The sequence below is a fragment of the Malus domestica genome, chromosome 08, assembly GCF_042453785.1.
Source record: "Malus domestica chromosome 08, GDT2T_hap1".
In the NCBI taxonomy this organism is placed as follows: Eukaryota; Viridiplantae; Streptophyta; class Magnoliopsida; order Rosales; family Rosaceae; genus Malus; species Malus domestica.
Genome location: NC_091668.1, coordinates 27944869 through 28083945, shown reverse-complemented (window position 1 = coordinate 28083945; position 139077 = coordinate 27944869). Strand labels below are relative to the sequence as shown.

Below are 139077 nucleotides of genomic sequence, written 5' to 3'. Positions count from 1 at the left end.
ATAATGCTTATTTTGTTAAGGTCATGACTTAAGTTTTGCTTTCTGCAGGATGATAAATCTGCTACATGCTTTCTGCTCCACTGTCAAAAGTTTATTGAATTGGTTCGGGTATGTTTCCCCTATTTGCATGAGATTAGCTTTAGTATCACATCAGATAAATTAAAACATGAATATTACGGATAAAGTCATGACAATACTTGTGGGTTATTTTTTTAAATGAATTGGAAGGATACAAGAAAGTCTTGCATACTTGTTACATTCAGTGTTTAAGCGTTGAAGGAAACCATTAAATCACGATTAGAAACATGGATTGAACTGTGTAACTTCATTTCAGATGGCTAGATATTATACTACTTTCAAGTGTTAACAAATGGCGCATTAGATTTAGTGTTCACAAATAACAGGTGCAGCCTGCATTATTTGCTTGGCATCTTTTAGGTCCGGCTTATATGAGGTTTTTGTTTATTTTATAGAGCATCTGATTGCCATTTGGTGATCTTACACGAATATGACAAAGTTCTTTGGCCTGCCTTGAGATACTTAAAATTGTCATGTAGGTCGGAGCACTGGAGGAGGCTGTCAAATATGGGAGGATGGAATTGGCAAGGTTCTTCGACTTGCCGCTGTTTGAGGACCTAGTTCAGGTAATAAAAGAAATATTTTTATTTTTTTAATTTCATGTATTTCTAGAAAATATGGAAGACCAGTGAGGTACAAAAACACAGTACCTACTGGCAAACTCATATTAATGGTGTTCGTTAATCTGCATGTTGTATTGCGTTTCAGTCGCTACATGTTCCTCTGGTGCTTCTTTTGGAAGCACCACATTAGAACTAGACCCTTTTATTTTTATCATTGAAATTTAATGTTTATCATCGTTACAACACCTCTATCTGTAGGACTGTGTAACACTGCTGGCGTACGAAAGGCCACGGGAATCATCGGTTGGATATCTGCTTGAAGAGTCTCAGCGTGAAGTTGTAGCAGACACAGTTAATGCAATGATCTTGTCAACAAATCCCAACCTGAAAGATTCTTCGCACGGTTGCTTGCATTCATATCTGGAGAGGTTACTCAGGCAGCTTACTGCTTGCTGTTTGGAGAGAAGGTTTTTGAGCGGGGATCAAGGCGAAGCCTTCCATCTGCAGAGAGTACTTAACAGTAGTAAGAAAGCTAGGTGCTAGCTGATTATTCTCTACTTCTCGTCTCCGTGTTCATATGCACATAAGCCATTTTCTGAACCACATCTCCAACTGAACAGACTGGCTTATCATCCGGCAGAGCATACTGTATAGAGGCGCCCAATAATGTTTACGTGAGCCGCAATGATACTAAATTTCTTGTATAGAATGGGTATGTTCTCTTTCTGTAAGTTTGTAACCCACCGCGTTTACCGGCGAATTAGAAATTCAGTTGAACCGCCTTCTGGGAACGTTTACGTATTAGATTTCAATAGATTCAATTTACGTTGTGAACTTACCTTGTTGCTCCATTGGACTTTTAGGAAAATACTCGGGAAACGAAACCGAGGATGGTGAATTACTTGTTGAGGAAAATTGTAGTGGTTATGGTTGATATTCCATTTTTTTTGGTTTTGTTTTTAAGACTCAAGAACATGACCAAAGAATTGGAGGGCTCTTCCCTGAGGGAAAATGATGTATTTTGTAGGGGTGGTAAGCAATCATTTGGTCATTTTTCCTTTGTGATAATTTGGAGCCACCCTTGCAGCACATGGCTTCTTTCCCTAGGGGAATAAACTATTTTCAACAAGAGTCCTGTTCTCTTAGACGCAAATCGTGGTCAATCGCAGTTTGATCTTAATTCAACGGTGGAGAAGAAAGTAAAACAAAAATGTTAAATAATCACCTATTGTTGGATTAACTATTTGCGACTACAACTCATGTTCCTTGTAAGTAAAACATCCGTGAAGAGGTCACCTTTTGTTTTTTTTTGTTTTTTGTTTTTATAGAAAACCTCAAAGTACAAGGGGAAATTTATTGATATCGAAAAAAAAAGTACAGCTAATCAGGGAGAGGAAGTTAACCGTCTCAATTTCAATGGTGAAACCATTTTCTTTCATCAATATGCTCCAACGCCCATCTTCTCTGTTTTCGTCTTTTATTTTTAGAAACGTTTCGTCTTTTAGAACTCAGTTGGGCATTCTATAGTTTCAAATTGGGATGACGGTCATTAAAAAAATGCAACAATTTTATGGTTGTCTAGAGATGTAATTTCTGGGTGTAAATAGTATTTTTGTACCACAATTGTTTACCACCTTAGGTGGCATCTGATGTGGACAGCCACATCATCTAAATTAATTAGCATTCAATTTCAAAATGTTAATCAATAATTAATAAAAAGATTGTTAATTAAATGATGATTGTAGTATACGAGGAGTTTGCTTCTTCCACCTAAGATTATTTAAGTGTTTTAATTAATAAAAAGATTGAAATTAAATGATGTAGCTTGTGCAACTCATCTGCCACTTAAGATAATAAAAAAATGTGGTATAAAATTTTGGTAAGAATAGTATTGCTCTTTTAAATCTCACAGTCTTAGCATGTATAACTTTTAGTCACCAACCTCCTAGAAATAATCCATCTAAATCCTCTAACTTATGAGGACAGTTTCCATATTCTTCTCTGGGTTGCATGTAAAATCTTACTAGTCTTGCTAGTCCAGCATATCAAGGGGGCGGTATTCCTTGGACTATTTTATTAATAGACCTAGGCTGTGTTTAGAAAAGTTGTCTAGAGTAGTATGCTCCTCTCTCTTTTTCTAAATTCGAATCTCCGTCCTTATAGTTTAAATTAAAGTTATTAGATTATCACTCGAATAAAAAACATAAAAATATAATAATTTTCTCTTGACGTTCTCTCGAAGTCTTCCACAACTGCTGCAAGCTAAGACATGCTTCAGAAACATGTACCAAGACTGTTTATGTAATATTAGCCGGACTGCTAGTTATGCACTTTATTCCGGGTTCTCTCGCTTTGCTGTCCACACATATTGTGACTGGATAGGAAGACAACCCAAAAACACAAATTAATGGAAGAACTCTTTACCAAAAAAAAAATAAAATAAAAAAAATTAATGGAAGAACCGAGAAGTTGTCAACTAAATACAAAAGATAGTGAGTTATCATATACAAACCTGCAGACGGTTCAAATTTTAACAGTTGTGACATACTTAATAAGCATGCCAACGATATCCGATTGGACCTTTGAGGCTGACTCCTTCAAGTTCTTAATTTTCGTATCAGTTTCCTCTTCGAGCCTTTTCACATTGGATCCTGAACTCCCACTTGTCTGCAGAAATTTTAAAGCTAATCAGAGAAACTTATCAAATCATTAGGATCTCAAATTAATTCAAAAACCCTTATGCGTGTGTTATGTTGGTATGAATCATAATGCTGCTAATTATTTCATCACAAAAAGGATCTTTTTTTTTTTGGGGAATAATGGAGTGACCCTGATACATTTGGGTAGTTGATGAAAAACTAGTTAGTACATCTGCAATTTTCTTTTGGTGCTCAGCCTCCATATTCATGCGATAGAGTTGCACTTCCCTATCAGCTTCTTCTTTAGCTTGTCTCAAGCGTGCCATCTTCGCTGAAGAACGTAAAATTATTTTGGAGGATCCATATCAAGAGTTAAAAGGAAAAAATAACAAACCGATAAATCTCTGGCACATAGAGAACGTTAATTGCGGAAATTAGCATAAGAATGCATTTACAGTTTCTAGCATTGTTCACAATTTGTTGAGCATCCTGTTCTGCTGTTAGCAACATCTGGATGCCTCCTTGTCCTCTAACCGAATCCATGGCGGGCAACTATATATATCTTACCTGAAGAAGGAAAAGATTCCATAGGGATTTAGTGAATTAGTTGGTAGGCTTGTAGCTTCTCACTAACACGTAAACAAACAGATCCCGATCATAAACAATACACCAGCATTCAAATACACCAGTCATACGTACATGGCAGAAATGTTAATATTTGAAGAGCATTATTAAGGAATAAGATACAGTGACTCTCTTAAAATTGAAACTCACCATTAACTCTCTACTACCTCACAGTTTAACATCAATTCTCATGTCAACATATAAAATTTTAGACCTTCCAAAGGTCCCTGTTTAAGTCTCTCACAAGGCCCCAAAACCTCAGTGTCGCCTTACCTATCAGCTAGGTAAGATGATAACTACAACCAATACTTACAACAACCATGATTGAAGGCAACTAAGAAAGGTGGTAACTACAAACCATAGTGTAACCATCCAATAATGAACAAAAACTACGAGTGTGCAAATACATATTGATTCATCTTCAATAAACTAGCTATTGGCCGGTCTAGTGTTACTTCCTTTAAATAATCAAGAAGACATCTCAAGTTTGAATTTTTCCTCCGTCAATGAATGAAAATAAAATAAAATAAAACAATCAAAATCTACACATCTTGTTCATGTGCAACAAAGGCAGATTCATATAATTAAAAGATTATCTCTAATTCATGAACAGATACATGCAATGGATCATATTATCCTAAAGTAGTAGCTAATCTTCAGAATAATTTGATTAACTATTCTATAATTGTATGTATATATGGTACAGATGATTCAAATTATACGACAATAATATTGGGAAATGATTTTCATTACACCAAAGGATAAGTTACAAGAGTATTTATATGGAAGCTAAATACAACAGACTAACAGAGTAAAGGAAAGTTACAAGTGTGGTAATTTTCCTAACTAACTTTTAACTGTTTGTTATTACTATTATGTTGAGTTACTTGAGTAACTTTCTCTTCACACCCCCTCAAGCTAAACGGAGAAGGTTGAAGTGATAGCTTGGACCGGAGAAAAAGAAAGCGTTGCCTGGGAAGGGATTTGGTATGAATGTCAGCAAGTTGATCCTGACTGCATACAAATTGGACAGTCGGCAACTTGGCAAGAACAAGTTCCCTTATGTAACGGTAATCTATTTCCACATGCTTGGTACAAGCATGGAAAACAGGGTTGGAAGCAAGGGCAATCGCAGAAACATTATCACACCAAATTTGAGGAAGAGAAGGCAGCTTGAAACCGATATCAGTGAACAATTTGCAGATCCATGTTAATTCAGCAGCAGTGTGTGCCAAGGACCTATATTCAGCTTCGGTGGATGAACGAGCAACGGTGTGTTGCTTCTTGGCACTCCAACTGATGATAGAAGATCCAAGAAAGATGCAAAAACCCCCAGTAGAACGTCTATCCTAGGAACAGCCTGCCCAATCAGCATCAGAATATGCTTTGAGAGTAAGAGGAGTCGAGTTTTTAGGAAACCAGAGACCATATCCAAGTGTTCCCTTAAGATAACGGAGTATGCGCTTCACTGCTTGAAAATGGGGTTCCCGAGGAGAATGCATAAACTGGCAGACCAAGTTTACTGAAAAGGAGAGATCCGGACGAGTCCATGTAAGATACTGAAGAGCACCAACAATAGAGCGATATTCCTCTGGATTATCCAATAGAGAACCAGTGAGATCAAGCTTAGTAGAACCAAGAGGAGTGGTGCAGGGCTTTGCTCCATCCATTTTAGTGCGTCGGAGAAGATCTAAGATGTACTTAGATTGATGAATAAAGATCCCTGTAGAAGCTCAGGTAACCTCCAAACCAAGGAAAAAATGCAAATCGCCTAAATCCTTAATGGGAAACTGATCACTAAGTTGAGAGATAACATTAGTGCAGGCTGTGGAAGAAGGTCCGGTGACAAGAATGTCGTCAACATAAACCAAAACAACCACCAAGACAGGTTGTTGCAACACAAACAAGCTGTGATCAGATTGTGAGGCCTTAAATCCCATAGAGAATAGAGCAGATTGCAGTTTTTCAAACCAAGCCCGATGAGTTTGTTTCAAGCCATAGAGGGATTTTTGCAAGTGACAAACATAAGAAGATTTGTCCTGATCAATGAAGCCTGGAGGCTAAGACATATACACAGCTTCCTTGAGAGAGCCGTGCAAGAACGCATTACTTACATCCAATTGATGCAGAAACCAATTAGACTGAACTGCAAGAGTGAGAAGAAGTCGAATTGTAACTGGTTTAGCCACTGGGCTAAACGTATCACTGTAATCAATACCCTCATGCTGATTGTAGCCCTTAGCTACTAACCGGGCTTTATAACGGTCCATAGAACCATCAGGGTTCCTTTTAATCCGGAAGACCCATTTGCACCCAACGAGATTGTAAGAAGGATCAGAGGGAACCAATGTCCAAGTTCTTGTATTTTGCAGAGCATTAAACTCATCCTGCATTGCAGTTCTCCAATGGGGATATTTGGATGCCTGAATGTATGTAGTTGGAACAAATTCAGTGTTTAAGTTGGAAGGAAGAGGATGTTTGGTAGCAGTAAAGGCCTTGGGCTTAAAAATTCCAGATTTTGACCTGGTTTGCATATGATGAGTAGAGACAGGAAGGGTTGGAGGTGGGACAAGGACAATATCAGAAACTGGGACAATATTAGGAACTGAGACAAGTGCAGGTACAGAAACTGATTTAGATGCAAATTCAGTAGGACTTACAGATAGTGGAGGTTGAAAGACAGGGGGAGAGGTAAGGGATTGTGAACGTGTAATAGAAGGAGTAAGAGGGGATGAAGAATAAAGGTTGGGAAAGGTAAGGGAAAATGAGGAAGGATTGACTGAGGAGGAAGCACAAGAGGGTAGCTGTGAAACAAGAGAGGGATTATGAAATGGGAATGTGGTTTCATCAAAGTAGACATGCCGGGAGACATACACTCTATTGGTGAAGGGGTCTAAGCATCTGTAACCTTTGTGAACCAAACTGTAGCCAATAAAAACACATGACTTGCTCTTGGGGTCGAGTTTGGACTGTGTATATGGCTTGAGCCAAAGATAGCAGCTGCAACCAAAGATTTTCAGCTGAGTATAATCTGGTTTCTTCTTGAAAAATTGCTCCCAGGGTGAAGATTTAGCAGTTGGAGGAAGCCGATTAATGAGATAAACTACAGTGAGAAATGCCTGTACCCAAAATTGATGAGGAACCTGAGATGCAATAAGTAGTGTCCTGGCTGTTTCCACAATGTGTCGGTGTTTCCGTTCTGCACACCCGTTCTGCTGAGGAGTGTATGGACAGCTAAAATGTTGATGGATGCCATGATTGGACAAATGCTGTTTGAACTGAGTACTAATAAACTCACCCCCTGAGTCACATCTCAAAGTTCCAATTTTGTGACCAGACAAATTTTCAACAAGAGCTTGAAAGTGAACAAAAACTTGAAATACTTCTGATTTATGTTTGAGAGGATACAACCAAGTGTACTTAGTAAAGTCATCAACAAATATGACATAGAATTGATATCCACTGATAGAAGACAGTGGAGTGGGACCCCAAACATCCGCATGAACCAACTCTAAAGATCTAGAAGAATGACAAATAGAATTCTGAAAAGGTAACTTGGCACATTTGCCTAAAACACAATTCGAACAGAAAGATTGTTTGACAATAGTAGATAAAGGCAAAGAAGACTTTGAGATCACAAATTGCAAAGTCTTGAACGTTGGATGCCCCAAACGTTGATGCCAAGTGTGTTGTGATGCCTTGAGTGCAGTAAGACCATGATGCTTCGATGAAGACTGAGAAGATGCAGAAAAGGGATAGAGACCACAGCGAACAGGAGCTCTAAAAAGCATCATCCCCGTAGTAAGATCCTTGACATGAAAGTCAAAAGGATTTAGAGTTAAGGAACACCAATTGTCTCTAAGAAACATATTTGCAGAAACAAGATCATGCTTCAAGTGTGGAACATGCAACACATTTTGTAATTTAAAAGTAGCAGAAGGAGTATGAAGTAACGAGGAACCAGAGTGGAAAATCGGCAAACCTTGGCCGTCTCCAATGTAGACTTTATCGGGGCCACTGTAAGCTTGTGGATTCTGAAGATTTTGGAGGTTGTTGGTCATATGAGAGCTTGCTCCAGAGTCAAGTAGCCACGGAGGAGAAGAAGATGCATTTGAGCGAGCATACATAGCAAGCTTAGCTGGTGGAATACGGCCTTGAAAATTGGGATTCATACGATTGGAGCAGTCAATCGCTTGATGACTAGTGTCTTCATAGATTTGACAAGGAACATTCCTGGAATTATTGTTAAAGAACCGAGCACCATTACGAAATCCTTCACCACTACGATTTCCTTCACGATTAGAAGCATTCTTGTTGATGTGGTTACGAGTGTATTGATTGCGATTATTATAATTCTTTTGAGAATTATTGCGCTGAAAATTGCCTCTGTTGAAATTAGAGGAAGGAGGAGGCTGAGCAATATACGCCTGAGGTGTAGGAAGGAATGGAGGTGAAGACGCTGGAACAGACTGAAAAGCTTGATAGGGTGCAGAATTTGTTCCTTGAGTGGAATGCTTGCGAGCAAGAGCCATTTCTTTACTTAACAAAAATCCGTGAAGATCATCAACAGTGGTATCAGCAAGTCGAAACTGAACAGAATCCACAAAAGAATCATACTCATCAGGTAAGCCATTTAGAATGATGAGGAGTAGATCATGATCATCCACAGGAGCACCAGCGGCGGCAAGAGCATCAGTAGCCTCTTTGATGCGTTAGAGATACTTCGAAATAGAAGATGAACCTTTCTTGGCAGATTGCAAGGTTGAATGGAGTTGATGAATGTGAGAACGAGATACACCGCCAAACCGCCGTTCAAGATTTTGCCAGAGTTCTCGCGCAGATTGAACGCCAACAGTGAAAGGAATCAGATCTTCCGAAAGTGTGGAATTGATCCAGATAATGATGTTCTGATCCTTCTCATACCACAATTCATAGTCTGGATTGGGAACAGAGGTGAATCGACCAAAATCATCAGCAAGAAACTGAGGCGGTGGAGGTTCAGATCCGTCAACAATACTGGTAAGTTTGTAGCGACGAAAGATCGGCTCGAAGAGAAATCGCCACACAAGATAGTTATGGCGCTTGAGCTTAGTCTGAATCATGCTACCGATATTGTGTATCGTAATCGAGTTGATCGAGGCCTGAATTGAAGAATTAGGGTTTGTGTGCAGCGGAACTGAAGGATGAGGATTTGGAGAAGAAGAATGAGGATCAGCAAGCACAGGAGGAGAAGGATGGTGCGCGATCACTGGGGAAGAAGAAGTCGAAGAATTGGCCGCCATAGATTGTGGATTGCAGAGAGAAAATGACAGGAATGAGACCTGTTTGGTGACTAAGAAAATGAGAGGAAGCGTACGAAGGATCTTAGTCGGTAGACTTTAGGCAAGTGATACCATATTGGGAAATGATTTTCATTACACCAAAGGATAAGTTACAAGAGTATTTATATGGAAGCTAAATACAACAGACTAACAGAGTAAAGGAAAGTTACAAGTGTGGTAATTTTCCTAACTAACTTTTAACTGTTTGTTATTACTATTATGTTGAGTTACTTGAGTAACTTTCTCTTCAAATAAGACTACCTGAATTTCTGCCTTACTGAAGAGCAACGAAATGTTCAAAACCTGAACGAAAAGATATATTGCCGAAGTGTGTTATCCTTAGAAATTAACGCTTTCAGAAGGAGGAATTCCAACCTCTTTAAGATTTATTCAAGTTGGGGAGGAGATAGACTCCATCAATAACGGGCTTAGGTTTCAGTTTTTGAGTTCAGGTCAAAGCCGTTTATATGCATACGTGTAAGTAGCATATTGAGTTAAAAACTATACCAGCTGAGAGGAACTAATTCTGTTGAGAAATTACTGGGTCCTCATACTGTCATAACCATAGAGGGAAGAGGATTCACTCCTCTCCCCTCCCTCCCTTCCTCTCACAGTTCTTTTCTTTTTCTTTTCCTCTCTACTTTTTTCTTCTTTCTCTCTTTACAAAGATAAAATCTTGAGCATTCACACCTATGTCAGATAACATTTCAAATTCATATTAGCACAATTTTTTGTAATTGTGCCCTATTAGTTAATTTTTTTTTTAAAAAAAAATAACAAAATGGAAATACCCTACAACCTGAATCAAACATTTGAAAACATCAGATGGGAATAGGAAAATATTGCACATAGTTTCTCTTCTTGACATATCAGTCACATGCTGATGAAACTCAACAAAAAAATCAACATTATAAATTAAAGAAAAAAACAAGGCAATGATTTCAAACGTATATTAATCATTTCCTTCGATGGAGGTGCTTGTGCTCCATGCGCCATCCACAACACTACCACGTGCAGAGAGAGTATGACCTGCATGTTGGTATTCAAAAGTTTACTAACTCAATACCAAAATATGTGGGTGATAAGTTTACAAACTCTATCACACCTCTCACTTTGCACTCTCAATAAAATTGGACAAAGAAATAGAGAAATGAGGGAAGCTACAAGCTTTGGCAAACAATGCACTTTGATATATTTAAAACAGTTTGCAAACACACTTCTGAAATGGAATGACAAATCAGAGACTTACCACTAAAGCCTTACGTGAGGCTTATTTATACAAGCAGAAAAGAAAGATCACTCAAGTGCTTTTAAAAAAATAAACACAACATCACACACAAACAGATCATATGAACTTTGGACAGCTTAGCACACATATGCAGCTATCTTTCCAGCTTGCAATCAACATAGTTTCGGCTAGCACATCACATGGCAGCACACATCTGTTGTCTTTCAACACACTTTCAGCTGGCACATGAAGGAAACTTTAGTCTTTGTAGTTGCAGCAAGTGTGAATACAACCTGTAAAGAAACTAACAGCTAGCAGCTGCCATTTACAACCTGTTTTGATTTGAATTTCCAACACACCTCCTCAAATCAAAACGCCTTCATTCCTAGCATTTCACGTAGCAGCCGGAATGATTCAACTGGTAGTGGCTTAGTGAAGATGTCTGCCACTTGTTCCTTCGTGTGACAATAGACAAGTTCGATTGTCTTTTGCTTTACATGGTCCCTTAGAAAATGGAACCTGGTATCAATGTGCTTGCTCCTTCCATGTTGAACATGATTCTTTGCAAGCTTGATTGCAGACATGTTATCCACATGAATCACAATCGATTCCACTTGTGGATGACACACTGACTTCAATAGATTTCTTAACCAAATTGCCTCACACACTGTTGAGGCTACAACAACATACTCGGCTTCACATGATGACAAAGCAACAATTGATTGCTTCTTTGAAGTCCATGAGAAAGCTGTTGATCCTAGAAAAAACACATAGCCAGTTGTGCTTTTCCTTTCATCTTGGTCACCTCCCCAATCACTATCTGAATAACCAAATAATTTTGCATCTTCACCAAAATTATAAAACAGACCATAGTTTAGAGTACCTCTTATGTACCTCAAGATTCTCTTGGCAGCCAGCCAATGAGACTCCCTTGGTGTTTCCATGTACCGACTCATGAGTCCAACTCCATAAACTATATCAGGTCTTGTGATTGTAAGGTACCTTAGGCTTCCAACCAAGCTTTTGTACACGGTTGAGTTTACAAACTCACCTTCTCCTTCCTTAGACAGCTTCAATCCAGTTGCAACTAGAGTGTTGACAATATTGCACTTATCCATATTGAATTTCTCCAATATATCTCTCATGTACTTTTGTTGAGAGATGTAGATACCGTCACTTTCTTGCTTCACCTCTACGCCAAGAAAGTATGACATTAATCCATTGTCAGTCATCTCGAATTCACTGAACATGGATTGCTTGAACTCACAGAACATTGCTTCGTTGTTTCCTGTAAACAACAAGTCATCTACATAGAGACAAATAATTAAGAACTCCCCTTTTGCACCATTCTTCATGTAAACTGAATGCTCGTATGGACATTTCTGAAATCCATTTTGGTGAAGGTAGTTGTCAATCCTTGAGTTCCAAGCTCGTGGTGCTTGCTTGAGGCCATACAAAGCCTTCTTCAAACGATACACCTTATCTTCTTCTCCTTGTACTTGGAAGCCTTCTGGTTGTTCCACGTATACTTCTTCCTCAAGTACTCAATTAAGGAAGGTTGACTTGACATCTAGTTGATAAATTTTCCATTTATGATGAGCGGCAAGAGAGATTAGCAATCTTACCGTGTCAAGTCTTGCAACTGGAGCATAGACTTCATCATAGTCCACTCCATACTTCTGTTTGTAGCCCTTTGCTACAAGCCTTGATTTGTATCGATCCACACTCCCATCTGCAGTGCGTTTGATCTTGTACACCCACTTGACACCAATAGCCTTCTGATTTGGTGGGAGCTTTGTCAACTCCCAAGTGTCATTCTTCTCGATGGCATGGATTTCTTCCTCCATGGCTATTCTCCAACGATCTTCTTCCACAGCTTCATTGAATGAGAGAGGCTCGTGGTCTGCATACAAGCAGAAAAGGTTGGTTTCTTCTTCTTCTTCTTGTCCATATATTTCGGTGAGACTTCTTAGCCTCACTGGAGTTGAGGAGCTGCTTTCTTCACTAGATGTAGGACCACTCCTTGCAGTCCTGTGCAATGGAGTTGTTGTGGTTGTTTGAGCAGTTTGTTGCTCAACAAGTGGTACAACTTCTGGTTCTTCAAAATAAGTGGAGACGATCTTTTCTTTACTGACTTCTTTGTTGTTCCACTTCCATGCCTCTTCCTCATTGAAGATGACATCTCTACTAACCACTAGTTTGCCAGTTAGTAGGTTGTAAAGCTTGTATGCCTTGGACTCTTCACTATAGCCCACAAACACACACTTTTCACCTCAATCATCAAGCTTCCTTCTCTTGGCTTCTGGAACTTGAGCATATGCAACACACCCAAAAACTCTTAGGTGTGCAACACTCGGCTTGTATCCACTCCAAGCCTCTTGTGGTGTCATCCTCTTGACACTCTTTGTTGGACATCGATTCAACAAATAAATCGAACAAGCTACAGCTTCTGCCCACAATTCTTTTGGTAAATTCTTTTCCTTAAGCATGGACCTTGTCATGTCAAGGATGGTTCGATTCTTTCTTTCGGCTATCCCATTTTGCTGTGGGGTATAGGCAGCAGTCAGTTGATGCCTAATTCCTTGCTCCTTGCAGTATGCTTGGAAAGCATTGGAGGTGTACTCTCCACCTCTATCTGATCTCACAGCCACAAGCTTATGGTTGCTTTCAGCCTCTGTGAGTGCCTTGAACTCCTTGAAGATTTTTAGGGCAGCCGACTTCTCCTTGAGAAAATAAACCCAAGTCTTCCTACTAAAATCATCAATGAAAGTAATAAAATACCTATTACCTCCATAAGACATAGGATCTAATGGACCACATATATCCGTGTGTACCATCTGCAGTGGTGCCTTTGCTCTCCATGTATCACCAACAGGGAATGATAGTCGTGCTTGCTGGCCAAGCACACAACCTTCACATACTTAGTGTGTGACTTCAATCTGGGGTAGACCACGAACCATTCCTCCACTTGACAGCAACTTTAGGCCATTGAAATGAAGATGGCCAAATCGAAGATGCTATTTCCACGACTCATCTTCCATTACACCGATGTTGCAACTCCCAATCTTTGTGTTCAACTTCAACGGGAGCATTCGGTTCTTTGACATTTGAACACGTGCAATAAGTTTTCTCCTTGCATTCCTGAGAGTGAGAAACATATCCTCCATATGTATAATATACCCTTTTTAGAGCAGTTGACCAATGCTCAGAATGTTGCTCTTCATACCTGGTATGTAGTAAGTATCGGAAATGTATTCTTCTCTACCATCCTTCTGGATGATCTTGATCTTCCCTTTGCCTTCAACTGGCAGCTTTGAGGAGTCACCAAGACTCACAGATCCATAAGGCCCATCTTTGAGTTCGGCAAAAAACTCTTTCTTTCCACACATGTGGTTGCTTGCACCAGAGTCTAAATACCAAACATCTTGTTGGCTACTAATATCATGGTGTGCTAGTAAGACTGTAAATTCCTCACCAGCATTTCCATTTGATTCTGCCATGTTGACATGCTCACCATTTTTATATGAACATTCATTTGCATAATGTTCATATTGCTTGCAAGTGTGACATTGGATATGCGCCTTTCCTTGGGTAGATCTCCACTCTTGAGATTGACCTCGATTTTGTTCATAGCCTCGACCTCTTCCTCGGGCGTCCTCGGCTACGGTTGGATGAACTCCCACGACGTGAGTTCCACTGCCCACGACCTTCATTTGGTTTGTCAATTTTCAATTTTAACTCCAAAGCTTGCTCTAGTGTTGTGGGGCTTGCATTCTTTTGAATGCGTTGCTCGTGAACTAGGAGGGATCCTAGTAGCTCATCTGCGCTCATCGCCTCCAAATCCTTGGATTCCTCAATGGCAGTCACCACATGCTCAAACTTAGATGTGAGTGACCGAAGTATCTTCTCCACAACTCATACTTCATCGAGTCTCTCGCCATTTCTCCTCATCTGATTTACTATCACAATGAGCCTTGAGTGATAGTCGGAGATGCTCTCCCCTTCATTCATGTGAGCAGTTTCAAAATCTGCTCGAAGTGACTGTAACCTCACTTTCTTGACTCGATTTACTCCTTTGTAGATTATACTGAGTGTGTCCCATACTCGCTTGCTCGTTGTTGCTTCTGCAACCTTCTCGAACGTTGAATCTTCTAATCCTTGATAGAGAAGATACAACGCCTTCTGGTCATTCTTTCGTAAATCCTTGAGAGTGTTCCTTTGATCTGCAGTATATGTGGCTTCTTGCTCGGTAGTGGGTACAACATACCCACTACTGACAACTTCACATAGCTCTTGTGTTCCAAACAATGCTTTGAATTGGATGCACCATCTTTCATAATTTTCTTTCTTCAATATGGGAACTTGGAGCTGCACTAAGTTGGATGCCATAACTGCTGCACCTGCCAGAATGGTATTCTGGCTCTGATACCAATTGTTAGTATTGAAAACTTTACTAACTCAATACCAAAATATGTGGGTGATAAGTTTACAAACTCTATCACACCTCTCACTTTGCACTCTCAATAAAATTGGACAAAGAAATAGAGAAATGAGGGAAGCTACAAGCTTTGGAAAACAATGCACTTTGATATATTTAAAACAGTTTGCAAACACACTTCTGAAATGGAATGACAAATCAGAGACTTACCACTAAAGCCTTACATGAGGCTTATTTATACAAGCAGAAAAGAAAGATCACTCAAGTGCTTTTAATAAAATAAACACAACAGCACACACAAACAGATCATATGAACTTTGGACAGCTTAGCACACATATGCAGCTATCTTTCCAGCTTGCAATCAACATAGTTTCGGCTAGCACATCACATGGCAGCACACAACTGCTGTCTTTCAACACACTTTCAACTGGCACATGAAGGAAACTTTAGTCTTTGTAGTTGCAGCAAGTGTGAATACAACCTGTAAAGAAACTAACAGCTAGCAGCTGCCATTTACAACCTGTTTTGATTTGAATTTCCAACACTGCAGTCATGCCGGGGGTTTTAGAGTCTGTTTTAGTCCAAAACACAACCATTTTCAAAAATTCAAAAGCCAAAACAAAGCTATGAAGGTAAGGATTCGAAGTGTACCTTCCTCAGGGCCATTGGGTGACCGGTGATAGCCTAAAATCAGCCTGAAACTTACAGCCCTCGCAGGGAATCTAGGGAATTTGTCCCCTGAGTTGAAACTGTATCCAACCTTACCAAATTAGGCATGCAGTGCACGAAAACGTCTCTAAATAACTTAAAAACCCCAACTAAGGTGTTTTCGAGACTCACCCATACTGGATTCGACAGAAAATCTTACCGGAAAGTCAATCGGCGACAGAGCTTGTCAATTCGTCGCGTCGGCTTTTGTTTCCAGAAAGCAAAAGGTAATGGGGAGTCTGCAGTGAGGAGAGGAAGGTGAGGTTAGTGGTTACCTTGTCGCAGATCGGTAGCTCTACCGCCGTTATTGCTTTTGTGCTTCTCTATGTTAAGGAAGAAGTCGAGAGGGAGAGAGAGACTGTGAAAGAGCGAGGGTGGCAGTGTGGTGTTTGGCTGGTGGCAAGGTTCGCCGGAGTGGAGAGTGAGGTGGAGATGGATGCTGCGGTTTTCTGTGCAGTGAGCACAAAAATGGTGAGGGAGATGACAGAGAAATGAGTGAAGAAGTGGAGAGAGTTAGTGAGAGAGAGGGTTACGTGAAAGAGAGAGACAGAAGAGTGATGGAGTGAAGAAAGGAGTAAATCCACAGGACACAAAAACTCATTAGAAAATTAGTAAAATAATAGATTAATTAGATTCCCTCACTAATAATTCAAGTTGGTTGCAACTAGATATTTTCACAAATTGTGAATAGGAAAAAAGTAAATGTAAAAGACACTATTGTGTGTTTGTAAACTAATTAAAAATTTTCCATCTCTTACATGCAAGCTGGACACAAAGTTTTGTGTTCAAAATTTAGTAGGCACAAATACCCAACACAAACTAATGTGTTTTTTAGGCAGAGGGCACATTTGAGAAATTTTGGTGTCCAATGGAATTTAAAACGCACAAATATGTATTTGTGCTCAATGAAAATGAGAAGGGCACAAATCAATTGTGTTCTTAGCCCATTTTTCTTGTAGTGCGACTTGTGATGCGAGTTCAATACAAGTGCGAGTGTGCGTCATGTTGTCCGTTCTTATGATCGCAAGGGTAAATATTAAGCCTTATGTTCCTGATATCTATAAATATTTCTCCATCTAACAACATGCATATCGTCCGTTGAAAACAAGTGTAATAGTACACAACATGACTTGTGTTCCTGATATCTAAAAAAATTCTCCTAGTAACACCATGTCGTCCATTCAAACGGGTTCATTTATAGACTATACATGTCCTGCAAATGTACTTCACCATCTAATCACTAACACTACAATTTAGAGGTATTTTTATCAACTTCTAAGTGAAAGATCTTGTGAAAGCAAGGACGATTTAATATTTTTGTTGAGTCCGATACCTATTTATGATTCTGTTTGGACCCGATTTTACACTATCGGCCCGAGCAATCGAGGCCATAGAATGAGTAAAATTCTGAGCCGTTGGATTGAAAGAAGATTGAGATAATTTGATTAATAATTTGTCTAGATATTATTATGATTTTAATAATCATGATGTTATCTGAGGAATTATTGAATATTATTTCTAAAGTACAAAGATAATTAAGGAGTCCAAAAGATTGAAATGCTATCGGATCAGAAGATCGAAGATAAGGCTTGACTGGTTGTGGGGATTTATTTTCGAAGTTTGATATCAAATTGAATGCACCTGGTCTAGATAGCTTTTGAAGTTTTTAATCGCAAGGGGATAATTCCAAACGTACCATCTACAAGAGAATTGTACAATATGGAGATTATATCCTAATGCATGTTTTTTGGGTTGGCTCTGTGCACGTGGCTTAAGTGCCGTGCGATAATAAAGTTTCAGAGGAGGTGTTTTGCTTTGCATGGATTGCGTGTAGTTGGAAGAAAGCATGTGGTAATGCCAAGTAGGATAAAATTACATTTGATGAATAATTAGCGTGGTATGCATGGCTGCACGTGGACAAATAAGTGGTCAATTGGAAGGAGATAATGATGGAGATTTTAAATTGGATGGATAATTGCATGATAACTTCATGCATTGAGTTGGTTCTGATCCACGCCCAACCGAGCACTGGAGCTGTAAGACATCTTCAATTTGGATAAGCAGCACTAAAGCTGTAAAATCAGCTGACCGAGGAGCACCTTCAGTTTGGATAAATAAAATTGCTTCGAGACCGACTGGTTATTTATCCAAGTCTCGGTCGACAAGGATTTTCGAGTCCTTGTTGGTAGAGGTCATCTCATCAGCCTTCTCGATGAAGTGAGGTATTACAGGTTACTACGTTTGGCACATTGAAAGCTGAATTTGATATTGAACTTCGCAGAACTAGTAGCCTTGTCTTCAAGCTCTAAAACCCAAAGGCCGAGACGTGCTCCTTCCTCGGCCGCAATCGCAAGATCAAGAAGTTAGCAGCGCACCCAATGCGACATCAACACATTCTACTCCCCGACCGAGCTCGGCCGACGAGTTTGAAATCCCCACACACAACCAAATGACGTAGTTAGCTTATTAATTACTCGACATGCGTGCCACGTAGACTCGGTAGTTTTTAGGATCAATAGACTCGTTAGCCCAAATCCCGCTGTGTTATATATATAAGTGAATATTGTACTTCTCCTAAACAAGCTATCCAATATTGGGAATAGAACTTATTATCAAAAATCCAACCAACGTTGGTCCTGCCTCATGTGCTCTCTATATGACTCTCTTCTATGCTACCTCATAGCCTATAATTGCTTTCGTTATAAGCTTACATGACACTAACTATTAAGGGACGAATAGGAGCCGAATCTGGGTGTGCAAAGTAAGTGTTGGTGTCTTGAGGGTTATTGGGATCACTCTCATTCCCAAAGGAAACAAATGATGACGATTCTACCAAGTCCACCATCGCACCTTCACTTTTGAAATGCTTGGATAGATTTTGATGCCTCTTACAACTGCTTGTCATCCCCAAACGAGGCTGAGGCACCGAATTATATGTCACCAAAGCCATTGCCTTCTCCACATTGTTGACAGATTCAGCATCATCCTTATCGTCATCTTCCTCATCCTCATCATCATCCAATCGCTCTGTCTTAATTTCACCGGCGTCAACTTCTTTGCTGAATTGGAGGTCTTCTTCCATTTCGAGCTCTTCTTCATTTTCCTCGCTCTTCACGTCGTCTAGATGTACAAGGTTTATGACAAGCCGACCATTCTCACGGAGGGCTTCGAAGTATTCTTGATGCTTCACTTTCTCTCCTTTGAGGACCAGCCTTCCATTGTAGCAATGTCTGGTTAAACTCCAGGGCATACGACATGTCAAATTCCCTGTCTGTGCTAGCAACGGTATTGGCGGTGGGTATTCCTTTTTCCTCCTATCATATATTTGACCAGTATCAGTCCGACTCCGCTTGATATGAGTGGTAAACGTCGACGATCCTGCCGCATTCTCCACCCACAATTTATTTTGTTCTGGGCTTCCCATGACTGGGACACCGCTATCCGTCCCAATCAGGTCGTCCATTGCAGAGGACGACCATGATGTTGTGCTATCCAAGAACATAGAAGAAGGCTGCCACCGTGACGGCAACGACAGTGGTGATGAAACCATGAAGCTGTGAACAATGTGGGGGTGATGATGATCTAGATTTCGAGGGGGGTTTTGACTAGCCGCTTCTGGGAAAATTAGGGTTTTGAGGCCCAGTTCCAGTTGGAGATATTGGTTGGTTGAAAATCCTTTTGGGCTATGCATGGGAAATAATGGTAACTTAGATGATGCCCACAGCACAAAACCAAAGAGAGAGGACATGCTGGATTTAGCAGTGGAAAAATAGCTTTCACTCGACGAATACATGGGTAATTCCACTCCACAGACAAGAAACCAGAGTAGGGCTAAGCTTGGGACTGTAGAACTTGTAGCTTTCTAGAAATCACTCGCGAAACCAGTAATTAATCTGCAAATAATCAAATAATTGGATGGAGATATATCAGATTAATTTTGTGATTAATGGCTATGGTAACAATCTGATACTCTTATCTTTTTGTTGGATATATTTTTGTGATTAATTTGGTGATTAATTGTTATTATATGGAGGGGTTTATCCAATTGGAAAAGGGCAATAGCTTTATCGTCTATAGTAGTTGTATTTTCAGTGTGCCAAGAATACGACGGTATGCCAAGTATCATAATATAATTGGTTGAAAACTTGAAATATTTTTTTAACCAATTGTATTATGACACTTGGTAGACAATGATGTGTTTCCGACACACTAAAAAATTTCTCATGTTGGGGAATAATGGAATTAGATTCCTTATTCTTTGGGCCTTATACAGGTAAACATCGTCGATCTAGTTTCTCAGCACAATAGACGGAAGAACAAAATCATATCTTCAAGTAATTGTGAAGATTTACTTGCCAGAAAAATAAATAAAAACCTTTTAATTCATATGCAATTTTAGACCATAAATGAAATTGTAATTATTTCTAAACACTGAACTTTAGTAATTAATCCAACAATATCGACAGTTCAGGGAAAAATATTTTCTAAAAGTCCAAAAATATGGCTCCAAGAGGATTAGATCAAGAACAACTATTTTTCATGAAATTCATCAAGTTTTATTGAATGTTTTAAAACTTGAACAAATGGAATGAAATCAGCCAGATGGGTTATCTAAATTACAATCTTATTAGTAGTATATATAAACAAATTATGTGATTTGATATATATACATACACACACACACACACACACACATATATATATATATATATATATATATATATATTACACATATGTACACAAAAACATTTTTCTTTGTGTGACACATAAATGCAATGCTTTATATGGTTGACAGAGAATCACCAACTAAGCATCATTGTGGAGAAAATATATATGCAACAAGAGACGAGAAATAATGAAGATTAGGGCATATATTAATCTTACTCTGTCACCGGTCGCACGTTCAATCACTCCATTTCCTCTTCTATACAAAGTGAAGAGCATCCAAGTTGCAGTGCCGTCTCCAATGTTGGTAACCCTTTAAAGGAGAAGGCTCAGCAATTAACCAAGTTAGGTTACCTCAACTGCCCCGTGGCTTTACGATAGTCCCCGCTTTGGCACGACACGTTCTCCATGGGCGCAAAGGTCATTTCCAATCTAGCAAAATTGCAAAGAAACGGCTGTTTTTCTGGGCTCGGCGGAGGGCTGGGTTCACCTGCAATGGCATGGTGTCTGGTGCTTTGTAACCGGCACAGAAAATAGCACATCAGAGTCTGACCCCACTGCCGTTTATAACGTGATTGGTGGGCCTTTTGTGACAGCAGGGAAGAGATGCACAGGAGATCAAGAAGTGAGAAATCCACGAACTGAATTTGTCTGGTTTTGTATTCTCTGGCTTCCATGTTTGATGCCAAGTCTGTTCTTTGCCTTGTTCACCAACCAGCTTATGAGACACGTATATTTTATCTCTTTCCCTTCAATCAATGTTGTATTGAACCTGTGGTTTACTTGCACATGACTCTTGCAGTACATACAAGAGCCATGCATGTAATGTTCAAGTAAACCGTGTTATTTTCTACGGTATCCTGGAGTATAGAATACTTCTTTACAAAAACCAATATCATACATGCAAAGAATTGGTGCACAGTACAGCTGCTGGGATTAATCAATTTCAATCCCACTTTGCTTTTCCTAATCCGGTTTGACATATGTTAATCCAAATCAAAAGAAATTAATCCTCAGCTGATATGAACATCAGAAAGAATCCTAAAATAGAAGATGAGGAAGTGGATTAGGATTAATAAGTACATAATTCGATTCTCTCCGATGTAATCAACAAAAAAATTTATCTTTCTCAACTTGCGCTTCCATTTGACCAAGAAGAAAAAACAGATCTCTTTTTTCCGCACCCATTTTGCAACGTTCCTGAACGAAGAAAATGAATTCTCAAAGATTAAATATTGCTTTCGGTTTGCAATGAAAGGAAAAAAAAAACAATTGAAATTATATAGGAATGGTTTTCTTGAACAGGAATCACTGCAAAAATAAAATATACTAAGTTGTAGAGATAATACCTGAGTAATAGAAACACAAGAGAGGGAGGATTAAGTTGTGTTTTTGGTACGCTCTTTATGGAATTGAACCTTCTCAAACTGTTGTTTACAAGAACCAAAAAGATTTGTGCCAAAATAACAGATGCCAAGGAGAGCAAAAGACCTTGGCCGGTGATTTACTTCACGGTGAGGTCTTTTGTTCAAGTCCAGGATGACTTAGCTTGAAAGAGAAAATTAGGGTTACTTTGTATCAATGGCAACAAGATTGCTTGCTTCTATGAGTATTTATGTTTCTCTCTCATCTCCACTTGAAATTTGTCCTTAAGTGAGAACATATATAGAATGAAATTAAATCTCAGTTGGTGCGTCCACTGAATGCCTCTTGTGATAAAGTAATGCACACGAGAGGCACGTGCATAAGTGACATTGTTTCTTGTGGTAAATGATAGAGATGGATGTCTTAGAAAGCATCTACATGTATATATGTTGTAAAACCCCTCCCCAATTATTTGTAATTTTATACCAAATATTGATGAAAAGACAATTTTACCCCCGGAATCCTGCCCTATCCCGATCTCTTTTTAGATTTTTCTCAGACTTCTCCTCCTCTCTTTGCTTGCCACGTGGCACGCACTCACCCCATCTCCTTCTTTCCCCTTCCCCGAGTCTCTCTCAGCTTACTCTTCTCTCTCTCACAAATCTTTCTCTCTCGCACTCTCCCTTCCGGATCTACCTACACATGCACACCGAGGCACCACCACCCCAACGACCTCACCACCACCACCATCACCCTCGCAAGAACATTCTCCCTCTTTCTTTTCGTCGCTATGAAGCTTCAGGGCACCCAGAGGACACCCAAGAACCCGTGGTGTTCAAGCCCAGATTCCGGCCACCCCACGACGAATCAAAGGTACCTAATCACTCCCACTCGTCTCTAGCTTCATTTTGGTACCTAGTTTATAGCCTAGGGGTGAGTGTTGATGGCGACCTTCCCCGGTAAGGAAAGGGCCTTCAAGCCCAAACCCAAAGAGACAGGCCCTTGGGGCCATGCCAACTCGGGCTATTGGCCCGCTAAACCCTTGGCCCAAAACATAAGGGCTTTGGCCCGTTGAACTTTAAACCCTATAACCCTTAGGCTGGGCTTTCAAGCCCAAGCCCTTTGACCCAAAGCCCATTAGACCCAGGCCTTTGGGCCTTAGAACCCAGCCAGTGGCGAAGCCCAGGCCATCGAATCCAAGCCCAAACCTATTGGACCCAAGCCCAAGAACCCAGGTCCAAACCCGGTCCAACCTAGCAGCCCAGCCGCGCATGGGTGCCTGCCGGAGTCGCCACCTTGCGGCGGCGCATGAGGGCGCATAGGGGTACCCGAGGTCCCCCTTTATGTTTTTCGACATCCTAAATCCGTTTATGGCATCCGTTTTTCGAAATTCAATTGTTTGATTATAGTTTTGATAATTGGACCCTTTATGTGCTTAGGTACAATTATTAACGGTGATTCCGTCATTCCTATTTCGTACGGCTCTTCAACGACGGAGTATCTATGAGTGGACCCCTTCTAAAATGCATCTTTTAATAGTAGAAATACATACATGAAAAGCATGATTTAATGGTTACGTTTTATGAGTAAATTAGATTTACACTTTATGATTATCATGCTTTACTGAGAATATTTTGGAATACCATACTTTATCAAATTTATGTTCTTTATATTATATATGATGGATGACTATATACTATTTATGATCATGTTTTTACACTTCTTTATAGTATATATGATGGATGACTATATACTATGAAGATGCTTTTGAGATATATGTATTTATGTTGGAAAGATTATATTCAACGTTTTGTGTGTATCTAGTGGTCATTGTTCTGGCTTCGGGCAAAAGGAGATATATGTAGATGACTTCGGGCCGAGAGACATATGCATTGGATTCGGGACAAGAAATATAGTACCTACGGGCGATTTGATACCACTAGTTAGCACATTATATACGAGATATGTTTTATGAAGGTTTTATGGCATGCTAGGGTTTTCGGAAAACCTACTACATATTATGCTATTGAGTTTTCATAAAACTTTGGGGGTTAGTATGTTGATAACTGTTTTAGTATTATATATATCAACTTGGTCCACTCATGTTTGTTTTGCGTCCCCTCAGGACATAGGAACGAGGCTTACAAACCAAGCTACAAGGCATTCCCCTACCAGTGATATCATGCATTCATCTCTGCTTTGACATCATTGTAATAGCACATTTCGTTGTATTTTAAATTAGAGGTATGCTCGGAACATGTCATGCACTATCACTATCTTTATCATTGTTGGCAGTTGAATATTAGTATATTATTTTATGTGGTTCAAATGAAATTTATATGCATGATTCACATGTTCTCAGCATATGCATTCATTAAATGGCTTGCGTCACCCTCGGATGATGGCCAGCACGTGGCCATCCCGATGTCCCTCGGACATCGGGATCGGGGCATGTCATATGTACTTTTATATAGGGAACTGTTATTAGCACTCAAAAAATCTCATTATACACTCCTCACAAGTGTATTTTTCTTTCTAATTATAGAAAGTTTGGAGTGCCAAATGAGATTTTTGAATTGCTAATAACAATTCCCTTTATAGATGTACTTTTCTAATTAATTAGGTAGTGGTACATCAAAATCAAACTTTTCTCTTACAAGGAATTATTCTAGACTCTACATATATGAGTATATGAGGAATATCTTCGTTACTTATAAGCAAAAGCAAGGTCTCTCTTTTCTTAGAATGATGCTCTCAACAACATCTTCTTTGGCAAACTATTCAAACCTGTTTGATATATAGAAGTCCACAGCCCGTACATATGGAATTTGGTACAAAATAGAATTAATCAAGATCATGCATCATCTCCAAGGTGGGCATGTACATATAAGGCACATCACCCCCTCTCTGTTGGTCGATGTGGGATGTTACAATCCACCCCCCTTAGGGGCCCGACGTCCTCGTCAGCACACTCGCACAGTAGAGTGGCTCTGATACCAAACTGTCACATCTCAGTCTCGGCTCCGCCGTAGCACGATATTGTCCGCTTTGAGCCCCAGTCACACCCTCATGGTTTTGTTTCTGGGAACTCAGACGAGAACTTCCCAGTGGGTCACCCATCCTAGGAATGCTATCGCCTGAACTCGCTTAACTTCAAAGTTTCGATGGAATCCGAAGACAATGAGTTCCCAAAAGGCCTCATGCTATATGGAGGTGGGCATGTACATATAAGGTATATCACCCCCTCTCCGTTGGTTGATGCGGGATGTTACATGAAGTACTTCCCAGTCACAAGTATTAGAACACGAGTTACCAATCCAAAACCATTAGCTCTGCGTGGAATTGGAAAGGCCCAAAACCACTTACTCTACAAGGCAAGATTTAAATTTTTTTTTTCTTTTTCAGTGGGAGAACACTCAAAACATGACCCTTCACATGTGACACCACTTTTAGCATAACAGGTAGACGACATATATTGTGTTGCATGAGAGATCTAAGACCAATTGACAATGGGTGAAAAGGGCCAATATCATTTAACTGAGGTCCTTGTAATCCAAAATCACTAAAAAGTTACCATGAAGAGGAGGATAGAAGCTATGACGATGATTAGTGTGTTACAAAAATTTGAGGCGTAAAGTGAAGCATTGAATAAGATTCCATCACTGAACTAAAACCAAAAGGCAAAATCTTGTAAAATAACTATAAATTAATCACAGCAAAAATCCAATTGAAAAAATAAACAAGACTAAAATGGGCTGAGCTGCCTCATGGCGAGAAACTCCATCTTTACCATCATCACACTAGTCTTTTAGAGTTTCACTTCTTTAATTTTTCTGAACTAATAAAACCGAAACATATAAAATAAAAATTTTATGGGGACCCTCTCAATATGGGGCTCATGCCCTTGCAATCGGTGCCCTGCCCCTAGGGCTGACCTTGGGGAGACTACAAGCCCTTCTTTTTTTCTCTAAATATATACCTATATGATTCAGGAATTCTTTGAGTACAGCTAAAGGCAACGAAAAGAACCATATACAATGAGCAATTCCAATCCCTGGCTATTAAGTCAGGAGTTAAAAAACCAGTATTATCCCCCCAAGACATGGTTTGGCAAGATTATCAGTCACCGCATGTATCGCCATTTTTTCCTAAATGAGAAACTCTGAAGCTCGATCGTGCAGGCTTATTAGATAACATCAATGTCCCCACTTAGGACACAAAGACCAAAGAACAGAAAGGGGTTTAGAGAAAAGAGATAGGACCAACTGAGAATCTGTATCCAACCATAATGTAACCAACCCTTCTCCCAAGCTATAATCATAGCAAAGATGAAGGCTGCAAGTTTAGCCCTATGAGTAAAGGAGATTCCATATTGTCACAAAAAGCGCTGATCATAACTTGACCAGCATGGTCACGAAATAGACCGCCAAATCCAGCTTGCCCCAGAAAGCCTTTCCTTGATCCATTTGTATTGCCCTTCACACATCTGCAAATTCAGAAACTTCTTAAAATCCATTCAATTTCAAGGATGAAAATTTAAGACTTTCAATTTACTTTGATATGCATTATATTTTATGTACAGCAGAATGTGCATGTATAAAATGCTCTTGAAACAAGAATTTTGGCTTTGATGGTTAGTCCCAAAACCTAAGAAAAGGTTATTTGATTCATAGTGCATCATCCACAGTAAAGAAACGTGCAAGAAATGCAATTAGGATCATATAATCCCTGGCAGCAAAAGATGCTTAAGCCTAAACCACAAATTTATGCAAGAATTAATAAATTTAATCAATAGTTTAGATTTAATAGAGTTTTTCACATATACGCCGCAGAATATCCAACAGTTATCAAACATACAGTTGCAAAGTAACCTAGGTAGCTTTAATTTTCTAGCATGGCATGACAACCCATGGAATTTCATGGAAGACACTAAATGAAGCGATTGTAACTGGCACTCTAAAATAGTCAAGAGGCACTAATCTCCTCCCTCTCTTGTTTCTTCCATGAGCGTGAGTGCAAAATGACTATTTTTTCAAGTGTCCATAAGAGCATATAATGAAGAAAAAAATGAGCAGCAAACACACCATAATTTCATATATGTAACTGATGGTGTGCTTGCTTTTCAATATTTTTAAAAATATCATTAGATTTTGGGAGCTCATGAGTTACATAAATGAAAGTGAGTATTTAAATTGCATGCCTTAACTGTGAACATACCTGATCGCTGGCGCTAGCACTCCCACGATGCACGATGACTTTGTTCTCACAGTAGTGTTAATATTGCGACACTTCCCAGCTGACGCAGTTGATGAATTGACAACCTTAATTGTTTGTTCAACACCACCATGACGACAAAAACCATCGCAGTCATTGTCATAATCATAATCATAATCACAATGACAATCGTAATCGTAATCATAAGCATCATCGTCACCATCATAAGCATCGAGATTGTCATCGTAGAGCACATCATGATTGTCACAATAGTACCCATCATAATCATCCACCTCCTCCTCATCATGATCATCATCATCACAACAAACGACTGGCGGAACCAAAACCTGGCCGTCAAGAGGGACAAGCTGTAGTCTAAGGCGCCCATTGGATCTATGGGCCCTGAAGTACTCATGGTGCCGAACCTTCTCCTCCGTCAAAATCAACCGTCCATCGGTGGTGTAATGCCTCTTCAAAACCCAAGGCATGTGAGAAGGCAGATTCTCCGTACGCGCCAGCAACGAAAGTGGAGGTGGAAGTTCTTCATAAGTTCTCTTCTTCTCCTTCTCCGGCGCCCAACATAACCTTTCTTTTCTCTGACTATAACAATCATGATGAAAGCTACTATAACTCAAATCATCGTCACTTAGAACGTCGACACAGGACTCCATGCCAATGTCGTCCCCAGACATTAATAGTGAGTCGAAGGAGGCGGAGGACGAGGAGGTCGAGGAAAACAAGTCGGAGATCATCGTATCAATGGAGGCGGAAGAGCAGCTTCTACTAAGAGAAGGGTTTTCATGGGGTTCAAAAGTAGTTGTGAGGGGCTTGATGCTAAATTCTAGAGGATAGGAAGAATATTGGATTTGGGATTGGGATTGGCATGAACTAGAATCTATGGGACTGTTAGTGATCCGCCTTGGATTGGGGATCTGCATACTGTAATATTGGGAAAAAACATGCAAGACTGACAAGTGTGTTATCAAGATAGGTATATGGACTGTTTAGAAATTACAAGGGCCAGCTAGGTAAAATATGTGTCGTCAAGGGTAAGTGGGTCTATTCAAGAATCAGCTGAATCACCTGGAATTTAAAAAATATATATATTAAAACAAAATTAATATAATATATATGTATATTTATAACATAAAACGAGCTGTTATTTGCACTCTATTTACGCTAAAAAGAAAAACATCCCAATACTTCGGCCTAGTTATTAAAGTTAAAAGGCAATTAGAGTATGCGAGATGACTATTTTAAAGTACTGGGCAACAATCTCTACAAAAGAGCACTTGATATGGTGATACTTTATATAAACATCTCAAGTTTATTTAATGGAAAAACTATCATGCAGCCCTTGAAACAATGTAAATTGTCCCTTGTGTTCTATTTAATGGAAAAACTATCATGCAGTCCTTGAAACAATGTAAATTGTCCCTTGTGTCCTTATAAATAAGCATAGGCGTAGGAAACTGTAAACTTAAAACAGGAATTCAAATTGAAAATCATGTAAGTACTATCTATATGGGACCAGAATAATTATATAACACATCAGATTGTTGTGTGGAGTACGTAGACGCGTCCTACAGCGTGGTTATGCTAGACTGCACCACGCGTTTTCATGTCTTGCATGCATGCATGCAATGGCTGTTGTTGTCTCAATCACTGTCAATCCCGCAAATGGGATTCTTGTGCATTATTGATTTGATTCAATCACATCATGGTCATCCCTTGGGAGCAGCCTCTCCATAAATGGGGGTAAGGCTAGCCGACATTCACCTCTCCCAGACCCTGCGTAAAGCGGGAGCCTTGTGCACTGGGTACGACCTTTTTACATCATGGTCATCCCGATCAACGGTCTAAAGTGTATGACTTGTGTGTTTCTATTTTTGGTCAAAGTATACTAAATTAGTGATTTTGCCAGAAACAAAAGCAATAACCAGATGGGAAAAGTACAACAAAAGCAAACGAATACGCGTCCGAAAAGCTCGAGAGTTGAATGTGACAAAGTAAACAGATCTGCATGCAAACTTGAAACGTAGAAGCTCAAACCCCGACAATCCGATGGTTAGGCCTGTTTTCAGATTTGTGTGCTTCAGTTAATTTTATGTACAATTAATTAATAACTTATTAACGCGAAACCTTGATTTCATGAGGCATTGAGGCATTCCGGAGATTGTTGGGAGTTGATGGTTGTGGAAAATATATTTTTATTGCTGCTGAAGCATGACTGGAAGAGGTGGTAGTATTAAGCAAAAAGCAAGAAATTCAATGAGAATTAAGAAGATGATGGTATTTCCTCGACTGGCCGAATCGAAGACTAACAAAAAAGGAATTAACGAATATATGAAATGTTTTTATCAATTTTATCATTAATAAAACTGCTATCGTTTTGCTTCAAAATGAAGCCAAATATTGTAAACATGAAAGATGAAATCTCTAGACAACCCATATGCCGAACAGAAAGAAATGGTTACAGAATTAGGATAGGTAATGAGTTCGATATCATTTGATCTTTCATAAGTATATGAACTAATATGGACAACCATATATAATTGAGATATAGAAATTAAATAAATGGACTTACAGGAGGAGAAGAGGGGATGATTAAGGTGTAGGGCATGCTTGTTGTGGAGTCACAGACACAGAAGGAGCAGGTGGTGGAGGAGAAGACGACGACCGTAGGAACAACACAACTCATGACCATTATTCCAAAGAGACGCAACGTCACCAATCGAGAGAGATAGAGATTGTAATATTGTGTGTTTGTCTAATAGTTGAATGTGGAAGTTAACATATCTGCTGCCTTTTATTTCACGTAGCAGATGTTTTTTTGTTTTTGTATCTTAGCAGATCGAACGTACGTGTATGATGATTGTCTGTATTAATTGGTACATGCTAATTTTAGAGGCGGGGTCGTAGGAATTAGTGTGAAAACCGAGTAAGACTCGGTGCATTACTGGAGATATCCGGACAATTTTGGAAGTCAATTGATCAAAGGAATTAAGGTTTATGTATTTTATCTGTCACATGCCAAATTTGGCCAGCCGTAAAGATAAATATAGCCACAATAGTATAGTAATTAAATATAGATCTCAATGTATAAATTACGACTCATTACTTGTAGACATTTATAGGATATTCAGGATTATAATGACATACTTTTTAGTAAATATATTATTTTAGGACAAACTTAAAAAAACAGATATAAAGGATCAAATTACACGGTGAAAGGAACAATATTAGTATAGTAAGTACATAGTAAAAAAAAAGATCATGGATTATCCAATTTCTCTTTGAAAATTTTGCAATCGTCGGAGGAAGAAAAAAAAAAAAAAAAAAAACTCTGCTACAAGTCACTAGCCGAGCTTCAACTTCAAATTTCCTTGCCAAGAGCACAAACCATACTTCAATTTTGGACAAGTGTGGCTATTAGACTTTACAAGTGGGACAACATGCTCTAATACCATGAAGAAAGTTGAGGTACAATGATAAAACCAATTAGCAATACGAGGAGTAGCCCAACCTCTTATAAGCACAAGGTCTTTCCTCCCATCAATGTGGGATTCATTCTCAACCGTCATAACCACAAAGGCTCTCCCCAACGGATTTGGATCCTCTCCTGAGCTTAGGAGGCTAAGCCTCTTGAGCAAATCACGTGGGCCGTTGAATTTTGATTCAATGGCTACAATTATTATAACTTTTAAAGAGGTCTTCTGTTTGTAGTTGTTGGATCATGATTTGCTCAGAAGGCGCAGCCTCCTAAGCTCAGGAGAGGATCCAAATCCATCGTCGACATATTAAGGGGGGACCACTATCAGAGACAGAAAAGGTGAGGGATTGGACATTCAAGTTCAACATCAAAGTCCTTGCCCCTTCTCTTATGGTCTCGGGGAGTGCGATGGAAAATGTTCAGCTCAACGAACCGATTGCCTCCATTTGAAGGCTTAATCTCTTTAAGGGAACTTGATCTTGGAGGCTATGAAAATTTCCTAACCTCACTTCCCTGTCCAAGCTTTATATGCTATTTCTCTCTCTACGGAATTGCTTATACATATTGCTCCTCATTGTGTATATACCACTAGTGAAGGTGGCATTTTTCTCTCTGGAAATGAAATTCCTGAGTAGAGATAATAAAAAAAAATTGAAATTACAATTGAAATTATGCTTATTTACCCAGATTAATTACCCAGATTAAACTACTCCATTATCAAAATTTCTTCTGCCATAGTTACTTTCTCTTATTATCCTTATTATAACCATTTCAATATATTCTTAGCACCCCACTTACAACAGAGGTTTCCGTAAGAACAACAATGTATAAGCCATCTACAAAGAGATGAACAACACCTTCATGTTTCTGAAGATATTTAAGCTAATGAACCAGACAAATGGGAGGTTCTCCTCCTATGCCAACGTAAAGGCATTTCCATAAAGCATACCTCTGGAAGGTATCCTCCTCCTCATCATTCGCTTCAGAAGAAAGCCAATTTAAGTCACAAAATCCATCAACCCCCGTCTTGTTATGGTATCCTCCAGTACTAATTTAATGTGAAGTAACTTTTGGTGCTGAGGCTGCAGATCCACTTTCTTCATATTTTCTCTGGCCACAAAATAAGGTAGAGGGAGAAAGGAAGGGAGAGATGAGACAAGACAAAGATGGGAGGAGGGGCTATGAGAAGAGACATGACAAAATAAGGTAAAGGGAGAAAGGGAAGAATAGGAGAGAAAGAAAAATGAGAGGATATCCAAGAGGTAAATTCTGTACAGATCTTTTCATTTGGTATGTTTTCTATACATAACTTATCTCTGGTAATAGTGAATTGTTTGTTGTTGCTTCTTTCACAGTAATACTACAAGTTTTGTGTTCTAGTTTACAGGCTCACCTTCAGTCTTTGTCTATTTTAGATTGTCACAGTAGGCCCCTGCCTGAGTAGATACTTTAATTAGCAGTAGGTTGTGTTTTTAGTTGAGTGGAGTTTATAGAAACTCCATATTAACTGTTTATCTTTGATTGCTCCAATTTATGGAGACATGATAGAAAGAGTGGTGAGAGGGAAAGACCCGAGGAAGACAGAGAAGGAAGGCATCATAAGGGGTAATTTCTATGCAACTTGGTATTTCATTTGGTAGGCACTTATGGACACACTTTGTTTTTCATGTTATAACATTCCATGTTCCTATGATACCAGTTAGCCTATTAAGATCGAGAATCTCCTAGGGATGCTTTATTAAATTGAGTGACATTAACTGCATCAAATGGTCAATCCAATTTAAGTCTTTGTTGAATTTCAATTACAAGTTTGTTTTGAGTTTTATTTTATTGTAGCCTGAATCATCCTAGCTCACATTCGGTCTCTGTCGGTTTCAGATTGTCATATTAGGCATGTATCATTGTGTTCGTATCTTTGTTTCCTGTTGCTTCTTCCACAGGAGGAAATAATGATATGAACACAATGGTACAAGCCTATTGTGACAATTTGAAACCAACAGAGATTGAAGGTGAGCCTGGATGATTCAAGCCACAATAAAATAAAACTTAAAACACGAACTTGTAATTGAAATTCAACAAAGACTTAAATTGGATTGACCATTTGATGCAATTAATGACACTGAATTTAATAAAGCATCTCTAGGAGATTCTCCATCTTAATAGACTAACAGGTATCATAGGAACATGGAAATGTTGTAACATTCCATGTTACAACATAAAACAAAGTGTGTCCATAAGCGCCTACCAAATGACATACAAAGTTGCATAGAAATTACCCCTTATGATGCCTTCCTTCTCTGTCTTCCTCGGATCTTTCCCTCTCGTCACTATTTCTGTCCTGTTTTCATAAACTGCAGCAATTAAAGATAAATAGTAAATATGGGATTTCCATAAACTCCACTCAACTAAAAACACAACCTACTGCTAATTAAAGTATCTACTTAGGCAGAGACCAACTGTGACAATCTGAAACAAACAGAGACTAAAGGTGAGCTTGATGATTCATATCATAATAAACTAAAACTCAAACCACAAAAATGTAGCTTACTGTGAAAGAAGCAACATGAAACAATTCACTATTACCAGAGATAAGTTATGTATAGAAAACCTACCAAATGAAAAGATCTGTATAGAATTTACCTCTTGGATATCCTCTCATTTTTCTGTCTTCTCTCCTATCCTTCTCTTTCTCCCTCTTCCTTATTTTGTCATGTCTCCTCATAGCCCCTCCTCCAATCTTTGTCTTGTCTCCTCTCATAGCCCCTCATCCTCTCTGATTCTTCTCTCTCTATCGAAGAGTCTTTCATGTCTTTGCTCTTCCTCTCGTATTCTTTCACTTGTGCAGCTACTTCCTCTCTCTTCATATCGGAACCATTCTAGCAAATATGTTGAAAGCACTGTATCTCGGCGGATGGTTCAGTCATGGAAAAGCAATCTGTTTTGAGGCTCAATTGCATCTCCACACTGTTAGGACTTTGAGCGAAGTTCCATTTTTTGAGAGTGCTAAGGGATACACTCTCTGCGGGATACCAATGGCGCGAGTTCTACTAGAGTTAGAAAGAGTGGCAATGGTAGTCCATCCTCATGGATTACCATCATCATCTCCTTCTAATCGCCAGATTTTAACAAATTGAGTTATTCATCATATTGACAAGTAAAAAGTGACTCCCCACATCGCCCACCATCAAGCTATCAATACCGCCACTGCCAGCCGACAAATTGAGCATTGAAATGGTGCCCTTCTCGACACTAAAAGCCACAAAACCTTTGAGCGTCAAAGATTTACCCCTCCAAAAGACAGTGTTTCCCATAACCGTTCCGAACGGATGGAGTACCATGAACTTAAAACCAGATATAATGCTCCAAGAACCCACACCTGAAAAGTTAGGATCTTTGAAATCGGAGGTATCAGTTTCAGAAGGAAGAAATCGTTAAATGAAAAACGAAGCCGTAAGCTATTGTGTTGTCCATTCCTTCGATCTCCATGAAATTGTTATTGAGTGGATTCCAAAGGAGTAAATTTTTCTCCTTCTCCAAGTAGGGTAAGCTTTTCAAGAACCGACAACAAGGGGGCCTTCAACTTCAGTAGCGTCTGGCAGCATTGAAAAGGGTTATGAATTACTACGCCATTATCTCCATCATATTCTTGGAGGTCTTGAAAAAGAACAAGTTAAATCAACTTCAATTCTGTGTGACAATACTTCTATCATTGCAACGAATTTGTCACGCCCCGATCCCGACATACGTTCAAGATCGACACATTACGTCACCACATTCTTGTTTATCTATCATGTCCCATCTTCGAGACAAGACCAAACTACAATCAATGATTTAACCACGCATTCATTTTCTTTTATTAAATAAAATAAGCAACAGTGCATCCACAACCCAATTAAAAACAATTAAATAAAGGAAACCACTTACATAGAAAGGAAGGCCATAAGAAGAGAATTAAACTTCTCCCTTGGCTTAAAGTCAGATTCCGATGAATTGGCCGAAATTTGTTGTTTCTTCGGCGGGATTTGCTTCCTTTCTTGCCTTCGTTCTGTCTTGCGTGGTCATTTTGAGGGAAAATCGAGGGGCTAATGTGTTGGTGTTAATGAGGCTTAAATGTTGATATAAGATTTGTCGAAACGATAACCGAATTAAAAAAATGTGAATATTTAAAGTTAGGGGAGCCAAATTGAGAAGAGATAAAAAAAATCAAGAACAGCAACAGAGCTGCTGGTTTTACACGCAGAGAAGAAGAAAAAGGAAGCCATTGGGTTCCAGAAAGTTCCATTCGAATTTACCAAAATACCCTTTTATTTAGAAACTTCGTAACTTTCTCAATGGAATTTCAAACTCAAATCTGTTTGCACTTACGCATTCATAGTAACACGTACTATCTAAATATGCCAAGAACAGTAGAAAAATATGAAAGGATTAAATATGTCCATGTAAAATCCTGTTTAGCATAGGAGAGGCATTTTCGTCTTATATCCATTTCAGGAAAAAATTAAATGCCGCAAATATAAATGTGTCGAAACTAAGAATATAAAATACCTAATTTTAAACAGTGAAATTTGGGGACGGAGTTTCACATAATTCGTAAGTTATGTACTACATTACGATGTTTAAGAGATGAGTTATGAATTTGTTATTATGACCCAAAACTAAAGTTATAAAATATGATTTACTTATATATTTAATACAAACTTCTCCTAAAATAGTTTTATAAGAGTTAATTTGCCCAAAAAAATTATTTAAGATTACAAAACTAATATTTTAATGTTTTGTAATGAGGCGGGGCGGGAAAGCCGTTCTCCATTGGGATTGGGCATGGAGAATTCTCCAATGGGAGTCCCTATTTAGGGACTTTCATCACTACTTTGAGTACTCATTTAGAAAAGGGTTCCAAACCTCGATTCCTTTATGTATGTAGGGGCGAAGGTGCTGTAACGAACGTAGGTGGTTGGTTCAATAGTATAGTAGAACGCACCTCTTTTAAGGACTTAAAGAGAATTTTTGTGTCTTTAAAGGAATATTGCCTCTAATGAGAAAGTCCTTATAGTAGAATTCCTAAATTTGATGTTTTTATGATTTTATGTGATCATTTAATTAGCTGCACAATTTTGTTTATATTATTATTTTTTAATTAATTTAACATTATGTCGTCATAAAATATTTTTGTAAACATTTTATTAAAAAAAAATTCAAATTCTGACTTCATTTTGTTTTTCTTCACAAAAACGTCTCTAAAATTGTATCATTATTAGGTTGTCTTTACAAATTGATTAGGTACGTATGGGCACATAATGGAATAAAAAAACATTAAAACCAATTAAGGTGAGATTGATTAAGCAGTAATGGTGCAGCTGTCATAACATTAAAAACTAATAAAAATCGTTGATTTCCCAATGGTAACAAACTTTAAATAGGGACCTTTGATTCAGAATCCATGCAAAGAAAGATAAAACGCACTGATGCGCTGGGACCCGCGCCTGCAGTGAGTCTAGCTGTCTGCAGCAATTAAGGTTGTGGGTCCCTTTTTTATTTATCGGTTGGATCCGGCTTCTCTGCCCTTCCACTTCTCATACACTCTCATCTCCTCCTATTTTGTGCGGTTACGATTAAGTTACGTTAATATTTTATATTAATTTTTTTATAGAGATAATAAGATAAAAAACAATATTAATATAAAATGTTGACATAGCTTAACCGTGACCGCACAAATAGGAAGGGATAAAAGTGTATGGGAAGTGGGAGGGCAAAGAAACTAGGTCCTTATGGTTTTGTCTTTATAGTGTGTGGATTTGGATCCTCGCCGAATCTCCTTTCTGGAGATCCTAGGGATCAACGCACGTGGATTGTTGATAAAAAAGCGTGCGGTCCTAATTTAATGCTTTTTATATTTTTAAAAGTAAAGCAGTCTCGTTTTGTGTGAAAAATATTAAAAAAAAAAGGAAAAAAATTATGTCCTCATGATTTTTGATCAACGATCTACATGCACTGATCCCTTGGATCTCAGGAAGGGGATCCGGCGAGGATCGAATTCCATAATGTCTCTATATATAAGTACATATATAACCAAGTATATGGTGAGTCATAAGGACTCACTTTCCGATCAATTGGAGACTCATGTTGTTTTTATATTTATTTTATATTCATTTTATATGATGGTTGTCTTTATTTTTTATCCATGCCTATCACTGCTTTGACACATTGCTATTCTTGGCAATGGAATCTTATTAAAACATTTAAGGAGATTCTTTGCGCTTATGATCAAAATCGTTCATATTATAAATCACACTGTAAAGATAATTTTTGTAAAAAATGAATCAAAACTAAGGTCATTTAGTTCATCTATTATAACAAATACATAGACGGTTCGTAATACTTTTACCAATTATGTGCATTTTTTTTATACACTTCAATGACTAAACGACTTTAGTTTTAATTCATTTTTTTACAAAAGGGATCTTTATAGAGTGATTTATACTATAAACGATTCTGATTATAAAAATGAAGTTTTATAAATCGACAATGAATAAATTTGAGTAGGAACTCCTACTACTTCTTTGAGTAGGCAAATATTGTTCATTCGCACGGAAATTGTGACAAAACTGAAGGAAAAAAAAAGCTGCAGAGAGTCTATGGAAAGTCCTACTTTCGAGAGATTCTTATCGTTTATCAACATTTATTTTGGGTTCTACAATTTATGTAGAGATCATGGTCTCAAATGCCGATATTATCGGCGATATTTTGCCGATAATATCGGTTTTTCAAGTTAACAATATTTTAATGCTTATCCAATGAGATTTCGTCAAAATATCGCGATATTATCGATAATATCGCAATATTTCCGAAATTATCGCGATATCTTGGATCTGTGCCAATCAGAGAAGAACGCCGGAGATGGATCTGTGTGAACCCGAGCTGATTTCGTCCTAAAAACCTTGCAAAAACACGATTTTGAACTTAATTTCACATAGAAGCTTTAATGTGGAACAGAAAGAGGTAAACCGAAGCTTACCTAACCGGATAAATTCAAGAAACTCGCCGAAGTTCCTGCGTTCGCCGAGTTGCAGAGACGAGAAGGAGAGGGAGAAAGACGAGGTTGCTGATGACGATGGGTGTCTTCCTGAAGCAGGTGCGATGGTGTGCGTGTGTGTATGTGGGTCTCGGACTCGGTGCAAAGAGAAAGGAGAGTTTCGAGAGACGACGCCGACAAGGCTAAAGGAGAAAAGAGATCAACAGATCTCTGTGCGTGTGTGTGGGAGAAGGGACAAGAGAGATCGACAGATCTCTATGCGTGTGTGTGGGAGAGAAGGGAGAAAAGAGAGAAGAAGGATCGAGAGAGAGAGACTGAAGAGTCTCTGTCTGCGTGCGTGTGTTGTGTGCGTGTGTAATCTAGGGAGAAGGGAGAGAAGAGAGAAGAAGGATCGAGAGAGAGAGAGACTGAGGAGTCTTTGTCTGCGTGCGTGTGTTGTGTGCGTGTGTGGTGGCGTGTCTGTGTGTGTGTGGTTGGGTCACCTCAAATCAGTTAAATAAACATCCTTTAAATCCATCATGTTTGCCAACTCGTTATATAATCAACTTAAATCAGTTAAATCCATCATGCAAAGCATTTCCTTCCAATTTTTTGTGATAAATTAATAAATAATTGACTAAATAAACATCCTGCAAAGTTTCAATAAAAATTTCCAAGTTTTTCTTACAATTTCCATGGTTTCCATATTATTTTTATCGATATCGATAATATCCCGATATTTCCATCGATATTTCCGTGTTTTTGAACTACCGATATTTCCGATATCATCGATATTTAATACTTGGTAGAGATTGACTATTGTTTCTTTCAAGAGAGAGAGAGAGAGAGAGAGAGAGGGGGATTTTCCTATATTTTAGGGAATGCTTCATTAAAAATGTAGCAAACCCCTCGCATCCCATAACCCTCCAAGTTCCAACCGAGAGATGAAAACATTGGAGTATTGTCGTGTATAAAACTGCCGCTGGCAGGCCTTCAACCAGCTCAAATAATCCCTCCCAGGTTTGCATATGCCATGAAGTCCGATAACTCCTCTATATCAGATTCTCGGGTACCAACCACCCTAAACATGGACCCCTAACATGGAATATGAGGAGTTATCGGACTTCATGAAATTGGAAACTTGGAACTGATTTTGAACAAATTGTATTTACATATATTCACATGTTCGATGCTACAGCCATGTACATCGCACGATTTACTCAAAATATTTGCCTCTTACACTTCATTTATCTCTACGATTGCATTCATAGTTAAGAAACAATGGAAGAAACAAAAATCAAAAGTATACGCAATACCAAATATCTCTCTTCAAATCCTCTCAACTTTCTCTTCACCAATGATCCACCTCGTCAACCAGCTCGGATCTTCTGCTAACGATTTACACGATGCAGGGATGCTCCCGAGATCACTACTAATTTGGTCGTATTCCTTGAGGGCGGCTTCCATCTCTACCTCAACAGCTGCATCATCTACAATGTTAATTGTTCCCATATGAAGAGCATCAGCATAGTGCTTCTCCATTTCACCATCATTTTTGAAAGGCTCAATGCCAGTGCCCTGCACGTTGCAGCATTTCACAATATTAAGGAAATCAAATGTACCACATATGTGAGAAGTAGGAGAAAAAGAACATGTCCTCCAGGCCTAACTGGAACAAAAAGTATATTCTAAGCTCAATATACAAGAGTGTCAAACTTCGATGAAATATCGGAAAACCATGCAAGATGTAAAACTTCTATCGTGCATTTGAAAGAGATTCAGGTGTCTATTGGTGTTGAACAATGCCATTTTGTTTGGAAACCTGACATGATAATTGTGCTTCTATAGATGGATTTTAGAGTCAAAATCCCATTTCGGGATGCAGGGATTTCAATGTAGTAGGTGTTGTTTGAACCCTGAACTACAGACCGCAGACCAAAGCTTCAAGCCAGGGATCCGGACATCAAACCCAACCACCCTAACATGGACCCCAGAATCCAAAAACAGATCACAGACGCAAATCCTAGGTCCCTGGCATGGGCCCCAAATCAAACCTCAAAATTAGGCCCCAATCCTTGATCCCTAAACTCTAAACCTCGTAACCAAACAACAATAGAGAAATCAGGGAGTTAATGGTTAACTGTTTATACAAATGTTAGCATTTTTTCTTTGTTTACTTTCAAGAAGTAAACTTCATTGAACTATGCCCAAACGGTACACTTCGATGTGCAGCATACAGACCTATCCGTTAACTAAAGTGTTAACCTACAGGGTTCAACTACAGAAAGAAATTTATAATTATGTTTCTTCAATTTTCTGGTCAGAGAATGAAGTTAATGAACACAAAGACCAGAAAAAAGCACATTCATTATTTTGCACAAACTTATGTCAGACTTTAAAGTTTAAAGGATATACCACACCTGTCCATGTTTGGAAAATTAGAAGTGCTATACCTGACATAACTCAGCATAGTGCTTATATATCTCACTGTTTTCATCTTGATCACCTAGCAGTGTCCCACCGTACCACCCATTGGTTTCATCTACTGATGTCATTGAAAGGTACCTTGGAATTGCAGCAGAGAAATACATGATCAACAAATACACTCCATAGGATACCGCAGAGGCCTTTTATACGAAACTAAATATATGCATACAGATTGCTGGAAATCATGGAATAAAGAAATGAAACATTTATGATTCAACAGATTTTATCTGTGTATATGTAAATCTTTTTGTCTATGTAGTTGATGATGCCAACAAATAGTAACATAGAGTTCCCAAACATCTTAATTACCCAGATCAAACTACTCCATTATCAAAATTTCTTCTGCTATAGTTACTTTCTTTTATTTTCCTTAACTTGGTTAGCACCCCACTTATATTAGACGTTACGGTAATAACAACACTGTATAAGCCATCTACATAGAGATACAGAACACCTTCATGTTTCTGGAGATATTTAAGCAAAAGAAACAGACAAATGGGAGGTTCTCCTCCGGTGCCAATGTAAAAGCATTTCCATATAGCATACCTCTGGAAGATATCCTCCTCAGTATCATTGGCTTCAGATGCAAGCCAATTCAAGTCACAAAATCCATCAACCCCTGTCTCGTTATGGGATCCTCCATTACCGATTTCATGTGAAGTAACTTTTGGTGCAGAGCCACTTTCTTCGTATTTTCTCTGGCCAAAAAGCCAATTTGGGCTTTTCAACTGTATTTCACTGAAAAAGAAAAAAGAAAAGAATTCCAATGTTCAGTAACTACTACAAGAATTTGCCTTGGTTCCCAAGTGTACAGGATAACCTAAGACAGATGAATAATCAAATCACAATAGGATGATAAACATAGGGGTAAAAACTGCTTAGGTTGAATATAATTACGCTGCATCAGGCGCCACACTTGAATTTGCAGTACTACCGCCTGGTCTTTGATCTGGTTCACTACAAAGTCTAACATCCTTTATTGAACTACATGTCCTTTCAATCAATTTATCAAAGGATGTCAACTTCATCCTCAAAAAATCTTCTCTGCAAGCAGGAATAGGGGCAAGAGTGTCTCCCATTCCTCCTAAGCGTGTATCATTTCCTTGTGAACTGAAAAGTTGAAAATCAAGAATCTTATTGTAAAAAATGGGAGATTAAAATGAAACATTAACTTCACAGAAGACTTGGAAAAACCGATTGGGACAGGTAATTGTAGATGTACAAGGTGCATAGACATGTACAAAGGTCACCAATTCTAGATACATAGAGATTTACCTCACATCAAAGAGAGGGTCATCAATTCCAGATACATGAAGATAGTAATCAGAATCCAGCTCCCAGAGAGCAGGTTTCCCTTCCTGTGGTTTGAAGTAACCCAAAAATCTGGTAAAACCCACAAAAAGATCAAGGTATTAGAACCTTTTTTTTAAGGCAAAAGACGGTATAACAATGTGCAATATAGCATTGTATAGTAAATTACAACACAGAGAGATATAATACAGTACAACATAATATGACATACTATAATACAACATCATTTCAATGTGAAATAATACAACATAAAGTTACACTTCCTCGAGACATTCAAAACACAATATACAACTACTGCAGCAACACAACGAGTTCACATATGCAGAGATGCATCTATTTCTTAATGCAGAATGGAGAAGCTAATGATCAAGATCAATCAGTATATTTTATTTTATCTGAATTGGTGGAGATCGTAGTAGGTAATAAGCCTCATCTGTTGCTACAGGAAAGAGCAGGTAATACTTAAAAATAGAAAAATAAATTTCATTAGAAACTATAAGAGAGATGAACAAATACAAATTTATGGCGTCTTGCTTTTCACCATCAGTGTAAGCATTGCTGTAGTATCGCTTAATAGAGTTCAGGAACTCTCTTGATTGGGTTGTAGCTTTCCACTTTCCCTGCCTCTCAGGAAATACCTAGCATTCGTTATAAGGAAAAGGTTTCAGGAAGAAAAAATAAAGATAAATATGAATTTGAAATCTATCTATACGCATGTGCGCACATACTTCTTACACAAGCACATACAAACAGAGAAACATAAATATATTAAATATTTGTTGTAGATTGCATCAAAAGGTGGACTCCTTGTCCACTACATGAATTATACTATTATTGTTTATATGTCTTTATAAACTTCTCAAGAAAAACCTAAGTTGAGAGGACCACATTGTTAACACCCACCCTACAATGTGGTGAAATGATCCAAACCGTCTTTCAGGTTCCCCAATCAAGGATGATCCTCACCCAATGTCCGTCTATCGGAAGCATTATATTCATCTTTTTATTTCACCACAATGTGATTTTTTTTCCTTTTCAGTGGACATCTTATTAGAGTTATAGAGGTTTCTTTTGTTTTTAACTTCGCGTTAGAAATATAGGGGTTGATCTATCACATCAAGTAACTGATAATATGCATACTCTAACCCAAGAAGAAAATAAGAACATACGGTGTTGTGAGCTGCAGAGCCACCATACTGCTGTGCAAGAGCATCTCCCATGCTCTGGTACATATCCATGAGAGCTGCAGCAATAGTGCTATCAGGATCCACTTTGGGCAGATTTGTCAAACCCATTGCATGAAGTTGGCGGCCTAGAGCTGCAAGGCCATAAGCATACTGGGCAACATTTGTACGATCCAAACAATCAATACAATTCGTGCGCAGAACACCGCTTTGAAAATGTGGTGGTTCACCACTAAAATTATCATTTTTCTTCTGTTGCATAATATCAGATTCCCTGTCCCGATTAACAGAAGAATTTAGAGTTTCATTACTGCTTTCAAACCTTGGAACGTCCCCAGCGTTTGGAATTCTGATTTAAAAGAAATACTAGTTCAGTCTTATACGGTTATACCAGAGTTAATTAGTACGTAAAACAATTGACTCAACAACAACAACAACAACAAAGCCTTTTCCCACTAAGTGGGGTCGGCTATATGAATCTTAGAACGCCATTGCGCTCGGTTTTGTGTCATGTCCTCCGTTAGATCCAAGTACTCTAAGTCTTTTCTTAGAGTCTCTTCCAAAGTTTTCCTAGGTCTTCCTCTACCCCTTCGGCCCTGAACCTCTGTCCCTTAGTCACATCTTCGAACCGGAGCGTCAGTCGGCCTTCTTTGCACATGTCCAAATCACCGGAGCCGATTTTCTCTCATCTTTCCTACAATTTCGGCTACTCCTACTTTACCTCGGATATCCTCATTCCCAATCTTATCCTTTCTCGTGTGCCCACACATCCCACGAAGCATCCTCATCTCCGCTACACCCATTTTGTGTACGTGTTGATGCTTCACCGCCCAACATTCTGTGCCATACAACATCGCTGGCCTTATTGCCGTCCTATAAAATTTTCCCTTGAGCTTCAGTGGCCTACGACGGTCACACAACACGCCAGATGCATTCTTACACTTCATCCATCCAGCTCGTATTCTATGGTTGAGATCTCCATCTAATTCTCCGTTCTCTTGCAAGATAGATCCTAGGTAGCGAAAACAGTCGCTTTTTGTGATCTTCGCTAGATTGCTCCGGTCATTAGTGTGGATAAGTATATAAATGGATAGAGATAGGAAAGCAAACACAAGATGTACGTGGTTCACCCAGATTGGCTACGTCCACGGAATAGAAGAGTTCTCATTAATTGTGAAGGGTTTACACAAGTACATAGGTTCAAGCTCTCCTTTAGTGAGTACAAGTGAATGATTTAGTACAAATGACATTAGGAAATATTGTGGGAGAATGATCTCGTAATCACGAAACTTCTAAGTATCGGAGTGTGGTGTCGTCTTGACTTGCCTTATCTGTCTCATAGGTAGATGTGGCATCTTCTCTGGAAGTACTCTTCCTCCATCCAGGGGTGGTATCTTTAACTGGTGGAGATGCACAAGGTAATGTATCAATTTCACTTGAAGCTTACTTGTAGTTTCAGGCTTGGTCAAGCGCGATACAAACCATGTAGTAGGAGTCCCCCAAGTCGCCGAGCTAGGGGGTCTGCTGAAAGAGGTGACAGACAAGGTAAGCAATCAGAGCTCCGACTGATTGTTCACCTTCTCCCCATCTTGCAGCAGCATGAAGGATAAAGAGAAGAAAAATGAGAAGAGATGATATGAGATACTTTTGCTTTTGAAGAAGTAACTTTCCACAGGCTTATTCTTGAACTGAGCTGGAGGGTTTTCTGGTTTCCTCCAGAGTATAAGGCCGACTGAAGAATTTGAGGGTCAAAACAAGTCCATCAAATCTAGAGTACGTTCCGCCCTGCTGATATGGGATACTTTTGCTTTTGACAGAGTAATGGATGTATCGGCACGTGTGCTGTTACGCTTGTCTCCACATGCTTCCTTGTATCCTTCGCACTTGCCCTATCTGTTCCTCAAGCAGATGCGGAATCTTCCCTGGAAACATAAGATGTTGAACATGAGTACTCGAGAGCAATGCCAGGTAAGTAATCAGGTAAGGGGTTCCAGGCAGTCAGTTCTTGGCTGGAAGCTTGATTCCAAGTGCTGACTGATTGCTCTCTTTCTCCTTGTCTTGCAGGTAAAAACAAGGCCAAAGGAAAAGACAGGGAAAAAGCATGATATGGGATACTCTTGCTTTTAACCCTGATGATATGAGATATTCTTGCTCTAGTATAGCTTGTTTGCAGAGGTATTATCGGGGGGAAAGAAAGCTGAATATTTCGAAAGGCTTCGTTGGGAGTGCCCTCTCAGATATGATGAAGGGTTGAGCATTTTTGCAGGTCTGCCTGTCCGTTGGGGATGGAGGTCGACATATATAGGAGTCTCCCTAACAACAAGTAGTAATGCTATTCCTTTACCCTGTTTGGTCATAGCACGGTAGTGGGAGCTGCCAGTTTCACATGTTTTAACTCTGTCAGAGCACTTTGAAAAAGTGGTCTGTGGTATCTGGCTCTCGAGATTCGGAGAACGATGCCTCATCGATTTTTGAGAAAGCAATCATGTTGGGGGTCTGACTCTCGAGATTCGGAGAGCAGTGTCTCTTCGATTTTGAGGAAGTAATCATGTTGGGAGTCTGGCTCTCGAGATTCGAAGGGCGGTGCCTCTTCGATTTTGGAGCAAGCAATCTTGTTGGGAGTGTTGTCTCGAATGTGAGTAAAGGTTGGGCATGTTTGCTAGTCTACCTTGCCACGAAGCACAAAGGTTGACACACAGGGACTTTCCAATTATCCAGCAATGGTACTGTTCCTTTACCCTCTCTTCGATTTTGAGAAAGTAGTCATGTTGGGAGTCTGGCTCTCGAGATTCGGAGGACGGTGCCTCTTCGATTTTGGAGCAAGCAATCTTGTTGGGAGTGTTTTCTCGAATGTGAGTAAAGGTTGGGCATGTTTGCTAGTCTACCTTGCCACGAAGCACAGAGGTTGACACACAGGGACTTTCCAATTATCCAGCAGTGGTACTGTTCCTTTACCCTTGTGGGTAATAATATGGTAGCTAGACCTTCAAAATTTATGTGTCTAAACTTTGTTAGTGCTGTTTCTTTGCTATTCTTTTACCTTTCTTGGTCAGAGCGATGTAGTGGGAGCTGCAAGCTTCACGTGCTCAACTTTGGCAGAGAACTTTGGCAAAGTTATATGTGGTACCCATGAGCTATTGTTGCGTGTGGGAAGTGGGTGATTGAACAGTAAGATTCATGTGCTTTCTACTTCACCAGAAGTCTTCGACAGAATGCCCATAATTTCTGCAAAGCTGAGTGTGCGTGTGACAGGTGCTGACAAGGCTAGAAAAGTAGGTGCCTCTTCGATTTCTGAGATTGGCCCTCGTGGTCTCTGAGCAGCCCAGCTTTTGAGAAAGCGAGCGCCTCTTCGATTGATTCGGAGAACGATGCGTCATCGATTTTTGAGAAAGCAATCATGCTGGGGGTCTGGCTCTCGAAGATTCGGGGAGCAGTGTCTCTTCGATTTTTGAGAAAGTAATCATGTTGGGAGTCTGGCTCTCGAGATTCGGAGGGCGGTGCCTCTTCGATTTTGGAGCAAGCAATCTTGTTGCGAGTGTTTTCTCGAATGTGAGTAAAGGTTGGGCATGTTTGCTAGTCTACCTTGCCACGAAGCTTCTCTTCGATTTTTAAGAAAGTAGTCATGTTGGGAGTCTGGCTCTCGAGATTCGGAGGACGGTGCCTCTTCGATTTTGGAGCAAGCAATCTTATTGGGAGTGTTTTCTCGAATGTGAGTAAAGGTTGGGCATGTTTGCTAGTCTACCTTGCCACGAAGCACAGAGGTTGACACACAGGGACTTTCCAATTATCCAGCAGTGGTACTGTTCCTTTACCCTTGTGGGTAATAATATGGTAGCTAGACCTTCAAAATTTATGGGTTTAAACTTTGTTAGTGCTGTTTATTTGCTATTCTTTTACCCTTCTTGGTCAGAGCGATGTAGTGGGAGCTGCAAGCTTCACGTGCTCAACTTTGGCAGAGAACTTTGGCAAAGTTTTCTGTGGTACCCATGAGCTATTGTTGCGTGTGGCAAGTGGGTGATTGAACAGTAAGATTCATGTGTTTTCTACTTCCCCAGAAGTCTTCGATAGAATGCCCATAATTTCCGCAAAGCTGAGTGTGCGTGTGACAGGTGCTGACAAGGCTGGAAAAGTAGGTGCCTCTTCGATTTCTGAGATCGGCCCTCGTGGTCTCTGGGGAGCCCAGCTTTTGAGAAAGCGAGCGCCTCTTCGATTTCTAAGATCGGCCTTTGTGGTCTTTGAGCAGCCCAACTTTTGAGAAAGCAAACGCCTCTTCGATTTCTGAGATCAACCCTCGTGATCTCTAAGCAGCCCAGCTTTTGAGAAAGCAAACGCCTCTTCGATTTCTGAGCAGGCGCTTCTTCGATTTCTGAAGCTCCGTCGAGTGCAGATTTTTATAGGGGCTGGCATTAAGTTCCAAAGCACACTTGAATCTCCACCAGTAGAAGCTTCATTCTTGCACTTCTAAGATCTTGATTTGTCCGACCTCTTCTCTCTTCAACACCTTTGAAAATGTCTGGCCCCTCCGACCGTCGTTTTGACTTGAACCTTGTTGAAGAGGCAGCCCCGCCTTCTCCAGACAACATATGGCGCCCATCCTTCGTCTCCCCTACTGGTCCTCTTACCGTTGGGGATTCCGTGATGAAGAATGATATGACCGCTGCGGTGGTGGCCAGGAACCTTCTCACTCCCAAAGATAACAGACTACTTTCCAAACGGTCTGATGAGTTAGCTGTTAAGGATTCGCTGGCTCTCAGTGTTCAGTGTGCAGGTTCTGTGTCTAATATGGCCCAACGCCTATTTGCTCGAACCCGCCAAGTTGAATCATTGGCGGCTGAAGTGATGAGTCTCAAACAGGAGATTAGAGGGCTCAAGCATGAGAATAAACAGTTGCACCGGCTCGCACATGACTATGCTACAAACATGAAGAGGAAGCTTGACCAGATGAAGGAAACTGATGGTCAGGTTTTACTTGATCATCAGAGATTTGTGGGTTTGTTCCAAAGGCATTTATTGCCTTCGTCTTCTGGGGCTGTACCGCGTAATGAAGCTCCAAATGATCAACCTCTGATGCCTCCTCCTTCTAGGGTTCTGTCCAGTACTGAGGCTCCAAATGATCCCCCTCCGGTGCCTTCTCTTTCTGGGGCTCTACCGACTGCTGAGACTTCTCCTAAGCAACCTTTGTGAAGGCTCCCTCTTGTGTGTTTATTTTAACTCATGTATATGTACATATTTGTAGCTTATCGGGGATATCAATAAATAAGCTTTCCTTCATTTCAACGTATTGTGTTAAATACACCAAAGCCTTATTCGCTAAGTTCTTTGAATTTTCTTTTGTTGAAGCTTGTATGTTGAAGCTTTCTGAGTGGAGCATGTAGGTTGGGGTAGTGTTCCCTTAATTTTCCGAGTGAGGAAAACTTCTCGGTTGGAGACTTGGAAAATCCAAGTCACTGGGTGGGATCGGCTATATGAATCTTAGAACGCCATTGTGCTCGATCCTGTGTCATGTCCTTCGTTAGATCCAAGTACTCTAAGTCTTTTCTTAGAGTCTCTTCCAAAGTTTTCCTAGGTCTTCCTCTACCCCTTCGGCCCTGAACCTCTGTCCCATAGTCGCATCTTCTAATCGGAGCGTCAGTAGGCCTTCTTTGTACATGTCCAAACCACCGTAACCGATTTTCTCTCATCTTTCCTTCAATTTCGGCTACTCCTACTTTACCCCGGATATCCTCATTCCTAATCTTATCCTTTCTCGTGTGCCCACACATCCAACGAAGCATCCTCATCTCCGCTACACCCATTTTGTGTACGTGCTGATGTTTCACCGCCCAACATTCTGTGCCATACAGCATCGCCGGCCTTATTGCCGTCCTATAAAATTTTCCCTTGAGCTTCAGTGGCATACGACGGTCACATAACACGCCGGATGCACTCTTCCACTTCATCCATCCAGCTTGTATTCTATGGTTGAGATCTCCATCTAATTCTCCGTTCTTTTGCAAGATAGATCCTAGGTAACGAAAACGGTCGCTCTTTGGTATTTCTTGATCTCCGATCCTCACCCCTAACTCGTTTTGGCCTCCATTTGCACTGAACTTGCACTCCATATATTCTGTCTTTGATCGGCTTAGGCGAAGACCTTTAGATTCCAACACTTCTCTCCAAAGGTTAAGCTTTGCATTTACCCCTTCCTGAGTTTCATCTATCAACACTATATCGTCTGCGAAAAGCATACACCAAGGAATATCATCTTGAATATGTCCTGTTAACTCATCCATTACCAACGCAAAAAGGTAAGGACTTAAGGATGAGCCTTGATGTAATCCTACAGTTATGGGAAAGCTTTCGGTTTGTCCTTCATGAGTTCTTACGGCAGTCTTTGCTCCTTCATACATATCCTTTATAGCTTGGATATATGCTACTCGTACTCCTTTCTTCTCTAAAATCCTCCAAAGAATGTCTCTTGGGACCCTATCATACGCTTTTTCCAAATCTATAAAGACCATGTGTAAATCCTTCTTCCCATCTCTATATCTTTCCATCAATCTTCGTAAGAGATAGATTGCCTCCATGGTTGAGCGCCCTGGCATGAACCCGAATTGGTTGTCCGAAACCCGTGTCTCTTGCCTCAATCTATGCTCAATGACTCTCTCCCAGAGCTTCATTGTATGACTCATTAGCTTAATACCCCTATAGTTCATGCAATTTTGTACGTCGCCCTTATTCTTGTAGATAGGCACCAAAGTGCTCGTTCGCCACTCATTTGGCATCTTCTTCGTTTTCAAAATCCTATTGAAAAGGTCAGTGAGCCATGTTATACCTGTCTCTCCCAAAAGTTTCCACACTTCGATTGGTATATCGTCTGGGCCTATTGCTTTTTTATGCTTCATCTTCTTCAACGCTACAACCACTTCTTCCTTCCGGATTCGACGATAAAAAGAGTAGTTTCTACACTCTTCTGAGTTACTCAACTCCCCTAAAGAAGCACTCATTTCATGTCCTTCATTGAAAAGATTATGAAAATAACCTCTCCATCTGTCTTTAACCGCGTTCTCTGTAGCAAGAACCTTTCCATCCTCATCCTTGATGCACCTCACTTGGTTTAGGTCCCTTGTCTTCTTTTCCCTTGCTCTAGATAGTTTATAGATATCCAACTCTCCTTCTTTGGTATCTAGTCGTTTATACATATCGTCGTAAGCCGCTAACTTAGCTTCTCTGACAGCTTTCTTCGCCTCTTGCTTCGCTTTTCTATACCTTTCACCATTTTCATCGGTCCTCTCCTTGTATAAGGCTTTACAACATTCCTTCTTAGCCTTCACCTTTGTTTGTACCTCCTCATTCCACCACCAAGATTCCTTTTGGTGTGGGGCAAAGCCCTTGGACTCTCCTAATACCTCTTTTGCTACTTTTCGGATACAACTAGCCATGGAATCCCACATTTGGCTAGCTTCCCCCTCTCTATCCCACACACATTGGGTGATTACCTTCTCTTTGAAAATGGCTTGTTTTTCTTCTTTTAGATTCCACCATCTAGTCCTTGGGCACTTCCAAGTCTTGTTCTTTTGTCTTACTCTTTTGATATGTACATCCATCACCAACAAGCGATGTTGATTAGCCACGCTCTCTCCTGGTATAACTTTGCAATCCTTACAAGTTATACGATCCCCTTTCCTCATTAGAAGAAAATCTATTTGTGTTTTTGACGACCCACTCTTGTAGGTGATCACATGTTCTTCTCTCTTCTTAAAGAAGGTGTTGGCTAAGAAGAGATCATATGCCATTGCAAAATCCAAGATAGCTTCCCCATCCTCGTTTCTCTCCCCAAAACCATGGCCACCATGAAAACCTCCATAGTTGCCTGTCTCCCTGCCCACGTGTCCATTTAAATCTCCTCCTATAAATAACTTCTCCGTCTGAGCAATTCCTTGCACCAAGTCTCCAAGATCTTCCCAAAATTTCTCCTTCGAACTCGTATCCAACCCTACTTGAGGTGCGTACGCACTAATCACATTGATAAGTTCTTGTCCTATTACAATCTTGATTGCCATGATTCTATCTCCTACCCTCTTGACATCTACAACATCTTGTACCAAGGTCTTGTCCACGATGATGCCAACACCGTTTCTCGTTCTATTTGTGCCCGAATACCAAAGTTTAAACCCTGAGTTTTCTAGATCCTTTGCCTTACTACCAACCCACTTAGTTTCTTGTAGGCACATAATATTTATCCTTCTCCTCACCATAACTTCCACTACTTCCATAGATTTTCCCGTTAAGGTTCCTATATTCCACGTTCCTAAACGCATTTTGCTCTCTTGAACTCTACCCTTCTGTCCTAGCTTCTTCACCCTCCCCCGTCTAATAGGATCAAAGTACTTCTTTTGTGTGTCCCAGGTAAAGTTGATAGGAGCATATGCTCCCAAACAACTTTGAGTGGAGTCGTTCGAAAAGAAGTTTCTATGGCCCCCTTGCTCATTTAACACTGCATCCGGGTGCCGATGGAGATACAGCGACCCTTGCTCACTTATCACTGTGCTCGGGCCACACAGCGCGCCACTTACGGGTGACGCCCTAGCTTTAGCGCGATTTTGTTCTGGATTCATTTTCATAAGGATTCGACGTGATCATGGAGTGCCGGCTGTCGACTACCTGACGCCCTCCCCCTCCTCCTTTATCCGGGCTTGGGACCGGCCATGTAAGACATAGGCGGAGTTACGTAAAACAATTGACTCATTTTGAAATAATTCTTCCATGTACTGGAGTGTTCTAAAATCACTGTTAAGGTGCTCTGTACCAGGCCACAGGTTTAATATGATAGAAATACATCATCATCAAGAACCATGACGTTTCTCCACATAAATATCTACATAAACAGTCCACAACTAATTGATGGCCGTCATACGTCTCAGTCCTAATAGAAGTAGTTAGGCTTATTTTTCTTATTATCAGCAATTCAGATTGCAATTATTATATGACTTCTTTATCATTATCTTAGCATAACAATATACGGAAATGTTAAAATTTTAGATAATGCAAAAACTATCACCTTTAATCATATTTATCCGTGGAAAAAATTTGAGAACATGTAACATAGAGAAATTTTACAATATAAAAAGGATTTTTACTTACCAATCATTCACACTTCAGATGTCATGAGGATATTTTATATGCTTCTAAGTTCTAACAAAAGCAGTACACAATTCTTATTATAACAAAAGCAGTTTTACAAACACCCAAACAGGGCCTACAAGCAAGAAGCTTGTATCACAAAGAAAACTAATTCTCCCTGGAACAAAAATTTGGCGCTCACTTGCACCATAGCACCTAACTTCTGCATTAGATGAATGACCAACTGAGCTGTTGAACTGAACCAGCACCAATTGGGTTATATCAGGATCCATGTTGGTTATGGAGGACTAGATGTGTTCGGGTGTGCTTTGAACAGTGCCAAAGTGCTTCTAAAGTGTATGATTTAAATATAAACAGGTACAATTTTGAGTTTAGAGAAGCATTTTACTGCTTCTTTAAGAAGAACTTTATAAATTTTCTGTGGAAGTGCCTCCAACAAAATATGCATGAAGCACTTGAGTTTTTTAAATGCTTCTAAATTTCTAATAAAAGCAGTACAAACAAAACTACATTACTCCGTATAGAAGTACTCCCAACCAAACCCTATAAGTAAGAAGTTCACAGTAAAGCAAGATTGTGTTTCCTCAATAGGATGTCTGGCACCTGTCTGCCTACTAAAACTTATCTGATACAAATTGATTCAAGGATAACAATCTAAGTGCAATGGAGATCTGGAACCAATCTTGAGAATACAGTTAGCAAATCACTGAACCAGCAAATATTGGGGTAGATCAATGATTCAATATTTATAATTGTGCATTGTTTACTGGAGAACCAGCATGAAAGAATTGGAAAAAAAGGGTGTAACTTCAAAATATAGCATGCATGAACTGTAACTCTTATTAATAGACATGTCACCAGAAATATGCATGGAAATCAGAAATTAGGCTAAACCGTACAACTAGTGTTACAACTTCATTTTATTTTCCCAATACAAAAAGGACTGTGATTCATATCTATGATATGATTCCATCATTCCAATAACAATTGCAAAAACTAAGAAACCAACATAAAAATTGCATACCTTCCCGTGCTTGTCCGACTTAATTGATTGAGCCTCCGTTTAACAACGCTAGGTTTGCCACTGTAGTAAAAACCAGTCAAATCAAGCGCCTCACTTGCCACAGCACCCAAAACTGCTAAAACATTGGCAGACTTGCTTTGGAAGCAGAAAAGATAGAGAACAGTTAGACCGAAGAAAACAAATATAAACACAAACAGTTAGAGATGGTTGAATTGAAAGCATTGCAGAGATATCTATTGCTAAATAAGTCTACTTCTTAGCAAGGTAAAAATGTGGGAGCAAAATGATGTATACCTATGTAAATGATATATACATGGACATAATAAATACATATACAAATCTGCAAGCCTATGAAACAGAATTAGTCATTCTTTATATGGAGAATTGGATACCAATATGGCCCGATACGTATCAAATACTCCAAATGGATCAATACAATTCCGTAAAGACTTTCTAGGTCTTGAAGAAGAATCCACTCCCCCACAATACTATGCGTATGTCTTATTTCAGTTGTGTGGGGCTCCTATAATGGTTCATCTAAAGGAAAAAGAATTTTGGTTCAATTGTGCTTACTGGTTTTTGACAAAACAAAAAAGGGGAATATGCTTTTCATACTTTTTTATGATTGCAACCAACCATAAAAGACAAAAAAAACATAGAACTAGCCTGCACCACACCAGATAGGGATGCAGTTTACCCTATTCTCATAAATATATATATACACACACACATATACATATGATACAGCATTTTTTTTATTCCCCTATCCTTATTCTAGTTTTAGGAGACTTTTTGTATGGTATTTAATCATGTATCCTATATCTATCTGTGCATCATAGGTGTGTGTGTCTGTGTCCACTTTGCCAAAAAAAGCAAAAAAAGAAAAAAACACAAAAGGAAAATGAAAATTCAACTGGCTACCTTTTTGCAAACTTGTGAAAGTCCCAGTGAATAAATTTAAGATGGTTTTCTTCCGAAAATATTTGATTCAAGTACCCAACTGCACTTGCAAACTCACGCCTCAGCATCATTTCTCGAGGCCTTTTTTCGACAGTCTACAATAAAATTGCATGACACGTGAAACGAAAAATAAGAAGAAAAAAATTGCATGATGGGCAACTGATAAATATAGCTTAACTTGTAATGCCAGCAAAATATTTATCTCTATGTATGCATGTATGTATGCATGTATCCAGAGTAGGCTACAAGTCAAATAGTGCTTATAAAAGAATTCGGCACCAAAAATATTTTTACCAATTAACATCCTCGTAACCGCAACCTCCCTATGACACAGACACAGACACAGACACGCACACGAGTAGAAAACTCAATCACTGTAGATCAGAAGCACAGAAAAAATCATCAACTTATACTGAACATCAGAGAGATGTGAGAAACAAGAGATGCATTCTATTTTCAATATTGCCCCACAATATTACACCATACTTACACAATCCTCAAATAGCTACAACTCATTCTATAAATAACCAAATTTATTAAATAAAGGATCTACTATGTGGCGACAGCTATCACATAAATATTAGCCCCTGCAGAATAGATGCACAGTAAACTAATGTTTCTCTCGTACAACAGGAAGACTTATAAAACCTCACTTTTAACTATTAACCAGAAACTTCGGCATCATTGTCAGAATTTTCTAGTTTTGTATTCTTTCTCTTCCTACTAGTTTATTAGAGTTTACATAGGTTGGCTGAAAAAATTGCATAGGTTGTTTATGATAAATATCCAATAACCAACTAGCTCTCGGTCTAGTGGTATATCCCTTCCCAATGTTGGAAAAGGTACAACATAATGAAACAAGGGGGTGTTTCATAATGATCTGAATTGCACATTTATTGAATCCCCCACCCCCATTTAATTAAAACGAAAACAAGAAGAATAAAATAGTAATTGGTCATCCAACACATAAAAATGTTGTCCCATCGCATGCAGTAATAGTAAAGAGTAACGACTAACAATAAACGTTGTCCCAGCATCTGTTCAGAAGCCATTTAGAAATAAACAAACCTTGATCAAATTAAGCACAATAACTGGGTTGCCATATCTCATTGCCAGGTCTTCAAAATGTAGTTTGGTAGCTTGATATGTGGGGTCATATCTCTGTACTAAAGTCAGAATAAAAACATGCAAAAAATGATTAATTCCAATGACCCTTGTAACAATGTATGTGACATGTAGCATATGATTCAGAACGAATGAAATTAATATGCATCTGTTCTTACATATAATATCAGGCTTAGGACTAAGTCTTGAAGCTTCTTGTGACCAGAAAAGGGGAATCGAGCCACGCATCTGGACAACAGAACTCATTTTTCCTTTGCATGAGCCAGCTTCTTCATCGAGGATTATCTGCTCTGTCTCAACATCATTTGCAACCCTTCCCCTATCATTCACTCCCCTTTTCAAGTAACTGCAACACAATCGAAAACATGATTAATACAAGAAATTTCTGTATCTCAAAACATTACCAAAGCTAATACCAGTGAAATTTCACCCTCAAAACAAAAAACTTGAACCTTTTCTTAAATTAAAGAAAAATGTATAGCTGAAAATTTTTGACTTTTGTTTTTATATGCCATGTGGACAGCTATGTGAATAATTAGAAAAAATGAAGATGGTGTGGTGTGATATTCAAACTACCACATACCGTGTTCCTGCGAAATGCCGAGAGCGTCTAGAGACCAGAGAAACACTGAAGTCCCTACCAAAGATTGATAGCCTAATCTGCCATAACGAAGTAAAATAAACTTAATCGAGATATTTAACATCTTCAGTTAAGAAGTTTTTCTTTTCAAAGAAGACACAAGTTTTATCTAGAAAAAACATAAAGAAATACAAGAAACATGGGCGACCAGTCCATCAGACACCTAAAGCATCAGTCAAAAAGCCTAAACTCATAAATCCCTCGGCAAAAGGTAAATACATATGTAGCATGGGAAGTAAATACACAAGATATAAGTTCACTAAAAAAGAATAGATATGGTATAACCAAATTGTTTTGGTTAAAATGTAGAGTAAATCGAAAACAATGTCCTTTTCGGCCGGCTAAAACTGTCTATGGGTTCCGCTAACCAAAACAATCTCCTTACCACGCACATACAGTGAGAGAGAGAGAGAGATTGCGTGTGTGTGTTTCATACCTGCTTAAAATGGCCATGCACCAATGCTATTGTCCAGATTGTGTTATTGCACCTTGATCGAATAGCTTGTGTTAGATAGGCATTCCATACAAATATATTATCATACGGCATCCCTTCTTCGCCCATTGCTAACACATTCTTTTGCAATCTCTGCATTATAGGATACGTGTAACTATAGAAAAAATCTTTGGTCAAATCAACACTGGATAGAAGTTTCTTGTACCTACAATTAAGAATGAAAAATATAAGTAAATTCTATAGAAGTTGAATTAGGAAGTATATTAGTTGGTGACCATGAAGTTGAGTAAAATTAAGCATTCAGAGTCCCGTTACAATATATTTTTCCGTTTTAGATATGAAACAATTAAATAATGGAGGGAACACTCCTTAGCCCATCCACAAGTGGGATATTAAGTAAAACAGAAGTCTATGCATTTTCCAATGATCACAGATTAACTGCATAGTTCTCACATTAAAGGTCTCCACAGCTTATGGCATTTGCTTCGCCAGTAACTTTCTAACATCAAATTCACACCCTTCTCCATTTACTATCCTAAGTTACTGGAGGTCACCTAACCCCTTCCCAATCCAACTTCCACGTAGTCACTACGAGAAATCATTAGCAGTGTCATTCGTGAACAGTGTATTTGTACAACCATGACTTTGTCCATCTAAGCAAATAAAGGTAAACCCCCAAAGCAAACTCTCTCACTCCTCTAACAGGACACTAATAAATATAAGTCAGGGTTTCTTTCTTCCATGTGTTAAGGAACACTGGTGTAATAATGACTCAAGGAGCCCCATAAAACTTTGAAGAAAAATTTCACACCGTCGGGACCCTTGTTGGGTAACCTCACCCTTCCTATCTTATTCTTTCAGGTACTCTTTGTGGCCTCTTGGTAGTATGCAAGCCCGATGTATGAAACCCTGGTGAGAGGCCATGCTGATTATACGATTAAAATAACCCAGTGACCGTATATCTCTAATCAAATCAAATATATCTCTGCCACATTTATGCTATCATTTAACAATCCAGACAACAGAGAAACATGAAAACAAGGGAGAAAATTACCGCAACTCGGTCTTAGAATGAGCAACATCAGTTTGAATCGTGACGTGCGGAATAGTAACCAACTGGCTCTCATCTATGCTATAAATCGCATGACCACATATGCTTCCTATTTGGCGACGCTTGGTGACCAAAATCAAGTAATACGATTCCAGAAACTTAATGCAACCTACCAAAAACACCAAAACCCCATACACAGAGTAAATACAAACACACAAGCAGGTAGTTCATAAATCTCTAGTAAAATTGAGGTCTAAGACACTGACCGGCGATCCCGAAAACCTTGGCGACAAAAGTAAGGCCGCCGGTGGCGCGATTTCCCTCGGCGATTCGCTGCAGCAGGCTCTTGATCTCCTGCGGCGAGTACACAACCGGGTCTTCGCTGATATTCAAATCGTCGGGCTCCGAGCGGTCGATTTTCAAGACCCGGAAGAAGCGCTTGTTCCGATCGCTTCCGATCAAGTAAAATCGCTGGAACTGAGAGCGTCAATTGGAGAGGAATGAAGAATTCGAGCGAGAGAGAGTGTGAAGAATCGGTTACCTGTCTGGTCTCGTAGAGCTTGAATTTTTCGAGGGAGTAGGAGTTGGGGTCGGCATCGAAGTCGGGGTGGACTTTGGCGGAGGAACGGACGTATTGGGGAATACTGGGCTTCGACTTGTCAGGTTTCGCCATTTCTGCACTGCGTATGGAGGAAATGGAAATTGCCGGTTTCGGTTGAATATATGTATAGTGTTCGATTTGGAAGCTGGAAAAGTGTGCTCTGCTTATTTGTCAGACAATTCGCTTCGGTGCGAATCTGTTGAAATTTATTATTAAAATTATACGATTCAGTTTATATCGGTTTTATTCAGTTTACGGTTCAAAATAAATAAATATATATATATATATATCTACTAATTAATAAAACGCTCATTATCAACCAAAATCTTATGAAATTATCAGTTTAATCCTCTAATTAAAACAGAACATAAATAAGAAATATGAAGCAGAAATGTAATTTCATACAACCAAATTTTGCTGTTTTTTTTTTCAAAGCCTCACTTACATGTAATACTAACATATTTCTAATAAAAAATTAAAAAATTAAAAAAAAAAAAAAAACTTCTCACTCCCACATTCTCTATCACTCTCTTCCTCTCTACTATTTCAAAAACAAAAATAAAAAATTTTCTCACACACTTTGTGTGCGCCCATATGCGTATGTGTGTGTGTGTGTATATATATATATTCATTCGTATCTTCTATCTTCAATTTCTCACACACTTTGTGTGTGCCCATATGCTAGTATGTATGTATGTGTGTGTGTGTGTATTCATTCATTCGTATCTTCTATCTTCAATACCAAACACATTTTAATCACAAATTTAAGTTGTTTGTACCATACTTAGAGCCTCCGTATTTAGACCTCGTATAAATACTCGGAAGACTTAAATGTAATTATGTAATAAATGAAGAGGCAAATATGTAATAAGTGATGAGTCATTGTTCTATAAAATGACTCCTCACTCTCTTCATTGGGGAGAGGCCAAGATTGAGGCCAAGTTTAGGCCATGGGAAGAGAGCACACATAAAGTAGGCTAGAGAGCACACTGCATATAGCTTCCTTGTATATGCATCATACAGAGAAATACATTTAACATCAGTGTGCACGTAGCCCAAACATTGGAATGAACCACGATACACCTTGTGTTCTTTACTTTCTTGCAGATTCACAGTCGGATTTACGTTGTTCCAAGACCTCTGGTTTTGTGCATCAACATTTGGCGCCGTATGTGGGAAATGACACGAAAATCTATGTCGATTCTCTTTCATTTTTTTCATCTCACCACCGTAAAACCTTTACAACCTCACCACTGTCCACCGTGGATCTGCAAAACCAAGAGACACTCTCCCTATCTCTCCATTTTCTCTTGCACCGAGAGACACCACCATCACTTTCACCACTCTCCGTCACCACATCGTGCTTCAAACCTTCATAACCTACATCTGTGCATTTTTTACAGATTTTGGTGTTCTTTTCCATGTAAACTCGGACGGGTTTGTGGGTTCTAGAGCTCGGGCTCAGTTCCAATCCATTCCAACAGAGAGAAAGAGGGAGAAAGAGAGAATCCCACCTACAATTCCAAAGACGAACGCCATGATTCTCTGTGTTCAATGGCTTGATTGAGTTCAGAACTTCAGAGGATCACTATTCTGCTATCTTATCCGCACTCAAATCTCTCTTTCCACTGCTATTAAACAAGCCGAGCCTGGTCTAACTCCGACCCACACACAAACGGAGCCCAAGATTTTGCATGGATGTTGAGATACTGAAAAGTGATCGAATTTGAAAGGTGGGTTTATCGAGGATCGAGGTTCTACAAAATGGGTATGTCGCAAACCGATCAAAGAATGAAGGGATGGCTTTATCTCATTTGTTCGAATCGGATTGGGCTACAGTACTCCTGCAAACACAGCTGAAGTCTTGTCTTCGTCAGGTCGACCGGAAACGTTGTAATCTCCGTCACCATCTCCAAGAAGTTGGCTGGGATTCTGTAGGTGGCCACCGAGACCACTATGGATTGGGTCAACCTCTTGGGTCGACAGTTACAATTCTTGCCCGAGGCCTTCGGCTCCATTCACGGTTTACTCCTGCTGGATCTTTCCATAAATGAACTCAAAGTTCTTCCTGAGTCAATAATTAGATTAGAGAAACTGGAAGAGCTAAATGTGTCTTCAAATTTCTTGGAGTCATTGCCGAAATCAATTGGGAGGTTGCAAAATTTGAAGGTTTTGAATGCTACTGGGAACAAGCTAAGTGCCCTTCCCGACTCTATCTGTCAATGCAGGTCATTGTCAAAAGCTGCACAAAAACCTGTATGTCAAGCACCACCCCACGCGATGCCAAAGCAAGTAGTGAATATACTCATCACCACTGATATGAAGGTCTTCATGGTCAAGACAGTCGTCGACCCAAATCCTATCTCCTGCGAATACCATGGGAAAAGCAAAAGCGAAGATAAGATTCTTTTCTTATTATTAATTCTATTATCATTCATTGTCTGTCATATGCAAAAGGGAAAAGAAAAAGAAGAAACATAAAGAAAAGCAAAAAGTAAAAGCATAAAGCAAAAGAAGATAAAAAGAAGCAGACATAATTGCGGTGGTGATGGCAGGCAAAAAGGAAATTATGGGCTTGACCCATTTAGCAGAGGGTCGGATTTATTTTTGAATGATGTGATTTATTTTTCTTATCTTTCGGATACATCTGTATAACCTCATCAGATGGTAATAATAAAAAAAATTAAAAAAAAAAAGAAAAGGGCAAGCCCAAAATAATGGGCTGTAATGTTATGTGAAGGACGAAGGCCCATGTGCCCAAAAAAGCCAGGCCCTCTATTATCACCAACCAGGTGATCAAAAGTACGTCCAGTACTATAAAAAATTATTCAGCAACCTGCCGCTATTATCACCAACCATGTGATCAAAAGTACGTCCAGTACTACAAAAATTATTCGGCAGCCTGCCACTATTATCACACAATCAGGTGATCAAAAGTACGTCCAGTACTACAAAAATTATTCGGCAGTCTGCCGCTATTATCACCAACCAGGTGATCAAAAGTATGTCTAGTACTCCAAAATTATTCGACAGTCTACCGCTATTATCACTAATTCGATGATCAAAAGTACGTCCAGTACTCCAAAATTATACATGAGCATCACTCATGTCAATCATACATAAACATTCATGACCATCATTCATGTCAACATTCATGAGCATCACTCATGTCAACATCCATAAGCATCACTCATGTCAATTAACATAAACATTCATGAGCATCACTCATGTCAATCAACTTCGAAAGCTTCATTTATAGAGCTCCAGCTTCAAAAGCTTCATTTACAAAAGCTCCAGCTTCAAAGCTTCACTTTCAAAGCTTCACCTACGAAGCTTTAGTGCAGGATATACAAATACCGCCTCCGAACAACCGCCACTTCAGCCCATACATAGATTCAATTTGAAGTCTTCAGCCAACATACTCTATTGACTAAAGACTTAGGGGACTACACTATGTACCATATATTAGGCTTCTGCAACTGGGTCTCATGAAAAATACTTGAGGGACTTAGCCCATTATTTATGTACTGATGAGCGAACCCTTATTCTATAAAAGGAACTCCCTCACTTTCATTAGAGAGCACCTATTATTCATGTATTGAGAAGTGAACCCTTATTTTATAAAAGCGACTCCCTCACATTCATTAAAGAGAGACTCTTAGCCCATTACTTATGTATTGTGGAACGAGCCCTTATTCTATAAAAATGACTCCCTTACCATCATTAGAAAGCATCGCCGCCTGCTAAGCAACCACCTCGCCGCGAGCATCACTCATAACCCATCACTTATGTATTAAGGAGCGATCCCTTATTCTATAAAAGGGACTCTCTCACCATCATTAGAGAGCATCGCTGCCTGCTAAGTAACCGACTCGCCGCGAGCACCAACTCTAGCCCATCATTTTTTGTATTGAGGAGCGAACCCTTATTCTATAAAAGGGACTCCTTCACCTTCAACGCCACAAGCCGAGCCAACCAAGGCAACATAAGCCACAAGCAGAGTAGCCTCGCAACATGTGCCACTTCTAGTTGAGCATCATTTCAGATTGGGCACCGCCTCATATCGAGTATCAGTTCTAGACAACATCTAGTTACTTCGGTCCACACATGGACTGAATTTCAAGTCTCCAGCCAAAAGACTCTCTTGACTGAAGACTTGGGGAACTACTGTTTGTACCATACTTAGGGCTTCCGTATTTAGACCTCGTATAAATACTCGGGGGACTTAAATGTAATTATGTAATAAATGAATGGGCAAATATGTAATAAGTGAAGAGTCCTTATTCTATAAAAGGACTTACCACTCTCTTCATTGGGGGGGAGGCCAAGATTGAGGCCAAGTTTAGGCTATGGGAAGAGAGCACACAGAAAATAGGCTAGAGAACACACTACCTCTAGCCTCCTTGTATATTCATCATATAGAGAAATACAATCAACATCAGTTTGCACGTAGCCCAAACATTGGGATGAACCACGATACATCTTGTGTTCTTTACTTTCTTGCAGATTCACGGTCGGATTTACGTTGTTCTAAGACATCCGATTTTGTGCATCAACATAAACAAATTATCTAATTAAGCGTAATTAAGTATTAAATTAATGTTTTTGTTTTAATATGGTAGCACAACTTGATCAAATCCCAATTAATTACAACCTACAACACAACAGCCAAACAAAGGTCTCTCTAAATGTGATATATTATCTCTTATTTGACCACCCACTACATACTTAAAAATTAACATTAAGCCCTAATCAATCAATTAATTATATAAAATTATAATAAAAAATTATTTAAATTAAAAACAGTTTGGTCCGGTTATTTCATTTCTCAGTATTCCCAAACCAGAACCATTTGAGGTCCAATTTGATTTTGTGTCCCGATTTTGACTTTTTTTAGTCAACGTGATTTTTTACGATTTTTTTTTAATCACGATTTTATGGTTTTTATACCAACCCCTATTGGTAGGAGATCTTTCATAGTAATGAAAAAATACAACTTGGTACATCAAGTCTAATTATACAATTAGACATAATTTCAAAAAAAAAAAAAATCTAAACAAATGTATTATGATACTTCTTAATACCAGACTGTCCACACGCTACAAAATTTCTACAATCATTGGTGCCAGGAGATTTTGTACGATTGTCAAAATCCAAAGTCATTTTTCAATTTTGTGTGTTTAAATATCATTTATTCATGACAATCATGTACGATTCATAACATGAGTTGCATTTTCGTCTTTGAATTCCAAAATATTGTTGTATATAAAAACAAAATAATACTAATAACGTTAGCAACATTTAAGACAAATAATAATCAGCTGCAAAATGCGTGGTTGCACTAATTTTTTATTTTTTTTATTTTTTTATTTTTAGTACATCGATATTTTTATAATAGGAGATGGAGAATTCGACTAAACCATACAATGGGTAGCCTAATTTGGTATCAAATTCATCATCCACGAGATTCGAACCTAGAACCACTCACTTTTAAGCAAAGAGGAATACCACCAGACCGTAGTACTAAGTGACACTTGTTGAAAGAAGGACATGGTAATACCAAAATGTTACTTGTTGTACACACAACCCTTTCAGATGCTCACCTATGCTCATTTCAGTACTCGGATCGGACCTCGCGGGCGATCCTCGTTAGACTGAGCCCGTCGCTCGGTCCTGCCTCGCCATTATCGCCACGCTCTCTCTTCGACTTGATTCGTGCCCGATCATTGGAAGACAATTGTTTTCCCCACACTGAACTAGGGTCTGAAATCTACGATAAACTCACGTTCATCACAGCTGACGCAGTACGAATCAATGAAAGGGTTACCAATGTAATCCCTTGTAGAACAAAGTTTACTGGAGTCCACCAGTTGATAGAAATCCCAAAGGATAATTTGATTAATTGATAAAAAGATGTCCAAATGATTACAAAGCCATGGCTTAAATAAGCCTTTTACAACCTCTTGGAAAACTCAAAAGACTTAGGAAATTAAAATGAAAATAACTGACATATAATAAAGCCCTTGAAACCCCAAAAGACTCCATTTATTAGTAGACTGCTGTCTTGATGACTTTCTGCAAAAGATGGCTCAAGCCACTTTTGTGGGAGAATTATTTTAACACGTTTCTGCGAAAAGTGGCTCAAGCCACTTTTATGGGAAATTAATACCCCTTTTATGATTGCACCCTTTTGTCTTCCGACGTTCCATCTCCTCCTCGATCCATTCCACCATTTGTTCTACATCAGTCCCCTCCACTTCAGAAGAACTCGACCCCGAGTTATGATCAGGATAAAGAACTTCATCATCATTGAAGGTATACAAATCAGCAACGTTGAAAGTATTGGAAATTCCCATAGACTCCGGCAAATCAATAACATAGGCATTGTCATTAATTCGCTTGATAACTTTGAATGGACCATACTTTCGTGGCTTTAACTTGCTATAAGTTCCAACAGGGAATCGTTCTCTTCTCAAGAACACCATGACAGAATCTCCTTCCTTAAACACTTTCACCCGCCGATGTTTGTCCACTACTTCCTTATACTTAACATTGGTTTGTTCAAGCCGTTGCTTGACCTCATCACGAATTTCCACCACATCTTCAGCCATATTTTCTGCAGCAATGCTAAGTCCATGTCCCCTAGGTAGCTTCACCAAATCCACCACATGATGAGGAGTGGCAGTGTAAACAATGGAAAATGGTGACTTACCAGTAGCACGATGCACAGCACTATTATAAGAAAACTCCATCTGAGGTAGGCATAGTCCCATTGTTTTGTTTTTTCTCCGCAAATGCTTCGAACCATGTTACCAAGAGTCCTATTTGTGACCTCTGTTTGTCCATCAGTTTGGGGATGTGCAGTAGTACTTCGATTCAAAGTAGTCCCAAACATTCTCCATAATGTAATCCAGAAATGACTCAAGAACTTGGTGTCTCGATCAGAAGTGATGGACTTAGGTACCCCATGCAATCAAACAACCTCCCTAAAAAACAGTTTGGCTATGTTTGATGCATCAGCGGTTTTTCTGCAAGCAATGAAATGAGCCATCTTGGAGAACCTGTCAACCACCACAAAAACTGAATCCATTCCCCTTGGTGTTCGGGGTAGTCCAAGCACAAAATCCATAGCAATGTCCTCCCAAATATCGTTAGGAACAGGTAAAGGCATGTAAAGACCCGTATTTTGGACTTGCCCCTTTGAAACCTGACAAGTGTAACACTTCCTCACAATGGCTCCAACATCCCGTTTCAATTGTGGCCAAAAGTACCTTTCTTCCAAACTTGCTATCGTCTTGTCACGACCAAGATGATCGCTTAATCCTCCTCCATGCAAATCTCGAATAAGCTTTTCCCGCAAGGAAGAGATAAGAACACATAATTGGTTACCTTTGAACAGAAAACCTTTGTTGATAGAGTAATCTGCCATAGGTTCATGATTGATGCATTTCCTCCATATTTCCTGAAAATCATCATCAGTTGTATACAACTCCTTTAAGCACTCGAAACCCACAACTTCTTGGGAAATAGTGATTAGCAATGATGCTCGTCTACTCAAGGCATCGGCAACACGGTTTTGAGCTCCAGATTTGTGCTTGATAACAAATGGAAATTTTTGCAAGAACGTTACCCATCTGATATGCATTTTATTAACATGCTTCTGATTGTTAATAAACTTCAAGGCTTGATGATCCGTGAATAACACAAATTCTTTCTGAATGAGATAGTGTTCCCATTGTTTTAAAGCTCGAATCACCGCATAAAACTCCTGATCATAAGTGCTCCATTTTTTACGGGCTTCACTTAGCTTTTCAGAGAAAAAAGCTATAAGTCTCTTCTCTTGGGAAAGGACAACACCCACTTCCACTCCACTTGCATCACATTCGACTTCGAATACTTTCTCAAAATTTGGAAGAGCCAACACCGGAGCAGTACAAAGCTTCTCTTTGATCAAAACAAAGCTTTGTTCTTGTTCATCTCCCCAACAGAACTTGCCTTTCTTCAAACATTCTGTAATGGGTGCGGTGATGGTGCTGAAATGCCGCACAAATCTTCGATAAAAAGTAGCCAAGCCATGGAAACTCCTCATGTCGGAGACGGACTTCGGAGTTGGCCATTCTCGGATGGCCTTGGTCTTCTCATCATCCACTTGAATACCATTTTCACCAACCACAAATCCTAGAAATAGCAATTTACTTGTACAAAATATGCATTTCTTGAGATTCATATACAATTTATTTTCTTTCAAAACACCCAAAACGTGTCTCAAATGCATCATGTGTTCTTCTCTGGTCTTGCTATAGATTAAGATGTCATCAAAGTAAACCACAACAAAGAGACCAATAAAGGGACGAAGAACTTGATTCATAAGCCTCATGAAGGTACTCGGTGCATTAGACAATCCAAATGACATCACTAGCCACTCGAACAGTTCATCCTTGCTCTTGAACGCCGTTTTCCACTTATCTCCAGGCTTGATTCGAATTTGATGGTAGCCACTGCGAAGGTCAATTTTTGAAAATAATTTCGAACTTTCAAGCACATCTAGCATGTCATCTAACCGAGGTATTGGAAATCTGTATTTGATGGTGATTCGGTTAATAGCTCGGCTGTCTACACACATACGCCATGCCTTTTTCTTTTCGTTGTCTTTGTTTGGAACCAATAGGGCAGGTACTGCACAAGGGCTCATACTTTCTCGGATAAACCCCTTTTGTAGCAAGTCTTCAATTTGTTCCCTCAAAATCTCATTTTCTGCATGGCTAATTCGATAATAGGGAAGATTTGGTAGGTTAGCTCCAGGTACCAAATCAATTTGATGTTGGATGTTCCTCATGGGAGGAAGCTCGTTAGGTAACTCGTCAGAAATGAGTTCATGAAATTCCTCCAATAATTGCTGCACTTCTGAAGAGATTTGTTCCTCTTCTTTGTTTTCTGTCAATAGTCCCTTCATCACGATCGGAAAGAAAGAATCTGCTTCTTTTATGGCCCCTTCAATCTCCTGTTTATCACTAATTAGAGTGAGGAAACTAGTATTCTTTGCTTTTGGTACATCAGAGGGCGAAACAGGAGCCATCGCAATCTTCCGATTATTCTAAGTAAATAACACCACATTATCTCGACCCTTCAATGTCGAATCCACATCAAACTGCCACGGTCTCCCTAATAGTATATGACAAGCATCCATATCAATAACATCGCAAAGTACTTCATCACAGTAATGCTTACCAATGGAAAGTGGGACACGACAAGTTTCTGTGACATAAACGGAAGGTCTTTTCTTCACCCATCCAAGTGAGTATGGGGTGACATGAGGCTCCGTTGGTAGCTGTAAACGCTCCACCACTTTCTTGGCCACAAAATTTTCACAACTTCCATTGTCTACAATCACTTCGCAAACTTTGTTGTTGATGGAGCAAAGAGAACGAAAAATGCAGTGTCGTTGCCCATCCTCTTTTGGTGTTAAAAAAACTCGCTGCAACACCAAAGCGAGACGATCCATTCCTTCTTCAGTTGCGAATTCAACGCCTTCATAGTCATCATCACCAACTTCTTCTTGGTCCCCTTCAGCCTCCAACAAATTGGCTTGTCTCCGTTCAGGACAAACGTTAGATCGATGCCCAATTTTGTTGCAACGATAACAAATGTCTCCCATAGGCTTGGCGTACGGATTCTCCCTTGGAGGTTGGTTTCTATTCTGCCCCTTGTTAAAAGTTCTGCTACTCCCTTCATTTGCTGCTCGAGAAGAAAAACTTGAAGGTTTCAATTCTCCCGAACTTTGTGGCACAGAATTCCCTTTGTCGGTGGACGAGACAACAGGGTTTTCAAAATGCTCCGTCACGTTCCTCCGGAAAGAGGTTTGTCGCCTTTCTTTCTCTATTATCTCCGCCTTCAAGGCCATGTTAATGGCCTCTTGCAAACTCCACAGATTTTGCAGCCCAATCTTTTCTTGAATGGAGGGTTTCAATCCATTCACGAACCTTGCAACCCTTTGATTTTCTGTCTCCATCAGATTGTTTCGCTCCGCAAGTCTCATGAAATCATCCGTATAATCAGTCACGTTTCTGTTGCCTTGGACGCAGCTGATGTACATACGATACAAAAGCTGTTCATAATCCGTAGGTAAGAAACGATCCATCAAGAGTTGCTTCATTTTTCTCCAAGTGCGGATTTGATTCTTTCCTTGCCTCTGCCGAGTATTTTGTAATTGATCCCACCAAACAGCGGCAGTTACTTTGAGACGGAAGGCCACCATCTTCACCATCTTTGTCTCGGGAACCTCTATGACATCAAAGAATCTTTCTACTTCAACTAGCCAATCCAGGAAATCTTCGATTTTAAGGTTTCCTGCAAAAGTTGGAATGTCGGCCTTAATCCGAAAGTCATCAAAGTTGTTGCGGTTTTGATGGTTTGGATTGTTAGCTGCATGTGGTTCCACATCTTCTTCTTCGGACTCCGATTCGCTGTCTTGAACACGGAGCCTAGGAACTCGTAGATTATTGACTCCAACAACTCTATGATTATTTGGACCGATGGCTTGGACCAACATCTCACGAAGTTCTCTAATTTGAGTAGTTAAGTTTGTAATCTGTTCAGCTTGAGCATCCAAGTCTGCTCGAGTGATAGGGGCAGGTTCACGATCACGATCACCCATGGATAGATAGGATAATCAACGATGCCAAGACGGGAGAAACCCGCTTTGGTACCAATTGTCGCAGCACGAAGCAATGAAAGGGTTACCAGCGTAATCCCTTGTAGAACAAAGTTTACTGGAGTCCACCAGTTGATAGAAATCCCAAAGGATAATTTGATTAATTGATAAAAAGATGTCCAAATGATTACAAAGCCATGGCTTAAATAAGCCTTTTACAACCTCTTGGAAAACTCAAAAGACTTAGGAAATTAAAATGAAAATAACTAACATATAATAAAGCCCTTGAAACCCCAAAAGACTCCATTTATTAGTAGGCTGCTGTTTTGATGACTTTCTGCAAAAGATGGCTCAAGCCACTTTTGTGGGAGAATTATTTTAACACGTTTTTGCGAAAAGTGGCTTGAGCCACTTTTATGGGAAATTAATACCCCTTTTATGATTGCGCCATTTTGTCTTCCGACGTTCCATCTCCTCCTCGATCCATTCCGCCATTTGTTCTACGTCAACAGCTTCCAAATTGAACCCATTCCCTGCCAAAGAGATCTTCATGGGATGCTAGTTGCCGCGTCTATTGTCTCTGGCCTGGAGGTACGAATAGTGCCCGTGGTGTAATTTATACCTATAATATTACCATGGTGTCAAGGCATGGGGAATAAACAATGCACAGTCAACTGCGAATTACAACCAATGATATAAAATGACCGAGGACCATCAGAGAGAGAGAGAGAGAGAGAACCTGTAAAATATCTCGTTAAGAGCATCAGAGATCTTGTTGCAGCCTTCTACCACTCGAACAAATTTCATGGACTTTAACATAACCATGCCTGGAATCGCAATGAGTTCATGAAACTTTGTAAGAACCAAAGTATCCGTATTTGATATTTCTGTTCAATTTGGGATTCTTTTCTGTCTTCTTAGTGCAGTTGGTCCTTGAATTTTCCAATCCCTTCTTCTTAAGATATGTGCCACAACGATTTCCTGCCACCGCCTCCTTGATACCCATCACGTAATATAGCTATATTACGAGTTTACGACTATTCCAAAGAGCCATAACTTTTGATCCATTTTCCACATCGTTATTCCTTTTCCATCGGTGTATATGCTTCATATATAAAGCTTTGCCTAAGAATGAAACAGAGACACAAAATGTAATGATCCCATGCGACTTAGTCAATCCATACATATGTATCATTGTAATGCAGTTTTTAGATGAGAAAAAGGAAAAGGTACTGGAGCAAGCCTAGCACACCTTGGAGCGACAATTAGCAAAACAAAAATCTGAGACAGAAGATGTAAATGGCAGTAACTCTGTATAGATTTTGGGTGTATAATTTGAATTCTAGAAATAGTTAGGTACTAGTTCCAGCAATCCCAGCACATCTTTAGAGAGAGAAACACAAATTCTCAAACCATTTTTGAGTTACGATTATCAGCATAGCAGACTTTTATGATAGTTCAGACTTCAGAGTCAAGCACAAAACCCTTGTATATGATACGGTATTTTTACTTACATGCTTACATAATCAGTAGGAGAATCCTAGATATGGAAATACTATAACAGAAACATGTAGATGTGCACCATCTACATTCACAGCATAAAACCCTTGGCAGAACTAAGCTTATCAACATAATCAATTCTGAATACTCGAACAAACTTAGCAACTGGAATATGTGAATCGCACAGCAAACATGATCTAAATGTTAGAAACTGAAATGAAATACGTAAATGAAATTTAAATCAATTATTATTAAGAAGTAATCTATCCAATTGTGAAGTAGACAAAGCCCCTATCTCACAGTCAAGACAATGCCCCTATTCTCATAGTAATGTTAAAGCCCTAATCTGAGAAAAATTGAGAGCTTCCAAATCCAAAAGTAAAAAATTGTAAGGAGATATATAAACTTACAGATGAGTGATGACTTGATGAGCAGGTAGTCGCCGTTAGCAATAAAATTTCTCAGATGAGAGCCTAGAGGTCTGCAGCTGCAATCTGAAGATAAAGGAGTCGACTGCTAACTAGTGAAAGCTACACCAAACCCAGTAAAGATAAAAAACAAAATTGGAGGGATGTGGACTGTCACTTAATTAAAAGTGCTTTTGCAGGCTCCATAAGTTTTAATTTTTAAAGCAACTTTTTACAACTTTACCAAACCATTTGATGATCAAAATTTTAAACATAAGTTATTCTGGAAAGAAATCCCAAACGCTCCCTAATAGTATCCACCACTGCCGATTATCAAATGCAACATCCAACACAGCACACCACAACTCACTCCTTGACTTTGCGACTGATAAACATCTGATATATGACTAAACATATCTTGCAAATTAAAACTATATACATGGTTTAATATACATGTGAGGTGGTAACAAGAAACATTTCAGGTGTGAATTCTAGCATATAGCAAGCATTCACATCATTCATAGACCTCAATCACGATACCGCAACAAGGTGAGGTCAGAGTGGAGAAAAGCATCTTGGTTCACCTCCCTCTCGAGCTATTTCATAAATCTTGATCAGCATTCAGGAAGAGATTGAGCAGAAGAAAAAGGAGAAAACGTTGCAGCTGATTCACTACAATGTAGTGGATGCTGTCGATGATTGGAAGAGCTCATGTAGCTTGGTGATGCATTGCTAGGGCTTGGAATGTGTCCAACAGACATGTATCTTGAATTCGGGGGTAATAAAGTTGGGTAACCCATGGAATGGGGTGAAACAAAATAGGAAACATGGGACCTTTGAGACGAGGCATTTCGGAGGTCCATTGAACTTCTGCTTGCACTAATAGAAGGGGACTGGCGATAGGAGGACCTAAGAGACTGCTGAATGTGACCTGTGCTAGCATAAGAGTGAGAATGAGACAATGAAGGGTTCCGTGACAATGATGGTCCTATCTGTATTGCTGAAGATGATGCTATTGATGATCTCATAGATGAAAGTACGGAAGATGCCACGGAGGATGGGCCGGACGAAAGCAATGGTGTGGATTCTGAAGCGGGTAGATCACCCGTATTAGCTCTTGCATCACGCTTGCAAACTGGACAAAAGGTTCTCCATGAAGTAAGCCAAGAATCCACACAGAAAGCATGAAACTCTGTCAAAATCCGGGCAAATGACAGTGAGATATGCATAATTCAAAATAATTATTTAAGTCAATATACAGCTGACGAGAAAAGTTGTTCAAGATTCTACATTATGTATGCAAGCTCCATTGACATTGAACAACTTCCATTAGGCTAGGTTAATAGCATAGCAGGTTATCAAAGTGGGAGATTCTTTAATTTTACCTCCGCAACTACTTCACATTTTATAACTATTCAAATTTAACCACTAACAACCTTCTAGAACTACTGGAAAGGTATCTGAATTTTCAGCATAAACAAATATTTAATTGCCATAACAACAAGCATTACCAAGAGTTTGTATTTTGCAGGATAGGATTTGTATTGCCATACCATGAAGCAAACATCAAACAAATGAGATGTTTTATACGATTCTTCCAATGGTTTCTCAATGATTTTTGATAATGTGGAGTGCAGCAAATAAACCAGTTTGCATCCACTTATATGAATTTAGAGGCCGATTAAGATAATATTTAAGGTTTGAACTTCAGAAGTCCCATTTGCTGCAATATCTGGCAGAATGACATAAATTTTTCAAGGAATATGAAATCTGCAGAAATGCGTATCGTATTTTTTTTAACACTTTTCACCACTCCAGAATAATGCCTAGTTTATGCCCCTTATGACTTGTTTAATCACCAAACCAGCACTCTGTTGACTATATGTCTAAGATAAAGCAAAGTTCTTGGAGGGAAGGACCAAATTTGGACCTTTCAGCATACAAATTCATTTAAATAACAAAGTATTGTTTTCACAATATGTTATCCAAACAAAAATTGAACAACACAAGTTAATGTGCCACTGTCTCAACCCCAAGTGGGTCTCTCCTAGTGGCCCACTATTTAGGACTTCAAACAACAATAGGTATTTGCCCAAAAAATCAATCAGGAATTCAAGCCTTGTCAGGATGCATCAATAAGCTCTTTTTTCCTCTACTAAACAAAGTCCTGAGATCCTATATGATTTATTTGCATAGACAAGTGACTTTAAAATCCTAAAAAGTAGCGCAACTTGTGGCACCCTGCCCACCAGGTCAAGCCCAGTTGAAGTCCCAAAAATAACGCAACTTCTGAATACTGGTAATTGGGAAACAATGAGAAACCAATTCTTTGTTTACATGAAGTGAGAAATCAAATGTGACCAACGAATAAAATTTTGCATAACTTAGTAGAGTAGCTATCATAGATGCATTAAAATGCTAATGCAGGAAACATAAGCCAACCAATCATACAAAAAAGCTCCGCAAGGAACAACATTTTTTATATGGTGGAACAAAAAGAAACTTACTATGGCGACATGGCAGAATCCTGAGTTTTTCTCCAAAGTTATAGTCCTCAAGACATATAGCACATGTGCTTGATGTGCAGTTGTCCTCTAAAACAGTGGTAAATTTCAAACTTGGCATTGCTTTTACTAAGCGTTTGCTCATCCCATGAAATTCTTGGACACGAAAAGCTTGAGGCCTCTCTCGTCTTATTCGATGCCTGCGAACGAAAAAACAAGTAGCCAGCACTGCAGACATGGCAAGCAATGAAATGAAAGAGGTTGCCATGATTGACCATGCTGTATTCTCAAAGCTTGCAATTAGCCACAGCTCCATGTTAGTAAGTCCAATGTACTTCTTTAGTAGTTCACCAGAAGTTTTCGAAACGAACACGGCGTATATTTTTATACCAGCTGAGCTTCCTGCCACTGTATTTTCCACACAAAAGGGAATTACAGTTTCTAGAAAGGGCGAACAAATAAAATAAATAATTAAAACTTAAACCACTTGGGAGGGTAAAAGGGTATAGAGAAAATTAAAAATAGACTAGAAAGTGCACGCATATTAACATATGGTCACAAATCTCAGAACATGAAGAAAGTCTGTGTATCTTCTACTGCATTTATGTATTCTGAAATGATGTATTCATCAATTTACCCCCTGAACTTGTAAGGATTGGCCAATTACCCCCCTCAACTTTCATAATTAATCAATTTGCACCCTACTGTTAATTTTTTGAATTTACCATCTATTCTTCCGTTAAGTAGGTATCCGCATGACTACCTTTAAAGGGCAAAAAAGTCATTTTCCCTTCACCTTCGATCTTCTTCCTTTTCTTCGAACTTTCTCTTCTTCTTCCTTGTCTCCATGGTGAGCCCGTGACCGCCGACAACGCCTCCCTCCTCCGCTGTTTGCATCCCAGTCCATTTGATATGTTGCTTTTGCAGTTTGCAGCTGCCCACACCCCCGTCGCCTCCTATCTCGGCCTCGTCTACCTCTGGTAAGGTGTATTGAAACCTACTTAACGGAAAATGACAGTAGAGTGCAAACTGAAAAAATGACAGTAGGGTGCAAATTGACTTTTTTTGCCCTTAAAAGCCTGTCATGCGGATACCTACTTAACGGAAGAATAGATGGAAAATTTAAAAAATTAACAGTAGGGTGCAAATTGACTAATTATGAGAGTTGAGGGGGTCACAAATTAAGGGGGTAAATTGATGAATACCTCTTCTTAAATTACTTGTGGGAGAAGGTTCATCACCACTACGAAAAGTAGTAGATTGAGGTGTAAACCTTTCGGGCATTGAATAGAAATGTAAAAACTATACACATATATATATGTGTGTGTGTGTGTGTATAAAATTAACAAAGTCTGAATCTATCATTCAAGCATAATAGTCAACCTTCAAACAGTTTTTTTCAATATCTTCCTCCTGTGAAACTTTTTGCTATTATTTTATCGTCATTCTAATTTTAGTTTTTAAACACCTAGTTTGAATAGATAAAAAGTAAATACAACTAATAAGCTGAGTTATAACTAGCAAGACAGTGGTTTACTTAGGAGCTTGTGACCATTTGGGAGGCATGGACAGACTTGTGTGTTGTTTTTTTTATGGTCAACTAGACTTGTGTATTGTTTACATCTCCAACGACACCGTTAATTTTCATTGATCAGTGAGTAATTGCTGGAAAATATGGAGCATGACAAATCAAAACACTAGGCGTGAAAAATTGTTATCGGAAAAGGTCATTACTTGAAACCAAGATGTTGCTATCTTCATTGTCGTAGATAATTGCAGCTTTGAAGCCGGCCTTTTGTGCTCTTCTAACTTTATCCTCAAAACTACACCCTCCTCTTACGATCAAAACGAAGGGGGAGCTATAATTCGTGCCTTGTTCGACTTGATTAGTCAATGTCGAGCACGCATGAGGAGGCTCGGCCAAATACAACACTCCGCATTCCCCGGAACCCTTAACCTCCGGAGCTGTAATTAACATCATTGTCCACCACAAAAATCAACAAAAACACAAACATGGAAAACAACAAACAAACACACATACATATAATTATTAGTTTGGTTTAACTTTCAGCTACTCTTGTTTCCCGCAATTTCTTAGCAAACAAACAGAAATTAAAACATGAAGAAAAAAGCAAAAGCAAAAGAAACTCACCAAAAGTAGCTTCCTTGTCGTCGAAAGAGAGAGTGACGTTGTTCCCCATCAGCACCACATTGGCCTTGGTGATGCAAAATCGGCCGAACAGAACCACCGCCACCGCCACCAGAACCACCGCCAGATTCATAGTGCTCATCAATCCCCCCGATCAAAACCCTAAAGTACCAATTTGGATAATTTAACTCTCAACTAGTTGGGGAAAAGGACAAACAAGGAAGCAAAATTGATAATATAACTTAACAAAATCCATTTTCTGATCCACAAAGCATCTAAAATCCCCTTTTTTATATATACTTTGATGCTTTTCTGCAATTTTCTGATTTGATTTCAACAGCTGAGAAAAAAAGGAGAGAACCAGCTAATTGATTTATACATAAAAAGGGATGGTTCAATTTTACGGGAACTCCAGTTACTCCCTATCCATATTATTGTGTGTGCATTGTTGATTGGTTAAATATAAAGGTTTTTCGAACCGAAAACAAAAATGGTATCGTAGTCCTATTTAACTGAACTATTTTAAAAGAGTATTTTTTGGTACGCACCCGAGATGAGACAGAATGGGACGGGATGGAATGGAGAGGGAGCAAATATGCCCTCGGATGGAAACAAAGAGGAAGAAGGAGACAGAGATGTTATAATTGTGTTCCACATATGTGGAACGAGTCGTTCTAGAGGGTGAAGCGGAATGAAAATTCACCCAAAATTCGTTCCATCCGTTTTAGGCGCATCAAACGTGGGACAGAACACCTCGTCTCACTTCGTTCCGTCTCGTCCCACGTACCAAACAATACCTAAGAGAGAAGAGAGATGAGGTAGATTTAATTGTAAGATGTGTGTTGTATCATCTCATTGTACTTTTATTTATATAATAGTATAATATATTAAATCCTTAGGATTATAACCCTAATAGAATAATAACTACTATAGAGAATATTCAAATATATTTCTAGATACAATAGGATTTACAAAATTACATTTATATTCTAAATATGAAGCAACAATAGGGTTTTTTTTTTTGGAATTTTAACAAAAAACTTCTGGTACTGTTCACTTTAATGAAAAATCATATTTTTACACTAAAAAGTCAATCTTGATACAATTTACTTTACTCTTTATTTTATCTTTATCATTAAAACCCAAAATTTTCAAATTATTTTTATTAGTTTCTTTTTTCAATAACAAACTGTTTTTTATATTCTGTCAACTCATTAATTTGGTCCTTTATATTTCAAAATCATCTATTTGTCCTTTTTTTCTATTGTTTTGGTCATCAAATCATCTTTACCGTCTACCTCTTTTAAAAAATTTGTTATCTGCTTATGCAACGCCTTTTATCTAAAATGGTTTTTGAAATTGATATAAATCTTTAATTTATTTTTGAGATTTAAAATTAATAGAAGTGGTTATTGAAATTGTTCACGGTATATCATTTTGGTTATTCTGTGAGAAATTTCCTTTTAAATTGATGGTATTTTGTTAAATCAACCCCTCATCTTATATGTCGCATCTATACCCGGGCCCCCACCACATGCCGGACTCCACTCTGCCATAGCATGATATTGTCCGCTTTGGGCGCTGACCACGCCCTCATGGTTTTGTTTATGGGAACTCACACGAGAACTTCTTAGTGGGTCACCCATCATGGGATTGCTCTTGTGCGAACTCGCCTAACTTCGAAGTTCCAATGAAACCTGAAGCCAGTGAGCTCCCAAAAGGCCTCGTGCTAGGGTAGAGATGAGAATATACATATAATGCTTACATGATTCACTCTTTTGGACGATGTGAGATGTTACATTAAATTGATGATTTCTTCACTTTAACGAATATTTTTCACAAAAAAACTAAAATAATTGATGTTAAACAATCAAAATTACTTCTATCGATTTAACGGAAATTTTAAATCCCATAAAACCAATTAGTTATACCATTTAAAGCATCAATTTTCTCAAAAATAGTGTAAAATATTAAAAATATTTTCGGTTTGGTTTGAGATTATCGAATTAACGGTCAAGGAAACCGAATACCATACTAAAAACATTCGTCTTTTTTGGCTTTTCGGTTTTTGGTATGCCTCAGTCTCAGCTTAAGGTAAATTTCAGTTCCGTTTCGGATTTTTCAGTCATTTTATCCACCCCTAGTTATAAACTCAAATATTGTGTGACTTAATTTAAATTTCAAAAACCTGAACCGAACCAGAGCAATTGGTCCGGTTCAATCGACTTTCTCTGCCCCTCGGGCCACCACAAAATTATCCTCCATGTTTAATTGAAAATTACAATACTCTGTCTGTCTCACTCCAATTTTAATTCCAAAAAGAAAAGAGGAGAGAGAGAGAGAGAGGGGGAGGTTTCCCTTTTTCTGTCTCCCTCTCTTATCACTGCAACTAAATTAGGGTTTCTGCAGTTCAGATAACCAGAGAAACCCTAATAATCGCAGAGAAGAGAAAGATGAGCAGTCAGGTGGGTGTGAGGCGGACCAGTCTCAGCCAAAAACGCGGCCCCTCCGCCGGGGTTAAGAAATCGGCCCCTCCCGAGAACGGAACCTCTAATGGCACCGCGACCAAACCTTCCTCTCCTCCTCATCCTCCTCCCCTTTCGTAAGTTTTTATTGTCCTTTCTCGTTTGCTCTATGTTTGTTTCCCGAGAAAATGGTTTCCTGGAAAATTTTTCTTCAATTTGTATAGTTGAGTTGATTTCAAGTTTGGTTTCCTGAGAATTGGGGACTGCAAAACTTGCCTTTAGTTTTTAACAGAAAATGGTGTTTTAATTTTAATATTTAACAAGGTCTGGTGGTGGGGAGAGGACGGTGAAGAAGCTAAGGTTGTCGAAAGCTCTAACTATTCCGGAGGGGACTACAGTATCTGATGCATGTCGGAGGATGGCGGCTCGCCGTGTGGATGCTGTGCTCTTAACTGATTCAAATGCGTTGCTTTCCGGGATTGTGACGGACAAGGTTCAAGCTATAACTCATAGTAGGCTGTTGTTGTGAGTTCTTGAGTATTTGCTTATTGTACTTTTGCTTTTAGGACATTTCCGCTAGAGTCATTGCCGAGGGGCTGAGACCGGAGCAGACAATTGTATCAAAGATCATGACGCGGAATCCTATATTTGTTAATTCTGATTCGTCAGCTCTTGAAGCTCTTCAGAAAATGATCCAAGGTTAGTTTTTTATCTAACAAGGTTGTAGTTTTTGTTATTTTGTTTTATTGTTCGTGTCTGCGAGTGGGTTTGTCTAAGAATTTGCATCTAAATCTTCATTTATCATGGCTACGTTGGGCAACGCGGATGATTTCATTTCTTTTTCTGTTAACAGGTAAATTCAGACACCTCCCTGTTGTAGAGAGTGGTGAAGTTATTGCCTTGTTAGATATCACAAAATGTCTCTATGATGCTATATCAAGATTGGAGAAGGCAGCAGAGCAGGGGAGTGCCATTGCTGCTGCAGTTGAAGGAGTTGAACGCCAGATGGGAGCCAATTTTTCTGGTTCGTATTAATGTTTGAAAATATTATTAAATTACTTGAGTGTGATTGGAAGTTGCTTCCTACAGTAAGGTTTTACAAAAGCCTCTGTTTTATAGAGATTGTGCACTGTATTAACAGAGCCTATATGTTTATTATTTTGGTACATACATTTGACACATCTGTTAGAATTTAACTTATTCTGTTCTGTTTATCATCATGTATTGCAGCTCCATATGCTTTTCTAGAAACTTTGAGGGATCGAATGTTCAAGCCATCCTTGTCAACCATAAAGGTCGTACCCAGTGCACAAGGCTCCCGCTTTACGCAGGGTCTGGGAGAGGTGAATGTCGGCTAGCCTTACCCCCATTTATGGAGAGGCTGCTCCCAAGTCTCGAACCCGAGACCTACCGCTCATTGTCAACCATCATTGGTGAAAATTCAAAGTACAGTTCTTTAGCGTGACTTGCCATTTGGTCTTTTAGGGAGGATGCAATTTATAACTTTTGGCTTAATTTTTGTTTAAGGTTTGTTTTCTATTGACAAGCTTGTAGCTCTATGATTTCAGGGTTGCCATTGTTTCCCCATCGGATCCTGTCTATGTTGCAGCAAAAAGGATGCGGGAGTTGCGGGTTAATTCAGTTATAATTGTAATGGGCAACAAGATTCAGGGGATACTAACGTATTGTTCTTTACTTTATATTTGTTTATGAACATTTGGAGTTAGATGCTATTCTTGGATGTTGTATGTCCTCTCTAATGAATATCATATGATGCCTGCTTTTGACTGACTGCAGTTCCAAGGATATCCTTATGCGAGTTGTGGCGCAAAATCTCTCTCCTGAGTTGACTTTGGTGGAAAAGGTTTCCTCTAAACCATCGAATGTTTGATTATTCTATATTTAGAATTAACTATATAGCTATGTTCCTTTTTTGAAATAAGCTTCCTGGAACAAACATGAATCAACTTGTGCTATCCAAATAATTTGTTTAGGTAATGACTTCAAACCCTGAGTGTGCTACGTTAGAGACAACGATCCTTGATGCACTGCATATAATGCATGAAGGGAAGTTCTTACATCTTCCTGTCTTAGATAGAGGTGAGTGGTACTTTTTATAGTACATATTTTTACTGTTTATAAGGTGTATTGACATCTGTTTGTGCAGATGGATGCGTTGCTGCCTGTGTGGATGTTCTGCAGATAACTCATGCGGCAATTTCTATGGTAAAGTCATCCTGGTTATGGTTTAGATGTGTGCCTTATTCATCAGAGTGAAGAAATTTTTTATTTTCTTTTTTTCCTTTGCATTTGTATATGAAAGATGTTGATTTACATTGCAGAATATATTGAACTTTTAAGGGATGGGATTGCCCAGTATATAATATATATTCAGTGCATTCTTTTGGTTTAGTCTTTAATTTTCCAATTGTGATAGAAGGTCGTCTAACATGTCTTGTGAGTGTGTTTCTCATAGTTGTCTTATTTTATTTTATTTCCATTTCGTTCCTTGTATGGTTTACAAATTCTATATGCATCTTCTCCTCCTTGATTGCCATGTAAGTTCTTGATTTTTTTATCTTTTGCTTATGTAGATTATATGTATCTTATGTGCATATGCTGTAGTTGTTGCTGAGTTTTTCTATTTGGTGCATGCGAGTTATGAAATATTGCCATAAATGTTTGAAACTTGAATTCAAAATTTGGGTGCTATAAATGCATTACATTGAAGGACTTTTAATTTGTTTCTATTATTTACCTTCAAGGGTTATAAATGCAAATTTGGCCTAAATTGAAAAGGAAGAAAAAAACTTGGGTTAATTCTAATGATAGTTGCATTGTTTAGGCTTGAATCTAAAAGCCCCTTTGGATGTTCTCATTTATCACTTTTTTAAAGCGTCCAAGGATAAATTGATTAAGTAGTTGTTTATTCCTTTCCTAGGTTGAAAATAGCTCAGGAACTGTTAATGATATGGCAAACACAATGATGCAAAAATTCTGGGATTCAGCACTTGCTTTGGAGCCACCTGATGATTGCGATACTCAAAGGTATTCAAAACTTGCTAATATATGTATTTTGTTCACTTACACAATTTTTCTATTGACTTAAACAATCTAGTGCTGAAGTGAGACTAATTTGATCGGAAGTGTTGAGGTTAGGAAGACTATACAACAGCAACAACAAAGCCTTTTCCCACTAAGTGGGGTTGGCTATATGAATCCTAGAATGCCATTGCACTCGGTTCTGTGTCACGTCTTCCTTTAGGAAAACTATGGAAAAGAAAAATTATCTGCACAAATGCATGTTGTAATTTCGTTTCATCACTGATTCAGTGATTCTGTTTTTGGATAACCTGGTTATTCAGTAACCATAATTAGGGTCTTTTGTTTTCAGTGAAATGTCTGCACTGATGGCATCTGATGGGGCAGATGGAAAGTTTTCTTATCCTTCTCTTGGTCTTGGAAATTCATTTGCCTTCAAATTTGAAGATCTTAGGGGTCGAGTGCATCGAATTAATTGTGGTGAGTGGTGGTTGGAGGCCAAAAATCATTGCAAGCATACTTTGTTATCACTTTGCTTGATTACTTATATATACCCTTCCTATCATGAATATTTTGTGGAGTGATTGCTCGGTGAAAGGATAGAGTTGGGTACAAATTGTTAAACTATTGCGCCCCTCTGCGTCAAACAATCAAGTTTATCCTTATCATTTTACAATGCAGTCTATGAGTCTATCTTTTGGTTACATGGATGCCAAATTGATGCCAGGTTGCTCACCCTTCACCTCTCTAAATTTAGAAGCTTAAGTCTTTCTTTAGAATAAAAAGTTCTTATTTTTTATGTGGCATCTGTTAATCCAGGTGTCATCAACTTGGAATCTACATAAGAAAAGAATAGGCCAACTGAGTGCTGTCTAAGACAAACAAAGGTTTACTTGACAGTTAGACTGACCCTTAGTTTTATAGCTTTTTCCATCTTTTTCTCTTTTTGGGAGTATATTTTATTTTTTCCTCTTGGTTGATAGCTAGGAATAAACTACAAAATAGGGGGAAGCCTTCTATCATAATCCACCTCTACTAATAGTGTCTAGAAATCTGGGGTCTCGATTTTCATTTATTTAGTGACCAATGGGTTTAGTTGTGGCATAGAATTCGCTGTGTAGTGACCTTGGTCTCCGTGGTTTGGTTTTTACACCGGGCTGGATCAGCACTGGGTGGGGAGAGCTCTGTGACTGAGTTGATGGACGTGATTTTTTATTTTTACTTTTTTGTGCTTACAGACCAGATGTTTCGACACTAAAATTGAACCCACCATGACCTTATGTTTTGCCTTTTCTTATTCTTTTTTTTTTTTTTGTTTATTCTCCAGGCATGGAAAATTTAGATGAGCTGGTATCTGCTATCATGAAAAGGATTGGTGCTGCTAATGATCACGATCGTCCTCACATTTTGGTTAAAACTTTGAGCTAATTTTTGGTTTCATCTGATTTATTGGGCTGCAAAGCTTCACAGTGTTTACCTTAGTAATTCTTTTCTTTCCTCCAGTTTGAAGATGAAGATGGTGATAGAGTTCTACTTGCAACTGATGATGATCTTATTAGCGCAGTCAGCCATGCTCGAGGAGTGGGACTGAAGGTAGTATAAATGTTAACTCTATGCTCATTTACTGGATTTCTAAGGCTTTTTAAAGCATTTTGGCGCAATTATTTTATTATTTAAACTTATAATTGCTTCCCCCCCCCCCCCCCCCCCTTTCTCCTTTTTATCTAGTTGTTAATATCTTGTGGACAATATGTTGATACAAGGTGACAAATGATCATTTAATAACGGTTTGAAGTTGAGAAACTTTTATATTGATAGGTTTGGTGGTGAAGGGCTGAGTGTTTAGATTACAATTGGGGAAAGAGAAGTTTTTCATGAGGGAACAAATGAAATACTTAAAAGATAATTATTGTGTCCATTTTTTCTTCTAGATTTTAACAATTATACCGGAATTCAATGGAGGATATGACACAGTGAGCCAGGTTTATGTAGCTTGTTGAATTCGACTGTTGAGGAGCTGTACCTGTACATATTGTTCGTGATAGGATTAGATCACTAGAGGGGTGTGTCGGAGTTTATATGTGTTATTATTTTGGGATGTTTCGGAGTTTATACGTGTAACCATTTTTCAGCTGTATGGTTTATTCCTCAAGTGTACCTCTTATCTATCTCAGGTTCTAAGGTTGCATCTGGACTTCTCTGATTCTGGCCACCGAAGCATATCACAGCCAGGAACAACGATGACCCAAAAAAGCAGATGGACGTCTGTGCAAACCGGAGTTCTTGCAAGTGCTGTTGCGTTAACTGGCGTTGGGGTGCTGGTCTATTTGAAGCGCACGAACCTGTAATGCTTGTCCCGATTGTGTAAAGAAAACATTCTAGGATCGATCATAAAGGTAGTCAAGAGCCCTCCTTGCCCTGCCAAACCTCGTTGGCAGGGGTTTTAAGGAAACCAAACATTTTGGACTCGGAACACGAGCCGGATGAAGGCAGAAGGATAATCCATGCATATTGTAGGTTAAACATAAAGAGCCGGATGAAGGCGATGACTGGAAAATCGTAATATTTTTGTTTCAGATATGACTCTGGAAATGGATCACGTTTCGTTCGCTACGGGGAATATCGGGAAGAAAAAAAATAGAGAATTTGACCCCCAATCAATCTGTAAATTTCCTTTTGAAAAAGAAAAAAGCTTACTTCAATTATAGCAAATTGCGTTTACTTTGTAAAATTAACTTTGCAAAAAATTAATCACGTTGGCTGTTCAATGGTAAATGACGGATTGCTAGATTTCTTTCAAATTAAAAATTGAAGGTCTTGGGTTTGAAATCCATTGTTGGTGTGGAACCTAAACTTGTGATCAAGGGAAGGTTGAAATATTTTTGTGAGTCTTCTTCATGAAGGGATTTATATCCGGATTAATTGATTGTGTGATTTTAATGAAGGATCCGAAGAGAATCTTTTTTCCTTTATAATGTTAATATAAAAAGTGTCAATTATAATTACGAAGCTCGGTAAATCGATAATAAATCGTCAAGTGAATTCCAAAATTACTGACGGGCCATGTTAATTCCAAAAAATAAAACATGGATGAGTTCAGTATTACTCGAATTTTAGCGGGTTAAAATAAAAAGCAGTGTTACATAACCTTTCACTCTGCCCGGCGTCACTGCGTTTGAAGTGAGAAGCTTCAACAGTAGCAGAGAGCTAAGGAAATGGAGGACATAGAGGATTTGTTGATCGGGAGCGGCGGCGGAGCTCCTCCCGGTTTTCGTCTGCCGATAAACACCGTGGGATTGAACCCAAAGAAGAAACCCAATCCCAATGGCCGCAATACCAACGCCAAGCTATCTCAAATCCAAGACCCACTCGCTCCTCTCTCTCCCAAAGTCCCCGGCACTCAGGTCCCCCTCTCTCTCTCCTCTCTCTCTCTGTCTCTCTTCTAAAGATGGTTTTCTTCCTAACCTTGATTTTTCATTTGGCAGACTATATATATCAAAACATTTGGATGCTCACACAACCAGGTCTGTCTTTAGGGTTTCTTCTATTACCGTTCCAGTAGTTTTCTGTTGTTAGTATTAACAATTACCAATTGTGCTTTCCAATTTTAACTATATAGTATTAGTTTTAGCTTCAAGTTCAATAATTAGGGGCCGAGTTTCGGTTTTTGTTAAGTTTGAGTTGTGGAGAATGGTTCAACCGTGTGAGTTTGGAAGCCGAATTGAAAGGTTTATGCGGTTCGTGGAAAGAATGATGGAATGAAAACAATATGTAAATGTAATACAAAAAAAATGGGTTGGGTTTAGGGTTTGTCCCATTGGAAGAGAAGACTGTTATGTTTTTATGAGAATGCTACACTTTTATTCCCGTCCTTTTTTTTACGCTTTTATTCCCATCCTTTTGTTTTTATGACAAAGGGACAAGTTAAATTGTCTAGGCAAATGTGTACTTTGATTATCTATGTGGTACTTTGCCTTCAACATTTGACTCATCAGAAATCTGTCACTCCGACGGATGAGGCAAATTGTTAGGCGAATGTCATCCATTGGAGACGGTAAAAGGTGATGTTGCAAGGTATATATGGTTTGCCTTGCCCATTGCCTAGCCCCTTGGAGATGCTCATGGAATTGTCCCATTGGCTTCTGTTCCGTGGTTGGTTTTCCAATGCAATGATGTAGGTGTGCTCATCAAGTGCCACATAGGTTGGAAAACAAAAGTAGCCACATAGGTTGGGTATTTAAGCAGTTTCTATATGTTTATTGTGAAGTTGAGTAACTGAATATATTTTTCATCTATAAAAAGTGCTGGAAGGGGCTCAAAAGATTAGAGAACATCAAAATTTGCGGGAGTAATATTAGGTTATATTCTTAGAATTAAATATACAGAAGTTAGTGAAATGTTAAGTGATCATTAGCGTTGGCTGGAAAGCCATTGGGTCGACAGGCTACGTCCTATCAATAAATGATCCACTCACAAAATGCATGACGTCAACCGGCACTTCAGTAAAGAACTAGCAATGGCTGCATGGCTTTTATAGATCTCAATAAAATAAAGGTGTATCCAATTAGATTATTTGGTAGAGGTTTGTGTAGATCTGTATCTTCCATATCAGCTATTTGCTGATTATCTTCTCTTATCAACCTATTGCAAATTTGGGAGCAGCCTCTCCATAAATGGGGGTAAGGCTAGCCAACATTCACCTCTCCCAGACCCTGCGTAAAGCGGGAGCCTTGTGCACTGGGTACGATCAACCTATTGCAAATGGATCTATTGATATCAAGTTTTGCGTTGTCATTGTCGGTACAAGTAGGATTTATTTGGCGGTAAAGGCTATTTCTTTTTTCGGTGGGAGTATTAAAGTCCTTTGTTCTATTACTTTGGATTTTGCATCCTTTCTGATGGTACTGATGGGCTACCTACTGTATTTTTCATTTTCTTTTCCCATCTATAAAAAATAATTGTACTGACCATAATGTTATATTAGCATGAGATATGGTCTTGTCACCGAAATTGTTTACCAAATTTTCTATTCATTAGAGAATGCATTGAATTTCTCATTTTTGTTTTCGCCCCTTGCACTTTGTTGTTGTGTCAGAGTGACAGTGAATATATGGCTGGTCAACTTTCAGCTTTCGGGTATCCATTAAGTGACAATCCTGAGGAGGCAGACCTGTGGCTCATAAATACGTGAGGATTCTTTTATTTGTCTAATTTTTTTGGTAGATTTGGTCATTCGTTACCCCTGAAAACAATCTAGTAGTTATATTTTAATATCAAAGTTAAGGAGTATTTAGTGCTTCAGTCCTTGTGACATTATTTTGGCACTTGCTAGAGTTTTATACGTATTTTATAATTTGTGGCATAATAGTTTTTGAACTTTAGTAGACCTATTTTAAATGCTATTCCTATAGTTAAGTTAACTATTCCATATGTGTGCTTTCTTTGCTTATCTTTGAATGCACATGTTTTAATACTGAAGTTCTCTCTTTGAAGTTGACCTTTTTTGTTTTGTTTACGATACTCTTTATAATTTGTCCATTTTTTTAACATCTATGTAAGTACATGTTTATGAGAGATGCCTGTTATTATCCGTTAACTCATAATTCTCCATGTATTGATTTTGTTACTTGATGTAGATGCACGGTCAAATCTCCAAGTCAGTCTGCCATGGACACTCTGATAGCAAAAGGTAAAGGTGCAAGCAAGCCCCTGGTGGTGGCTGGGTGTGTGCCACAAGGAAGTCGAGATCTAAAGGAGCTAGAAGGTGTCAGTATTGTAGGAGTCCAGCAAATTGATCGTGTGGTTGAAATCGTTGAAGAGACTTTGAAAGGTCATGAGGTGCGCCTTTTGAGCCGTAAGACATTGCCTGCACTTGACCTCCCTAAGGTGCGTTTCGGAGATTTTTACCATGGTGTTTGCATTTTATTTTGTCCCTTTTAAAATTTAGTTTTCTTTGATTGTTACCCATTCAAGCACATTATTTTGCTTTCTTCACTCCTACCATCTTTTTCTGTTTCTACCTTATATTGTTAACTAGTCTGGACATGGAGTATTTGAATTGAATTTTTTTCCACAGGTGAGGAAAAACAAGTTCGTTGAGATTCTTCCCATAAATGTTGGTTGTTTAGGTGCTTGTACTTACTGCAAGACAAAGCATGCTCGTGGTCATTTAGGAAGTTATACTGTTGATAGCCTTGTAAGTATCATGCCATTGGTTTTTCTTAAATATTATATCTGTTTCCAGTTTAATTAGAATTTTAGCACTGCAGGTGGGACGTGTAAAATCTGTGGTAGCTGATGGAGTTAAGGAGATATGGTTGAGCAGTGAAGATACTGGTGCTTATGGTAATTTGTTGTTATATTCTATTGTCTTGATTGATTAGTGATTATAGTTGAGTCTTGATTGATTAGTGATTGTGGAAGTACTTGTTTATCTGGAGAGAATTTGTCTCCGTTTTGAAGGTACATGGTTTTAGTGATTTATACATCCATGTGAAGAATTCTTGCAAGCATGATGGATTGACCCAACTATGTAAACCTTGAATTTTTATTTATATACTTATTTAGTTTGTAAGAATTTTTATAATTTCTTTTAACTCGTCTTTCTGCAGTGTAAGAATTTGTAAGATAATCTCCAAATAATCACTACAAGTCTTTGGGCTATATATCTCAAAACGGCAATGTTGATCTGGTTGGTTGAGATCTGTGTTAAACATGTAAAGTATATTTGAACAGAAAAATAGAGTAAATATTAAGTATACCATAGTCATGTGTGTTGACATCTTCATAGTTTTAGTATATTGTTTGTTGGACGTTGGAGGAGAAATCATTTCTGGCAGAGACACCAAAAAAGTAATACTTAAAAGGAAAAAAAAAAAGTCAAAATGTTGTTTAAGCCATTGTTTAGTTTATTAATAATCGGTTCCTTGATGTTTGCAGGTCGTGACATTGGGGTCAATCTACCAATTTTATTGAATTCAATTGTCGCAGAACTCCCTCCTGGTGCAAGGACAATGTTACGGATAGGGATGACGAATCCTCCATTCATTCTGGAGCACTTGAAGGAAATAGCAGAGGTTTTGCGTCATCCATGTGTATACTCATTTCTACATGTACCAGTCCAGTCTGGAAGTGATACAGTCTTGACTGTAAGTCCAAATTTTTTTTCTTCTCTCTTTCTTTGTAGATTGGTCCATTTTCTTATAGCTGAGTTTGATGTATCCTTTACTTTATCTTCCTTCGGATTTAACATTTAACAAATGTACAAACCTAGACTTCCGATTACATTATGGTTGCTTTATTCAAATAACTATGCTTATTCATTCAGGCAATGAATCGGGAATATACTGTAAGTGAGTTCAAGACTGTGGTTGATACCCTAACTGAGCTTGTGCCAGGGATGCAGATTGCGACTGATATAATATGTGGATTTCCTGGTCAGTGAGTATCATGGCTCCTGTTTGTTTTTGTTTTTCACAAAGATCAAATTTTTTATGGCCACATTCTTTGTTGATCATTTATTGATGTAACATATCTCTAAATTTCAATTTAAGATTGTGACTCGGTGGCACTCCAAAAGCAAATTCAAAAAGCAAGATAAGGGACTAAGATTAAGTTGGAAATGTTGAGGGATAAACTTAGCATGAAAGGGATATAAATGATTTCTGGTGGTAAACTTAGCAATTGTTTGCTTCCCAATGCTTCCCCTACTTGGTTAATTTGGAGGAATTGCTCCTCCCGTTCTTCCTTATTTCTTGCCTTTATTAAAGGAAATTAAGGTGGTTTAACATTATAGATAATAACGGCAGGTTTGTAAAGTTTTTAAAAACATGTTTGATAATATTTGGTTGCTAATCACCTAATCAGCGAGTAACCAGTATACTCTCAGCTGCTAAATTTAGCTCACCAAGAACAGCGTTAACAATAACATTTTGAAGTATCTCTATATTTAGAGATATGGTGGGTAATTTGGGGGATTTGATTATTTTATTCTCTGCATTGAGCAGTCCAGAGAACATTGCAGGAGGAGTTTACACTTATTTCCTGGCTTCTCAGGTGAAACGGATGAAGATTTTACTCAAACTCTTAGCCTTATTAAAGAGTACAAGTTCTCTCAAGTTCATATTTCGCAGTTTTATCCTAGACCAGGTATGATAATTTCTGGTCAAGTTACTTTGGGATGCCGTAAAGGGCATCATATGCATATACACAATGGTTAAAGCATGGCATCAACATTTTTCATTGTCCATATATGAGAAGTTGATATAATATGAATTTACGATAAAGTTTATTGTCTTTAGACCATGTGACATTATGCATCCCCTGCTCAGTTTGATAAGCAAGAAAAATTATACATGGATTTGATTTGAAGAATATTTTATAAAATTACAGACGGATGAGTATAATGTGATACTACTAAATTCTTGGCTACTACCGTTGTAGAAATTAGTTTCTTCAAAATTTGGAGTGCTTTATCACTTTTTGGCAAATAGTCACTAATGTTGGACAAACTGGACAAAAATTGCTCTGTGCCCAAATGTATGCAGGACTAGATATAGAGAAGATAGGAATAAAAAAAGGTCGTACCCAGTGCACAAGGCTCCCGCTTTACGCAGGGTCTGGGAGAGGTGAATGTCGGCTAGCCTTACCCCCATTTATGGAGAGGCTGCTCCTAAGTCTCGAACCCAAGACCTACCGCTCATAGAGAAGATAGGAATAAAGAAAAAAAAAACAATGGGAAGAAAGGAGAAGATAGGGAGCAGAGAACAATGGGGGAAAAAGGAGGAGAGCGGGCAGAGAGCTAGAAGAGATGAGATAGAGAAACAGAGGGAGGGAAAATTTGGGTAAACTCAGTCTTTATTGCCAATCAATATGCCATCGCTAAAACCTAAGACATCCTAATATACAGATAATCCTTCCTGTATAATAAGATAGCTACAAATTTTTAATAGAAACATATTATTAGTTGGGTTGTCAAGGGATTGTTTCTCCTTTCTCTGTGAAAGTCGCAAATTGTTTTGGAAGGGCAAGAAGTCCAAAGTTATATGGCGATGGTGGTGTTACGGTGGAAAGTTTGGTTTTAGTCGGCTCTTTGGGCATCTGTCTCCATTGAGTTCAGAGCTTCTTCTTGCTCAAAATGTGGTGAGATTGGTAGGCAGCTTCATGTTAATTTGCTTGTGGGAGGGATTTAATCTATGTTCTCCCTAGTTTGTTTATCTTTATGTTGTCCCCGTTGGTGCTGGCTGGTGTTGTGTGGTCTTCTTGACCACCAGCTTTCCCTTCTGGTTGTTCATTTTCTAATATAATTGTCTCTTTATACGTATTAAAAATAAATACAGATTTTCCTATAAATTTGTTTTAACCACTTGATGGCGTTGTTAAATTTCCATAACATTTACATACCAAAACTGGTGTACTTTGGTTTTGGAACAAAAATCTTTCTAACAGAAAGTGAGGATGATAACTTAGGTGGTGCACTATAGTACAGAAATCAGTTAGTTAATACATAGATTTGTAATTAGCTTTTGTGCTTTATCTTGTTTGTAAATTTAGGAACACCTGCTGCAAGGATGAAAAAGGTCCCTAGTACTGTAGTGAAGAAAAGGAGTCGTGAATTGACTTCTGCTTTTGAAGCTTTCGCACCATATGTTGGGATGGAGGGCAGGGTGGAAAGAATATGGATAACTGATATTGCGACTGATGGAACTCACTTGGTAAGTTTATGTGCTCTTTGTTTGTAACTTTGTAGTTTGTACAAGTTATCTCTTCCTAGGGTATTATATATATCATGTTAGTTAATGTTGTGCTGGGGATAAACGGCTGGCTTCTTTTGTATTGTCTATGGAATAAAACATGATATTCAAGCAGGTATCTGGAGTCATTCTACGCTTTGCTTTGAATTAGTCTCACTTTGCCCCCTGAAATTCAAAATATGTCACTTAACTCCCCAAATGTCAACTTCCCGTGTCACTTTGCCCCATTCCATCAACTCTCTCATATATTCTTTAGATTATGTAGCAATAATATGGCGATCACATCAGCATTAAGTGGACCCCACACATTTCACATCAGAGGACTTAACGGATTTCTTGTTGGGTTGACGAAGAAATGGGGGCAAAGTGAGACATGGAGTTGACGTTTTGGGGGATAAGACACATTTTGAGTTTCAGGGGGCAAAATGACACATACATAGTGCTTGTGTTTAAGGGTGTTTAGCAATAATTAAGCCTTTAATGATAAACTCCAGTTATTACTTAATTGCATGCATGATTGAACAAACTTAAAATCCAGTTTAATGTTTAATAATAAGTGTATTGATCTCTGGACCTACATTTCATTACAATTGAGTTGAACAAACATTTTTTTGTTTATATTTTCTTGACGTGCAAGGATGACTTACAGTTTGCAGTTTGTCTCTCGATGATGTAACTCATAATGTTATGTGTTGACATAGTGTTTATTATTTCAATTTTGTTGGCAATTATCTTTTGGTCTATAACACCATGATGGCCATTGTTGGCCAAAGAGTTTTCGGATTTAGGACAATTATTCAATCGAGGATGGAACTGAAGTGATGTTTACAATTTATGTTCTTTATTTGCCCTAGGTTGGCCATACAAAGGGATACGTGCAGGTTCTTGTAGCCGCTCCAGAAAGTATGTTGGGGACTTCAGCAATTGTGAAGATAACATCGGTGGGAAGGTGGTCAGTTTTTGGAGAAGTGATTGAGACCATCCCTCACATAAATGATAAACCCACCTCAACAAATGAAAACCGTTATCAGGAGAAATGCTTCCCTGGTGCCAACAGTTGCGAGACTTGCGCGTGTTCAACTTCACCAGAAACTCGTGCCTGTGGACCAGAAAGCTGTGGAGGACAGGCTACCTCGGAAGAATGTGCTGTAACAAAGAATGCCGTTCTGCTGGAATGCTGGAACAGTAGAAATCCGATTGGATGGTTGCTGAGGAAGCGAAAAAACCATGTTGAGAAACAGGTGGAGGAGGAAATTGGCTTGCGATCCCAGAACAAGCAAGAGCAAGGCCAAGGACGTTTGAGTGATTGGGGTTTCGTCGATAGGGCTCTTCTAGGCGGGATGCTCGTGAGCTTCGTGACAATTGTAGCGCTACTAGTACATCTTGGCTTCAGGATTATGTCGTCTAATTAGAGAAATTTAGTTGTACTAATCCATTTTTTGGCGAGATTTTCATGGAAAAAATGCCATATGAGCTTGCCTGTATCTTCAAGGATAGATTATTTTTGGAATGATTTTAATGTTGGATATAGAGTGTTGTTGGATGGAAGAAGTTAAAACATAACGGCTATAAGTCATCATGCTTTTCTCTCAAGTGCTTTTCTTCGCTTGTAATTAAATCTGGAGCTACTTTTTATTGACTCGAATTGGCTTTACTTTATAGTATGGAAACAGCAGTCTGGAAGGTCTAAACAACCTGTTTGAATATGCTTTTGAAACAATTAAAAGCGTTTTCAGATTTTTCCAAAAGGGTTTTTAGATCACCAAAGTGCTTCTGATCATGTTTGCCAGATATGAAGTGCTTTTGAGTTCAAAAGAGCAATTGAAGTGCTTTCTGAAAGAAACACCTGTTGTGCGCTTCTTTCGTGAAATACTTTCAAGTGCTTTTTCAAAAAATACTTGCATATTTATTAAAATTTCAATGTACGTATTCAACAATTGATCAAGAAAAAAGCACGTTATGGCATCGTCTCTCCAGCTATTATTTGATTGGTTTATTTACTAAACAACCTTTTCTTCACGAGAATTAGGCGAATATACCAATAATCAAGATAGTAGCATATCTGACTTGGATGGCAATCTCTTGAAGAAATTAACTGGTGCAGAATGCATCTTGCTCCTGAACCGTGGATGCCGAAGAAGGTAGATACCGAACAGCACTGCTATAAGCCGGAACGGAGTAACGTATATCAACATGGCCCAGATCAACGCGAAGATGATGAAGATTGCCGTTGCTCTCGGATCCCTCCAGCTGAGTAATGCTTGTGCTCTTTCCCCTTGGGTTGCCAAATCTCCAACCACCATCTGCACCCTGCCCGCCACGCTACGCAACCTGTCGTACCTCATCCTCACAATGTCCGCGGGCCGACCCGTGGGGAAGCTGTCAAATTCCTCGTCCAACTCATCCGCGTGGGCAACCTCTGCCTGCGAAAGCCGAGCATCCATGTGAAGTGGGTGCCTTGGCCTGAGCCGGTAGTTCCATATACCAATCACAAAGAGGTAGAGGAAAATTGTGGGCAATATTAGTTCTGGGTAGCAAACTAATATCACAAACAAGATATGGACGAGGCACGTTGTGATCGGGTTTCTCCAGTTGCAAATGTCATTAAACCATCTGCAGACAGTCATGACCCCGCTGAGAACCGACATGATGCGGTGGAAGTTGGCTTTGCTTCTCCTCATACTAAACATATGGTAGTCTATGTCTAACATGTACTCGACAATCTCCCGCCTGAGCGGTGGCTCTGAACGGGCGAGCCTCGTTGCTACAATCTGCATTGCTTGGTGGCGGAGCCAATCAAGGTGCCTAATAGGTATAGGCTGGACATAATGCATCTTTGGAAGCAATGGTCTTCCATATTGAGCTAACATGTTAACCCAAGCAAAGCAAGTGAACCTCAATGCTAACTGAAGTTCCCCTTGCTTTTTTAAACCCGAGGGTGTGAGGATCAGCAGGGGATAGAAATGCGTATAAACTCGATGAATTTCTAAAGTCGATAATCGAATTCTCACCTTCCCAATCCTTTTATCTCTCGAGTCTTCCCTGCTTCCGTTGGTATGGCAATTGTCGAAAACACCGATGGTGATTACAGTACATGGATCATAAACTTCCCAAGTATACTGCTCATTCCAGCGAGGAGACAGAGTGTCGAGAAGCGTTCTGGTTCGCACCCACTTGTTTCCATACTTGGCCACGCAGTATGCATCAGTAGTCCTACCCTCATTTCCCTTCAAAGCTGGAAATTTTCTGGCACTCAGGATCCCAAGCTCAAGAATTCCAATGCCTGATTTCCTCAGGTGCCTGGACGACGGCTGAAAATCGCTGCTAAAGTGTGTGGACTCATCAAGAACATGATAACCCACGTCTAAACAGAGGCGCAGATGAATCTTACTTGAGAACTTCTCCTTCTGTCTTTTAGTTTCCTCTTCAGCAGCTGCTGAAGGCTTGTGGAGATTGAACCATATCGGCTCCGGGAGCTTATGAGTGTCAATTCTCTGCGGAAGGTCTTTAACCGAAAGAATCACCCTCCCTAATATCTCATCCTTTCCAGGACCAACCCTGTCCTCAACTGATATAACTAAGATATCTTCGAAAGGCTCGGAGGCCACGAGCATGAGGTCATCATTCCAAACGGGGTTAATAGTATGCACTTGGGAAGGCCTTGAGACCCTCAGCTGGTTCCCAAGCTGTACCTTGACATATGTATCCAAAGGGCGGTTTCTATCCCATGGAACAAGATCCTGAGCTTGCAGAATTTGAACTCGAAGGTAATATAACTTGGGGGAGAAGTAAACCTTTGATCGAGTGGTGGCGAGGTTGACGTGGCTAATGTCATGTGCATCGGAATGCCAAGCATCGGGAAAGGACTCATCGGCCTGAGTCCCTACCCAAACAGCAAGCATAAGCTCCCCTCTGACCTTGTTCCCGTGCATGTCCAGCAACCCGTACCACTGAGGAGCCAAAGGGCTGTCAGGCGGCATGCAAAGGGGGACTTCGCTGAGATCGAAATGTAGCCTCCCCACGATATCATCCTTGGTGAAATCCTTGTCCTTGACAGTGACTTCAAGCAAATTGGATTGCACGCGCTCTTTCGAGAAGGCGAAAATCTGGTGCCACACAGGGTTCTGGTCCTTGTCCACATGCTTGGTCACCCCTTTGTAGTTGCCAAGCTTCACCTCCACATAAGGATCAAGGCTTCCTGTAACATCCATGGTTGGAAGATCTCTTGCCTTCACCACACTCACGTACAAGTAATGCATCTGCTCAACCAGATCGTATGTGCTCGAGGTCTTGTCCCCTCCAAAACCTCTGTACCGCCGCGCCGCCAATGGTGGATCTGTCTCCACCAGGGAAAATTCCGGGTTCTGCTGCTGCATGTGCATAACCGTGGCAGGACCCGCCCGAGCGAAATCCGTCCTTGTTTCAACGGTGGGCGCCTTCTCCTTCATTGTCTCAAATCCGAATCCCGAAGACATTGGAGGAGGAGGATGAGAACCACCGCCGCCGCCACCACCACCACCCATCCCAGTGCCGATGGAGTGGAAAGTTCTCACTTCTTTTTCCTTCTTCTTCTTGATCTTCTCTCCCCCAAAATGGTGGTGATGAATCTCCTCAACGATCCTATTAGTATTGATTTCCTGCAGCGGAGGAGGACGAGTAGTCCCAGCAGCACCACCAGTACTATTAGTAACAAATTCATCATTTAGTGTAGGTGGGGGTGGTGCTGGTGTTGGAGCAAAGTCGCCATTGTTGATGTAATCTTGAATAGCGTAGATTCTGAGGGCAATATCGCCTTTGACATGAGAGAAGACACCGCGCTTATCGAGCGGGTACCGTTGGATGGTGGCCTGAGACTCGGAGAAAGGGACGGAGACGCCGGAGATTCTGACTCGGCCGAGGAAGTTCGTATGGTGTCCAGTTTGTCTGTCATTGTAAACGACAATGTCGACGGTCTTGTGGGGGAGGTGAGAACGGTCGTTGATGTTGAAGACGAGCTTCTCGTTCCAGTTAGGATTGAGATCTTTTGGCTTGGTCTGAGTCCGCTGCCGCTCCCCTTCAAAGTTTACCTCCACGAAGGGACTCGCAAAACCGTCGCCGTCTTTCGGCATCAGGTCGCTTGCGTCGTGAACTTCCACCACAAGTTTAGTATTGGCCATGGCTAGCTCGGCGGAGTTGAGAGAGCTCAGAGCTCAGAGAATATTGTCTGGTGAAATGGAAGGATCGCTAGAAGGAGTGGGAGTGAAGAAGAAGAAGACAGAAGTGGTGGGGCAGAGGATGGTCTAAAATATCAATAATATCTTGATATTTTTATTGAAATTTCTGTGTTTTTGGACTATCGATATTTCCGATATCATCGATATTTTAGACCTTACTAAGTCACTCATGTATCTTGCATGTATAAAGTGTAAAATATTGTACTAATTCATTATATATAAATGATTATATTGTATTTAAATTTCTTTCATTAATTACTACATATTTTCTACCCTCACAATGTTTGCCAGCTCACTATATAATTAACTTAAATCAGTTATATCTATCCTGCAATGCATTTACTTCTAATTTTTTGTGATAAACTAATAAATAATTGACTAAATAAACATCCTGCAAAGTTTCAATAAAAATTTCCAAGTTTTCTTATAATTTTCGTGGTTTTTATTCAATTTCTATCGATATCGATAATATCCCGATATTTCCATCAAAATTTTCGTATTTTTGAACTACCGATATTTCCGATATCATCGATATTTTATACAGTAGGAGGGGTGGTGGAGATGAGGTAAGAGACAAACGTTAGAAATAATGACAAGTCGATTGTCTTGGGTCGTCAAAACTTTACTCTGCAATTCCGTACATGTAGAGTTTAATATTTTTTTCGTGTTAATACGTGTATAATATCATTTGTACTAAAATAAAAATTTCTTCAACCGACAACGTAAAAGAATGTAAATGCGTTTTTTCGTGTATAATATAATTTTCCCTAAAAATGTTTTTTTTGCAACTCACTGCGTTTAAAGTGTTAATTTGTGTGTAATATTGTTTATATTAAAAAATTATTAAAAAGAGAAGCTCGGTGACTCTTTTAAAAGTGAACCTTTCATATTATATTTTTTACATAATATTTTATTAAAAAAAATAACGTTAAATTGTAAAGTGATAGTTTGAGTTGAGTCGTTTGTGGGGAGGTGTGTATGGGATCCTTTGGATCACATGCATATTTGATAGGGAAATATTCTGGTGGTGGTGACCGGTGGGTACGTTTGTGATTTTAGGAAATTAGGAGAGAGATTGTATATTCATGCAAAGAAAGTAGTCTTTACTTGTCATAACTCTCTCTTTTTTTTTTTTGGTAAAACATAACTCTCTTGTTTGGCAAATGTTGTCGACATGAAGTTGTCGACATGAATCTTGACCATATATTTTGATAACAATATCAACTTGATCCATAATTCTAATTCAAAGTCTCACAATATTCTTTACTTGTCATAACTCTCTTGTTTGGCAAAAGTTGTCGACATGAATTTTGACCAGACATTTTGATAGCAATATCAACTTGATCCATAATTTCTAATTCAAAGTCTCACAATAGTCAATATAAATCATATTTTCTTTATGAATAATTTTAGCTTGTATCCAGAATATTAGTCGGTAGATTATGTATTATAATATAAGTGAGAGTATATATATTGTTCAATGTCTATCCAATTATATCATAACACGTAATGTATCAACTCGTGTTTTAAATACATTGAAATATCTCACCTTGTTTTTAAACCATATGTAGGAATAGAATATTTAAATTGATTTGAATTACTAGTCCAACGAAATTAGTATTTTATGTAGAAAGGAAGCATGGCTAGAATATATTTACATATTTAGGTATATAATATAACTCAAACGTTATTTTCATCACCATGTGACTAAAAAGTAAAATGTACGGGTCCGTCAGCTTTAGAATTGATATCAAGAGTGAAGAATAAGTAGAAGTGTTCAATGTTTTAATTTCAACTCTTGATATCAAACTTAACAAAGAGTGATCATAAAAAATTGATCACCAAGTGGATAAGGGAATGAGACCCATATAGAATTTGCAAAATAAATAAATTTACTTTTAATATTGATATCAAATTCAACGGCGTCTAATTATAAATCATTGATCACGAAGTGATCATGAGAAACGAGACTTGTATGTAGCTAAAATCCATTTCCTTGTTCATGTGTGTATAACATATTTAGTGATGGATATTTTGGCACTTGTCATGGATATATGAAATGGGCGTATTCCACTACTCATATAGGCTCCATGTGGATATAGATCCCGCCGCTACTTTTGAGTGAGAGATGGACTTCAAGCAATGGTGGGGTTTGATGGAGACAACGCGTAGGAGGTGGATGGAGGGGAAGAAATGCAAAAGGTTTTTTTAGTTAAAATGATCTTTTAAATTGTCACAGTTTTTTATTTTTGTTTTTAAGATTTAAAACCAATAGGGCTAGTTCTTAAAATTATCCATCGTCAATTATTTTGAGTTTTCTGTGAAAAATTTCCGTTATTAAAGAAACCATAAGTTCAAGTGAAGGAGTTCGTTTGACAAAAATACCCTTAATTTATGAAAGAGTTTTTATATAATAACTAAAATAATTGATTATAGGCAATATTAGTTCTGTCGATTTTAAATCTTAAACTCTATAGTCAAAAGTGATGATAATCTAAATAATCTTTTGACTAAAAAGCGAATGCAAAAATAGTTGTTAGTGAAAGCGATGGAAACATGCACACTTCTGCCAAAAGCAATGTTCCCTTTTTACTTACTGGGATCTCTCCGTATCAAGGAATTAAGCAGATCCATTATTTTTTTATTAATTTCTTCTACCTGTGATTGTTGCCAAGTCTTGTGGCGTCAGAGGCCAGCAGCATCATAACTTCCCCTTTGCTTAGAAAAATGAAAAAACTAATGAAAAGAGCTTGAAAATTTTGAGTTTTAATGATAAGGATAAAATAAAGGGTAAAGTAAATAGTACCAGAATTAACTTTTTAGTGTAAAAATATGATTTTTCGTTAAAGTAAACAGTACCGGATGTTTTTCGTTAAAGTTTCCTAGAAAAAGTAGAATTTATACTATAGGAAAGAAACCATGCTACAAAAAAACATGGTTTCGAGGACAATCCAAATTACAAAAACCTCAATGCTAAGTTTATCTTGCTTTAGAAGGATGTATGTCACTTAGGAATAGACAATGGTTATAACGGACCGATAACCGTAGTTATTTACGCAGAACCGTTTATGTTCATGCCTTTATAACCATTTACTCGTTGTGTAATGGTCTAAATAGTTATATCTATTCCCACAATCATTTAATTGTAATCTTTTACCCGCTTACCTTTTTTTTAACCTGTTTACCCCTTTTCTTTTCTTTGTTTTTTTTACCTATTTACCTTTTTTTTCCACCCATTTACATGTTTTTTTAACATCTTGAAAATTAAAAAAGAAAAATTTGTCGTACTTTTTTTTCTTCGATAATTAAACACTGTTATAGATATATTTAGCATGCATTTTTGTACTTTAATCTTTTAAATCCTCATACAATTCTAATAATTGAGTTTTTTTTAACTGTTACCAATAAAGATAATATAATATATTTGCTAAGAATTGATTTGCTACTAACAAAATAGCTCTCACTTGAGCAAGCATATTGGAAAGAAAATTCATGTATTTTTAACATATTTTTCTGCTATAACAAAGCTGCTCTTCGATTATAAGATCATATAATTGTGAGTTTATATCAAGAACTGATTGATAACAGTTAAAAATATGAACAACTGATTGTTAGATAACTAATTAAAGATGTTTTTTTTTAATCTAAATTTATTGTTAAAGAACTCATTAAAGATATTGTTAGAGAACTAACAGTTAAAAATATCAAGAACTGATTGTAAGCGAATCTTCCTACATTTACGAACGATATATAAATGGGTAAATAATTACTACGGTTATATTTAATCGTCAGGGTAAATCGTCAAAATGATTCCTGAGATTTGTATAACTCATCACTTTGGTCCCTAAGATTCCAAATTGATAAAAGTGGTCCTTGAGATTATCCACCATCTATCAGTTTGGTCATTCCGTTAAAAACTTCGTTAAATGTCCCGGAACTCTTGGCTGGAAGTTTGGACAATTTTCAAAACTTCGTAACTAAATCGTTTCTTAACTAAATTCGACCTATAATATATCAAAATGAAGATAGGAAAGTGTAGAATAAGATTATACCTATTTCAAAGGCCAATGGTTGCCGGAGATGGTCGGAAAATAGCCTCAAAGTTGACTGGTCCGAGTGAAAACTTGAAAACTGGCCGGAAACTGGTTAAACTTTAAATGTTCATAACTTCTTCAATACTCAACGAAATCAAGTGATTCAAAAACGAAAATCATACTTCTCGATGAGACAAAGAGAATAATACCTTTTTCAACCATTGGGCTTTGAAATAGGTATAATATTATTCTACACTTTCCTAGCTATCTTCATTTTGATATATTATAGGTCTAATTTGGTTAAGAAATGATTGAGTTATGAAGCTTTGAAAATTGCCCAAACTTCCGACTCGGGAACACTTAACAAAGTTTTTAACGAAAGAACCAAAATGATGGATGGTGAACAATCTTAGGGACCACTTTTATCTATTTGGAATCTCAGGGACCAAAGTGATGAGTTATGCAAATCTCAGGGACCATTTTGGTGATTTACCCTTAATTGTTATAACCGTGGACAATATCTATAACTAGTCATTTAAATTTAACAGGAAACGGTTATACCCATAACAGTTGATTTGTCTAAACAGTTACCTATAACCGTAAACGTTAGCTTTAAATGGTCGGGTAACCACGGTTATCCATACCTATGAGTATTTTGTCCATCACGAATGCCACTAAACCACACAAAAGGAGAATGAGAGCATTTTCAGCAGCTTTTTTAAAATGATATTCTTACCACTTATTTGTATCATCATTTGTATTTTTTATTTAATGAATATGAGATTCACATGTGTTGATAAGTTCTATTTTTATTAAAGAAATAATACAAATAATAGTAGAACCAGGTGATCAAGCCCAAATGTTTGAATTACGCATTAGATATATGCGTATGTTTATTATTTTATTTTATTTTTATGGAGGATATAGGGCTGGGTTCGGTTAAAAAACCGTGCCAAATTCCTTGTGCCACCTGCCAACCACATATACATAATTACCGAAAATCAGTTACCATTAGCCAACCGTCTTCTTGCGATTGCCAAAAATCGGTCAAGCCAAAATTATTGGTTGGTTCGGTTGGTAAATGGCACAACCGGTGGTTTACAAATAAGGAAAGTGTGGATAATAACTGTAGGTTTGCAAGAGTATGATCAACATTTGGGTGTTGTGAATATGATTACATTTTTGGACAATAACTGTAGGTTTGTTACTTCTAGCGATGACAAGTCGCTTTGCGTATGGGAGTTTGGGACCCATGTGGTTATTAAGTATATTAGTGAGCCTCACATGCATTCCATGCCATCAATTTCGTTGCACACTAATTCCAATTGGCTTGCGGCACAGAGTATGGACAATCAAACTCTGATTTATAGCAGTAGGGAGAAGTCAATCATATATTTTTTAAACACTAAAACTAAGAGTTAGAGTTATTTATTTTCTAAACCCTAAAACTGAGGAGTCAAGCATGTAAAAAATACCTAAAATATCTAAATAAATATATATATATATATATATATATATTGGTAGGTATGACATACCACCGGCTTACAAAGTCAATTACCAAAGCCATGCCATTAATTGTCGGATCGGTAAAATGCCAACCAATTATGAAAAAATGCCAAAATTATACCATACCATTATAAGCCAACCGGTATGGTTCGGTCGGTAAATCGGTTTATGGCAAAATTTCCCACCCCTAGGAGGATGCATGTTTCAATTGTGATATGTAGGAGGAAGAAGATCAGCTGCTTGTGTTTGACTGGCAGAAGACTTTCGTGTTAGTAAAATACAATTTGGTGGAGGCAGATTGTCTGCCCTCCTGTTTGGGTGTCATTCTCATTCCCTTCTATTTTGTGCGATCACGATTAAGTCATGTCAACATTTTATATTAATTTTTTTTTATAGAGATAATAAGATAAAAAATAATAAGAATATAAAATGTTGACGTGACTTAACCATGACTAGATAAATAGAAAATGATGGAAAGGGCACCCAAACAGAAGGACAGAGAATCTACCTCCAATTTGGACATGTGCTCATATCGGTTGTTGGAGAAAACTTCGCATCTGGTGGTTTGACTATGGCTACCAAATTAAATATTTGCTTTGTAATAAATGAAGCAAAACGTGAAGGTCATCAAGGACAAAGGTTCAAAATTACAAAAAAAACTTGATTTGTTTCAGACTTTATCTCTAATCGAATGGACATTTGGTGGCCAAATGTAGCCTCTCTTACTGGCCGTCACGTGGGCGTGACGTAATCAAAAGTACGATGAAGAAGCAAAAGATAAAAGAAAAACGAAGGAATAAAAACCAACTACTAGCAATACTATCCAACTAACATGCTAGAGTGAGTTTAAGTGTGAAACACACATATTTAGAGCATAAGTACTAAGTGCAGTCAAGTAGGACCATAACTAAATTACAACACCCGAAGGTGAGTCCTACATTTAAGTAGCCTGTCAGAATGCCGTGGGAATCCTCGTGAGCCTCAAACACTGCTAACTAGAACTTGGAGGGGCGCAAAACAAGATTGAGTGGGTCAGTAAAACAAAGCTTTTCGAAAATATTTCATTAAACAACACTTCTAACCCCTCACTGTAAAACCTGTATACTTTCCCAGAAAATAGTATATATATATATATATATATATATAACCATATAACAGTAATTAACTCAAATCACAAGTCTTTAACACTTTTCAAGAATATGCCATGTTATGATTCAAAACATGATAAGGATGCATCAATATAACAGGTGAAATAATGAATCAACTGGAGACCCTGCAGCTGTCCTGTACGGTTAATTCTATAGCTCAATATCCAACCTAACCGGAGTCACCACTGTGACCTGTACGACACTACTCTGCACATAAATCAGAACTACCTGAAGTAGTCTGTACGACAATAATGGTGTAAGAATACGCTCTAGTGCTTCTCTCATCAACAGTTGTATAACAATCTAAAGTCACCTACAAGTCGGAACCACCTCTAATGGTCTGTACGACATGTCGGAACCACCTCTAGTGATCTGTAGGACATGCACCTACTTAGATCCAAGGTGAGCGTGTGGTGCGGGGTGAATAATATAAGCACTAACACCAAGGGTGCAAGTTATGAGCTCTTAACACAAGAAACATCATCAATAAACCATATGAACAATATAAAACTCACATGATACTCACCTGTGCGTCCACAACATTATTTCACATATATGCATCAAATACTAATTCATATATTTCATATAATATGCTTGCACGGCATTTTAAAATATACTTTCATTTATATTCAATTTCTGGGAAAAATCAGTAGTATATAGGTATAAACAGAAAATAACTGCCCACTCACTGGTATGTCGAAGGGTCGTAACCCCCGTGACGCCTTTGAATGCGCTCGTCCTCGGGATAGGTCTCACTTATATGCGAAACAACTATAAAAACGTCATTTAAAGCACATAACCAATAATACGTAATAACTTCTCATACGATGCTCAAATTGGGTATATGAATATACCACAGTGACCTACTCGACGTTATGGACGTCGAGATATTTTTGGAAAATTTTTTGGATTAGTCACGCGCCCTCACGCGCTAGGAATGGCACGGACCTACGCGCCCCCACGCGGGTTGTCCCCTACCTCCAGTCGTCGGACTGGTTTCGCCAGTGACGGAAAAGTCGCCGGTTTCTGGAAAATTTTCAAACTTCTTATTCTCCGTTAATTCTCAATCATTTTTTTACGCAATTTATACCAAAATGAAGCCTTAAGCATGTAGAATCACAATGTACTAATTTAAGGCTAAAAAACACACGAAATCTCACCGGAGAAAATCCAAGAAAACCTGCCAACTTCGAACCCTACGATCTCGACGTCCAAAACCTTCAAACTAAGTACTCCGAGCTTCCTTGGGACCTCACTAAGCTCCCTGTAGGCTTAGAATTCCCTGAAAACCAACATTTCACGTGTGCATGAACAATGACATCAAACTGGGTTACGGTTTTGACTTGATTTCGAGGGTTTCCAGTTCTAAAAATAGTACCAATCGATTCAGGAGGTTGCAAGGATGAAGGAACTCACCTTTTTGATGTCGATCTGTGAAGTTTTAAGGGGTTTTGATTCTTGTCCGTTCAAGTTCAAAAGGGAGGGAGAGAGAGTGAACTGAAAGGGATGAGAGAGGGAGCACGGGGTGAGTGTGTTTGTCCCGTGTGTGTGTGGTCCACCCAAAACAAATCACAATCCAAATTTCTTAAGTCCTTACCCACACAAATTGTATACAAGTTTAATCTACTTACTTTATTTTCCAAGAACTTAGGAGAGTATGAAATATTCAAATAAACATGTCACACGTACCTTAGCAACCATTAAGGACAATTCTGTCATTTCACATCCACGATAAAAGAAATTTCGGGATGGGCTGTGACATCTCTTACCACTTTTTGGAGGTTAGCTATTTACTTACAATAATTGATTCAAATACGACGATTAAATTTTAATATATTCAATATTAATTTAATTAATTAACTAATAATTTTTTTGGAAAAAAAAGCAAATAAATTTAAGTATAAATTTAAAATTAATAAATTATTAAGAGTTATATTTAATCCGTTTAGTTAGAAATGGTATATGAATATGACCTGATATTGTTTATATATAAATAATTTTTTACAGAACTATAATTCTAGACGAGGAAAGTAAGAAGATTTTATATACAAAGAGAGGGCGGTCTTATTTTTTATTTTTTTAGTTTTCTGTTAAATGTGTTTGAGAGGAGGAGAAACTTCGAACTCGAAATCATATTTGGCAGGGTGCGACTGCTCTATATCCCATGCTTGGAAGGAGATTCGTTTTTCGCGCGAACACATATACAAGCGTTTCTGTGACCTTATTATCACTATAAAGAATAATTGCAGATGCCGTAGCAAATAGAAGTTCAGTAAGCAATCTCCTTAACCAGAAAATTCAGTCTATTTGTCGTTCTATATTCAGCTTCTATACTAGTACAACAATCACTTTCTACATCTTACTTTGTTATAGAACCAAATTTCCTCTAAAAATAAAAATGTGAAATAGCCATAAGTAATTGTATGTCTGTAACATTACATGCTCAATCTCAGTATATCCGTCTATACCCTTATGTGACCATTCTTTGAAAACATTATTCATCTTCTTGGTGCAAACTTTGAATATCTAAAAATTCGAATACTTGCATTAATTCATGTGATCGAAATTACACCCACATGTGTTGGTGGGTCCCGTTCATTAGAGAGATGATGTATATATATGGTAAGTGTAACATTACTCTTTGTATCTAATTTTATTTGGAATTTGATTAACAAAAACGATATTCATACCAATTTTTCATACTACATTTGTACCGTTTTTGTAATAAAGATGAGACCCACATGTGTTAGTAGGTTCTCCTTCTATTAGAAAGATTATACAAACTTAATATGAAAACTATGGTAAATTATATTATAAATTTATATAGTCATTGTGCGATATTATTTGCTGCACAAATTTAGTGTAGCACGGTCCTTGAATAAACTCTCTTCTAAGAAAATAGGCACCCATCATAAACAAGATAGGAACCTGCAAAATACGAGAGTGCAGAAATCTGGGTTTTCATCAGAAAACGGTGTGAGTGCAGGAACAAGGTGCAACGGTGCTAACGGGTCGGACTGCAGCAACGTGGGGCAACGATGGCTACAAATCTGGGTGCGAATGCAAGCGGGTTTGATCGGGGTCTGGTTCATGGTGTAGCGGGCTTGCGGGTCAGAAACAACGGCAGTGATCCAAGGCGGAGACGACAAGTGCGATGTGGTGGTTTGATGGCGGCCGTAGATGCAGATCGGTGTGGCTCAAGCAGGAGGTTCTGATCAGACAATGAAAACCGGAATGATTTCTGGGTTTCATGACTTCGTATCCTACAGGTCCTTTTTTTTTTCAAACTAAACCAAGGACAATATGGGTACGTTTGATACGCAAACGGGACGGAACAAAGATTTCGTATCATGTTTGGTGCTGGCAAGATGGAACAGAACAGAACGGGATTACATGACTAACTTACCTTTTTCATTTGACTCTCTCTCTCTCCTGTTTCTTTGCTTTCTCTTCTTCCATATGTTTCTTGTTCTTCACATGCCCACACCTGCGGAGAATTAGAAAATGGGTTGTTTGAATTTGGCTCCAATGGAGTATTTGGGGACGTTCAAACGGAGAAGTTTGAGGACTTTGAGGAGAGCGCCGCCGTGAGAGCATTTCATCAAGTTGGGTTTGGGTTCGGATGGGTTTGCTGGGATTGAGTTTGAAGAGAGGGAGGCTACGGGAGAGAGAGGGAAGGTAGAAAGTGGAATTAATAAAAAAGAGTAGGGGTATTGTTGTCTAAAAAAATTATAATTTTGTGTTCCATGGGTTGGAACAAGTCGTTCCATGGGGGTAAGGTGGAACAAAAAAATGACTAAAATTCGTTCCATGGGATGATGCATCCTAGTTAATTTGGCGCACTAAACGTGGGACGAAACGTCCCACTGCGTTTCGTCCTGTTCCACTTACCAAACAGTACCTATCAGTACAAAGAATGGACAAGACAACAAATAAACTGATACGAAGAAGAGGAACGTGACAAGACAAACAAACTAGCTACCAATAACAGATTCAACCCCAAAGATCAAACCTGCTATGATATCAAGTTGAATATCAGAGTGTTTAACCAACAAAAATACTAAATAATAAGAATATTATTAAACAAACTGAGAATGCCGAAACGGTTACAAAATCCCAATAGGTTACATCGTGACTAACATGTTCTCGATTGAATAAGCATGCTGTTTATAATAAACTAACTATAATTCTAAAAGGCAAGGAATCAAAACCCTAATGCTAACGGGTTAAACCAAAAAAACCAAACATTCAAATGAATCAAAATACTAATATTTTCTAACAACCCGAAAAATGATGAACTTTGTGGCTCTGTTCCTTGTTGTGAGTTCACTGTTCAGCGCTGGCGTGTGGCCTCCATCTGCAAGCCCACCAAATGGTCAGACTCAGTAGCAGAAGCAGAGGCAAGACGATCATTAGCAGCAGCGTGCTAGGGATCAGGAAGTCATTGTGAAAAATGGGCACATGGTGGTTGTCGTGGAGTATGACGAGCACGGCCACCCTAACACCAAAGTCTCAATCATATCGGAACATCATCCACCCTGCAAAGACACTTCTTTATTTTCCGACAACGCCATGGAAAACATCAAGGAAGCCGCGTCTGCGCTCCCCAACTTTGGCCAACATGGCGAGGGTCACAATCCGAGAGAGCTCATGTGCGACGTTTACGGGAAATGCAAGCACAAGCTTGCAAGTGCCATCGAGACCAAAAAGGAGATTTGTAGGGAAACCGCGCACGGGGCGAAGGAGCTTGGTAAGGAAACCGCACACGTGGCAAGGGAGGCGGCGCATAAGGTAGGCGAGGCTGCCCACAGGGTAGGAGACGCAGTCGAAAATGTGTACGAGAGGGCGAAAGAAACGGTGTCGGATAAGGCGCACGACCGTTGAGGAAACTGCTATAGAGATACAATGGGAAAAGCAAAGAACGCGACCACACTACTATAAAAAGGTCTTATAGTGTCAGTAGATGGTGTCAGTTTAATATAATATAGTGACGGACTAGACAGTTGCGACACTTATTGAACATGACGTCGGATTTACTGTCGCTTATAAATGTCATAAACATTTAATGTTGCTTTTAAACCGACGTAAACATTTAATGTCGCTTAAAACCGACATACGTTTTAATAATTTTTAAATACTAGTGTTGCTTTAAATAAAACAGTGTCGCTTTTAAGCGACATAAAATATGGGTGTCGCTTCTAGCCGACACTAATTATTGTTTTTAAATATTTTAAAACCTGCGTCGGTTCTGAGGGACATAGATTTTAGTTTTTTTAAATATTTTGAAACCCGGTTTCGGTTGTAAGCAACAGATTGATGGTCTTTATATACTCTCCCCCGTGTTTTCTTCTTCCTCTCTTGCTTTTTTCTTATTCGTTCTTCTAATTTACAAACCCTCCCCGTGTGTTCTCTCTTGCACCTTTCTTATTTGTTCTTCCAACTTCATTTGTTCCTTCTTCAAAGCACTAAGTTTTTCTTGCTTGTAATATTTTTATTTTCTCCTCTTTTGTTTAATTTTTATTTACAATTTATTTTTGTAGGGAATTTATTTGAGCTGGTTGAGTACATAAAGAATTGATCGACGATGGAATTCTTCCATAATTCAGGTTTTTATCACTAAATTCTTTAAATTTTAAATTGTATGATACACAAGTTTATTTATTTAAAAATATTTTTGTTAAATTAATAAATATTTAGTCAAATTAATTAATTTTGTCACTTGAATTGTTATGAGAAAATGAAAATGAATAATATTTATAAGCATTTATGTTAAATTAACAATATTAAATATAACATGAACTTATAATATCTAGGCAACATGAGGGATTCTTGAAAACTAAACATCGTCGAGAAAGGTTAACTATGCGACAAAATTAAGGAGCTAAGCAAGAAAGAATTTCCAGAATGGTTCAAGCAACATGTGAGTTGATATAACAATCACATTATTTATTTATTGTTTTGCATTTTAATTATTACATGTTTATAGTTATTTTGTCAATTTTTATCTTCATACTTATTACAGATGAATTCAAGATGTCATGCTAATGACACATTGATATCTCAAGACTTGCAATGGCTAGCTAATTATCCTAGTAGGGATGTGAGTAGATATAAAAGTCACATTGTTCATGGGTTTAGATTTCATATAAAATCTGTGGATGATAAGCATAAGAATCAAAATTGTGGTGTCTTTGTACCTGCAAATGTTCCTGGAGCACTTGGGCAAGTGAATTGTTATGGCAGAGTTGTATATATATTCAAGGTTAAATATTGTGGTCCTACTGAAGCTGGAGATAGGGGTCGAACTGTGATGTTATTTAAGTGTGAATGGGTTAATAGTGAAAGTCCACGAGGAATGAAGACCGATCAAGATGGATTTACTATGGTGAATTTCAATCAATTGGGATTTAAAGAGGATCCTTTGATATTAGCATCACAAGCATTACAAGCATTTTACGTGGAGGACACAATTGAAAAAGATTGGCACGTAGTTGTTCGAACCCAGCCGAGGGATTTGTTTGACGTATTGGAGGATAGTGATGCAATTGATGATTATGCCATACCTAACTTGGATGATCAAATTCTTGATAATGAAAATTTCCATACAAGGGTTGGCATGGAAGAGACTCCTTTCCTTGAATCATTATCGTTGCCTACCGAGCTCGTTAATCATGCCAATGCCAACGCCAACGACGAGCTAACAGACGATGACAAGGAATACGTATATTAATTATTTTATGTATTAATTAGACCATGTTTCAATTAGTGTGCGATGATATCTTTTCATAAAATTATATTTATGTTTTTTATTAAGGATTATGTATAAATTTTATTTATTAAAATATTATATAAGATAGCATAACTACTTATTTTTTAACTTTGGGTTAAAATTTTTATTTTTGCTTGTTTCCTGTCGCTTTTAGCCGACAACATATGTTATCTGCGTCAGTTTAATTCAAATATTGTGGGCGGGAATTTTCCCTTTTTTTTTGCACGGGGAAATGGATTGGAAGAGCTTTTTCAGTCATCGTCAGAGTTGGCATCGGTTTTAACCGACACAACCTCCTATTATTTTGACGCAAAGTTTGCTTATTTCGACGCCACAACTAATATGTCAGGCTCACGTCGATTTGAACCGACGTAAACTTGTCCTATTTGGAGGCCACCTACTACTACTGTCATGTCTATCATGGCCACGTTGGCTTGAACCGACGTAACTTTTCCTTATTTCGACGCTACGCAAATTAGTCAGCCTAATGTTGGTTTTATCTGATGCAATCTTACCCAGTTTCAACATCACTGGCCTTTTAGTCAAAAGTGTGTCAGGCCTTTCAGTCAAAAAGTAAAACCCCACCCCCAATTATAAAGGTAATTTTGAGTTTTTATTTTAAAAAAATTGTTTTTAAGGCCTTAATAGGTGTGCCCAGGAGGGCTTACCTTGTTTTGTGTCCCTGGTTTTTCCCTCTTTTTTTGATTTCTAACACACACACACACACACACACAATTCCCTATTTCCCCTCCATCGCTTCTCCTGTAACTTTCTCTCTCTTTCTCTCCCTCTCATCTTTCCCGTTGAAGCTCTCTGTAACTCACCCTTACTCTCTCTAATTTCTCGAGCATCACCACCCACTCACCACCACCAGACACTTCTTTACATTTTTTTATATTTAAAATGTACTTTTACTCTCTCACTCTCTTTCTTCTTCTTCATCCCTGCAATCTCACTCTCATTCTAACTCCCAAAGCTCTCTCTTTAGCTCCATCAAAACCAGCCACCATTAGCGCTCGTTCCTTCACAAATTTAACCCCAAATCTTGATACTTTGAACCTTTGGGACACAGGAAACACAATTGCAGCTTTGTATGCAACATCAGAGCAACTTCGAGTGCTCTGCCATTGAAAACCTGAGAGCTTTGAGCTTTCACCTTCAATCTCAGCCATGTTATCTGCTGCATGCGCATGCATACTTTCCCTGAGGACGAACGCAGGCGAGTTTGTTGCTGTGGGTGCACGTACCCCTTTGAATTCGAACCTAGGTAATTAATTACCTTGTTGTTGTTGGTTAGTGCTCTGTGTATATGTTAATTATGTGTTTGGGTGTGCTCGTGTGAGTGTGTGTGTGTTGTTGTGTATGGGTGTGTGCGTGTACAGTGTGTGTGTGTGTGTCCGTGTGGGTGTGTGCGTGTATGATAAGTGCGTGTGAGTGTGTGTGGTGCACGTGTGTATGTGTGTGTTGTGCTGAGTATATGATATGTGTGCATGTGTGCTGTGCATGCATGTGTGTATGTGTGTTGTGTGGGTTTGGGCTCAAGCCCAAACCACCCCCTTATTTTCTAAACTACCCAAACCCAAAACCCAATAAGTCCTAACCCTATTTAACCTAAACCTAAACCCTAATATGGATCCAAACCCAAGACCTATTTCCATTTCTTGAAATTCTATAGTTGGGTAGTTTGATAAATTGTACATTTTTGTGCTTAGGTGAAGCTGCTAGTGGGGATTTCCTTAATCATTTTCTGCACAACTCTGCTGTTACAGAGTATCTGTGAGTGGACCATTTCTAAAATTTGAATAATTTTATAGTTTATTTGCATAAATGAAATGCATGCCTTACGAGTTTATGAATTGATTTTATGTTAAGCATGTTTATGGAATATGTTGTTTATCGTCTCGTTTTTTGTGAGGAATTAATTATTAGCCTATATTCAGCTTTAATTTGATATATTGTATTTTTCTATAAAAATCATGAACTGGTAGACTATCTGATTGATGACGATAGGATGCTAGAACATGTTTTAGAAACCCCTATTTATAGTATAGACGATGGATGACTTTATACTATGAAGTGGTTATATTTGAGAGGCGTAACTATTTATGCGTACCTAGTGGACACTATGCCGCCTGGGGCGAGGATCTGGTGTTGGCAGCTAGGCCGGGAGAAATAATCCCTAGCTACGGGCTGAGGGACACGAAGCAGGCATTGGGCCGGGAGTTATATTTATTCAATGATCTTACTGGTAGCATACTGCGCTTACGAGACGATCTGTGAGATGATTGATATTTTGTTTTCCACGATATGTCTTTTGAGATGTTTTTGGCATGCTAGGATTTTCAGTAAACCTATCACTTATTATGCTAGTAGTTTTCTTTATATAAACTGTGGGGGTTAGTATTTTGATAACTATTTTATTATTATTGTATATATGAACTTGGTCCACTCACATTTGTTTTGCACCCCCATTCAGGTCTTAGAAACTAGGACTACGACACAACGTATGAGGCATACAATCCCAGCATCCAGGCATTTCCGCATCGGCATCTTTGAGTCCTCTCGGTGTAGGACCCACTCCTTTGTTCAACAAATTTTTATATTAATTCTTTTAGTGTTCTAGATTAGATGAGTGCTCTGAACACATTCCTTAAATGCATATTCTTTATTCTTTTACATTTATAAACCTTATCTATTCCTTGTTCTCAGTATTTGCATTCAATAAATGGCTTTCGTCACCTTTGGGTGTCGGCCAGCAGGTGCCTATCCTAGTATTCAGGGAATATCGGGATTAGGGCGTGTCACAAAATGTTTGTCAGGCTAAGTGTATCTAAGGAGTGTCAAATATAGTGTCGGTTTGAACCGATGCAAAGTCCAATTATTTTGACGCCACTTATGTTTAAGGCAGTTTGTCAAAGATGGTGTCGGTTTGACCGACGTAATGTGTTCATATTTCGACGCTAAAATTTTATCCATATTTAAACCTCCTTTTTTTCCATTACTTCCGTGCTTCCATTTCTCTCTCTCTTTTACTCCCTCTCCTTCTCCCATTTCAGCCTTACTCTTTCCCCCATTGCAGCCATATTCTTTCTCCTTCCGCTAACTTTTACTATGGATAATTCTAGTGAAGATAAATGTTCTGAGGAACTTCATTTGGAAGAGGAGGAGTTCAAAGCTGGTTCTTTTTTGAATTATTATTAATTTCATTTTTTGTGTTTAAACTAGTATTATGCTTAAACTGAAAATTTACATTTGTTTCGTGGTTTTTAATTGTTTTTTTTTATGATAATAAGGAACATCTCAACGGAGGCGCGGACCCTCAATTCCCAAATGGATGAAACAGTTATGTTCGTTTGATTCGTTCGGAAAATGCATTAGTGATAATACTAGTGCTTTTTTCAAAACATGTACCAGTGGAGGTTAGAGACCCCCACAATCTCCCGTTGACGAGAGATTGGCGTAAGATTAAGGAAGAAGATAAGGAGGTTTTCTGGAATAGAATAAAGGTATAGATATTTTTATTTTACCTAAAAATAGAAGAATAAGTCAAAGATTGTAATAATACTTTATTAGCTTGATTTTTTTTATATGGATGTAGGGAAATATTTTTTTTTGAAGATGCAGATATAGTAAAAATGCTTATGATCCGCCATATAACGCTTAAAGTTGCGGAGCATGCGCATAAAGAGTATAGAAATAAGTTTAAAAAAAAGTATTATACTAAAAGAGCAGAAGAGGTGTGTGAACACGGAAATTCCTGAAACAAACGAGACAAGAACACATGTACAAAATAATATTTTGTATTAATGATTTTGGGGTTACAATCTCTCTCATATTTGATCATCTGATTCGATCTCCATAAGGTGTTGATTTGTGGATATGCGATTGATCCAAGGGCCGTCAGGGCTTGATCTTGGATGAGCGATTGAAAATTTTTTCAAGGGCCGTTGGGGCTTGATCTTAGGATGAACAGATGATGAACGATGAACACTTCCTTCAAGGGCTGTTGAGGCTTGATCTTGAATTGGTGAAAGTTCTTCAAGGGCCGTCGGGGCTTGATCTTGAAGGAGGATTTGATGAAGAACGAAGAGAGTTTTCTTGATCCTTCGGGATTTGCTTGGGAGCTTTAGAGTTTCAAAGCTTCAAGGTTTTGGTATGATGTGAATTAGTTTTAAATTCCTAAAATGAATGCCTTGGCTTCCTATTTATAGAATTCCAAAACTTGTTTTTGGATTTAAATAATCAGATGAAATAAATCATTTCTGCTAAGTGTTGACACGTGTCATGTTTGATGACTTTTCTGATGATTCTCGATTTTTGTTGATTCACATGCTATGTGTAAAATTTATGTGACACGTGAACGTTGAAATTTTAATTATTGATCAACATTTATTTCTCCGAAATTTCGATGTCTACAAATGCCCTCACTTCAAGGCGCGTCGTATACATGTTTTTGTCACGTGTAGAAGATGCGTTTTGAAGTCCCTTAATGTAGATGTCGATCCAAGGGTCGTTGAGGCTTGATCTTGAACTGGGTTGGTAATTTCTTCAAGGGCTGTCGAGGCTTGATTTTGAATTTGGATGGAAGGTTTTCTGGTTTCCTCCAATTGTTGATTTTTCACAGGCTTAATCTTGAACTAGGCTGGAGGGTTTTCTGGTTTCCTCCAAAGGTCTGAACTTACTCATTTTATCTGGAGCTGAATTTGATTCAAGGGTGGATGAGACTTGATTTTGAATTGGACTTGTGATTTCTTCAAGGGTCGTTAGGGCTTGATCTTGAACTTAAACATGACCACGAGTGGTTTCAAGATTTGGACACATGGCAGGTAGGCACGAGATGGAGGTGATGGTCTGTTTCTTTGTTCAATCTTTCCAATTCATATTGAAGAAGGTCAGGGGATAAGGTCAGATGCTACAAAAAATTTGCTTTGAAAGATCAAGGAAGTTCGCAGCATTGTCATATGAACCCTGAACAGTTTGGTTAACGGTATGATCTTCAAGGGTTGTCGAGACTTTGCTTTTCGACGACAGTGCTAGTGAAAGCCTGTTGAAGCTTCTCGAGCTCTTTGATTATAGAAACGATGACGTGCTTGGATTTAACTTAGCTTCTCCATTTGGATTATGTAGTTCTGCCGAGAAAGGTGTCCTGCTATAATGATTTGTTCCAGCTCATCGTGCTGCATTCTTCTCTGCTTGTTTCTTTCGCATAGTAAAAGTGGTGTGCAACCTTTGGCCTTTAAATGGTCTTTCAGAGCATCATTTCTCAGCGACTTATCCATGCTTGGCAGCTTCAGTGTAAAGAGCCAACATCATATCAACTGTCTTGAAGTATTTACTGAGGAAATTCGAGACCCGTCGACAGTTGAAGATGAGCACTCGAGAGCAGTGCCAGGTAAGCAACCAGGCAAAGGTTCTGGGCAATCAGTTCCCGATAGGAAGTTTAATTTCAGGTTCCGACTGATTGCTTTCTTTCTCCTTGTTCTGCAGGCAAGAGCAAGGGAAAATGAAAGGTTAGGGGAAAATCATGATATGAGATACCTTTGCTTTCGACCTGATGATATGAGATACTTTTTCTTTTGAATAAGTAGCGGATGATTAGCATATGTATTTGTTGCGCTTGTCTCCACATGCTCCGATGCATCATTTTCACTTACCTCATTTGTTCTCCAGGCATTTGGTATCTTCTTTGGCAGTGCATCAACAGTTGAAGATGAGTACTTGGGAGCAGTGCTAGGTAAGCAATCAAGGAAGGGGTTCCAGGCAGTCGGTTCCAAATCGGAAGGTTGATTCCAAGCGCCAGTTGATTGCTCTCTTTCTCTTTGTCCTACAGGGAAGAACAAGAACAAAGAAAAGGACATGGGGAAAACATGCTATGAGATACTCTTGCTTTCGACCCTGATGATATGAGATACTTTTGCTCTTGAAGACTTGGTTGAAAAGGTATTTTCAGGAAGGAAGAAAACTGAGTATGTTGAAAGGTTTGGTTGCAGATGTATTCTTGGCAAGGAAGAAGAGTTAGGCGTTTTGGATGTGTGCCTTGCCATAGAGGATAGAGGTCGACCTATATAGTGATTTCCCAATAGCAAGTGGTAGTGCGGATGCAGCCTTGTCACCCACGCTTGTCGGCCAAAAGTATGGTAGGTGGAATAATGAACTTCACGCCTTTTCAACTCTGTTAGTGATCTTTGACAAAGTTGCACGTGCTATTCGACAAGCTAAGGTTACGTCTGAAAAGTGTTGATGGACTTTATGCAGGAAAATCTGGCTTTTGAAATTCGGAGACTAGCGTTTCTTCGATTTTTGAACTGGTGGCTGTGTTGCCTCTCTTTTTATAGAGGTATCGATCACATCCTACATGCATATTTTGAAGATTGCCTGCTCGTGAAAATTGTCTCTAGTGTATTTCTGAGATTTACTCCCTCAAACCCTTTTCTTTTACCATTTTTGAAAATGGCGTACCCATTTAACATTTGCTTGGATTTGAGTCTCGGGAGTGATACAGGTGCGCCGCGTCAGGGTAATATATAACGCATATCTTTCTTATCTTCTAATGGCCCTCTTACAGTTTAAGACTTTGTAATGAGGGATGCAATAACGGCGATGGTAATAGCCATGAACCTCCTCACTCTTAGAGATAATAGGTTGCTTTCAAGGTGGTCTGATGAGTTAGCTGTCTAAGACTCCCTGGCTCTCAGTGTTTAGTGTGCAGGCTCTGTGTCCAACATGGGCCAGCACTTACTTGCCCGAACTCGTCAAGTTGAATCACTGACGGCCGAGTTGCACATGCTTGCAAATGATTATTCGACGAGCATGAAGAGAAAGCTTGATCATCTGCAGGAATATGAAGGTCAGATTCAAAGCAATCATCAGAAGTTCGTGGCTTTCTTCCAGAGGCACCTTTTGCTTTTGCTATCTGGTGTTCGACCAAGTATTGAGGCGCCACATGATCAATCTTTAGTGCCTTCTTCTTTTAGGGTTCTGCCGAGTGCTGAGGCTTCACGTGAGCAACCTTTGTGAAGTCACCTTCTTTTTTTTTTTTTTTTTTGGTTGTGTACTTGTAATTTCTTGGAGATATCAATAGACATGCTTTATTTTATTCGGCGTTTTGTGCTAAAACACATATCTCACTAAGATGTGTTACTTCCATTCTTCTTATTTTTTAGACGGTGCCTGATGCACCATCTTCCCTTTTTTTTCCTTGTTTTCAGAATGGTCACCAAGATTTCCCCATTATTTCTTTTTTTTTCTTCTTTTCAGGATGGTGCCCACTCACCAAGATTTCACCATATATATATATATATATATATATATATATATATATATATATACACACACACACACACACACACACACACATATACATATATCTTGATGGATGTTGTCTGATGCACCAAATATCTTTTATCATTTTTATTATATATATATACATATTTTATTCCTGAGAAACTAGGAGCATGATTCTTCGACGGAGAAGTGAAATGAGGAGCATATTTATTTGCACAGTCACCGCACCATTCTTTTCTGCATGCGGATCATTGCTTGTACAATCACCGCACCATTCTTCTCTGCATTCTTTTCTGCATGCGGATCATCTTTTGACTTGCACAGTCACCTCACTGCATGCAGATTGCTATTTGCACAGCTACCTTATTACATCCTTCACTGCATGCAGATTGCTGTTTGCTCAGTCACTGCACTTCTTTTGCTTCTACATGTTTTTCTATATATATCCATATAATGTACATGTATGGGATCGAACCGTCATTGCACAACCATTGCACAGCCACTGCAATACTTGCTGTCTTGCACCGTCACTGCACAGTCTTTTATTTGCTACTTGTGGTGTCCTCGTTGAGGAAGAGGGAGACTCAGCCTTCTATGGTTTTGCTTCAGTTTCTGCCTGCAGAAGCTTTGACATCTTTCGAGCCATATATATATATGTGGCAGGTGTTTGTTCCACCACTTAGGCATGAAGAGCTAGTGATGACGACGTAAATTTGCCGCTGAACATGATTAACTTGGGTCACAAAGCTCTCAAGAGCTTTCAATCTCTTCATTGCATTAGCCGTTTGCGGGACTTAACTGCCTTCGCCCAGTTGACTAGCTACCACAGTCTCGGCTGGAGTGTGCTGAAGCTTGTACTTGTGCAGCGTCCATGGCATAGATAATCTGAAACAAGTCACTGTCTTGTTAGTCAGAGATGAATAATTTGACAGAGAAGTGAAGAGGCCGCCTGTGAAGTTGTTCGAAAGCAACATAGGCTTAAAGAGGCGGTCAAACTCGAAGTCAACTTCAACCTGCATATGATGATGATTATGGACTTTCGTGCGACTGCTGCTGCTGTGCTGGTAGCAGCTTGGAGTTGCAGGGAGACAGCTATGGTGCGGTTTCGTTGAAAAGAGTCCTTGGAGGCGAAGGCAATTCCGAAGGTGAACCCGTCGGACCTTTCCACCGTCGTGTCCGCGCACGGTAAGTAGATGTTGCTATTATTGCTACAGTCGATTAAATACCCATCTAACATTTGCTTGGATTTGAGTCTCGGGAGTGATACAGGTGCACCGCGTCAGGGTAATATATGACACCTATCCTTCTTATCTTCTAATGGCCCTCTTATAGTTGAAGACTTTGTAATGGGGGATGCAAGAGCGGCGATGGTAATAGCCAGGAACCTCCTCACTCCTAGAGATAATAGGTTGCTTTCAAGGCGGTCCGATGAGTTGGCTGTCCAAGACTCCCTAGCTCTCAGTGTTTAGTGTGCGGGCTCTGTGTCCAACATGGGCCAGCACCTACTTGCCCGAACTCGTCAAGTTGAATCATTGACGGTCGAGGTGGAAAGCCTTGGACTTTGATCAAAAATTGAAAAAGAATATGATTTTAATCAATGGAGTAGCAAAATGAAGGATGAGAACCTAATTTCTCCTTTTGCTTTCCTATCTCAGTAGTCATTTAATCATACATGACTAGTTAGCTATGAAAAATTGGTGCATAATTTTCGGATTGACTGAGAATGACAGAAAACATCCAGTGACAAGAACAAGGGATACAAATGAATAAGGTTTGAAGTAATTATGTGACAATTCTCATTTGTATTTTTATCTATTCTTATATGAAAATTATGGTTGGTCATGGATTATATATATGTTTACAAAGAAGTGGTGAACATATGAAGGCACATGAGGTATGTAATCCATTCACAGTATGTGACTTATTTGATAAGCATGAATTTTCAAACATGTATTATTGTATGTGGTTTTCCTATGCCTAAAGAATTTAAACAGTGCTTTGATTAGTAAATTTTTATGTGTCATAAGGGGAGAAGAAAAGAAACTTTTCATGGCTAATGTATGGCATATATTGAAGATGTTTTCTATGGAAGAAAATAATTTTGGTTGTGCCTTTTATTTAATTTGGTATTTACAAAGCTAATGCATGATTTTAATGCTATGTTTAGTAGTTTTGTACCACGGAGAGAACTATATAAAAAGAAAGGAACCCATTTGACTTAAGAAAACATTTGAGCGATTTAGCTTTTAAATTAAAGAAATGTATTGTTCTTTCCCATTACACAGTATTTCTATTTTAAGTAATTGACTCCATAATGATAAGTATTGACATTCTTGTGGTGGAATAAAACTTGTTCTATATGTGATTAATCTCTTTCAAGTATGTTGTCAGGTTTCTTGGGATTAATTTAATGTCAAAGGAACTCATGAAGGAACTAGTGCCATTTGTTGGCAAAACTCAAAGCTCAAATCAGGTTATCATAGTTTTGTCACTTACAATTAATTAATCCATGTGACTTCTTGTATTGTTTCAGGGTGGAGTTGATAAATGCCCTTTCAACTAAGCAAGCCGCAACGACTTAGTTAACAATGGGACTGTGTTTTTGAGTTACTTTGGTCAATGATGCATCTTAATTAAAATAAAAGGGATAATCTTCTTGCCACATGTGTGGATTATTTCTTTTAGTTTAATAAAGATGGCATATTATGGGTTTTATTTCACAGAAGTTGTGAAAATCTTCATCTGACTCTTGCGACATAAAATCTAGTACAATAAACTAGATAATTTTCTTGCCTACAAGTGTAAATTAATTTAGTTTCATGAAGTTTATTGGGATAAAGTTCCATGCCATAAGTTACAAATATTCCCACTATGAGCCCCATAAAAGGTTTTGGTTTAAAGGCATGGAAATCGGTCGCATCATGACGTATTTTTGTGTCTCTTCGTGAGACTTGTTGATGCAAAGTATTGAACTCATGAAGGTTAATTAAGGATTACTAAGGTACGCATTGTTTAAGTATAATGCTTGTAAATATTTTCAATTTTGAACTATGATATCTGTTTAGAAGATGAAATAACGTAATAATCTGTTTACAAGCTTGTATAGACAGTTTTACTAGCATATTGTGTTGGTCTTTTTGAGACGTCACTTTAGTAGCAATCAAGCTTGTAAATTAATTATGATAAATTCTAAAGTAAATGTAACTCATTGCTGAAATTCTGTTTGACAACTTTATGTTGGTTGTGATGTCTATTTATTATGTTTAAAATATAAGGCAATTTTCTTTAGGTACATCTTTGAAAGAATATGTTAACAAGTGTTTGCCCAAGTGGGAGAATTAGTGCAAGTTGTGCTAAAATTTTGAGCATTAAGTGGACTTGCATGAATCTATTAAAGTGTTAATCAATCTTCCATGAATTTGTGTTACTCGAATGTCTATAATATGTTTAAGTTGCACGAATTGATACTTGGTATATGCGTACATTTTGTTGTTACTTGCCATCATTTGGATTTCTCGGTTGATCATTTGTTTTGGGGCACATAATGTAACGACCCGCCCCTAAACATTTGTTTCGGAATATAATTTTCGTGATAGGTCAATTTAGACTCTTGTTTATTTAACTACCATTAATCACAATTCTTTATTTAAATTTATTAATCACTCACAAACTCTATAACCAAAATTTAAATACAAAAACATAAGATTTTATTTTACAATTACTCACCAAATTTCTTTTCTTAATTCAAATTCCCAACCACAGATTAGTCTCAATTATTTAAGGCTGCATCTAACCCTGTTAGACTGCCTACATACCCTTGAACGGGATCAAGCCTTTCGTAGTTCACATTCATTCTTTTATCCATTTTCGAAATATTATAGTAACGAAAATATTCAACATTAGCTTTTATAATCGAATCACATTAAATAGGTACCAATTACGGATTTAAAATATCAAAATTTGCATGATAAGGTAGCATCGGCCCACTGGCCACGTGCAGCTGCAGGTGGAGGTCGGTTGCCTCGATTCGCTGGAAAATTCAACTATTTCTAAAAAATTACCAAATTTTACAAGCAAGTAGATCTCAGTGAGGGGAGAAATTTTCATACATGTGGCCAAGTCCAATTTTGTCACATCCCGGCCTGGGGCGGACCACTTCCCGGGCCTGCTCCACCACCGTAGCAAGATATTGTCCACTTTGGGCCCCAACCACGTCTTCACGGTTTTGTTTCTGGGAACTCACGAGCAACTTCCCAGTGGGTCACCCATCCTGGGAATGCTCTGGCCTCCTTCTCGCTTAATTTCGGAGTTCCTACGGAACCCAAAGCCAGTGAGCTCCTAAAAGGTCTCGTGCTAGGTAGGGATGAGAATATACATTTAAGGATCACTCCCCTGAGCGATGTGGAATGTTACAAATTTGGCCGAGAAGCGCCTGAATTTTCCCACGAACCACCGGAACCCTAGATTTGGGTCTGCTTTGATTAGACTCCAAAACAACTCTGCCGCCCCTACAGTTGTTTGGGTTTTGTTCTTGGGCTTAAGAGGAGGCTATAGGTGGTGGTGATCGAAGGAAATCATTTCAGAATTGGTCGATCGATGGCAAAGGACCCGTGCACCCACCAGTGCGGTTTTTACAATTTCAAGGCTAAATTTCTACAATCTTGGGGTGTAATAGGTGGAGGGAAGGTCATGGAGTGTATCCCCTATGGTTATTTGACGTGATTCGCCAGAAAAATCGACAAAAAACTGTTGGAGAAGGGCAAAGAAACCAGGTCAGGTCAGAGGGTGTAATGGGTTGGGGTGATTCCATGTCTCTCGCCTCTCTCCCTTCCCCTCCTTTCTTTTCTCCCCCATTGGTCACTTATCTTTCCTTTCTCACCCTAATTCATCCACCCCCCTCATTTTCTCTCCTTTCCTTTCCATCACAGCCACACACGTGACACATTCATTGCTCCAGAAAATCTGGAGCCTTCTAAATGAGGGTCAAAATTACAAAAATATCCCTAACTTTAAACGTTAATAACTTCTTCATTATAACTCTGTTTCACGAACGGTTTGTGCCTACACGTTCATGAGATTGAGCTCTATTCAAAAATATAAATTGTGACCTCGAAAGGTCTACAGATTTTAGATAATTAAGTTCCAAACTTCAAACTTCGTAACTAGTTTAATTTAAAACTAAATTCAAATAAATTAATATAAATTTCTCGAAAAATAATATAAATTTTCAGGGTATTGCACATAAGGACTTAGCATAAATGTGGAATTATTAATACATATATGGTGGTTGTTGGATGCATGTTTTTCTGTAAGAGTGGTGAATACTTTTGTGCTTAGTTGTACCTTTCATTGAGGTAATATGCATTCATTGACTGAGTAAGGCTATTCCCAAAGGCATATTTTCAAAAGTATGATTTAAGTATTGATTTGAAAATTAAGTAACGATGTTGCAGATCAGTGGGAGCTTGAGTTTTGTGTTAGTAATGCCTTACATTTGCAGATGACCTATATTCATTTTAATCTCCAGTTGGATTCATAAGGTTACTTTTTTGTGTGCTAGTCAATTATCTGATGAAATATATATCGGATATTAAGTTGTTATCAAATTGCATATTAAATGGCATGGCATGGTTTGTGCATTGTCTCAGTTGTGAGGATTTCCATCTACCCGCAGGTGTTGGAAATCACCATGAAAGTAACTAGTATGGTGCGTAGATCAGTGTCAAAAACATGTTAATTTATCTTGCTCACACATGTTGAATTAATTTATTTTATGAAGTTTTGAGATATTTTACTTGGACATGTGCCTATTTGGTATTTTTAGTTGTGTATGTTGGCTACAAACATTGTTTGTCTTGTTATTTGTCTAATGAAAGTGATGCATGATTGTTTTGGAGATGTATTCACATCTGCAGGTTATGTTGGTTTCATTAGATGAAGGACATCTATGTCGGCAGATTTAAGGCTTTGAAGAAGCATAAGCTGGACCTGAGATGATATAAAGTAAGACATTTTGGTTTTTGGTTTAAAAGTTTCATCTCTTGATCATAATTTGTGTTTCATGTGAATGATGATCTTAGCATGTATGATTATGAAGGTTTTGGGTTGTGTCAACCTTACAACCTTGTTAGTTCCATGTTAAGAAATGCATTTGATAGAAACTGCATTAAGGATGAGATGTAATCATTGTTACATGGGCACTAAAGTGACATTAATCTCCAATCTCAAGTATAAACGTGAATACTACATTTTGTAAACCAAGTGGGAGAATTTTGGATTTATCCAATATAAATCAACCTTTAAATGGTCTACTACATGTAATAGGAATGTAATATTGGAGAATGATGTTGATTGTGATTTGATCTCTTAAAGATATCAATCCTATATAAGGTGTCTTATATTGGAAATAGGATTGATGGAATCCTTAATTGAATATGATTATGATACTTGACTTGGAGGCTAAGAAAGTAAGTTTAGGTTTCCTTTATGGATGGAAACCCTAGCTTTTAGCATATACAAAAACACCGGTCCCTATAAGCCCTAGAACACACAACATAATGCTTCCCATAGAATAGTTGTATCTGGCTAGGTGTTTATAGATCTTGGTATTGCCATGCCCTGCTTCTTTTCATGTTCGACTTCCATGGCCACCTTTGGAATCAGGTCAGTTACTCATTCTTTAGTGTTTTAATTGTATAAGCTCTTCTACTTGCCACCGAAAGACGTATAGTTTTGACTTAATGCAACTTTTCACTTTTCTTCTCAGTCCATGAGTTTTTCTCCCACCTTGGGTTTTACCAAGGTCTAAAATATCGCTGATATCGGAAATATCGGTAGTCTAAAAACACGGAAATTTCGATGGAAATATCGGGATATTATCGATATTGATAAAAATTAAATAAAAACCACGGAAATTGTAAGAAAAACTTGGAAATTTTTATTGAAACTTTGTAGAATGTTTATTTAGTCAATTATCTATCAGTTTATCACAAAAAATTGGAAGGAAATGCATTGCATGATGGATTTAACTGATTTAAGTTGATTATAGAGCGAGCTGGCAAATAGTGTGAGTGTAGAAAATATGTAATAATTAATGAAAGAAGTTTGAACACACCACAATCATTTATATATAATGAATTAGTACAATATTTTACACTTTATACATTGCATGGTAAGATACATGAGTGACTTAGTACCACATAGAGTTCCTATCAAGGTCTAAAATATCGATGATATCGAAAATATCGGTAGTCCAAAAACACGGAAATTTCGATGGAAATATCGGGATAATATCGATATTTTAGACCTTGGGTTTCACCATAGCGATGTTTTGTGAGTTTTACCTTTTATGCATTCTTCCTTTGTTTTGAGACTCACATTTACTCATTGTGTCAACGACTTCATCAACTGTACTTCATCGCTGAAGATTTGATGCACCATGTGTTTGAGTATTTACACACTCAAGGGGGAGTGTTGCAGTCCTATTAGATTAGGAATGTGAACATGTAAGTCCTCTCATATCTGGAATATCCTTATGGGATTCTACCATATCTCTTAGTCGTTCCTAGTGTTATCAGATGATCGTCTGTATTCTAAAACCGTCGTTTTTTATATTACCAGACGATAGTTTGAAATTGAACTGTCGTTCCTAACATTACTAGACGAGAGTTTGTCTTCTAAAACCATCGTTATTTATATTATCAGACGATAGTTTGAAATTGAACTCTCGTTCCTAGCATTACCGGACGACAATTTGTATTCTAAAACCATCCGTTCTTTATGTTACAAGACGACGATTGTTTGAAATTGAACCATCGTCCCTAGCATTACCAGACGACCGTTTGTATTATGAAACCGTCGTTCTTTTTATTACCAAACCATGATAGTTTGAAATTGAAATGCTGCATTACCAGACGACTGTTTGTAATATGAAACCGTCATTCTTTATATTACCAAAAGATAGTTTGAAATTGAACCGTCATTCCTAACATTACCATACGACAGTCTGTATTCTAAAACCGTCATTCTTTATATTACCAGACGATAATTTGAAATGAACCATCATTCCTAGCATTACCAGACGACAATTTATATTCTAATGAGCTTGCTCAGCTCCAGGCTCAAGCGTGGAAATAATGCAGGACTGGGCCTCCCATTAATTCCTGGACTATTATGCCTGCATGCTCATTAATTTGTGTTTGCTTTTGTTGTTGCTTAATTTGTGTTTGCGCTCAAACATTTTGGAGGAAAGAGACAGTGAGGCAATATTTTGTTGTCTGTTGAAAGAGATGTAATTGAATCTTGAGCCGAAACATCACGTGATATAATATAAATAAAAAAATGATAAAAAATATATCCTCTCTTCATTTATATAATGACATTGTGTACCGAGCGTGTTCTGATACATGGGAAAAATCTCTAGTGGAGAGATTTAGTCTGAAAGTTAGGTAATTATTCTAGGACAGACTGCCTCATCATCTTCTCAACTCAAAAATCATGTGGTAACGTTGACCATCAGCTTAATTCCATCCAATAAGATGCATTTCTTTCTTGCTAAGTCGTCGGTTAATTCGTTGGTTGGTTTCGGGAGAGATGGTCCTTCAACAATGACCTTAAACAATGAGTTGATCTGCTTCAACACTGTCAAACTTACTAGCCTATTAATGCTTCGGAGTGTATAATACCAATGCAGATGTCGCAACCAACAAGAACTTGCAATTCACTAAGCCTGGACATCATCACAATTCACAATCGCAATTTGGTTGTGACGTGTGGGTAACAAATGAAAAGCAAGTGAAGTTTTCTTATTAAAATAAGGATCATGATCCTTAGTTCCTACAAAATTTGAGCAACAGACAATTGAGGGTTACTAAACCAAAATACTTGATCAAAATTTCAATCCCAAGGTTTCCGCAACCTTCCCACACCTCATCATATATTCCTTTGTTCATCTCTCATTTCTCCCTCGTATTTGCTTTTCATATCTAACCAAAAAGTGAAAACTAAAAACTAAATACCAAATAGTTAACTCGTCAAGCAACCCTACATTTCTTATTCTCCTTTGGTTTTTCTTCCAAACTTTATGCGGAATTGACATTATTGACGAAGGTTCTAAAGAAAATTCAGGTTGAAAGCGTCTCGTTGCTTAGTTACAATTTTCCATATCCTACCACTCTCCCTTCTTCATCAGCCTCTCACCATTACCCACTAGAGAGCCCACATTCCACACAAGAGGTTGCAAACGAAAGGATTCGAACGTTCAATTCTTAGTAATGAAATCAATTCTTTTATCCAATTGCTGATCAAGTCCGATCAAACTTTCAAGACAACCAGGATCAAGAACATTCTTACCTTCAAGGTATTCAATCAAAAGTAGCTTCTCCTCAAGTTCTTGATTCTTAAATCTTGCTCTTTCCAATTTTCTGTTCAGCTTGGATATATTGCTCTTGAGAAAGGATTCTTGATCCACCATGAACTTACCTTGCCTTTCTTCAGGTAAATTCTTGAATTTTTCGAGTAAATAAAATGCTTCCTGTGGAGAAGGCCACACGTCCACCTTGGTATCAGAAGGATTGTAAATAACAGTGCATGCAATGACCCCGCATAAAGTTAGTGATCTCGCTCAGCTTCCTGAAGAAACTTGCCTTCCTCTTTTTGAAGGTTGCTCTCCTGCTTGGTTCATGAGAAATCAATTCACGCTTTGTCCTATTTTTAGCCATGGTTGCATTGGAGATGGTTATAAAGGGAAGACCTTCGGGTCCTGCATACAAGGAGTCAACCTTCGTAATTCTTGCTCTTAACTGTAGCCTTCACGGATATAGGTATCACCTATAATTGGTCAGGAAAAGAGTAAGTATGGTATATGATTGAATAGGATTTCTAAATAAGATCTTCAGCATTTAGTTTGTCAACCGAATTCAGTCGGACAATGAAGTTTGTATTTCATTTAAGAATAAACAACCTTCTCAAATGATATTCAACATACGGCTAAAATTATTTGCCTGACCTAGTGCATTTTTAGAATATACGATACCTTCATGTCTGGAATTATTTATAGTGTTGTTTTCCACTGCAAAACTTTAACCATGTTTAGAGGAGTTCTGTTTTATATTTTAAACAGAAACCATACGAGTCTTACATGCTGGTTTTGCATCCTAAAAATCCGATAAAATTATAAAATAATTATAAATAAATGAAAATTAGATTGCTGGCTAAAAAAGACATTGAATCTTTGAACAAAAATAAACGTTGAAGCTTCAACGTAAAAAGGGCATTGAAGTTCCTTTTGTTTTGCTTGTTACCTAGCAACCACTATAACTTACTTCATTGAGGGACTAGATGACATGGTGAATTGGTGAAGTGAAGATATGGTGAATTTATACCATCAAAGAGTTCAGTTAAAAGTCCAAAGTAAATAGAGAATGTGAATACACACTACTACAATATATGCTATCACCGTCGGAGCAAAAACCAACGAGAAATCCGATTTCTGTCGGAAATTTGGCAAAATTCCGACATAAAACAATGTAATGTCGCATTATCAAAGCAACACTATTGCTAGCATCACGAAAGGGCTTTAGCGTCGGTTTCTTGGCTTAAACCGCCACTAAACAGCGTCGCTTTAAAGCGACACTAAAATTCACGTCGGTTTAAAGCGACGTATACGTATACGTACACGTTACGTCGCTTTAAGGCGACGTTCATTAGCAATTTAATTGTAAAATATCCATCCTACTGTCACTTTTAAACGACACCGAAATAAAATTAAATCAATTTAATATCCCATAAACCGACGTCAAATAACAATTAAATAAATAAAATATGCAAACTAATAACGGTCTTAATCGACACCACCTTTGTTAATAATAATAAAAAAAACCGACAAACTGCATTCGTCTTCAATTAATTGTAAAAAAAGGTCATACCCAGTGCACAAGGCTCCCGCTTTACGCAGGGTCTGGAAGAGGTGAATGTCGGCTAGCCTTACCCCCATTTATGGAGAGGCTGCTTTATATAATTATAATAATAAATTCCAAGGCCAAAATAATCATTAATGAAAATAATTAACAAGAAAAATAGTGCCAAAATACACAAATATTGTACATCTAACGTTCCACTTAATATACAAAAACTCATCCGTCATAACAACTATTAAATCCGACATTACAAACATAACATAAAAAAATAAAAAAGATAGAACGATTAAAGTGTCATATTTAGCTGACAAGAAAGCGAACCAAATAAACTACTGAACCGAATCTGCGCCTGAATGTGGCACAGATCCTTCTCGTCTTTGAGGTCCTACATCTGATGCCAACATCCTCGACAAGTCCACATCAGATCCAACACCCGCAAGCATTTCAGCAAACCCCCCCAGCTGGAAATTCAGGATAAGGAGCAACCATCTCGGGTCGATATACTGGCACTTGATAGGGAGGCTGCTGCATGTAAGGCATGGGAGGCTGCTGCATGTATGGCATAGGCGACTGCTGCATGCATGTCGTGGGCTACATAGGCATCGGATACATAGGATACGGAGGTTGTTGATTATGGCCAGCATACGGATATGCAGGGGTGGCTGACTTTGACCCGACTGTTGAGGATGAGGAGGCTGACTCTGGCCTGACTGTTGGGTTCCCGGGCTATACGGTAGTTGTGGTTGTGGTTGTGGCTGAAATCTTTGGAAAAGCCACGCAAACATCTGACTTTGCTTGTTCTCTAGGTCCGAAATCCGTTTATTGTTATTTTCATCCCTCAATTTCAACTCATTATTTTGAGTCATCAGTAATGCCATTGCACTGTTGGATGACCTCTTGGAGGAAATTGATGTTGAAGATGAAGAAGACGCATAGGACACCATATCACGAGTCACCCCATGACCATATCCTCTGACTCTATTATACCTCTCAGGACCCATTGTATCAACATACACTCGGGTCCTAAGATCTTCATTATCCTCTTGCCCCGACTGAATCAAAGTTTGCAGATTACTCTCCATTGTTGCCTTGCATTACAATTTTTAAAAATAAAAATTCAATCGTAAAACAGAAAAATAAGCTATAGATAATAAAAATTAATAACAATGAAATACTAACACAGTAAAATAAATTACCCCTGTACGCTCCGATGTTTCATCAATCCAAGTTTCATTTTTTCGTGTATGACATTCACAAAAAAAAGGTTACAGGATCGGCTTCTTTCCCATGCTTCTTCCGCTTTACCAAAAATAAAATTTCACACAAACAATTTTAAGCAAACCTCATTAAAATTAAAATTTATAACAACTATAGAATATTTAAAATAACATTTCTTCAAATTGTACAATCCATACATATTCTTGCCGCTTTCTTGCAAAAGATTTTGTACCAGTAGTATGGTTCATTGTTTTCCTTTGCCGATTAATCTTGTTTTTTTCAGCAACCTCCTGAAAATAAAAATAAAAAATTTATTAGACAAATTTATAGTTATAACAAAATAAACTACATAACGATTACCTTTGTTTTATCTCCACTCCAGTATACCAACAAATTACCCCACTGGGTAAGATTCACATCAGGAGGAGGCTGGTGACGCTCCTCTGCTGCTCTCTCGGTATAATACTTTTTTTTAACTTATTTCTAAACTCTTTATGTGCATGCTCAGCAACCTTAAGCGTCATAAACCGGATCAAAGGCATTTTTGGTATAACTGCATCTTCAAAAACAATATTTCCCTACATCCATAAAAAAACAAAAAAAACAAAAAAAATCAACCAAGTCAAATATTATAACAATCATTGAATTATTCTTTTATTTTCTAGTAAAAATAAAAATATCTATACCTTAATTCTATTCCAAAAAGCTTCCTTATCTACATCCTTAATCTTACGCCAATGCTTCACCAATGGGAGATTTATGTGGTCTCTAACCTCCGATGCCACATATTTTGAAAATGCACTAGAATTATCACTAATGCATTTTCTAGACATATCAAACGAACAAAGCTGTTTCGTCCATTTGGGAACTGAGGGTCCTCGCCTCCGTTGAGATGTTCCTTGTTCATACAAAAACCACAATTAAAACACACCAAAAAAGTAGGAAACAAATGTAAATTTTTAGTTTAAGCATAATAGTAGAATAAACACACCAAAAAAAAAAAACGAAACTAATAATAGTATGGAAAAATAACCAGCTTCGACCTCCTCCTCTTCCACATGAAGTTCCTCATAACGTTGATGATCACTAGTACTATCCATATCAAAAGTAAAGGAATCACGGAAGAAATGCGGAATAAAGAAGATGGAGAAGGAGAGGGAGTGAAATGAGAGAGTAAAATGAGAGAATGAAAAGGAAACACATGGAAATAGGTCGTAGAAGCTTAAATATGCAAAAAAACTTAGCGTCGAAATATGCAAACATTATGTCGCTTAAAACCGACACAACCTCTGACACACTTTTGACTGCAAGGATACTGGCATCGAAATAGGGTCATATTGCGTCAGTTAAAACCGACGTTATTCTGACAGATTTGCCTAGCGTCGAAATAGAAGACAATTGTGTCGGTTTTAACCGACATTCTTCTGACAGACAGTCATTATAGTGGCCTTGGAATTGGACGTGCAAATGAACCGAGGCATCGAAATAATAAATGGTTGCGTCGAAATAATAAGTGGTTGCGTTGGTTTAAAACGACGCATGAAATGAGGCGTCGAAATAATAAGTGGTTGCGTCGGTTTAAACCGACGCCACTACTTATTATTTGGACACAACCATTTATTATTTCGATGCCTCGGTTCATTCGCACGTCCAATATGACCCTAATTCTTCCAATCCATTTCCCCGTGCAAAAAAAAGGGGAAAATTCCCGCCCAACATAAAAATAAAAATAAAAGAGTTTAACTAAAAAAAAATGGAAACGAGGAGAAAAAAAAAATTAACCCAAAATTAAAAAATAAGCAGTTATGTTATTTCATATAATATTTTAATAAATAAAATTTAACTTATACATAATACTTAATAAAAAACAGAAATATAATTTTAGGATCATTTTGATATAGATGCCTTAAATTTGAATTTTTTTAATCAAACATCTATAACTTTTAAACTTTTGATCCAACATTCTTCTGTTAATTTTTAATTAAAAATATGATTTTTATTCTAAATAATTGACCAACTAGTTCATAAAATAATATGATAAATATTCTAAAATCACCACAAACTTCCTATCTTATCTTATCATAATTCGTTTAAAATGAATTTTTCTTATGCAAATAATTTGTTGTATTAAATTATAAAAACATATAAACATCATATTAACATACAATTATGAAATATAACATGCACAAATATTAAATATAACGTACCAATTTGTATTAATCTGGGTATGTATTAGTATTTTGGTACGTTATGCAATTTTTTATTTAGTACGTACCAAGTTATTAGTACTTTGTATTATCCTTATTTTGGTACGTACAAAACTTATGGTACGTTATGGTACATATAAAAAATCATCAAAATCGGAGTTAAAATAACCGTTAAATTGTGATTTTTCGTTAATAACCGTCGAATAAGTTTTTCCCGTTACTTTATCTCAGAATGTTTTTTTTTGCAATTTTTGGCGTATGCGATCTTGAATTATATACAAACATGTTTGACGGTTGGATCGTTGAAATTAGTTTCAGAGTTAACATATTCCATCAAAACGATAGATTCACTAACACTTAAAGAGTTTATTCATACTTTCATTAAGTATAACATAAGATTTTGTGATATCCACTAGTGTAAATATTTCAAATTGAAGATCGCATTCATTCACTGTATTCATATAGGGTGAAGGAGTGTACATATAAAAAATCATCAAAATCAGAGTTAAAATAACCGTTAAATCGTGATTTTTCGTTAATAACCGTCGAATAAGTTTTTCCCGTTACTTTATCTCGGAATGTTTTTTTTTTTTGCAATTTTTGGCGTATACGATCTCGAATTATATACAAACATGTTTGACGGTTGGATCGTTGAAATTAGTTTGATTCTTATGCTTATGCAGGTACAAAGACACCATAATTTTGATTCTTATGCTTATCATCCACATATTTTATACGAAATCTAAACCCATGAACAATGTGACTTTTATATCTACTCACAACCCTACTAGGATAATTAGCTAGCCAATGCAAGTCTTGAGATATCAACGTGTCATTAGCATGATAGCTTGAATTCATCTGTAATAAGTATGAAGATAAAAATTGACAGAATAACTATAACATGTTATAATTAAAATGCAAAACAATAAATAAATAATGTGATTGTTATATCAACTCACATGTTGCTTGAACCATTCTGGAAATTCTTTCTTGCTTAGCTCCTTATTTTGTCGCATAGTTAACCTTTCTCGACGATGTTTAGTTTTCAAGAATTCCTCATGTTGGCTACACAATTATGTCCAAATTTAGATAATTAATTTTTCAAAGTTAAGAAAATCAATAAAACATTAAGACGTATGATTAAACGTTCTTACCTTCTAAATGGGTTCACTTCATCACAATTATTTAGAATGTATCTATGACACTGATCAAGAACATTTAGATCAAGCTCCACATGTTCTCCTGAACCCATATAACATCATTTGGAGTCAAAAATTGATAACCCACCAGACACTCCGCGTCCAATACCATCTTCATTTCGGCCTCTACGGGTACGACGAGACTCGACACCTCTAAGATACATGGAATAAAAGGACAAGCACTCATCCACCAAATATGCTTCAGCAATATAACCTTTAGGACAACCCTTATTACAAACATAGCGCTTCAACGTTTGCAAATACCTATAATTATAAACAAAACACAAACAATTATAATTAAAAATTAAAGTTATGACTACAATTGTAAAAAATTTATAAAAATTTATTAATTACCGTTCAATTGGATACATCCATCTATAGGGAACAGGCCCTGCAAGAGCTGCTTCATCTACCAAGTAAACTGGAAGGTGCACCATTATATCAAAAAATGCAGGAGGAAATATTTTTTCAAGTTGACATAATGTCAAGGCAATTCTTGAACTTAGTTCCTTGAATCCTTCCTCAGACTCCTTCTTACTACACAACTGTCTGAAAATTGCACTCAACTCTAATAATACCATAGTAACAGCTTTAGGCAAAACCGGGCGTATTGCAAGCGAGAGTAACTGCTGCATTAAAACATGGCAATCATGACTTTTCAACCCATGTATTTTTTGTTCATTCACGTGCACACATCACGATAAATTTGATGAATATCCATCGGGGACCCGAATAGTAGACAACACATTGCAAAACGCAGTTTTTTTTTTCTCTTTTCAACATGAACAAAGCTGGAGGTAGAAATGTTCTATTTCCTTCTCTATGTGGGTGTTGACTGCGTCTTATGTTCAAGACTTCAAGATCTGCACGTGCAGCCAATCCATCTTTAGACTTTTCTATACCTAGCAATGTTCCCACCACACTGTCACATATATTCTTCTCGATATGCATAACATCAAGATTGTGTCTAATCAACAGATGCCTTGAATAAGGTAGTTTATAAAAAATAGATTTCTTCTTCCACTGACTGTTACCACTTGTACTGCTCGAAGTTCTTTTTCTGCGTTGCCCAACTAAAGCATTTTTCTTTGGTTTTCCAAAAGTAAATCTCAATGTACGAAGTTCTTCGAGACATTGTAAACCAGTCCACTGCCTTGGTGCACTACGATGCTCTCGATGACCATTAAAAGCTGTTGTTTGCCTTCGAAACTTATGATTATCTTCAAGAAAGCGTCGATACCCCATATAACAAATTTTACGACTCGCCGACAAGTAAATAGATTCTTTATCATGCATGTAATGTGGACATGCTTTATAGCCATGTGTACTCCATCCTGACAACATTCCATAAGCCGGAAAATCACTTATAGTCCATAAGACAGCATCCTTCATCATAAAACTTTGGTTGGAATACGCATCATAAGTTGGAGTGCCCACCTCCCATAACTCAATCAACTCTTCAATCAGTGGACGCATGTATACATCAATCTCTTTACCAGGACTGCGCAGTCCTGGTATTAAAAGAGACAACAACAAATTTAGTTGCTTCATGCACATCCAAGGCGGCAAATTATAAACAGAAATTACCATAGGCCATGTGCTATGGTCATTCCTCATTTTTCCAAAAAGATTAAATCCATCACTGGCCAACCCTAATCGAACATTTCGAATTTCTGACGCAAAATCCGGATATAAATTATCCAAATGCTTCCATGCTGGAGAATCTGAAGGATGTCTCATAAACTCATCTTTAGGACATTCAATTGCATGCCACCTCATATGTTCAGCCGTATGCTTCGACATAAAAATTCATTGCAATCGTGGTTTTAAAGGAAAATACCACATAACCTTAGCTGCGATCTTTTTTCTCGACCTATCCGCTGCGTTGGTAATTTTATATCTTGATTCACCACAAACCGAGCACACGGTCAAATCCGAAGTATCTTTCCAATAGATCATTCAATCATTGGGACATGCATCAATTTTCACATACGTCAGACCCAAGTCATTTATAAGTTTTTTTGCCTTATAACAAGATTCAGGCAAACAATCCCCTTCAGGCAACATTCTTTCAATTAACTCCAGTAAAGTTGTGAAGATTTCGTCTGGCATTCCCGCTAAATACTTGATCTGATACAGTCTTACAACTACTTCTAATTTCTTAAGCTCCTTACACCCTGGCCACAAATCTTGATCTGCCTCTTCAAGCAACATAAAACAAGTCTCGACCTCTTCTGGACGCCCTTCCCCAATAGACGGTTCAGTAGACGGCCCAACACCTTCTTCTGTTAATGGTTGGACACATACATCATTAAGAAAGTCATGCATGCCAATCACCTCATCTCATGTTTCTTCTTCTCCAATTGCCACATTTTGCTCTCCAATGTTTTGCTCGCCATTATGTCGCCAACAAGCATTTTTATAATCTTTATCCATATCATACAATATGAGATGTTCAATAATAGTGTTCCTAACAAAAGTATATCGATTACAACATCTTTTGCAAGGACATCTAAACTTATCAGGACCAACACCATTTGCAACTGCTTGATCCAAAAACAAAGTAATTCCGGCTGTATACGCTTCAAAATTTCGAGGTATCGTCAACCAACTCTTGTCCATGTTTTACCAGTTTACGAGGGTAAAATATTACGCTGACACTCAGATGCCTACAATCTTGCAATCCCTATCATGTAGGCATAACTATTAGAATTTTCAATTTCTATCTTTCAACCCTCGAACTCTATCACGATTGCAATCTTTTAATTTTCAACACCTATTATAGTAAAAACAAATTAAAATAACAACAAAAAGTTATCAAAATTATGCTTATCTAATCCATTCTAGTAAATAACAACCAAAAGTTATCAAAATAACAATAAATTAAAATAACAATTATAGTGCAAAAGTTATATTTAATATTGTTAATTTAACATAAATGCTTATAAATATTATTCATTCCATTTTCTCATAACAATTCAAATTGTAAAAAAAATTAATTTAACATAATATATTCTTATATTACTAAAAATGATAAGTGTCACATCCCGGCCCAGGGCGGACCACTTCCCGGGCCCGTTCCACCACCGAAACCTCTTTGTCTTTGAAACCTGGGTCCACCAGCAAATCTTCCACCTCTCATCGGGCCTGTGACACTAAATCCTCCACTGGAAGAACTCGAGCTCGCTCCACTTTTCTTGAAATTCAGTGTCTTACGGGGTCCCTAAGTGAAGATGATGAAGATAAGAATGATAATCAGAAGAAAGATGATAGGGGTAAAGGTATCTCCACCCCGATCCTAGAATCAAGGCGTGATGGCCGTCACGCCTTGATTCTAGGATCGGGGTGTGTCAATAAGTTTATGTTATATTAATATTGTTAATTTAACATAAATGCTTATAAATATTAGTCATTTCATTTTTTCATAACCATTCAAATTGCAAAAAATTTAATTTAACATAATATATTTTTATATTACTAAATATTATAAGTTTATGTTATATTTAATATTGTTAATTTAACATAAAAGCTTATAAATATTATTCATTCCATTTTCTCATAAAAATTCAAATTGCAAAAAAAAATTAGTTAACATAATATATTCTTATATTACTAAATATTATAAGTTTATGTTATATTTAATATTGTTAATTTAACATAAATGCTTATAAATATTATTCATTCCATTTTCTCATAATAATTCAAATTGCAAAAAAAAAAAAATTTAACATAATATATTCTTATATTACTAAATATTATAAGTTTATGTTATATTTAATATTGTTAATTTAACATAAATGCTTATAAATATTATTCATTCCATTTTCTCATAACAATTCAAATTATTCTCATCTAATCCATTCTAGTAAATAACAACAAAAAATTATCAAAATAACAACAAATTAAAATAACAATTAGAGTGCAAAAAAATTAATTTAACATAATATATTCTTATATTACTGTAGACATCGAAATTTCGGTAAATAAATGTTAACCGATAAATCAAAGTTTCAACGCTCATGTATTACATAAATTTTACACGTAGCGTGTGTCTAAACAAAAAATCGAGAATCATCGGAAAAGTCATCAAACATGACACGTGTCAACACCTGACAGAAACGACTTATTTCATTTGGAATATTATATTCAAAATTAGGCCTTGAAAAATTCTATAAATAGAAGCCAATTTCATTCATTTCAGATAACCAATTCATATTACACCTTGAAACTCTGAAGCTCTGAAACTCCAAAGCTCTCAAGCATCCAGGTTCTCGAATAATCAAGAAAGCCTTCTTCGTTCTTCGTTCATCGTTCTTCCAAGATCAAGCCCCGACGGCCCTTGGATCAACAATCATCCACCTTCAAGATCAAGCACCGACGGCCCCTTTGAAGAACTTCCACCAATTCAAGATCAAGCCCCAAAGGCCCTTGAAGAACTTCCACCAATTCAAGATCAAGCCCCGACGGCCCTTGAAGAAAGTGTTCATCGTTCATCATCCGTTCATCCCGAAGAATCAAGAAAGCCTTCTTCGTTCATCGTTCTTCAAGATCAAGCCCCGACGACCCCTTTGAAGAATTTTCACCAATTCAAGATCAAGCCCCAAAGGCCCTTGAAGAACTTCCACCAATTCAAGATCAAGCCCCGACGGCCCTTGAAGAAAGTGTTCATCGTTCATCATTCGTTCATCCTAAGATCAAGCCCCAACGACCCTTTGGATCAACAATGTCGACAAATCCACACATCCAACCGTCATTCAAGATCAAGCCCAAAAGCCCTTGAAGATCCGTTCATCACTGTTCTTCAAGATCAAGCCTAAAAGCCCAAAAGCCCTTGAAGATCCGTTCATCACTGTTCTTCAAGATCAACCCCAAAAGCCTCTTGAAGATCCGTTCATCACTGTCATTCAAGATCAAGCCTCAACGGCCCTTGAAGAAACTTTCAACCGTTCATCCAAGATCAAGCCTCGACGACCCTTGGATCAATCGCACATCCACAAATCAACACCTTACGGAGATCGAATCAAATGATCAAATTTGAGAGAGATTGTAACCCAAAATCATCAAATACAAATATTATTTTGTGCACGTTGTTCTTGTCTCTTTCGTTTCAGGAATTTTTCGTGTTCACAATTACTCAATATTATAAGTTTATGTTATATTTAATATTGTTAATTTAACATAAATGCTTATAAATATTATTCATTCCATTTTCTCATAACAATTCAAATTATTCTCATCTAATCCATTCTAGTAAATAACAACAAAAAATTATCAAAATAACAACAAATTAAAATAACAATTAGAGTGCAAAAAAAATTAATTTAACATAATATATTCTTAAATTACTCAATATTATAAGTTTATGTTATATTTAATGTTGTTAATTTAACATAAATGCTTATAAATAATATTCATTCCATTTTCTCATAACAATTCAAGTGACAAAATTAATTAATTCACCTAAATATTAATTAATTTAACAAAAATAGTAGAAATTTATTTAACTACTTAAATTACAATTTTTAAATAAAAAAACTTGTGTATTATACAATTTAAAAATTAAAGAATTTAGTGATAGAAACCTGAATTATAGAAGAATTCCGTCGTCGATCAATTCTTTATGTACTGAACCAGCTCAAATAAATTCCCTACAAAAATAAATTGTATCTAAAAATTAAACATAAGAGAAGAAAATAAAAATATTACAAGCAAGAAAAACTTACCGTTGTGAAGAATGAACTTGCAAGAACTCGGGAAGGTGAAAGAGAAGAAGAAATAATAATGGTGAAAGAGAGAACCAGAAGGCTTTGTAAATCGTGAGAATGAGATAAATGCAAGAGAAGAAGAAGAAAACACGGGGGAGGGTATATAAAGACCATCAATCTGTCGCTTACAACCGACACCGGGTTTTTAAAATATTTAAAAAAATAAAATATATGTTGCTCAGAACCGACGCAAGATTTAAAATATATAAAAACAACAATTAGTGTCGCTTCTATATGCAACACCCATACTTTATGTCGGTTAAAAGCGACACTGTTTTATTTAAAGTGACGTCAGTATTTAAAATTATTAAAATGTGTGTCGGTTATAAGCGACATTAAATGTTTACGTCGGTTTAAAAGCGACGCAGGCTTTGTAAATCCGACGTCATATTCAGTGGGTGTCGCAACTCTCTTGTGCGCCACTATATTATATTAAACCGACGCAACAACTGACACTGTAAGGCCCTTTTGTAGTAGTGACAAACTAAAATAGGTCAACTGCTTGGCTTCAAGATCAATCTCCAACAAGCATCTCCATCATTAGCCAACTGTTGAAGGTAACAAGATTAGGGGCTTTTAACAAATGAAGTTAACCGCTTGAACGTTAGTCCTCTAACCTTTTGAGGAACCACGACCATGAATATGCCCAATTCTTGTATAAACAGTATGGACCCTCCTTTTAGTAATCATAATCTCATAGAAGGAGTTGCAACTGATTTGGCATCTTAAGGAAAACACCATTCTCCGCTTTAGGACTTTTGAGTAAAGTTGTGGTGTTATCTAAGCGAAGAAGAACAAAAACTAATACATTTAGTAAAAAAATTTGTTTCTAAAAGGGTATGGTTTATGTCCCCTTTTCTTTTTAGTGTATTTCTTTTTGTTGTCACTGTTTTTAATTTGAAGGGTAAGGTTTATGTCCCTCCTGATTAGGTGTAACTTATTTTTTTTATTATCAATAAAATTACCCTCGTACCGTCGAGGTTTCCCCCAAAAAATAAAAATACATTTAGTAAAAGTTACCTAGCATAGATGATGCGGCTCCCAGGTCAGATGCTTCTCTACGAAGTAGTCCAACATAGATTGGAATGCCTCCTCCTGCCTTTTTTCCGGCCATCGCGACGAATTTGTGATTGTGTAGGGTAGGTTTGTTCTAGGGTTTCTTCGGTTGGTATTGATTTCTTGCTTCGAGATTGGTGAAGATGGTACAACAACTTTTGAATAGAAGTTGCAGATTTGTGTGGCCAACAGAATTTTCAGTTGGCAGTTAGGTTTCGGGGAAAAAGACGGATTGTAACCCGCTGTGCCAAGATAAGAGAATAACTTTGGGGTTTAATTTTTCTCTATATTATTTTTTTCTTGGAGGACTAACATATATACGAGAGTACAAGGCATTTTCTTGATTTGATGGATTTTTAAAGAGGCATTTTCTTCAGTTGATAGATTTTGTTGTGGGTTTGTTGAATATGGTCGACTATCTCATCTGATATTGGTCTCTCTTGCGTCTTAGAGTTGTATTGGTGATGGCTAGGGTTGGTGGATTATTAATGATGAGGATCCTCTCCGGATCCTTTTGTGAGAATCCTAATAATTCTCACATCTCATCCGTTCATCGTATATTGTGCGGTCAGTTTTCGTTAGGTAATGTTTGTGTTTAATTTAAATAAAAAAAAACTCAATATGATTTATGTCCGCATGATGAACGGATAAGATGTGAATGTCCCTAAGATCCTCGCAAAGAGGATCCGGATGGGATCCAAATCCATTTTCAAATGTTAGCTTGGCTTCTAATTCTTGCTTTGAGAAGCATGTATTAACTAATTGTTATTTCTTTTAGAGTATATATTTGTCTGGTTGGTGAGATGGGTTTGCAAGTTGAATGGAGCAATGAGAAGCGTCTGCGACTCGTCTCTCCTGCTGAAGAACCATGTTTCGCTGCTAAAAGAAGAGCTGCAAGTGTTATTGAAAAATCAATCATTAATGAACACATGTTTGAATAATTGAAATTATAAACTATATGACCAGATACTATATGACTAGAT

The 139077-nt window shown here is 38.1% G+C and overlaps 10 protein-coding genes and 2 long non-coding RNA genes across 14 annotated transcripts in view; 4 read left to right on the top strand and 8 right to left on the bottom strand.

The window, feature by feature from the left end:
- The window catches only part of LOC103441825 (ran-binding protein M homolog), a 7783-nt gene extending 6308 nt beyond the window's left edge, over nucleotides 1–1475 (top strand). The window contains exons 8-10 of the mRNA XM_008380536.4: nucleotides 49–108; nucleotides 558–644; nucleotides 900–1475. Of these exons, the coding sequence (XP_008378758.3) occupies nucleotides 49–108; nucleotides 558–644; nucleotides 900–1184 (432 nt within the window). The 3' untranslated portion in view covers nucleotides 1185–1475. The remainder of the gene's footprint in view (nucleotides 1–48; nucleotides 109–557; nucleotides 645–899) is intronic.
- Nucleotides 1476–2505: 1030 nt separating this feature from the next.
- Nucleotides 2506–4314, bottom strand: LOC103441860 (V-type proton ATPase subunit G1-like). The gene is made up of 5 exons (XM_008380569.3): nucleotides 4055–4314; nucleotides 3736–3847; nucleotides 3511–3611; nucleotides 3154–3308; nucleotides 2506–3015 (listed from the first exon to the last, which is right to left on the bottom strand). Exons 2-4 carry the CDS (start codon nucleotides 3821–3823, stop codon nucleotides 3165–3167), a joined length of 333 nt encoding a protein of 110 aa, XP_008378791.1. The 5' UTR covers nucleotides 3824–3847; nucleotides 4055–4314; the 3' UTR covers nucleotides 2506–3015; nucleotides 3154–3164.
- Nucleotides 4315–22303: 17989 nt separating this feature from the next.
- On the top strand, nucleotides 22304–23935 carry LOC139198203 (uncharacterized). The gene is made up of 2 exons (XR_011583477.1): nucleotides 22304–22503; nucleotides 23756–23935. It is a non-coding gene; the product is annotated as an uncharacterized lncRNA (long non-coding RNA).
- Nucleotides 23936–25298: 1363 nt separating this feature from the next.
- LOC103441824 (uncharacterized) lies at nucleotides 25299–29629 on the bottom strand. The gene is made up of 3 exons (XM_029106414.2): nucleotides 29432–29629; nucleotides 26848–27927; nucleotides 25299–26116 (listed from the first exon to the last, which is right to left on the bottom strand). Exons 2-3 carry the CDS (start codon nucleotides 27780–27782, stop codon nucleotides 25948–25950), a joined length of 1104 nt encoding a protein of 367 aa, XP_028962247.2. The 5' UTR covers nucleotides 27783–27927; nucleotides 29432–29629; the 3' UTR covers nucleotides 25299–25947.
- Nucleotides 29630–33124: 3495 nt separating this feature from the next.
- LOC103441823 (uncharacterized) lies at nucleotides 33125–34559 on the bottom strand. Its single transcript, XR_530303.4, has 2 exons — nucleotides 34262–34559; nucleotides 33125–34154 (listed from the first exon to the last, which is right to left on the bottom strand). It is a non-coding gene; the product is annotated as an uncharacterized lncRNA (long non-coding RNA).
- A 3941-nt stretch (nucleotides 34560–38500) lies between these two features.
- On the bottom strand, nucleotides 38501–57518 carry LOC103441858 (phosphatidylinositol-3-phosphatase SAC1). Of its 2 annotated transcripts, none has more exons than XM_029107306.2 (16): nucleotides 57250–57518; nucleotides 56975–57179; nucleotides 56712–56877; nucleotides 55640–55862; nucleotides 55147–55223; nucleotides 54722–54909; nucleotides 54507–54604; nucleotides 53400–53533; nucleotides 52479–52613; nucleotides 42317–42605; nucleotides 41664–41785; nucleotides 41112–41219; nucleotides 40734–40946; nucleotides 40383–40574; nucleotides 39803–39914; nucleotides 38501–38927 (listed from the first exon to the last, which is right to left on the bottom strand). In XM_029107306.2, exons 1-16 carry the CDS (start codon nucleotides 57379–57381, stop codon nucleotides 38679–38681), a joined length of 2643 nt encoding a protein of 880 aa, XP_028963139.1. In that variant the 5' UTR covers nucleotides 57382–57518; the 3' UTR covers nucleotides 38501–38678. The 2 variants fall into 2 exon arrangements, with proteins under 2 accessions (XP_028963139.1, XP_028963138.1); XM_029107305.2 differs by having other exon boundaries at nucleotides 42317–42680; nucleotides 57250–57512.
- Nucleotides 57519–66403: 8885 nt separating this feature from the next.
- On the bottom strand, nucleotides 66404–67963 carry LOC108169338 (uncharacterized). Its single transcript, XM_017328388.2, has one exon. The coding sequence runs from the start codon at nucleotides 67961–67963 to the stop codon at nucleotides 66404–66406; it is 1560 nt and encodes a 519-aa protein (XP_017183877.2).
- Nucleotides 67964–70269: 2306 nt separating this feature from the next.
- Nucleotides 70270–75018, bottom strand: LOC103421350 (receptor homology region, transmembrane domain- and RING domain-containing protein 2-like). Of its 2 annotated transcripts, none has more exons than XM_008359375.4 (4): nucleotides 74524–75018; nucleotides 74106–74336; nucleotides 72375–72812; nucleotides 70270–71059 (listed from the first exon to the last, which is right to left on the bottom strand). In XM_008359375.4, exons 1-4 carry the CDS (start codon nucleotides 74660–74662, stop codon nucleotides 70482–70484), a joined length of 1386 nt encoding a protein of 461 aa, XP_008357597.3. In that variant the 5' UTR covers nucleotides 74663–75018; the 3' UTR covers nucleotides 70270–70481. The 2 variants fall into 2 exon arrangements, with proteins under 2 accessions (XP_008357597.3, XP_028963137.2); XM_029107304.2 differs by having other exon boundaries at nucleotides 72375–72779.
- Nucleotides 75019–76800: 1782 nt separating this feature from the next.
- Nucleotides 76801–82802, top strand: LOC103441822 (CBS domain-containing protein CBSCBSPB3-like). Its single transcript, XM_008380534.4, has 15 exons — nucleotides 76801–77122; nucleotides 77310–77478; nucleotides 77552–77684; nucleotides 77839–78009; nucleotides 78216–78276; nucleotides 78414–78431; nucleotides 78554–78667; nucleotides 78783–78849; nucleotides 78980–79085; nucleotides 79153–79211; nucleotides 79927–80033; nucleotides 80380–80507; nucleotides 81355–81437; nucleotides 81531–81620; nucleotides 82202–82802. Exons 1-15 carry the CDS (start codon nucleotides 76974–76976, stop codon nucleotides 82373–82375), a joined length of 1629 nt encoding a protein of 542 aa, XP_008378756.1. The 5' UTR covers nucleotides 76801–76973; the 3' UTR covers nucleotides 82376–82802.
- Nucleotides 82803–83140: 338 nt separating this feature from the next.
- On the top strand, nucleotides 83141–91372 carry LOC103441821 (uncharacterized). Its single transcript, XM_008380533.4, has 11 exons — nucleotides 83141–83431; nucleotides 83513–83551; nucleotides 85123–85214; nucleotides 85664–85913; nucleotides 86104–86223; nucleotides 86297–86372; nucleotides 86967–87175; nucleotides 87355–87463; nucleotides 88083–88175; nucleotides 89580–89740; nucleotides 90634–91372. The coding sequence occupies exons 1-11, from the start codon at nucleotides 83243–83245 to the stop codon at nucleotides 91189–91191; spliced, it is 1896 nt and encodes a 631-aa protein (XP_008378755.1). The 5' UTR covers nucleotides 83141–83242; the 3' UTR covers nucleotides 91192–91372.
- A 290-nt stretch (nucleotides 91373–91662) lies between these two features.
- LOC103441820 (multiple C2 domain and transmembrane region protein 6) lies at nucleotides 91663–95028 on the bottom strand. Its single transcript, XM_008380532.4, has one exon. It carries the CDS (start codon nucleotides 94933–94935, stop codon nucleotides 91825–91827), a length of 3111 nt encoding a protein of 1036 aa, XP_008378754.1. The 5' UTR covers nucleotides 94936–95028; the 3' UTR covers nucleotides 91663–91824.
- A 29964-nt stretch (nucleotides 95029–124992) lies between these two features.
- LOC103420012 (agamous-like MADS-box protein AGL80) lies at nucleotides 124993–125452 on the bottom strand. The gene is made up of 2 exons (XM_070826420.1): nucleotides 125378–125452; nucleotides 124993–125289 (listed from the first exon to the last, which is right to left on the bottom strand). The coding sequence occupies exons 1-2, from the start codon at nucleotides 125450–125452 to the stop codon at nucleotides 124993–124995; spliced, it is 372 nt and encodes a 123-aa protein (XP_070682521.1).
- Nucleotides 125453–139077: the final 13625 nt, after the last annotated feature.

Excerpts from the sequence above, each read along its gene's own strand:
- LOC103421350 (XM_008359375.4), bottom strand. The coding sequence starts at position 74,662 with ATGAGCACTATGAATCTGGCGGTGGTTCTGGTGGCGGTGGCGGTGGTT. Across the intron at positions 72,813-74,105 it reads TAGCAACATCTTGGTTTCAA|AAACTGTAATTCCCTTTTGT; the intron begins GTAATGACCTTT and ends CGCCCTTTCTAG. Across the intron at positions 71,060-72,374 it reads GATTCTGCCATGTCGCCATA|AGTTTCATGCTTTCTGTGTG; the intron begins GTAAGTTTCTTT and ends GGATTTTGACAG.
- LOC103441822 (XM_008380534.4), top strand. The coding sequence starts at position 76,974 with ATGAGCAGTCAGGTGGGTGTGAGGCGGACCAGTCTCAGCCAAAAACGC. Across the intron at positions 79,212-79,926 it reads CTCATGCGGCAATTTCTATG|GTTGAAAATAGCTCAGGAAC; the intron begins GTAAAGTCATCC and ends TTCCTTTCCTAG. Across the intron at positions 81,438-81,530 it reads ACGATCGTCCTCACATTTTG|TTTGAAGATGAAGATGGTGA; the intron begins GTTAAAACTTTG and ends TCTTTCCTCCAG.
- LOC103420012 (XM_070826420.1), bottom strand. The coding sequence starts at position 125,452 with ATGGCTAAAAATAGGACAAAGCGTGAATTGATTTCTCATGAACCAAGC. Across the intron at positions 125,290-125,377 it reads CAACCTTCAAAAAGAGGAAG|GTGGACGTGTGGCCTTCTCC; the intron begins GCAAGTTTCTTC and ends TCTGATACCAAG.
- LOC103441820 (XM_008380532.4), bottom strand. The coding sequence starts at position 94,935 with ATGGCCAATACTAAACTTGTGGTGGAAGTTCACGACGCAAGCGACCTG.
- LOC103441858 (XM_029107305.2), bottom strand. The coding sequence starts at position 57,381 with ATGGCGAAACCTGACAAGTCGAAGCCCAGTATTCCCCAATACGTCCGT. Across the intron at positions 52,614-53,399 it reads TTTCACAAGTTTGCAAAAAG|CAAGTCTGCCAATGTTTTAG; the intron begins GTAGCCAGTTGA and ends CTGCTTCCAAAG. Across the intron at positions 38,928-39,802 it reads ACTATGCTGAGTTATGTCAG|GGCACTGGCATTGAGCCTTT; the intron begins GTATAGCACTTC and ends TGCAACGTGCAG.
- LOC108169338 (XM_017328388.2), bottom strand. The coding sequence starts at position 67,963 with ATGGGTGATCGTGATCGTGAACCTGCCCCTATCACTCGAGCAGACTTG.
- LOC103441821 (XM_008380533.4), top strand. The coding sequence starts at position 83,243 with ATGGAGGACATAGAGGATTTGTTGATCGGGAGCGGCGGCGGAGCTCCT. Across the intron at positions 85,215-85,663 it reads GACCTGTGGCTCATAAATAC|ATGCACGGTCAAATCTCCAA; the intron begins GTGAGGATTCTT and ends TACTTGATGTAG. Across the intron at positions 86,224-86,296 it reads GTTATACTGTTGATAGCCTT|GTGGGACGTGTAAAATCTGT; the intron begins GTAAGTATCATG and ends TTAGCACTGCAG.
- LOC103441860 (XM_008380569.3), bottom strand. The coding sequence starts at position 3,823 with ATGGATTCGGTTAGAGGACAAGGAGGCATCCAGATGTTGCTAACAGCA. Across the intron at positions 3,612-3,735 it reads TGTGAACAATGCTAGAAACT|CGAAGATGGCACGCTTGAGA; the intron begins GTAAATGCATTC and ends TACGTTCTTCAG. Across the intron at positions 3,309-3,510 it reads ACCAAAAGAAAATTGCAGAT|ACAAGTGGGAGTTCAGGATC; the intron begins GTACTAACTAGT and ends AAATTTCTGCAG.
- LOC103441824 (XM_029106414.2), bottom strand. The coding sequence starts at position 27,782 with ATGCAGATCCCCAATCCAAGGCGGATCACTAACAGTCCCATAGATTCT. Across the intron at positions 26,117-26,847 it reads GTGCTAGCGCCAGCGATCAG|ATGTGTGAAGGGCAATACAA; the intron begins GTATGTTCACAG and ends CTGAATTTGCAG.